Here is a 144,179-nt window from a genome sequence, read left to right as displayed (position 1 = left end):
TCTGAGAGCAGCCTCTGAAAGTGGGAGCGGCTTTGCCCAGTGCAGGCGACCGTGAGTACCACAGTCGGATCTGAAGGGGCTGGAGCAGCCTGGCCAGCAAACCTCATTCCAGGAAAGGGCCCACTTAGAGAAGAAAGTTCTGGGGGTAAAATCAGTATTGAGTAGGAAAGGGATAATAGAGAATAAATAAATAAGAGAATGTCCAGATAAAAGTAAAGGAAAGAAACAGAAACCTTAGAAAGCAAACTGCCTCTTTTTTTTTTTTTTTTTTTTTTTTTTTTGAGGCAGAGTCTCCCTCTGTCACCCAAGCTGGAGTGCAGTGGCATGATCTGAGCTCGCTGCAGTCTCAGCCTCCTGGATTCAGGTGATTCACCTGCCTCAGCCTCCTGAGTAGCTGGGATTACAGGCACCCACACCACACCCAGCTAATTTTTGTATTTTTAGTAGAAACAGTTGTACCATGTTGGCCGGTCCGGTCTCGAACTCCTGACCTCAGGTGATTCACCTGCCTCAGCCTCCCAAAGTGCTGGGATTATAGGCATGAGCCACCACACCTGGCCAAACTGTCATATTTTTGAACACCGTATTTAAAAAAAGGAGTAGAAGGAGTTCTGTGAGATAAAAAAGCTCCTGAACCCTAAAAATTCAGGAAAACTAATCTCACATAAAAATGCGTAATAACAGAAGAGCATCGAGATCAAATGTCATTCAAAATTAAAATAAGAAAACAAAACAGGACACAGAGGGCATAATAACAAACCTACAGAAAATAAAATCATGCCAGAAAGACATGCTTATTGGATGAGTCAGAATCCAACCTTCTGTTATTTTTTAAAATGAGCTAACAGACACTAAAACAATGATACAAGACATGAAAAATAACATAAGTCAGTGTAAGAAAAACTCAGAAATGTGGTGCTAGAACTCAGAAAAGAATTTGCAATAAAAGAAAAACTATTTTCAAAAATGAAGGCTAACCTATTAAGGGGAAGGAACAAAAAGCCGATAAACACAACAGTTTATGCCTTACAAGAAACAGGAGTTAAAAAGAGGACATTTTTAAAAATGGAGAGGATAACACACATCAAAGACTCTATCTTCTTGTTATATAAAGTGTTGCTGTCAAAAACTCTGATAATTTTACATTTTCTTCTTTAATAAGTCACTTGCTATTTTGCTTAGGTGCCCAAAGTATTTTTTTTCTTTTTATTTGAAGTCCAGCAATTTTACTAGAATACACATGAAGATCCAACATACAAATAATAGAAAGACCTGAAGAAGAAAACCAAATAACTGGAACAAAACAAAATACTTAAAAGTATACCTCTAGGAAAATATCCTTGTTCAAGCTACTTACTAAAAGAGCACACTGTATACCTAAGAATATTGACCCAGAATGAGCGGTACCAATGTATATTCTAGTAAAATTGCTGGACTTTAAATAAAAAGAAAAAAAATACTTTCAACACCTAAGCAAAATAGCAAGTGACTTATTAGAGAAAGAAATTTAAAATTACCAGAGTTTTTGACAGCAACACTTTGTATAACAAGAAAATAGAGTAGAATCTTTAAGATACTCTAGGGAAAAATATCAACACCCAAATAATTCAAGAAATATTTCTCCAGTGACCCCTTTCTAAGGAATTTACTTTAAAACAAGCTTCAGACAACAAAAATGACTAGAGAAATAGCAACATAATGACTGATGTGAGCAATAAATATAAATTCTTACAGAACTATGACTAAGTAAGGGATAAAGAGGAAAGAGAAGCATATATAATGGCTATCTGCCCAGGGCAGCTATGCATAGTATGCTACACAAAATCACGGGAGAATGGAAAGAACATACACACAAAAAAAGTTGAGTGCTCTCAATTTTTATATTAGTAATGGTGGTAGTAGTAAAGCATTGTGACTCTAATACTATGTGTAAGGAGAGGTAAAGTAAATGAATAATTACAACATATTCTAATTCGACTATCACATGTGTTCCTGAGAGACATGGTTCTCCGTGTGAAAAAAGAAATGCAGATACGATATAGACGAGATTAAATAAAAAGTCCTGTCGTCCTGAATTTGAGTTGGAAATATCAATATGAACTCATGATGTACCTTGTCATATACATATGTATGTGTATTTCATATAGATGTATGTTTATACTGATATACATATATGCATGCACATATATATATTTCCCAACTCTGTTCACTCAAAAAAATAGAGACAATTACCAACCCAGTAGCAAAACACCTCCATAGCACCCAGAATATGTACTTAAAATACATTTTTTCCCACTAAAAGAAATTAGGGCTTTTGAGGAAATGATTGATTCCAGGTCTAGAGAAGAAATATTTTGTCATATCATATAGCAAAGAAGCTTTAAAAGTCTACTAGGGTCATGTCAAAAGGACCTGGGAGGCTACCACTGACCAAAGATGTGATCATTTGAGCTTTCAGAGGATAGTAATAGTGATTAATTAAAACTCAAAAATATGTTTAAATTCATGGATTCATAATGATGTACAGTTAATTGACCAACTTCAGAGGATGATAGAGAACCAATTGAGTATCTTGAAATGTATATGTAAGGAGAAAGAATTGAGCATTTATTCTGCATTTTCTACATGAACCATATTACTCAGCAACCCAAATAGTAGATTAGGGGGAACATCTTTTTATAAATATATTCCAACTAATGTATGAAAAAAGAGGTAAATAAGTAGAACAACATATTTTGCAACTTGCAATAAATAAATGCGTCTAAGCATTGAGCTTTGTTTGATAAGTGCTAACATGAAAAAAGAGACCAATAATCAGACACAAAGTATCTCCTGATGAAAGAACATGACCTGTAGTCTTGCAAAAGGATCTAGTTAGCAATTTGCAGGACAGGGAACACGTTGAACTGCACCATGGAGAAGGATTCAGCAAAATTCAGACTCATGGAAATGCTGCAGGTCAAATAGCCCAGTTTCTTCAAAAAGAGAAAATATGGAGGCCAGGCATGGTGGCTCATGCCTGTAATGCCAGCACTTTGGAAGGCCATGGATCACTTGAGCCCATGAGTTCAAGACCAGTCTGGGTAATACAGTGAGACCTCATCTCTACAGAAAATTTAAAATTTAGCTAAGCATGGTGGCATGTGCCTGTGGTTCCAGCTACTCTGGAGTCTGAGGTGGTAGGATTGCTTGAGCCCAGGAGGTGGAGGTTGCAGTGAGCCAAGATCGTGCTGCTGTACTTCAGCCTTGGTGATAGAGCAAGACTTTGTCTCAAAAAAAGAAATGGGTGAATTATTATATTTGCCTGGATGATTTTTATTTACTGGTACCTAGGGTGCCCATCAAGATGATTCTGTATGCCACAGCATCCATGGCATTTAGTTCAGTCAATGGATGTGGATGAAATTCAATGCTATGGATCTGAATAAAAATTGTACAAACGATCCACATGAGGCATTGAGCACTCTACTGTGGTACAATACACACAGGCCTCCAAACTGAGGCAGATCCTTACTGCTGTGATTAATAGTGATGATTGAGAACTTACTTTCCTTTGTATTATGCTTTATTTCTTTGCATTGAATTGAGCAGATGAGATGGCTTAGCAACAGTAATAAAACCAGGACAACCACTGTCTAGCCTATTTTTTTTAGCAGTGTACTGTTTATTACTAATTGATTTGTTTCTTCTTGGAGGGTGCTGCAATGTACTAAAATGAAACCCAGTGCTTAATAGACTTTTCTGTACCCAACTGTCTATAACCAATCAGTATTTTGATATTTGTGGGCTCTTTATGCAGTTTAGATGTGAATGAGTATTAAACTATGTTTCCAGTATGTGGTATGTGTAAGAAAGAGACAAGGCAGTTCTTTTTATTTTTCTTTCATAAATGAGTATTCATAAAATAGGTTTGTTTGTTTGTTTGAGAGAAGAGGAAAGAGGCAGGTGATTTCCCTCCTCTGCCCCCCATCCCAGATCCTCCCTGGAGACCATTCGATCCTCCTACAGCTCCATAGGGCTTCAGGGACCAAGGCAGACCCTCAGCAGGGGAGATATGAGGACCCTTAGATTATCTGCTCGGCATCTAGCCAGCCTCACTGCTAGTCTCACTGTGATGATCTTCTCTCCAAAAACTGAGACTTTTGTCCTATTGCGTATGACACAGTCTCTCTTTCTAATGTCTCTGCATACTGACCTTGTAAACACTCCAGTTACTAGGTTTCCCTTATGACACTGCCTTGTTCCCAGACTAGCGCCTCACCCTGAGTACCTTCTGTCCTTGGCTGATACCTTTGACCCTGCACAGCCCACGCTCCGCTAGGCTAAGCGACTACAGGGGCCACTGCGGGACTTTCTGGGATGGAGTGTCACTCACCTCAGTACACTGACCACACTCTCACCTGTCCCCTCATAGTGACCTGCCTACTCTCTGGGCCTGAGCAACCTTGATATGGTCTGTCCTGGCTAGAACTGAGCCCCAGGCTCAGGGATTTCAAAAGAAAAAGCAAGCAAACACTCAAAAGTGTTTCCTAGGGATTTCCTGGGGAGCCAAGCCCCTTTTCAAGCCTTGAACTTGGACTCAGAAGATCTACATTTAGTTCCTGGCTTAACCAGTTATCTACTTCGTACGCTGCAGACCAGTCACTCAACTCCTCTGAACTTGAATTTCCTGATTTTTAGAGGGAATACTGTAACTCCACTTGTAGCACTACAAAGTTGCAGCAAGCATAACGCATTTCATGCATGTGTGAAAGCGCAGTGACTGGCCTATATTAGGTGCACAGTAAACACTGAGAGGTTCTCGCCCCTTTCGTGAGTGGAGATTACCTCTCAGGTGCCTGAGGTACAGCCTCCCACCCCAACTCCTTACCCAGGAAGAAGGACAAAGCAAGTCAGGAAGCACACAGCTTCTACCTGGGGATCAAGGCTCACCTTGACTCCTCCTGTCCCCTGGAACCACTCTTGCTAATTCTCTTGCCTCTCGGGTTTCAGACCTGCTCACTTTGATCCACAAAGTTGTGCCCATTGCCTTCCACTTCAGCAACACTTTTGAAAATCAACCTAGGATCTACCTGTCTCCTCATGGTTCTGACTCAACCTGTCTTGGCATAGAGCTGATCTCGTGTCTACCCTGCCTGAAGTATCTGCCAGATTCTTCCTGCTTAAAGCAAGAGCCTACCCCTTGGGCAAGGATGTGGAAATAATGAGAGTCTGTCCACGGCAAGCCTCAGTCCAGTGCGCAGCTAAGAGAGGTCAATAGTGTATGGAGCAGCTTCAGAGAGAGACTATAAACAAAACAGAATAACAAGAGTCCCTTATGCAAAGTCACAGGTACCCACAGCTCTGATGGGTCAATCACGAAAATCAGACTCTGGTATTAAGTAAGGTTCTGAAAAAGACAAGGTGGATCAGGGACTCATGTAGGGACAATTTGACAAGGCTTGGAAGTCTTCAAGGCAGAAATCTGGGAAGGGTTTAATCACCCCCAAAGGACCCTTGGACAGAGAAGGAGGAACCCTCAATTCTGGTTCTTTCTCCAGTACTGATAGGCTCAGAAAAGTCACTGCTGCTCCCTAGCATGCTGTCTCTTCACCTGGACAATGAGGTATGTAAGACTAATGTACAAGTCTCGTTGAGTATTAGATTCTCTTGAGAATGCTTTTTACATATTTCAAGTATTGCCTTCTCATCCCCACCCAGGATCTACTGAATTTGAATCTCCAGGGCCCTAGAATCCGTATGTGAAAGGTCCTCAGGTGGTTTGGAAAACACTGAATTCAGAGATCTGCAAGGTCCCACTGTGCTGTGACATTCTCTGATGACTACAGGATTGCAGACAGTAAGGACAAAGGGAACCAGCAGAATGAAGCTAGAGCAGGACAAGCCCACACACGAGAAGCAGGACAGCCCTCGTACAATGAGCAATAAAGTCAGAAACTCCATACCCCCAGAGGCGGTGCCGGTGGAAATCATAAATTGATTCCAAGCAACTCTGGGCAGATTTATGAGGGTCAGAGCCATCCGAGGCAAGGAGGACCACCATGCCTTGGAGGCTGCTGGGAGCAACAGAATTCTGGCAAGATAAATCACGGCTCTGATACAGGATGGCAAATCCTCTCTTCCCATGGGATCCACTTTAGAAAATGTTGCCTCTCTAGGCCCATCCATCTGAAATCACTGAAAATCAAAACAAAATTTTGTGTATGGAAACCACTGGAGACTAATGTATGTCCACGGAATTGGGAAAATACAGGTCCCTTTTATTGAGAAATGACCCTGGAGTCCCTCCTTTATGAAATGGAGGACATAAATTTTGAGATTGGATATCTGCTTCCCACAGTGAAAACTTGAATGCAAAGTTACACACGTTTTAAACCGTAGTCATTGTGCATCTCTAGTGCTGAATGTTGTGCTAAGCACTTTGCCTAGGTCATCACCTAATTCTCACAGAAAGTCTAGGTGGTATGTCTTCCAGTCTCCAATTGTTCAGATTTAAAAGACTGAGGCTTAGAGAGGTTGTACAATCTACCTTATGTCTCACAGCTGGCCAGCAGCAAAATCCAGAACGAGAAAACAGCCTATCTGAATCCAAAGCCTAAGCCCCTCTTCCTCCCTCAGCAGATGTCTCACCTTGTCAGAAGTAGAAGCCCAGCATCTCTGGGAATATTTCAGAACCCTTAGAATAATCTTAACCTAGGCTGAAGTGGTTCCTACTGAGGGTGAGATGCTCAGGTAGTGTGCCAAGCCCATACCTTTAGATCTCTTCCCTAGCACACTATTGAGAAGAAAAAAAAAATATACATATATATATATACACACACACGTATATATATGTATTTATATATAGAGAGAGAATATGTATTCATATATGTATTAGTCCATTCTCATGCTGCTAATAAAGACATGTCTGAGACTGGCTAATTTATAAAGGAAAGAGGTTTAATTGACTCACAGTTCAGCATGGCTAGAGAGGCCTCAGGAAACTTACAATTATGGCTGAAGGGGAAGCAAAACACATCCTTCTTCACATGATGGCAGGAAGGAGAAAAATGAGTGCCTAGTGAAGGGGGAAGCCCCTTATAAAACCATCAGATCTTGTAAGAACTCACTCACTATCATGAGAACAGTATGAGGAAAACTTCCCCCATGATTCAATTATCTCCATCTGGTCCCTCCCATGACACATGAGGATTATAGGAACTACAATTCAAGATGAGATTTGGGTGGGGACACAGTCAGACCATAGCTAGCTAGCTATCTATGTAATATAGATACATGTATTCTCTCATTTTCAGGGTTGAATTAACTAACTGAACTGCCACGCTTCTGCCCTGTGATTGATAAGGCCACCCTCACACCCAGGCTACTTGCTGTAAGGAAAGCCTGGGTCTGCAGAACAGGTTTCAAGGAACTATAGATAAGGAGAGGAGTGGATTTCCCAACTTCTTTTCTGAGGCTTTATTTTTCTTCCTGCCCCCATCTTCCTCCCCAACCCACTGACTTTATTATTTTTTTTCACTGTGAAATGCCTTTTTATTTTGTAATGATTTGTTTAATCTTTTTTTATTATTATTATACTTTAAGTTCTAGGGTACATGTACACAATGTGCAGGTTTGTTACATATGTATACATGTGCCATGTTGGTGTGCTGCACCCATTAACTCGTCATTTACATTAGGTATATCTCCTAATGCTATCCCTATTCCCTACCTCCTCCCCACAATAGGACCCGGTGTGTGATGTTCCCCTTCCTGTGTCCAAGTGATCTCATTGTTCAATTCCCACCTATCAGTGAGAACATGTGGTATTTGGTTTTCTGTTCTTCTGATAGTTTGCTGAGAATGATGGTTTCCAGTTGCATCCATGTCCCTACAAAGGACATGAGCTCATCCTTTTTTATGGCTGCATATGTGCCATATTTTCTTAATCCAGTCTGTCACTGATGGACATTTGGGTTGACATTTGGGTTGATTCCAAGTCTTTGCTATTGTGAATAGTGTCGCAATAAACATACGTGTGCATGTGTCTTTATAGCAGCATGACTTATAATCCTTTGGGTATATACCCAGTAATGAGATGGCTGGGTCAAATGGTATTTCTAGTTTTAGATCCTTGAGGAATCGCCACACTGTTTTCCACAATGGTTGAACTAGTTTACAGTCCCACCAACAGTGTAAAAATGTTCCTATTTCTCCACATCCTCTCCAGCACCTGTTGTTTCCTGATTTTTTAATGATTGCCATTCTAACTGGTGTGAGATGGTATCTCATTGTCGTTTTGATTTGCATTTCTCTGATGGTGAGTGATGATGAGCATTTTTTCATGTGCCTGTTGGCTGTATGCATGTCTTCTTTTGAGAAGTGTCTGTTCATATCCTTTTCCCACTTCTTGATAGGGTTCTTTGTTTTTTTTCTGTAAATTTGATTGAGTTCTTTGTAGGTTCTAGATATTAGCCCTTTGTCAAATGAGTAGTTTGTAAAAATTTTCTCCCATTCTGTAGGTTGCCTGTTCACTCTGATGGTAGTTTCTTTTGCTGTGCAGAAGCTCTTTAGTTTAATTAGATCCCATTTGTCAATTTTGGCTTTTGTTGCCGTTGCTTTTGGTGCTTTAGACATGAAGTCCTTGCCCATGCCTATGTCCTGTATGGTATTACCTAGGTTTTCTTCTAGGGTTTTTATGGTTTTAGGTCTAACATTTAAGTCTCTAATCCATCTTGAATTAATTTTCGTATAAGGAGTAAGGAAAGGATCCAGTTTCAGCTTTCTACTTATGGCAAGCCAATTTTCCCAGCACCATTTATTAAATAGGGAATCCTTTCCCCATTTCTTGTTTTTGTCAAGTTTGTCAAAGATCAGATGGCTCTGATCTGTAGATGTGTGGCATTATTTCTGTTGGCTCTGTTCTGTTCCATTGGTCTATATCTCTGTTTTGGTACCAGTACCATGCTGTTTTGGTTACTGTAGCCTTGTAGTATAGTTTGAAGTCAGGTAGCGTGATGCCTCCAGCTTTGTTCTTTTGGCTTAGGATTGTCTTGGCAATGAGGGGTCTTTTCCAACCCACTGACTTTAAATTCCCAGGTGCTGTTGGCACGGGATCCATATTCACAGAAACTCCCCTGGCCACATGTCCTGCTGTCCAGGACAGCACCAGCCTTGGGTACAGGCAGGAGTCAAGGATACACTCACATTTTTAGAGTTTGGGACTTGGCGGCAAACTTTCCTACCCCCTTGCTTTTTTTTAATATGCCAATCCAACCTCTTTTACAGACAAAGGAACTAGATCAAGATCCCCTAATCAATAAATGATGAAGCTGCCCCCAGACCCTGGTGTTCATGCTGCTTTCAAAGTCTGTGTTCTTTCCACATCACCCCTCACGTGGTGACGTAGCACAGCCCACATACATATTTTGGGCACAGGAGTGGGTAAAAGGGCAACTGGCCTAACTAGCTCTGCTAAAAATGCCTTTATAAAGAGTCTGAATTAGCAAGTTTGCCCTCTTTATAATAAAAATAGAGTCCGGGCATGGTGATTCATGCCCATAATCCCAGCACTGTGGGAGGCTGAGGCAGGAGGATCACTTGAGCCCAGGACTTCAAGGCTGCAGTGAGCTGTGATTGTGTCACTGCACTCCAGCCTGGGTGACAGAGTGAGACCCCCATCTCAATAAAAAGTTTTAAAAATTACCTGGGCTTGGTGGCATGGATCTGTAGTCCCAGCTACTCAGGAGGCTGAGGCAGGAAGATTGCTTCAGCCCAGAAACCCGAGACTGCAGTGAGCCATGATTGCCCCACAGCCCTCAGCCCGAGCAAGACTGAGACCCTGTGTCAAACAAACAAACAAAAAATCAGAAAACTAACAATCAGTCATTCACACCCAAAGTGAATGGCTCCATTACCTTCTAGCCCTTGAAATGACCATTCAGAAACCAAATAGAAATCAACATCTTCCTTTGCCCAAAAAAAAAAAAAAAAAAAAAACCCAGAAAAGTGTTGAGGACTCCATGTTGAGTAGCATATGCATTAGAACCCCACCCAGAACTTCCATCTCCCAGACTCCAGGCCAGGGGCAGCATGACAAAAACCCACCACAACTGACCCAGTTTTCAGATTAGCAACTCTGCCCACAGCAGTCTCATTCTATTGCTTATAATCAGCAACCCAAGTTAAGCTTTCATATTTGCATCACTAAATTAGTGCAGTCTTCAGAAATGTTTTCAGTTTGTTTTAGTGAGCAAAATTATGCACACCCAAATTAATGTTTCCATCATTTTCCTTAGACTTGAACTTAATCTCTCTTTTAAGGGAATTTCTGCAATCTTATAAGATTTTTGTATTTTAAGTAAAAGTAGTTTATCAACAACACCTCTTTAAAGGTTTTTATAGGTTGTAAAAATGTTAGAATTCTGGCCAATATGAGATCTGACAACTCCCCAAGGTTTGGTCTGGCTCAAAGATAGAAAGTTTGAAAGGAAATGGCCCATGGTGGGTGGGGGGGCAGTTTGTGCTGAGTGTTCTTGTGTCGCCCCCAGAAGGCTACCTAAGGACATTGGGTGGGACACAGAACACCAGGAAGTGGGTGAGGGGGGCTGGGAAAAGGAGGAGCATGCACCAAAGACAAATTTGACCTGTTTTTCCATTTCTTATACTCTGTTGCATAGAGAGCCTGAAAGCTGCTTTCATTGCATTTCCAAATGCAAGCTGGTTTTAATAAGGAGCCTGAGCCCTGCCTTGCCTTGCTGCAGGTCTGTTAGGGAGCGCCTGACAGGCAGGCCAAGCCATGGCCTGGGAGTGCAGGGCTTCCTGCCCCCGCCACCGGCCTGGGTCCCTGGGCCAATGTAGCATTACAGAGCTTTCAATTCTCTTTTTCAATTGTCTCCAAGCTAAGAGGCTCCTATATGCAATGCTAAGCCTTTGGGAGCAGGTTAGTTGCAGTCAATAATAGCACAGATTGAGCACCTGTTGTTTGCCCAGCACCGTGCTAGGCTCAGTGAGACCCTGGGAAAAGACCCAGGTGCTGCCCACCCTTGTCTCACCTGCAGGGGCTTTCTCCCCTTCCTGGAACTCCCCAAGCACAGTGTTGGCTGGGCCTTCCTGTGGCTTGTTGTTCTTGCTGTCCTGTATTTTTGTTGGTTGCATCCCTTTGGGTCTCTCATAGAAGCCTGTAAGCTTCTTAAGGCCAGGGTCCATCTTAAGTCTGCTCCATCTTTGTCTCTGACTCAGGGTCTGGTACTAGTAGACTTTCTACGGAAGTTTCCAGTTTGATGGCTGATTGGTGTTTCTTGCCCCGACCTTGGTACCATCTTGGATGGAGGGTTTGGGGCCATGGAGCAGACATCTCAGAGGTCACCCAGGGAGGCCCACTGGGGGAGGGAGGGCCTGGCCACATGAGTGACTGCCTCTCCTCTTGTGCCACAGTTCATTGGCTGTTCACCACATGTGGGGCCAGCGGACCCCATGGTCCCACCCAGGCGCAGTGCAACAACGCCTACCAGAACTCCAACCTGAGCGTGGAGGTGGGGAACGAGGGCCCCCTGAAGGGCATCCAGATCTGGAAGGTGCCAGCCACCGACACCTACAGGTGCGTATGGGAGAGGGGGAGGGGAGGGCAGAGCACCCCTCCTGAAGGGGCCTGGAGTCTTGCCTACGGGTACATGCTCCTGGGGTGCCCAGGCGTGCCAAGGTTCAAAGGCCACAGACTCAGGCCCATAGTGGGGTGTAGAGGTTGGAGATGGGGAGATTTGGGATAGTGAAATATGGCAACAAAAGAAGATGTGTCCTTTGTCCTCAAGAAACTCACAGGCTCTTGCTGGAGGTGGTATGCATGCATGAGCTAGCTTCAGAATTATTGCTAATAAGGATAATTATGGTGGCCTGTTCATTGAATATTGCTTAATGCTCTTCAAATGAGGCATGCATGTAAAATGTTTGGGAAACAGAAACACAATGCACCTGAAACTGAAACTCTTATCCTTGCACCTCCTTTCCTGGGCCTTCGCTGTTGGTAAGCAGAGCAAACTGTGCTGGAAAGCTCCTCCCAGCCCCAACCCTACCCCAGCCCCCAGCATTCCCTTAGAGCAGGGCCAGGCTCAAGGAGATCCAGCTCCATTTGAGCACTTTGGGGCCATGGCATCAAAGGAAGCTAATGGTAAGATTGGAGGCCTGGTGGAGACCCTGATTGCAAGAGCACCTCCTGGAGCTTCTGGTTCTGCAGGTCTGGAGTGGGCGCTGAGAACTGACAGTTCTAACAAGTTGATGTCAATGCAGCCTTTTAGAACCTCTGAGCTTGATCAAGTCTTGGACTTAGATAAAACTGGGTAGCCCCTAAATGAGCTCTATGACTAGGCAAGGCCAGTGCCGCCATCCTCATTTTACAATTGAGGACACTGAGGCTCAGAGAGTCAGGAGCCTACCCACAGTTACACATCCAGAAGCAGCCTCCACCTCCAGACATCTGGGGCAGCGCCTCATGCAGCCCCTCCACGGAGCATGGCAGGGCAGGTTAAAAGGAAAGCAGAACCACTATGCCTTGTGGGAGCGATGTCCTCCCGGGGCGGAAACAATGGGAAATGAGCGCCCCTCCCCTTCCTGCAGCCTCCAGCATCCACCACATCCTGGGCCTCCTGGGAAGGAGAGGGGCTTCTCAAGTTGCCCTGTTTTCTCTCTCCAGGTTAACATTTCCTGTGGCAGCCCCATCCCTGGGGCCTCAGGGTAAATGTGTTACAGGGACAGCCCTAAGTGCTTTTTAAATGGCACTCTGGGCAGAAATGCTGTAACAAGATTGGGCTACAATCAGATTAGCTGCTACAGTGCCCACACGCCCCCAGTAAATATCCCGGAAGACACCGGACCACCCCTGGCCCTGCTACAACGAGCAAGCCAGACCTCCCCTTCCTGCTGAGCCAAGCCTCCGTGGGGCCGGTGCAGGCAGGAAAGGACTCCTGGAGAGGAGGAGATGAATACTTGCTAAGGACCCACAGGTGTTGCTCCTGCTTTAGCATAGGGTGGGTGGCGTTATTGTTGGTGTTCCCATGTTTCCATGCGAGGACCCTGGAGTCGGAGGAGCTTAGCAACACATGTAAGGCTGCACAGTCGGTGATGGAGCTGGGATTCAAACCCAGGGCGCTCTGGCTCTAAGTCTTTCTACTAAAGCCCATGCCTGGACTCTGGGAGGCATGCAGAGGGCAGAAGGGGCAGGAAAGGAAGGAGGGCATAGGAATCGCCCACCACCCACCTCCTGGAAGCCTCTGGAAATGAGAGGCTATGAGAGGGGCCCAGCCTCCTGAAGGGATATTGGCCAACATACCCCATATACAAAAAGCAATACAAAGGAGAAAGCAGAGCAGCTGGGAGGCGCACAGGAACCCCAACAGTAAGCCCCCAGGAGAGTCCATTGTCCTACCCCTGCCCAGGGCAACTCTAATGCCAGCTTGGCCAGAATTCCCCTGCTCCCTGTGCCCCAGAGGGAGACACACTGTCAGGCACACTGTCAGGAGATCCCTTGCATGGGGATTCTCTTGGGCTGTGTTCCCCCGAGACAGTGTGAATCAAGCTCACTTCCAAACTTGCATAGGTCAGTTAATCTCTTGAGACTCTGATTCCCCATCTGTGAGAGGCAGGGGCTGTAAAGGTGATATATAGTCCCTGGCACAATGCTTACACGTGGTGGGTGCTCCCTGGCCCACGGGCGGAGAAATCAGCTGAAGCAACGCTGCTATCCAGCAGCAGGCAGCAGCCAGGCAGGGTTTCCAAACACACCCACCCCATACGCGTTAGTGTCTGACTTTTCCTGTCCCCAAAGACATCTCTTTGACTTCCTCGGATTCTGAAAAATTTGGACTGCCAGATGAACTACACTTATTAAATAATAATTAATTCATTTTCCCATTTATTATTAATCACAGCCATATCTAAGTCAAGTCAGGTTTCTGATCTGCATGAAGTGCCACAGTATTTCCACAGCGCGTTGATAGAATCCCAGCCAAAATCAGAAAGCCGTCTCCACTCATCTCTTAGAAATATTGAGACTGAGGCCAGCTCCGGGCCCCAGCACTGTCTGGCAATTTTGCCTCTGTTGAAGCAGCCAGTTTGAAGTGTCCAAATTAGTAAAGGAGACATTTTGGTCTGGCCTAAGATAGGACCATATCAAAATGGAAGAACCAAAACCAAAAGCCACTCAGTTGGGGTTTTTGTCACTGCTGTTTTTGAGACAGAGTCACGCTCTGTTGCCCAGGCTGGAGGGCAGTGGTGCCACCTCAGCTCACTGCAACCTCCGCCTCCCAGGTGCAAGCAATTCTCCAACCTCATTCTCTCGAGTAGCTGCAATTACAGGCATGAGCTAATTTTTGTAATTTTAGTAGAGACAGGGTTTCACCATGTTGACCAGGCTGGTCTCGAACTCCTGGCCTCAAGTGATCCTCCTGCCTTGGCCTCCCAAAGTGCTGGGATTATAGATGTGAGCCACCACACCCGGCCAGTCATTGTTGTTTTTGAATACTTGTGTTTTAACTAAATAAAGGTTCTAACAGATATTCCTGACCCTCACCTCCTCCTTGGCCTTGGAAGAGACTCAGGTCTTAGATGACCTGAGTCTACTGGTCACATAACTTAGTAATCTAAGAAGCAGGCAGTTAATGATTTGATTCTTAGACCACTTCAAAATGTCCCCAAGTCAGAATACGACCGAGAAGTCAGCACCCTTTCTCTGGAAGACTTTTTCTCCATAGTAGTTATTGCTATTTAATAAGTACAGTTCATCTGTTGAAAAAAACACAAGACACACTGGAGGATGTGAGAAAAAGGTGCTTGGACACAGAAAGGTGGGAGCCAAGCCCTAGTGAACCCACCCATCCTGGAGGCGTGGCTGCCACTGAGGCCTGGCACTGGGACCGCTCCGCTGACTTCTCTGCCCACTGCTGGGGAGATGAAGGGAAGGGAGCAAATGCGGCCAAGCCCCAGCTTCATGCCAAGGGGGGACCACCACGGCCTGGGGCCTCCTCCAGGATGTACACAGTTGGAAACACCCCCACTCTTAGCTGGTAACTTATCCTGGGCCCACCTCCCACCCTCTATAGCTTTGCCCACCTCCCCAAAGGAAGAGGCCCAGAAACAGGGAGAGGAAGCGGGGGGCAGGGCAGGCAGGAGGAGACAGCAGGCTGGCATGGGGGCTTGGGTGCAGCCCTGGAACCTGCATCTCCTCCACCCACCATGTCCTGCTTTCCCTGCCCTGGACTTACCACTTCCTCTGACAGGTGATGCAGTCCGTGTGTCCAGATTCCTGGGCTTCATATTCCCCCTGCTCTGCAGACCTCAGGGAACCATAGTAAGCTCCCATTAGGATGCTGTGCCTGACACCAGGTGTGCAAAGGTGATTAAGATCCAGCCCTGCCCCAGAGGCACTGCTGCCAATGGTGTGGTGGTGTGTGCACAGGCATCTCCATGGGGTGTAGAGAGAACCACAGTGGAGGTTTACACAAGGCGCTGCTGTGGAGGCGGGGGAAAGGCACTGCGCCCAGCTGAGCTTGTGAATGACTCCTGCCAGGAGATGGGCACCTGGGTTAAGTTCGAAGGCCCTAAGCATTGTCTACAAAGAAGCGGGCGGCCAGAGCCTGCAGTGAGCACAAGAAGTTGGTACTGCTGATGAGAAGTCGGGCAAAGCTGGCCTGGGGGAGCCGAGGCTGGAGGCAGCAGGGCCAGGTCCTGGGGCTTCAGTGTTACCCCCAAATGCCTCTTACTCCCCCTGGTGACAGCGTGAGGTTGGAAGTGAGAGAAACGGCCTGGAGGTGGGGAGAGCCGATGGAAGGGAGTCACTGTCACTCAGGCCAGGGTCAAAAGGACTAAGCCAGGACAGGGTCAGGTGCAGGGGACAGGCCCAGAGGTGTTCAGGAGCTGGGATCAGGGTAAGTTGAGGACTGAGTGAATGTGGGGTCGGGGGCAACGCTGAGACTACATCCACACTCTGGCGTGGGCTGAGGAAGCGAGGACAAGGAGCGCAGCCACTCTCCCACGTGCGTAGCTGAGGACGGGCAAGGCTAGGGCAGCAGCGAGAGGCCCTGATCAGGGGGCCTCTGGGCGGTGGTGCTGAGTGACCATGGTGTCTAGAGGGTGGGTGGCTGGAGCGGGTGGGAGCGTGGGAGGCCACTGCAGTGCCACAAGAAGAACGTGGATTATGGGGTTTGTGCTGGGGAGGGGGACAGCATCCTCAGTGTTGTCATAAAATGGAGACAGACGATGGCACAATCCAGCTCTGAGAGGTCTGTCGGGGGACTCAGTGAGAGCCCACAGGTGGTCTGCCCCAGAGGCACCAGCACTTAGCCCAGCCCACCCCCTCTCTCTCCCTGACTTCTCCCCTCCTTCATCCCTCTCTCCCCCTCCAGCCCACCTGCCTTCCTACCTGTCTAGGACCAGCATCCTTCTCAGCCCGCAGTCCTGCCCCCACCTCCTCCCCACCCACTACCACACACACACAGATCACATATAACACCATTTGTCAAGCATAGCCCATAGCTCCTGATGGCAGTCCTCACACAGCTCACCTGCTCTTCAGACATAACGGACAAGAGGCCCCAGGTCCCAGCTGGAGCCAGCTGACCTGGACCACAGCCGTTCCTGATGGTCTCTACCAATGGCATTCATTTCCTTACCTGGGGCACCAGCGTGTGCAGCCAGATAACACCATCATTCAACTCCACAAATAGCCATGGAGCCCTACTGTGTGCAGGGCACTGAGCCATAGAGCCCCTACTATGTGCAGGGCACTGAGCCATGGAGCCCCAACTGTGTGCAGGGCACTGAGCCATATAGCCCCTACTGTGTGCAGGGCACTGAGCCATGGAGCCCCAACTGTGTACAGGGCACTGAGCCATGAAGTCCTACCGTATGTCAGGCACTGAGCCATAACACTCCTGCTGTGTACCAGGCACTGAACCATGGAGCCCTACTGTGTTCCAGGCACTGACTAGACTGGTAGAAAGGCCTGAGACTCTGGAGCCTCACAGTCTCTAGAAAGACCACAGGACAGAAAAGTTTAATAACAGTCCACAATGCCAATCAAGCTCTAGACAATAGTAGGAGAGATGTCACAGGCATGATTAATTGCCAAAGTAATTGTATGGATAGCCATCGCTGTAAAGGGCACAGACCAGGGAATGTCAGAGATGGAGGAATTAGGCAAAGATGGATGGGCTGCAGGCAGAATTAAGTTTGAGTTCAACCTCCACCACCAATGCTCCATGTGACTTAGAAAGTTGTCTTCCCTCCTCTCCAGAGGCTCCATCTGCAGAGCGAGAGGCTATGGAGAGAGGTCACTGAAGTCCCTGCAAGCTCAGGTGTTTCGAGGCACTTAGGGCTACACTGGCCAGGAAGGTGCTGAGGGAGAAACGAGCATGAACCTTGCTCATTGACGCAACAAGAGTGGAACCTGGGCCGGCCCCACTGAAAAGCATCTGCCTCCACAATTGAGCCCTTCAACCCTGACCCCTATCTGGATAATACAACTATATACTATATAACACTATATACCTGATCAGAAATCTCCCGCTGTCCAATCTCCATCCACACTCACACACATCATGTGTTATCACAATAACCCTGCAGGGTGGGTAGGACAGACCTCACCATCCTGATTTCACACATGAGGAAACTGAGAAACAGGAGAGAAAAGGACCTTGCCCAGGATCCCACGGGGAGTTAAAGGCAGAGCCCACAGCAAGGTGCTGCTCTCCCGCTCCTCCGGAGGGTGTGCCAGAAAGGAATGGGGCGCTTCCGTTTTTCTGAGTGGGAGTCCACTCTCTCCCCCAGGATCTCCCATGTGGGTGTGGACACTGTGGTTGTGCTACACACCAGCTGTGCTCTCATTTCAGGATCTGGCAGGCAGTCACTTTGATTTGCTGCTAATTCTTTATTTAAAAAAGATTCACAACTCAATTACATCAGGTAACAATGGCTCGCAGTCAATAATACAAAACACAAACCCAATAAACATCTATTCTGACCAGGGGACATGGATTTAGATGAGGAAAAACAAAAAAATTACAGCATCAGCTCGTTGAGAGCAGTATCTTGTAATTTCCAGTAAATTGGAATCACTGTGAGTCATTTTCCCCACTTGAGTGGCAGGTATATTAATTTCTTGTTGTTTCTCAACCATCAAAAATAAATTGTTTACAAGGGATGGGGAGAAAGCTTCGAAGAGGCAGGCTGAGGCTATTATCATAGCATGAGTTTGTGTAACGTGATTCACAGGGTGCAGGAGTCTTCAGAAGTGCTAAGGCTGCCCTGTGCTTTACACAGAAGTGGGCTCTGGGTGAAACTGAACAGCCTTGACCCCAAGCCCCCTTGGCCATGCCCTGGTTCACCCACTTGGTCCCCTTCTGCATCCCAGAAGTCACCCCCGGAGAAGGAGTGGACAGGCTCACCCATGGGGGCACAGGATGACAGCAGCTGCCATTTGTCACTTGCTGGCTATCCTCTGGGCTCTGAAGTAGGTCCCTTATAAGCATCATCTCATTTAATTCTCATAACAGCCCTCCAAGGTAGGTATTATTATCCCCTTTTTATACATGAGGAATCTGGGCTCAGAGAGGGTAAATAACCTACCCAAGCTCACACAGCTAGTGAGTAACACTGGCAGGGTCAGGACCAGGGAGAGGTAAGCAAAGTACCTTGGGCAGAAAATTTAAGGAGGTGCTTCCTCTCAGGGTCAATAGAGTGCAAGGTCCTCCCTGGGAGGGAGGCACCTCGCTGGGCTCAGCCTACTCCTGGCCCTGAGTGGCAGAGCTGGGATTTGGATCCAGGTCTGTCTGCATTCAAGCCCTTGCTTTTCTACCTGTGGCACATCCCACTCCGAAGGCAATCAGCCCTGTAGTAGCAACTAGAAGCTTCCAGAGCAGTGAAGCTCTAATGGTGGAATTTTAGACTTCAGGGGACTGATGAGGGAGCTACTCCTTCTAGGACCCCTGCAATAAATTCAGGCAGGCAGCTGCCTGCTCCCCCTGACTTTAAGCCAGCCTCTCATCTGGGTTGGAAATGTGGGGCTGAGGCCACTACCCAGGAAAGTACAACCCAGCCACGGACACCTGCTCGCCAAGCTCTACTGTCTGCTTTGGAATCTAGAAAGCTGACCCCAGCCCCGGTCTCGCCCTGTGCTTTGCATGGGTTTGCAGTCTTCTCAGATTCTTTTTGTATGCCCATGAGAGCAGGGGTTCTTGTCTTCATTTTCTTCCTCAGTAGTGGAAGTTGAGGCTCTGAGACATGGACCATGTTGCCTCAGGTCACACAGTCAAAAGAACAGGGACAAGAACCAGCAGATGACTTGGAGCCCAGGGCTTTTTCCATCCCAGCTCACCATCAAGAACTAGGTCAAGACATAGATGGGGCTGGCTTTCAAAGGTGGTTGAGCGGAGCAGGGTGGGAAAAATAGCAAAGAAGGCTTAGGAAGGGTAAAAGGAGTCAGGAACAAACAATGTCTAAAATGTAATAATTTGGCTAAATTTAAACATACGAAAGAGTTGAGAATGATTTATAATGCATGGTTGATGCAAATGACTATGCAAATGATGCCAAAAGGAATGGGCAGCATGATGCTTACCACTCAACCACAGCAGGAGTGGGGAGGTTGAGGACTTCATTTTGGGCAGAAGTTTTCCAAGCAAACCACATCTTCAGGTGGAGATGACTTTTTTATGCAGCCTGACCAGGCCCCAGAAACCTGGGGAAGCGAGCAGGTCAGAGTTGGGGCCCATCCACACTGCTGTCCCCAGACGACAGGAAGCCGCCACATCGTCCCCTACCCAGGTTCACTGAGCTAAATAATGCTGCCTCCTCTTACCTTTCACCAATAAGCCTTCCTTTTCCTCAGCCTTTTAATTATCGTTATCACCTTGTCCATTCCTAATGGATCAGGAGGGAGTGTTTGGCTGAGGGTCTGGGAATTCGGAGGGGCGAATAGCTTCTCACACCCTTCTCTTTGTGCTTCCCAGCAGCACACTGGGGAGGAAATGACCTCTAAGAGGGGATGTGCAAGGGTTTGGACCATAGCCAGCCACTGACTGGCTGTGTGGCCTCAGATGAGTTACTTAGTGCCTCTGAGCCTCAGTTTCCTCATTTGTCAAATGAGATTAATAACATTTGTTGTTTATGGCTATCGGGTGATGCCGTGTGCCTGTGAGCGTGCGTTGTGCCTGGTACATTGGAGGATGCTGGTAATCAGCCCACAGCCCTCTCCAGACCTACAGCCCTCAGCTTCCCACTCCATCCACCTGCTGCAGCCAGACATACCAGAGGCTCCCTGCTTCTTCACTTCTGTTCACACTAGCGCCAATTCCCACTAGCCCCAATTCCCACCACCTCTTTCTGTTTGTCTCAGAGCCCTACCCATCTGCAAGCTCCACATGAAGCCAACATCAGCTTCCTCACCCCATCCTCACACCCCAGAACCACCTGTTGCAGTCCCCCATCTCCCTCCTGGCCCTAAGCACCTGACGACCCTTACTTTGGCCAGAGATTCGCAGCTTCCCCGGGGCTTTCACCCATGAGCTCCTTGTGTTGGACTATTGTGTTGTTTGGAATGAAAACGATTCTTCTCTTACTAGGGAAGGGGCTGGGGTTCAGAGAGGGCACAGGGGCAGGAAATGGCCCCATCTGATCAGGGAGCCCCGGAGCCCTCCACTTCGCCTCCTGAACGTAGCCACCCTATGGGGAGACTTCTCTTTTCATCATGAAGATCATCTCCCCAGTTTCTTTGTGAGCTCTTGAAGAGCCTGGAGCTGTCTCAGGTCCACAAAGCCTTACACCCCTCCCAACATTCAATAAACTCCCATCAGTGCCCAGGCACCCACCAGGGCAGTGGGCACTAGACTCTCCATTTGCATTTCATGAAGACCTCAGTTCCTTGCCTGCCATGTTCGCAAAAAGCCTGTGCAGAAGGGCCGTGGGCTCTGCCTTGCGAGAGCTCTGGGAGCCCCCTCACACACTGGGAAGAAGGGACATTTCCTGGAGCTGTAGATAAAGGAGCTACCGTGCGTGCACATGGGCAAAACTGCCCTGCATCTCTTCCTGGTTTTTCATAAAAGACCTTGGATCTGAATACACATGGATGTGAAAGTCTCCTGAGTCCTGTACCCTGGCAGCTGGTCTCTGGGGACCCATTTGTTAGCTGGTGCGCTAGCTGTCTTCAAGACATGCCGCTCTTCTGATATACTACAGAAGAGAGTTCTTTTTTTCCCCATCCTTGCTTAACTTCATTGCCGCAACCTAAGAGGCAGCAGAAATCATCTCCCATCCCCACACTCTGTTTTTATTTTCATCCTGATGGGTTGTTTGTTGTCTGCACACACATTGCTCCAGAAGGAATTACTGGCGGGATGGGAATAGACAGTCGGCTCATACACACTGCTTTCCTCAATCATTCTGTGTGGAACCTCCTTGTTTCCAGACCCCATGGAGAGACTTTACAACTTTGTACCAAGTCAATTATGGCTACTACCATCATTAATAATAATAATAATAAGTAATACTTATTGAGTGCTTATTAGCCACAATTCTAAGACCACATGTCTTAATTTCTTTAATCCTCATAACACATGTAGGCTAGGAGGCAAGTTCACTTATTATCCCCATATTATAGATGAGGAATAGGGAAGTTACTTGTCTAAGGTCACATGAGTCTATTGATCTGGGACAAGGAGAGAAAACCATAAAGAGGAAATCCTAGGTATTCAGAAAGTCATCACCCCAATATGCCACATTCATATAGTCTTCTCTTTCTCTGCTGTTTCCCTCTCTCTCTCCCCTCTTTCTCTCCCTTCTTCCCTCTCTCCTCCGTGCCCTTTTCCTCTCTTTCTCTCTTGCACCCTTTACTAGTCTTTAACCTTCCTAGTTCTGTGACTGAGGTAACTCCCTCTCCCTCTCTAAACTTGACCATCCTCTCCTGAAGATGGGGAGAGGAATCCCTTTCTGCAGGGACTGATATGGGGGAGAACCCTCAGACCATGACGGGGATGTGCTCAGCCCACTGGAAGCTGCTGGGTTGGCAGGAATGGGGAGAGTCTTCATACCACAGCAGGAGCCGACATTCTTTGTCCCATTACAGCATCTCGGGCTACGGAGCTGCTGGCGGGAAAGGCGGGAAGAATACCATGATGCGGTCCCACGGCGTGTCTGTGCTGGGCATCTTCAACCTGGAGAAAGACGACACGCTGTACATCCTGGTTGGGCAGCAGGGAGAGGACGCCTGCCCCAGTGTAAGTGCCCAGAGCAGGGGTTTCTCATCTGCACTCTCTCAGGCTCCGGGGAGGCCTCTTGGAGGCACCAGCACTCAACACCCTCCTCCTGGAAGTTCATACCAGGAGAATGAGACAGCAAAGGGTAATTAAACAGCAGTCATGCAAACTCCCAGCACCCCAGTGGTTCACCTCTTGCCTGTGCTGGGGGGAGGCAGGACCTGGCAGGGCTGGCCATCCTAGCAGGAACTCAGCACCCTGCAGGGTGAATCTCCTGGTTGGGTCAGGCCCCACCCTCCCTCACCTGAATCACAGCTTTTGCTTGGGAAAAGGGGCTGAGGCATGTTCTAGCACCCAGGAGCCCCGGATCCTTCTCCAGAGACTTATATGAGAGCATCCTTGGCAGAGAGATGTGGGAAGAGGGGCTCCCGAGAAAGCAGTTTACTTCCACAAAATAAATTCAGGGCTCCTAAGAGCCAGGCTCTGGACCAGGAGCTGAAGAAGCATGAAAAGTAGAGTTCAGCCTTTCCCTTCTGCCCCTTCGGGGTTAAGGCGAAACGATAGGAGTAAGCTTAGCTAGTGCAACCTTTTGCATAAAAAATGTCTCAACTCCAACTTTTATTTAGCAACTATAATTGGGACTTTCCAACCTAATATAATATATTAAGCCATTAAATTGCAGGCTGCTGTAATTTTCACAGGAATTTATTGAGTGCTAATGTAATTCTTTCATCTAAGCAGAAAGATTGCATTATCTTCTGCAACGGACTTTCACTTGATTGGACTGTAATCAGTTACGTCTTTTCACAGGACCGCGTCTTTTTTAAAAATTCAATTGAAATCTAGTTGTTCCTCGGGGTTGCTGCACTTTATTATTTTTATTAATCAACCTACTAGCTTTCAAAAGTTGTGGACGCACAGGAAGTTCCCAAGCAGGCGGGAGGAGGCGATTCTCGGCTAGGGACAGAGGGCAGCTCCCTCTGCTGGTCGGGCAAGGCATAGCGGGGGCCTGTGGGGAGAGTAACTTGTCTTCCCTGTGGCTTCACACCTCCACCCCTGAGCAGGCATTTGGAAAGGGGGGAAAATGGCCCTTGTCAGGCACTACCTCCATCTCCAGTTCTCCCTAGGCAGAAAAAATGGTGTCTAGACACAATTCTCAAGAGAATGAAGGGGACTCTAAGAATTAAACTGCAGGGGCCGGGTGCAGTGGCTCATACCTGTAATCCCAGCACATTGGAAGGCCAAAGCGGGAGGATCACTTGAGGTCAGAAGTTCAAGACCAGCCTGGCCAACACAGTGAAACCATGTATATACTTAAAATACAAAAATTAGCCAAGCTAGTGGCGCACACCTGTAGTCTCAGCTATTTGGGAGTCTGAGGCACAAGAATCACTTGAACCCGGGAGGCAGAGGTTGCAGTGAGTCAAGATCATACCACCGCACTCTAGCCTGGGCAACAGAGCAAGACTCTGTCACAAAAATAAATAAAAATAAAAAATAATTAAACTGCCGGATGTGGCAGCTTTGCTGGTTCAACTGCACATCTTTGGGGGCAGTGGGGAGTTGCCCTTCTATGTACCTGGCCACGCTGGAGCTCCTGTGCTGGAAATGGGCTCCAGCTCCTGCTAGAATCCTCCTCCCTGCCCTTAACTGCAACACATGTGCTCACACACAGCCCTCAGCCCTTTTCTTCTCCAGTTCCGTCCAAACCTCCCCTGGTGGCATGAGTCTAAATCAGGCTTTCTCAACAGTGGCATTATTGGCATTTTGGAGCAGGTAATTCTTTGTGGCTAGAGGTGGGAGTCTGTCCTGTGTATTACAGGATGTTTAGCAGCATCCTTATCCTCTGCTCACTTGGCGCCAGTAACAGCCCCCAGAAATGACAATCACAAAAGCCTCCAGACATTTCCAAATGTCCCCTAGGCCGCCGAGTCTGTTCTAAATGTTAAATCCCACCATTACCATCCCCTGCAAGACAGATATTATGAAGAGCCAGCCCACAATCCAGACAGCACTCAATTCATTCAAATGTATTTAACCAATATTTATTGAGCATCTACTTTGTGCCATCCCTGTTACAGGAACTTGGGATATATTGGTGAACAAAAGAAAAATCTTAGCTTTCAAGGAACTTACATTTGAGGAGAGGGAAGGGGGAATATCTGGGGAAACAGTGACCCCAGCAAAGGCCACGTCCCAGAGGTTCGTCGATGCTCAAGGAACACTCAGGCTAGAGGAGAGGGAGCAAAAGGAAGGGTAGGTAAGAGATGAGGCAGAGGTAATAGGACTGGATCAGGCCACTTTAAGACATGTTGGAGCCATAGGAGGGTTTTGAGGCAAATGGTGACATAATGTGGTATGTTTATTAAAAAGCTCACTCTGGCTGCAATGTGAAGAATCTACCATTGAAGAATCTATGGACACAGGGGAAGGGTCAAGACAGTGAATTCGAAGGCTATGGCATTAATCCTGGCAAGAGATGATGATGGCTTAGACTAGGATTGTAACAGTGGAGGGGATGAAAAGTGGTTGAATCCTGGGCGTAATTTCAAAGTCAAATCCAAAAGGATTTTCTGCCAGATTGAATGAGAAATTAAGAGAAAGAAAAGAGTCAAGGATGACTCCAAAAGTTGTGCCTGAGCCACTGGAAGAAGGGAGCTGCCATCACGTGACTTAGGGAACACTGTGGAAGGAGCAAATTTGGGGGTAAGATCAGGAGTTCAATATCAGACATGCTGAGTTGTAGAGGCCTGGTAGACAGCCACAGGCAGACAGGTGGATGATGGGAACCAGGCCACTGGAGTTCAGGAGAGAGGTCCAGGCTGGGGATATAAATAGATATAAATATGGGAGAAATTAGCATAAAGTTGAGACAGGATGAGATTGCCTAGGATGCAGTACAGATAGAGAAGAAAGCAAGGACTGAACTTAAGGGACCCTCAACATTTAGAGGTCAGGAAAAGAAGAGGAACCAGCAAAGGGGGACGAAAAAGAGGAACCAGGGAGGTAGGAGAGGATACAAGAGGATGGGGAGTCCTGGAAGTCAAGTGAGGAAAGGGCAGCAGCTCCTCCGAACGCTGCTACTGGTCCAGCAAGAGCCTTGACCGCTCCCCATCCCCACCTGATCTAAAGGAGACACCAGAAGCAGGGGCAGGGTGATGAGCATGGGTCCAGACTCTAACTACAGGAAAGCCCATCCTCAAGCCCCACTGCTCTCTCCTCCCTATCCCAGCAATCTCCAGATCTGTTCACGAGGGGAGGGCATCCCATAGGTCCCACTGCTGCCCACCAGCCAAGAGAGGAGATGGAGCAGAGGCTGAGGGGGTGGACCTTCTTAGCACCGCTGGTTCAGACTGGGCAGCCCCTCCATCTCCAGATGAGGAGACAAGTCCAGGGAGGCGGGGTGCCTCACCTAGTATAGCCCAGCAAATCTCTGGCAGAGCCATCAAGAACCCAGACTGAGCAGGGTGTGATGGCTCATGCCTATAATCCCACACTTTGAGAATGCTGAGTCAGGATAATCACTTAGTTAGAAACTAGCCTGGGCAACATAGCAATACCCTGTCTCAAAAAAATAAATAAATAAATTAGTCAAGCATGGTAGTTCGTACCTGTACTCCCAGCTACTCAGGAGGCTGAGGCAAGAGAACTACTTGAAGCCAGGAGTCAGAGACCAGTCTGGGCAACATAGCAAGACCCTGTGTCTAAAAAAAAGAAAAAAGAAAAATTAGTCAAGCCTGGTAGCTTGTGCCTGTAGTCCCAGCTACTCCAGAGACTAAGGCAGGATGATTACTTGAGCCCAGGAGTTCGTGGCTCCAGTGAGCTATGATCCCGCCGCTGCACTCCAGCCTGGGTGACAGAGTGAGACCCTGTCTCCAAAAAAAAAAAAAAAAAAGAACCCAGACTGGACCCCGAATCCTGCACTCTGCCCAGCTGACAGCTCATCCCCAAGGCCAACCCTCAGGGCACATTCCTTGCAACTCATGCCTGTGCCAGGTGGCAGTGAGCAGGCTCCTCCCAGGAGTCTCCCCCCAGGCCGGGACATAGCTGCACATATGTACGGGAAATGCCAGATCTCTACAACAGCAATTCAGAGCCTTCCACCCACACAAAATCCACTCTAAGAAATATCAAATTATTTCCATCATTAAATCCAAAATGCCATGGAACAAATTGCTTCTCGGCTATTTATCTGGAAATTTCTGTAGTACTCATTGCCGGCACCCCTGAGTGCTTTAGCCTAAGAAGTGGCTCAAGAAGAATGGCTGCATCCACTGGCTGGTTATGAAGCAGCATCGATGGAAATGTGATGTTTTACTGGCTTTTTTTCTATTAAGTGAAAGAAAAGTCACTTTCCTCCGAGGTCAGGCTGATGTTTGAAGAATTTGTCTGAGCTGTGGTGGCCGACAAGCAGGCGTGGCTGTTTTTGAAGCACCATCCTCCTTCTTCAGGGATTCCAGGATTCTGTTACAGAAATCTCCAGCACAATCTTGAGGGCTCTCTCATACCTTAGCCCCAACCAGGAGCATATGTGGGCCCAGAAGTGAATCTAAATTAGAACAGCAGCTGGCCGGGCACAGTGGCTCACACCTGTAATCCCAGCACTTTGGGAGGCCAAGGCGGGCAGATCACCTGAGGTCAGGCGTTCAAGACCAGCCTGGCCAACATGGCAAAACCCCTCCTCTACTAAAAATACAAAAATTAGCGGGGCATGGTGGTGCGCACCTGTAGTCACAGCTGCTCAGGAGGCTGAGACACCAGAATTGTTTGAACCCGGGAGGCAGAAGTTGCAGTGGGCCGAGATCGTGCCATTGCATGGAGTAAGACTCTGTCTCAAAAAACAGATAAGAATAGCAGCCATTTACTCAGTTCCCACTGTACATGAGGCGCTCCACTAGACGCCTTACTTGTACTACCCTCAGTAAATGCCACAATGACCTGTGTTGTCTTTATTCCCAGCCACACTGGAGCATGAGAGATCAAGGGCCCCTGTCACGGTTTCCCGGGGTGGGTGGAGAATCCAGACTACCTGATTGCAGGGCTCACTCTACAAGGCAAGCAGAGGGCTGTGCCAGGGATTCCAGAGGGAAGAAATGGAACAGTAGCTAGGAGGAATGAGATGTCCAAAAGGGAGAACTGATTTTCCCAGAGAAGAACTGGGAATAAAACTTGAGTCTGGCCTTTGTGGTTTTTTTCTCTCCTCCTGATGCTTCAGAGCTGTGACTTCTCAGAAAACCTCGATGGCTTTCAGTGAGAGAATGGCTGTCGTAGAGAATGAAGTCCACGGGCCGGGCGCGGTGGCTCAAGCCTGTAATCCCAGCACTTTGGGAGGCCGAAACGGGTGGATCACGAGGTCAGGAGATCGAGACCATCCTGGCTAACACGGTGAAACCGTGAAACCCCGTCTCTACTAAAAAATACAAAAAACTAGCCGGGCAAGGTGGCAGGTGCCTGTAGTCCCAGCTACTCGGGAGGCTGAGGCAGGAGAACGGCGTGAACCCGGGAGGCGGAGCTTGCAGTGAGCTGAGATCGGCCACTGCACTCCAGCCTGGGCCACAGAGCGAGACTCCGTCTCAAAAAAAATAAAAAATAAAAAATAAATAAATAAATAAATAAATAAATAAAAATTTTAAAAAAAAAAAAAGAGAGAATGAAGTCCACTCCTCGCAGTGCCTTCAAGGCCTCTAGCCACGATCAGACTGTTCAGTTCAATTCTCTCTACCCACCTAATTTACACTCCCTCCAGCCCCATCTCACCACATACGGCTTTCCCATTCTTTCTCGGATCTCTTCATCCCACAGGATGGAAACAGGTCATCCTGGACAATCTCTCTGTCCTGATAGACTTCTGGACCAAAGAGACCCTTGTGCTTTTCCCCCACACACCCCACTTACCCACTTCCCTCCGGGCTCATGCCACTCTTTGTTCTTGCAATGACATAACTTTGCCCTACTCTCTGTGAAAAACAAACAAACAAAACAAACAAAAAAAAAAACCTCCCTATCCTTCAAGGCTCAACTAAAAGTTGCCTCCTACAGGCAGTCCTCACAGCAGTAAAGCCTTGCTCTCTCGCTCCCAGTTTCTCCTAGCATTTTCTGTCTAAGCCATCCTTGTAGTCCTTCCCTAACACTGCCCGTAGGGACAGTTATTAGTGTATTTTTCTGCCTCCTAAACTCAACTGTAAATTTTTTTGAGAGAGAGTCAGATCCTAGCCGGGCGCGGTAGCTCGCGCCTGTAATCCCAGCACTTTGGGAGGCTGAGGTGGGCGGATCATGAGGTCAGGAGTTCGAGATGAGCCTGGCCAGCATGGTGAAACCCCGTCTCCACTAAAAATACAAAAAATTAGCTGGGCATAGTGGCGTGCGCTTGTAGTCCCAGCTACTCGGGAGGCAGAGGCAGGAGAATTGGTTGAACCCAGCAGGCAGAGGTTGCAGCGAGCTGAGGTCACGCCACTGCACTCCAGTCTGGGTGCCAGAGTGAGACTCCATCTCAAAAAAAAAAAAAAAAAGAGTCAGATCCTGTTTTTAAGCCTAGAAGTTCTGTCTGCTGCAAAGTGGAGAACTCCGGTTTGGCCACAAACCTAACGTGCTTTTTGTTTCTACAGACAAACCAGTTAATCCAGAAAGTCTGCATTGGAGAGAACAATGTGATAGAAGAAGAAATCCGTGTGAACAGAAGCGTGCATGAGTGGGCAGGAGGAGGAGGAGGAGGGGGTGGAGCCACCTACGTATTTAAGGTAAGGTCTACACCGCCAGATTTCCACCAGGTTTCTGTGAATCTGCGATGTTAGAGCCTCATGACAGCCCTGGGACAGAAACACCTCAGATGCTCTTATCCCCATTTAAAGATGAGCAGGGCCAGGTGCAGTAGCTCATTCCTGTAGTCCTAGCATTTTGGGAGGCTGAAGCAGGAGGATCGCTTGAGGTCAGGAATTCGTGATCAGCTTGGACAACATAGCAAAACCTTGTCTCTACCAAAAAAAAATTTAAAAATTAGTCACTTGTGGTGGCTTGCACCTGTAGTCACAGCTACTTGGGAGGCTGAGGCAGGAGGATCCCTTGAGCCCAGGAGTTCAAGGCTACAGTGAGCTGTGATCACGCCACAGCACTCCAGCCTGAGCAACAGAGCAAGACCCTGTCTCTAAAACCAATAAAAGAATTAAAAAATAGAGATGAGCAGACTGAGATCCAGAGCGATATAGATTCTGTCTGTCCAGGAAAGGGTAGACTCTTCTCTTACTGATACAGCAGCCCAATTTCACCATGCACAGCCTATGCCATCCTACTTTCAGAGGGTCCTACTGTGCCCTCCTGGACCAGCTCTCTGTCCTAAGGTAGATTTTTCTGACATCATCACAGCCAGGCCAGAAACTGAAGACCGAGGCCACCTGCTAGGTCCTCCCACAGGACTGTGATGCTGAGGGCTTAATCTTGAATCTTTGGGGGCCAGAGTCAGAGACCCCTAAGAATGAGGGAGAGAGAGTACAGAGAGACCTGCTTCTAATCACCAGCATCCAGACCTCTGAGGCCAGTCTGAGGAGCTTCAGGAAAGGGGCTGGAGGAAGTGGAGGAAGCAGCCTCTGAGATCAACCCGCACCTCCTGGTATACATATTTTGCTTTTGGTGTATAGGTTTTGCTTCTCTGGTTGAACCCTGACTGATAGAGAAGCTTGTGGAGTTGATGGGCTATTGTAACAAGGGTTCACAGCCCGCAAACCACCTCAGACCACTGAGAGGTCACCAGGTCACCCCACTGCCCAGCAAACCCTCAGTCAGGCTGAGTTAACCAGGGCTTGGGGGCTCCATGGGGAAGCACAGCTGGGTTTTTCAATGTCTCAACGTCTCCCCGGTCAGATGAAGGATGGAGTGCCGGTGCCCCTGATCATTGCAGCTGGAGGTGGCGGCAGGGCCTATGGGGCCAAGACAGACACGTTCCACCCAGAGAGACTGGAGAATAACTCCTCGGTTCTAGGGCTGAACGGCAATTCCGGAGCCGCAGGTAAAGCGCCGCAAGCATGCCCTCTCCCGGAACCTCTCCCAGGCTTTCAGCTGGGCCCTGATGCCATCGCATGCCTGAGGGCATCTCAGTCACTGGCACCTGGGATGCTGGGAGCTCTGGATATTGGTCCCAATATCCAGGGAGGGAGGGCAGGCAGCACCCTGGGAGCCCTGTAGGCCGTCCTGCTGACCTGGAGCTTGGACTTATAGAAGGTTACTGAGAAAGTGAGGCAGGGAGCAGCCGTCAATCAGCCAGCTGACCCTCCCTGGGTTTTACCAACATGCAAGTGTTAGAGCCTCCCCTGGATATTCCTTCTTCCTCCAGGGGCAGATGGGCCCCCCAGTTAAGATGTGAGCAGATGAAAAAATTCTGGGCAATGTCAGGCCCCCTAGACCCCTATGGTACAGACCTCCAGGCCCAGGGCTGCCAGACCCAAGCATACGCCACTGGAAAATCTCCTTCTTGACTCTCCACGGCTGAGCTCTCTTCCTTCATTAGTGGGAGCCAGAAGCACAAAAATGCGAGACAGGCAGGGAAGAGAGTATCAATTCCCTGATTCCTCTAAAGTCAGCCACCCCTAAAGACAGAAAATGCAATTCCTTTTTGTATTTTCTCTTCCACACAATCAGACTGTGGGAGGATCTTAGAAGGCATTTAAGATTTGGGATTAATTAAAACAAATGTGCAAACTGTCTCTCAATTGAGAACAGCTAGAGATAGAAGAGTAGAAACAGTCATGGGTCCACCATGAGGTTCTCCAGTGACGTTCACAGCACCCCTACCGAGGCCCAGCACCTGAGAAACCCTGAAGCACCTCCGCCTCTGTTGCACATGTGCTGTCAAAACAACCCTGCAGGCTTCCAGGCAGATACCATTCCTGTTTTACAGGAGAGCCAATGGGCTCACCAAGGCCTGATGACTCTTTTTTTTCTCAACATGGTCGAGCTGTTTAGTGATGGAGACAATTTTGTTCGTTCGTTTGTTTGTTTGTTTTTGCGACGGAGTCTTGTTCTGTCGCCAGGCTGGAGCGCAGTGGCACGGTCTCGACTCACTGCCACCTCTGACTCATGGGTTCAAGCGATTCTTCTGCCTCAGCCTCCAGAGCAGCTGGGATTACAGGCACGCACCACCACGCCCAGCTAATTTTTGTATTTTTAGTAGAGATGGGGTTTCATCATGTTGATCAGGCTGGTCTCGATCTCTTGACCTCAAGTGATCTGCCTGCCTCGGCCTCCCAAAGTGCTGGGATTACACACGTGAGCCACTGCGTCTGGCCAGACTCAGTTCGTATTTTTAAAACACCGTTGTTCTGATTTTTATATGGGTTATTTTCCTTTCCACACATTTGCTCGAAGGCTGCAAGATGGGTGTGGGGTCAGAAACCTCCTCAGCTGGGGGCTGAGCAGGATCAAAGCACAGCACATGATCTCCACCATCTCGTTCTGATTTATTTATTATGCACTTGCTCACAGCCCTACACAAACACCAGAGCCAACTTCTGGCCCCTATGGCGCCTAAGGGGCCTTCCCTCTGCCACATGACAACCGCCTTGACAGGCCCACACCCTCCTCTGAGAGCAGAAGGGAGGACAGCGAAACCCAAGCTCAGCACCCACCCCTGCAGGTCTCATGGCTGACAAAGTCCCCGCAGCTTGCCTGATGGCCTTGCCTCAGCTCTGCTTGTCCCCATTCTAGATTCAAGCTTGTTCCTGACCTCAGCTTCATTTTCAAAACCTGGCTTCCTCTTTCTAGCAAGACAGTTATCCCACCTACAGGTCCCTCTGGGTCCCAAGGAATCTCGGCCACAAGTGCTTCCAGAAACCCTGCCAGGCCGGTTCACCCGCAGGGCTCCGGCAGACACACACACTGCTGTTTCCACCTTCCCCCGTCAATGTCCAGGTCCCCGCCACACATCATCGCTGCAGCAGAAAGGGTTTTAGGGTTTTTAGGATACAGTCGCCCTTTCCTATCCATCAGTTCTGTGTTCGTTGGATTCAACCAACCACAGATCAAAAATATTCAAAAAAAAAAAAAAAGATGATTGTGTCTTTACTGAACATGTACAGACTTATTCCCTAAACAATACAATAGCTATTACATAGGATTTACCCTGTATTGGGTATTATATGTAATCTAGAGATGATTTTTTTTATGGGAGAATGTGCAAATACCATGCCACTTTATATAAAGGGACATTTATTTTGGTGTGATGGAGGGATCCTGGAACCAATCCTCCACAGATACTGAGGGACAACTGTAGATGTCTGTTCAAATGTCCTATGGAACAGTAGGGATAGGGGATGTCCTGGAATCTCAAAGGTTAGCAGAAGAGATTTCTTGTGGTCAACCTGTGGCTACACTCAACCTCGGCTCTGTAGATAGCTTCCTTTGCAAGAGCCCAAAGCAGCCCCAGTCATTGGGAAGCACAGCCCTGAGGCTGCCTTTGTTGCCAGGGCATCGTCCACCACCGACCAGGGCTTCTGCTCCTGACCTTGGAGCGGTTCCTGAGAGCCTGGCCCTGGAGAACCTCTAAGCAGGCTGAGCCGAGGTGTGAGGCTGTCTGCACGCATGTGTTCTGCCTCTCAAGCCCCTGACACTCCTCACCCCTGGCAGTTTGTGGAGCATTTCATACACTCGCTGTCTCCTTTGATCTTACATCAATCCCATGAGCTGGATCTTATTATCCCCAAGCTACAAGTGAAGAAACACAGGCTCAGAATGGGCATTCTTGCCCATGGTTTCATAGACAGCAGTGGGCTCTGTGGTGCCTAGTCCAGGATTCCTGCAAGGAACTTTAGTGCAGGGTTTTGACATTTGGCTGCTCAAAGACTGATGAGTCCCATTTCTTGTTAGGATGGGAGGCAGTTAATGAAATGAAGGTCCAGCACTATGGGGCTTGGCTGACATGATGAGAAGATAGAGGAACGAGTTTAGTCACCATGCTGCCTGTCTGCCCACGTCCCCCAATCCTTAACCAAGCACAGCCCCTCCTTTTGAGCCAGAGAGGACTGGCAGGAAGCAGGGGTACAAGGCACGCTCTCATCTGGGTGTACTCAGCTGTGGCCAAACAGGTCTCCCTAGGGCAAGCAGCCTCCTGGTTTTCCTACTGTGGTTTTCCTACTGAAGATGGGCCCTGGAAGCTGGAGCTGGTGCAGGCGCCCTCCAAGGCGTCCTGCATCCTTCTGGCCGGCATCCTCATGCGGGTTCCCTATCTCTTCCCGCAGGTGGTGGAGGTGGCTGGAATGATAACACTTCCTTGCTCTGGGCCGGAAAATCTTTGCTGGAGGGTGCCACCGGAGGACATTCCTGCCCCCAGGCCATGAAGAAGTGGGGGTGGGAGACAAGAGGGGGTTTCGGAGGGGGTGGAGGGGGGTGCTCCTCAGGTGGAGGAGGCGGAGGATATATAGGTAAAGATGATTCGTGTTCAAGGTGTCACTCCCCCCCCTTAGTCCTAGGCTCCTCACCTCCCTGCCCTCTCCCGGCCCTCCCCTGGCCTGCCCAAGTGTGGACTGTGATGTGACTGCACGCCTCCCTCTCTGCCTGGCTGGACCTGCCAGAGGCAGGGTGTTGGCTCTCGAGCCAGCATCCTGCCTCCAGGCTTCCTCAGCGACAACATCAAGATCCCATGTGATTCTTGATCTCCCCCAAAGTCGATGATAAAGAGGCTTTGGCTTTCCAGACTAGTCTCTGAGTCACCCGTAAGGACTCCCTCAGCCTCCCTTGGATGACCTGGCCAAGCCAGCTCCTGAAGGGGCTGGTTTGTGGTTTCATGGACTCCTCACTCCTGCTCCCTACCCCAGCCCACCAGCTTCCTGAAAGGCGCTGCTGTTCCTGCTGACGGGAGCTACTCCCAAGGGCAACTGCAGGCAGGCTTAGCCCAGCCCTTCAGCAAGCAGCCGGCCATTGACCCCAGCTGCTTCATCTGGGCTTCAGAGCACAGTCAGCAGAGCCTTCTGAAGCTGAGAGGCTGGGAGATGATGGCTCCCCGCTCCCCACAGATTAGGACGAATGCATGCATGCTCTGTGGTGTTCATGTCTGTGTTTTGCTTTGATGCTGTCTGTAAGATGCTTGTGTTAACCACATGCTCTTCTTTTCCAAGCTGGGTGGGTGGGAGGAGCCCGAGGGGGGAGCCCAAAGATAGCCCAGCCCCAGGTGAAAGGAGGGACAGGAGCCTTAGGGTACAGGGGCTCATCTCCCGCAATCCCCACACCCCGCCACACCCCAACCCTGACCCAGTGGGGTTGGAGAGCAACTCCTCATCCTGACCAGTCCTGGGAGAGGCACCACGGGCGTATCCCAGCCTAGAAGGACTAGAACTTTTCGGACTCTTGCTCACATTAACCACTTCTTAGTGGGCCCCCAGCAAAGTGGTAGAGGCCCCTCCTCCATCAGAGCTGGCCTGGACCTGAGGGGAAAGTGGCCACACACCCAGCATCTACTGGGCCAAATCCCATGTGCAGCCTCTGTGCCCTGAGCCTCCCTTCCCTCCCCGCATCCCTATCCCTGAAGCCCCAGTGACCCCCTAACTTTGGCCAGAGCTGCATGCCCCGCTGACGTGCATGTGTGTTGATTTTGGCACCCACCCCCCATGTTAAACTCTGCTCTGGTTTGCTACTCAGGCGGCAATGCAGCCTCAAACAATGACCCCGAAATGGATGGGGAAGATGGGGTTTCCTTCATCAGTCCACTGGGCATCCTGTACACCCCAGCTTTAAAAGGTAGCCCCTCTTCCAGGCAGCAGAACAAACTTCCTTAGGTCAGTCCTCCCACCCAGCTAAAACCTCAGAGTCTCTGACATGTATCCAGGATACAGAGGCACAATTATGGGTCCCTGGCAGGCAAGCTTCCTATAGCGCAGGTCACCACATTTTCTGGAAGTCAGGATGTGTGCTTTAATATGAATACAGAGGCAGAATCCTAGGAAAGGTAACAACAACAGCCCAATACCTGCACCAGCCAACCTAAAGATCACATGTGTGGGCTTCCTCCCACCACCGGCACAAATGCAAACATCCATAGGCACCCATGCCAGCTGCCTCCACTGCACTCTCCATATGCACAGGAAGACTCCCCTACACAGTTGTGCTTCCAGTGGCTATGGGACCTAGGAACAGGGACCAGAGCACCCACAGTGACCACCTGGAGACACAGTACTGAGGCTGGGAGTGGGGAAGCAGGCTCGGCCGGTGACTGACCCTGCCTCCTTGTCACCAGTGATGGAAGGCCATGGGGAAGTGAATATTAAGCATTATCTAAACTGCAGTCACTGTGAGGTAGACGAATGTCACATGGACACTGAAAGCCACAAGGTCATCTGCTTCTGTGACCACGGGACAGTGCTGGCAGAGGATGGCGTCTCCTGCATTGGTAAGGGGGCGGGGCTGGGGGAGGCAGAGGGACAGACAGCCTGAGATTTGGCGCATGACCACAGGTGGTTTCTGGGTTCCAGGACACCCTGGATTCGGTTTTGTAAGCTGTCTTACCTCCCCTACCTGCGACAGCTCAAGCGCTCTGACCCCTGTGTAAAAGGTGGGCCATGGCTCCTGAAGGAGTCTTAAAAGTCCTCTGGTATAGAATACCGTCCCCACTGAGGGGCCATTCTGCCCCCACTTAAACATGCCCGGTGACAGGGATCTCACTGCTCCTAAGGTGCTCTGTTCCCTTGGGCAGTTTCAGAGCCGGAGCCCTGTCCCCTTAACCTTCCTCTCCTAGGTTTCCTTACAGCAGCAGCTTTTCATGTGCAGTGTTTGAAGACAGGGCTCCCGTCCTCCTCCTTTTCTTTTTTTTGGCAGAGTTTCACTCCTGTTGCCTGGGCTGGAGTGCAATGATGTGGTCTTGGCTCACTGCAACCTCCACCTCCCAGGTTCAAGCGATTCTCCTGCCTCAGCCTCCCGAGTAGCTGGGACTACAGGCGCCTGCGACAATGCCAGGCTAATTTTCATATTTTCAGTAGAGACACGGATTCACCATGTTGGCCAGGCTGGTCTCGAACTCCTGACCTCAGGTGATCCACCCGCCTTGGCCTCCCAAAGTGCTGGGATTACAGGCATGAGCCACCGCACCCACCTTGGCCTCCCAAAGTGCTGGGATTACAGGCATGAGCCACCGCACCTGTCCCAATCCTCCTCCTTTAACTCTTCTTCAGATTAAATAACCTGTTTGTTTGCAGCAGTTCATACAAGATGCAGTTTTGTGTCTCCTCCCCCCACCGCACCGGTGTCCCTCTTCTGCATGTGTTCCATTGTCGATGTCCCTTTTGAAATGTAGTGTCCAGTACCAAGCACGATGCCTCCGTGTGGTCTGGCCAGCAGAGGGCACAGGACCCCTCCCCACTCTAAGCCCAGTGCCTCAGGGCCACAGGGAAGTAATTTAGCCTCAGAGGGGGTTACTTAGAGCGCACCCTGTTGTTTGGTCACCTGCGGTCCCCACATCTCTTCCAGATCTACTTTCGTTTCACCTTCCATCCTCACCCTGTAGTTGTGCAGCTCATGTTTTAACCAACGTCCCGCCATTGATATTCATCCCTGTTAAATTTCCCTCCACTCAAAAGCTACAGCTAAACGCTTGTAAAAACAGGATGAGTCTGGTCCTGCTCGTGATTCTCTGAAAACAGAAGTGTGACAAGGTCTCCAAAGATGGGAGGGAGCAGGTAGTTTTTGTCACAGCTGGAGAGGTTATTTTTGACTTGGGACCAGCTCAAAGGAGAACGGGTGTGGTTGTCAGTGCCCCACTGGGACCTGTCTTCCAGTGTCGCCCACCCCGGAGCCACACCTGCCACTCTCACTGATCCTCTCCGTGGTGACCTCTGCCCTCGTGGCTGCCCTGGTCCTGGCTTTCTCCGGCATCATGATTGGTGAGTGCACAGAGCCCCAGGGACTCCCAAGGAGGCGGGAAGGCAGGACGGAATAGTGTCTCAGGCTGTGCCACGGGTGCCAGGGTGTCACTTCATTATGGTAGTCCCTGGAACTCGGTGGGGTGGTGATTAGGGAAGCCCAGGCCAAGCCAAAACCGAAGCTCCCAACCTTCCCCCAACCAGAGCAGCTGCAGTTCCCTGAGGAGCCCCTGATTCTGCACCTCAGCCCCGTGTGTATCCTCTGGCTGATCAGGGGGTGGGGAGCGCTCTTCAGTGTCCATCACAATGGGGAAAGCTCGCCCCCAGCCCTAGACATCACTTCTAGCTCCCATGTGCTTCTGCGGGCACAGCTGCTGTTTGGCTCCCACCCTGTATAATGCACTAGCCCACTCTTCTCCAAACCAGCCCTCTACCACCCTCCAGGCAGAGAGATGGGAAGTTCGGTTTCTGAGTATATTTCTGTTCAGCCTGTGAGCCAAGGTGAGCTGACCTGCAGGTCACAGAGAGCTCAGTGTGGTCCCAACCAGCCCTTACTGCTGGCAGAGACATGCCCAGTACAGATGGGCAGAGGCTTGAATAGGGCAGAGGGAAAGGCTCCTGGGAGCCCTCACAGGCCAGGCCCCTGCAGGCAAAGGGATCTTCCAGTAGAAGGGAGATGGCAGCACACGCTGCGTCCCCATATGGTGCCATCCCTCAAAGGGACAGGATAATAGGAGTTAACACTTGTTGCATGGTTACTACATGCTCAGCAATTTACACATTTCAGTTCATTCGATCCTCAAGTAACCCTAATCTGATCGTGGTCGGTCCATAGCATAGAGGAGGGAACTGAGCACATAGTGGGTGACTCGTTTGCCCTGGCCCATGTGTTGGGGGTGCTGGGCTTTACACACAGAATCTACCCTCTGAATCACAATTTTGTTCTGGCTCCCATGGAGTTTGCCTTCCAGCACATCCTCACACGTAGGAGTGATAATGGTCATTCACATTGGTAGAGCTCTTTAGAACTTTTCAAAACCATTTTACGTTGGTGAATTCATTTCATTGACAACCCTGGGGGTGGGGAGTGGGAGTGGTTAGGGAGACAGGGCAGGAGTTACCATCCCTGCTTACAGAGAGGGAAACTACTGTCCAAAGAGGTCCTGTGACCTGGTCCTCACGGCTCAGCTTGTAAGTAACAAAAGGCGGAATTAGAGCTCAGATCCCCAGACACCAGTTTAGAGATCTTTTCATTCTGTGGCTCTTCTCCAACTCTGCGGCTTGGCAGTTCTCCAACTATAGGAAACACAATTGACCAAGATCCCAGCTGCACCCTCAAATCCACTGCTGTGATTGCAGTGAAGCTGCCCTACCCCGTGGCTGGCACAGCAGAAATACTAAGGCAGGCCAATTCCCAGGAGCCGTGGGACTCCTCTGATGACTGACTTTGGCTCCAGAACGCCTTAGGGCCTTGCTGAAAATTCCTTAGGCTGCATGGCACCCAGGGTGCTTCCACCCAACCTTCCCTCCCTCCCTCGTTCACATGGGGTCAGACTTGCAACACGGTCTGCTGGTTCACCCAGCCTTCCCTGGCTCCCTCCCCATTTCCTCTCATGGGCATTTCTTCTAATAAAATCTGCAGACCATCTTGGGTCTAATCCCGTCTCCAGTCTGCTTCTTGGAGGACCCAGACTAACATGACTCTGCCCTGTATAATACAAATAATTCTTTTCTGTGTTTGTGATTTTTAGCTTTACATTTACTTTAAATCATGTTTCAATTAAAGACACACCTTCACATCTAGAATCATTTTGTTAGTATTTCTAAGTATGATGGAAAGGTTCAGAGCTCAGGGGAGGATACGGAGATCCAGGGAGGCTTCCTGTAGGAAGTGGCCTGTGTAGTGCTTCAAGGGCCAGGCTGCCTGGTCCAGGCCATGTTGCAGCTGACCATCCATCTGCAGTGTACCGCCGGAAGCACCAGGAGCTGCAAGCCATGCAGATGGAGCTGCAGAGCCCTGAGTACAAGCTGAGTAAGCTCCGCACCTCAACCATCATGACCGACTACAACCCCAACTACTGCTTTGCTGGCAAGACCTCCTCCATCAGTGACCTGAAGGAGGTGCCGCGGAAAAACATCACCCTCATTCGGTGAGCGCCCTGCTGCCGTCCTGGGAGGGGAGGGGCTGCAGTCTAGGGGCTGAATGTTATCACAGCATCACACACTCCTCTAGCCACAAAAGGTCAGCAGAGCCCTCCCTGTGGGCACCCCCAGCCCTCCTAGGAGGACAGGCCTTGACATTCAGGGCCATGTGTGTTGGTTTACACTAACTCCTATATGTTTATGGAGTTTATACAATGAGAGGAGAACCAGGGCTCTCCTCAAAATTCATTGAGGTATGCTCTCTCCAAGGCTTCCTGGCCCTGCTTCCCTCCAGGGGAGCAGGGGAGCAAAGGGCCCCTCCTCTGAGCATCTAGAGCAACTGTACCTTTCTCTGTGACTCACTGGCAACACTCCCCAGCCAGTACCCCCCGGCGATATGTCTGTCCTAAAGGAGCATGAGCCTCCCCAGGGAAAAGCCATGGTTCATACACCCCTGTGTCCCTGGCAAATATCAGACTCAATAACTACTGATTGAATGAATAAACATTTGACCATTGTCATGAGTCCCTGGTTGGAATCCTTCTTATTGCATAGCACAGCCGTGTTGAGGGTGTTACTCCTGAGTGTGTACGTTATCCCCTGCCTCTTGTGTTTGTCCACTAAATGTGAGCCCCGGGCTCAGGAGCCCCAGCTGCCTCATTACTGTGGCCTGTTTCACTCTGTCTCATCTTGTCTTCTCCTTTGCACAGGGGTCTGGGCCATGGCGCCTTTGGGGAGGTGTATGAAGGCCAGGTGTCCGGAGTGCCCAACGACCCAAGCCCCCTGCAAGTGGCTGTGAAGGTAAGAAGTGGCTCACTCTTGAGCCTGCCCTTGGCTTGCAGACTCTGTAGGCTGCGGCTGTCAGCTCACAGCCTCCTCCTCCTCCCCACCTTCCCCTTCTCTGCCCAGACGCTGCCTGAGGTGTGCTCAGAACAGGACGAACTGGATTTCCTCATGGAAGCCCTGATCATCAGGTAAGGCCACAGAGAGACACCCTCACCCCAACTCCCCACTGCCCCAAAGAACCTGGAGAGGTTTTTTAACACATCGATGTCTCCAAGGGAAATGGTGTTGTCCCCAGCATGTCCCTTTTTCTCCAGTAGGAGACTCCCAAACATTCTAGACACTTCTTACCAGACTGGAACAACCCCTGGTGGTTGTTTCAGAAACAAAATCTGTGTGGCCTAATAATGCCACCGATGTCACGGTCTGCAACCAGTTCCCTGCTGTTCTCCATTGGTTCTTCTCCCCTCACTTTTTCTTAAGAAATGGAACATGCTAGACTTTGACAGTACAAGATACAATCTCCCTCCCAGACCCTTCACCAATCCCAGTAAATGTGCTCCTAATATGATGGAAGGCCACCCCATCCTAGGCTCCCATCAGCAGGGATGAGTCTCAGCTGGCTACACCTTTTGACTTGAGGTTCCAGGGTCTGTATTTAAGCTGAGAGTCTCAGTGCCTGTGGCTCCTGAGGGCGTCCACAGTGGCAGCAGATCCCCTCAAGGAGGAGGCAGATGTTTGACCTCAAGATCAGGTGGGGGCTCATGGCCCCCATCATACCAGGAAGTCTCTGAACGTCCTGACAGGTGGGGGCAGATTGGGATGTCCCCTTGGTGGAAGTGGCAGGGGTAACAAGGCCAGGCAATGTGAGCGATATGGCTGTGAGGTCTGGAGTCACAGGAGAACACACAAAATAACATTTATTTTCTGATGATACATGTAACTCCTGATTATGAATAAAACTTGGCAAGTATGAGATTATATTGAAGAAGACCCAAATCGCTCAATCTCACTACTTGGTGGTAACTAACCATTATATGTTAGTGTCTAATCACCCAGTCTTTCAACACTTGGTGGGGGCATGTACATGTATGTGTATGCACACACATGCATGCACATGTTGGCCCATGTGGAATTCCTAGGCCCCACTGCCTGTGTGTTCTAAAGGGATCATGTTAACAAGAAAACCCAAGTCTTGGTCCCCTCCGTGAGGAATCCACAGGAAACTGATGGACTTATGAGGCCATCCCCTTTTCCTGGCTCTGTTTCACATGCTGTCACCTGGCAAGTCTCACCCAGTCTCTCTTAGAAGCAGTTGTTTTGCTTCACCTTCTGCCTGAGACCTTCCTGGGAGAAATCGACCATGAATTCTAGTGCCCAGTCCGTGCACCAGTATCTGAGAAAGACACCGTCCTGCCCTCGAGACACTTTCTCACCCAAGTGCCTGAGCAACATCCTCGCACCTCCAGCCCCTCTCCTGCAAACGGAACTCCTGTGGAGCCTGCTCTGGTTCTTCCCTCACCAGCGAGATTCTGGGTTTAGGCTCAGCCCGGGACCCCTGCTGCCCCTATTTACAGAATGCATTTATACATTGTAGCTGCTGAAAATGTAACTTTGTATCCTGTTCCCCCCAATTTAACATTCGCCCAGACTCAGCTAATTTTGGTTATACCCCACTCTGCTCTGCAGCAAATTCAACCACCAGAACATCGTTCGCTGCATCGGGGTGAGCCTGCAGGCCCTGCCCCGGTTCATCCTACTGGAGCTTATGGCAGGGGGAGACCTCAAGTCCTTCCTCCGAGAGACCCGCCCTCGCCCGGTGAGTGAGAACCAGTCTTTGCTGCAGTTGTTGTGCCAAGGACAGGAGCAAGGATGGAAGGAGCAAGAGTGGGCAGCCTGGGTAGCAAGTTCCTCAGTGGAACCCAGGGAATCAACTTTAGGCTTGGATAGTGGGGTGACTGACTGGAAGAGAATGAACAGAAGACAGAGGTAGATGACGGCTAAGCCCCAGGCCCAAGGAGCTTGTGCAAGGCTCCTGCAATGCATTTGTGTTAGTCCATTCTTGCATTTATATAAGAACTACCTGACACTGAATAATTTATAAAGAAAAGAGGTTTAATTGGCTTATAGTTCTGCAGGCTGTACAGGAAGCGTGGCTGGGGAGGAGGCCTCAGGAAACTTACAATCATGGCAGAAGGTGAAGGGGAAGGAGGCACATCTGACATGGCTGGAGCAGAAAGAAGGGAATGCAGGGGGAAGTGCTATACACTTTTAAACAACCCGATCTCATGAGAACTCATTCACTATCATGAGAACAGCAAGGGGGAAATCCACCCATGATCCACTCACCTCCCACCAGGCCCCTCCTCCAACAATGGGGATTACAATTCAAGGTAAGATTTGGGCAGGGACACAAATCCAAACCATATCTGCATTCCATAGCCTGGATCCATTCTCATGGCCTGCTGACTCTGGAAAACCAAACTAGAGACAAACACAGAGGGGAACTTTCATGCCAGCCATGTCACTACTCAAGCAACTGACCCGGGCAGGTCACTCTGCAGCTACTCTCATTCACAGCCCACTGTCCTCATGTCTCAAGTAGGGATAATAATGCCTGGACATTCCAACCTCATATTTAGGAAGGTGCTACACACATCTTATGGTTAACAGAGCTTGGGAAGTGAAGATACCCAGGGTGGACCCAGGAATCCCAAGCTCCAGCCCCAACTTGGCCATTAGACACCCATGTGGTTTAGGGCAGTCTTAAACCTTTAACCTGGGTATCCACACAGGTGAGATTTGAGGATTGGACTAGAACATCTCAAAGGTGGTTCTAAATTATTAAACATAGCACCCTGGGCAGACCCAGAGCCCAGCTGCCCATGCTTGGGTCTGCAGGTCCTCAGCAGGCCCTGGGTACCAGGAACTGGAACTGAGCAGGCCCCAGGGTTAGGATCTAGGCTTCCTCCAGGAACCACTGTACTGTGGGGATCACAGGGAAGACTTGCACAGTAAAAGCAGCGGCCACCCTCCCGCCCCCAGGAAAGCAGGGAAGGACCAACAGCCAGTGGTTCCAGAAAGCCCAACCTGACCACACTGCTCACAGGGACTCAAAGTGGTGATGGAAGCCCTGCAAGGTCATGGCTGTTCTGATCTCCACCTTCAGTCAGGATCCATGTAAAATACCTTCACCTTAGCCACTGGGTGACCCATCTCGGTATCTAAGAAGAATACTGTCTTACCCCTTGAGAAGAGGAATGTGTGTGCACCTGAGCATACCTGGCAGGAGGACTGGGCAGGGAGCAGGGAGATAAAGACTACCCCTGTCTCATAAGAGCCCTCGTCAGCTAGCATCCTCCTCAGACCTTTCACATTTCTCAACACCACCCTATGAACAGACGATGCAGATCTCTCCCCAGTTCTATGAATGAGAAAGCTGTGGCCCAGAGAGATTATGGGACTTGCCGTGGCCACACAGGAAGTGGAAGAGCTGGGACTAGAACTCAGGCCTTATGACTCCTGATTCAGTGCTCTCTCCAACTTACTGCTTATCCAGTGGTCCCCTCTGGGAAACTGTAAACTATCAAGATGAGGTTGGGTGCTTAAAGCCAACACTGCCAGGCATCCCAGCATCTCTGCCAGGGTACAAGCATCAGATTCACTGGCTTTCCCACCACCATGTAGGAGGGCAGAGCCTTTGACCCTCATGCCCTGAGATTCTCAGCAGCGCTGCTGTCAGTGGGGGACACGTGGTATCACACTTTGGGGAGAGGCACAGCCCTGGTTCTCCTGCTGGACCTTCCTGAGGCTCAAGAAGAGAAAGTCGTATGTATGCAAAGGAGAGAGACTTTGCAAAGGGAGTCTGGGAGCCCAGCACTTGGCAAGTTCAAGGACTTCAGGGGCAGGAGAGGGCAGGAGTGAGGAGGGGGCCTTCTCTCTCTCTCTCTCTCTCTCTCTCTCTTCCCCTTTCTTTCTCCCTCTCTCAAACACAAAGGCATCTCTCTCCTTTGATGATGAAAGATGATTCCAATATTATTACAAAGAACAAAGTCCAGCAAGGAAAGGCAGATCATTCAATCTCTCACCACCCCCAACCCAGAGTGCCGCCCTTGGAGAGTCTAACAGGAGCCTGTCCCCAAGTTCTGCCCTCTAACAGCAGGCACTACCTGAGGGTCGCCCACAGCGGGGAGGGGGCCTGCCCTTGGAAGAGCCACGTCTCAGGGCCAGAGTCCCACCCTCACCCAATCTGCTCTTTCAACCCCTGGCCCCGCTTTTCCTCTGTGTGGCTCTCGTTGCCAACCAGGCACACTCCGGCAGCACCCCAGTCATGGTCCTCCCCGCCTCCCATATACCCACCAGGCCCAGGTGAGCTGTCCTTCCTGGGATCCTTGGCTGATTTCAAATGTCCAATTGTTGTCCTCCAGAGCCACCAATGCGGATGTGTTTGTGGCAGCAGCTTCCCTGGGGCTTAGCTGGGCTTCCTGCATGGATTCTCAGGGTCACAAAATCCAACTTTGTAAGATAAGGATTCAGTGGACTGTGAAAAAGGAATGTGATTTCCAGCATACAGACAGGACTATTATCAGTAAATCCTACACAGAATAAAAGAGGGTGCATCGGCCAAGGGACATGAGGGATGGAGAAACATGTGCTGTGAAGAGAAAGTGGGTGGAGGTGTGCCTCCAGATGCTGAAACTCAGACTTCAGAGGCCTGAATTCCACCTGATGCACTTGTTGGAATCACCCTGATACTCCCAGGGGTTCCCTGATGGCCTACTGTGTGCAGGCACCAGGCTTGGGGTGCAGAATCAGACAAGGTCTCTGTCCTCACTTCCTGCCAGCTCTGGAGCTCAGTGGCTCCACAGACCTTAGATCAGGATCAAAGGCCCTTTGAGATGGGATAAAAGGCTCTGGCCTCCGACAACATCTGTGCAAACATGAAATGACAGAACGGACGTGCAGACGCGGTAGACAGAGTGGATGCCCAGGTCAGCCGTGCCTGTCATGGAAACGAAATGCGTGGGTACAGATGAAAACAGCACTTGGTCCCAGGACTCCACCTCTTCGGGAATGAAGATCCCTTTTTAATGTCAAAAAAATTCTACAGACCCAATATTTATTCAGTAAATATTTATGCAGGGCTTCCTATATGCCAGGAATAGGTAAGAGCTGTACTTTAGTATCCATGAATTCAGTCAATAATGACAAAAGCCATTAAGAATTCAGTAATCTCTTTATAAAGGTGTAGGTCATTAATCACAACAGTGTCTGTGACTATTTGGGACATGGCAATGCCTGTGGGTAGTGGCTGTATGGAAGACATTCAGAATACAGTTGGCTTATTGGATTCCAGAGGTCCACAGTCCACAGGCAAGAGACCAACGATGGCAATGCTGGCTCCAAACACATAAGGGACATCTGGTGCCAACGAAAAGTGGGGACTTCTCGCTGCTTTTTTTTTTTTTTTTTGAGATGGAGTCTGGCTCTGTTGCCCAGGCTCTGTGGCCCAATCTCGCTTCACTGCAACCTCTGCCTCCCCGGCTCAAGTGATTCTCCTGCCTCAGCCTCCCGAGTAGCTGGGATTACAGGCATGTGCCACCATGCCTGGCTAATCTGTGTATCTTTAGTAAAGACAGGGTTTCACCATGTTGGCCAGGCTGGTCTCAAATGCCTGACCTCAGGTGATCTGCCCGCCTCGGCCTCCCAAAGTGCTGGGATTACAGACATGAACCATTGCACCTGGCCATTCCTCACCACTTTTCAAAGTGGGCTTCTGCAGCACTTTATGTTCCCCATCTGCATTCTTTGCCTCTTTTTCATCATTCCCTCTCATCTTTATATGCATCAATTTTAAAACATCTGCCAGGCACAGTGTCTCACACCTGTAATCCCGGCACTTTAGGAGTCTGAGGCGGGCAGATCGCCTGAGGTCAGGAGCTCGAGACCAGCCTGGCCAACGTGGTGAAACCCCATCTCTACTTTAAAAATACAAAAATTAGCCAGGCCCTGTGGCGGGCACCTGTAATCCCAGCACTCGGGAGGCTGAGGCAGGAGAATCGCTTGAACCTGAGAGGCAGAGGTTGCAGTGAGCTGCATCATTGCACTCCAGCCTGGGCAACAGAGCGAGACTCCATCTCAAAAAAAAAAAAAAAAAAGAAAGAAAAAAGAAAAAAAAAAGAAAAATCCTATTCTGTTTTTCACTTGGCAAAAGGATTCCTACCCTTTGTCCTGTGATGGTTCATCTCTGAATACTTAGGGAGAAGCTATTAATGCTTTAGAAAGGAAGCAATCTCAATATTATTCTATTTTATTTTTAGAATATATTATCCTTTGGGAATAGCCCCTCAGAAGCTGTGATACCAAACAAATCACTCCTGTTTTCTCAACAGTAAAAGTAGGATATTGACCTAAAGGGCATCCCTGAAGGGAACACCAGTGCCCTAGGGGCCTCCCACTCACACGTGCTCTCAGAGGAACCCATGCGCAGACAGCCCTCAGAGCCGCGGCTCTCCCTCCCTGGACTCTCATGCACACGGGCAGGCAGCAGAGACTCTGATCATTCCCATCAAGCAGCACCCACACCTACTTGATCTTCCAACTCCATCCCGCAAACCCACCATAGGGAGCACCCATAGCAAGGCCCACAACCATGGCCGTGAGAACAGCTGAGTCCGAGGAAGTGCCGCACTCCAGTGGCAGATGGGGATAAAATCCTGATTCCAACTCTTTGCCCCAGGAGGGATGCAGATGGGTGCACTGGCTGGCGATGCTCTGCAAGTCTAGATTCAGCATCAGGTTTGCCAATGTCCACAGGTCCTCCCACCCCACCCCACCCATGCCTACAGCCCCTCCCAGACACACACAACCCATGCCACACACACAAAAAAANCATGAGGGGTGGGGGGGGGGGACAGGAAGTTGCATGCACTGTGACCACAAAACTGCAGGAACCACCTTCCTCTCTTCAGCATTCAGTAAGTGTAAAACAAGTGTGTTACCCTTCATGTGGAAAAATGGCACTACAAGTCTAACCTCAGAAAAAGCACAAGTACCAAAATTAGGCTTTAGTGCCTTCACATGTTCATTTCTTATAACCCTCTTCTTGACATCCTCAGGCTCTCTCCCCATCCCATCAATTTCCTAAGACTTATTGCCTCCTTGTGAGAACTAACCCGCAGTTATTTTTCCTCCACACTCAATGTTCATTTCAGCTGGTGTTAGGTGAAAGACAGTCTTATTAAATGAACTCACATCGAAACCTTAGCAGCTAGGATAGTATTTCTCCCTAGAATATTTACATATTAGAAGAGGTTATTTGCTAACATAGATGAACATCAGATTGATAAAACTTCAGATGATTATATCATCTTGGATAGTTTAGCATTCATCAGTTACTTGAGAAAACAGCAAGCAGACCGGGCAGGAGTGAAGAGAGTTACCACTACTGGACTGCAATTACCTACCTCCCTGACTCAAGCAAGTTACTGAAACTCATTTTCTTATTTAAAAAATGAGGTCAGGAGTTCAAGACAAGTCTGGCCACCATAGTGAAACCCCGTCTGTACTAAAAATACAAAAAATTAGCTGAGCATGGTGGCAGGTGCCTGTAATCCCAGCTACTCGGGAGGGTGAGGCAGGAGAATTGCTTGAACCCAGGAGGCGGAGGTTGCAGTGAGCGGAGATCATGTCACTGCACTCCAGCCTGGGTGACAGTGCAAGATTCACATCTAAAAAAAAAAATATATATATATATATATATATATATATATATATATATATATGGTCTCAAAGGCCCCTTCTAACTGTGAAGTCTGTGATTCTGTAAGACTTCACCTGTGTAAGGTAAATTCCAGCACCCAGCCATAATCAGTGGAGCATGACTGGTGTGTGCATGTGTCCTTGACTCTTATCCCAATGAGACAAATTATATGTAATCTTTATATAGAAGTAGACCAGAGAGTTTAGTATCAGTCCTGTTTATTCAAAGATCTTTCTATTCAAAGATCTCTTTAACAAATCATCAAATCCTTACCATAGCAAAATGAGATTAATCAGGGATGATTTCCAGAAAGAAGCAAAGCCGGCAGAACTATGAGTCATGTCCATTTAATAACTTTCATACTTTCAGTGCCACACCACTTATTTCTCTGTCATTACATTTGCTATAATGGCAACCTTATTAGCAAAGTAAAACCATAAAACTTACCTTTTATCACACCAATATTTGGTGGTATATCTGATGCACTTTCTTTTTGTCAGTTGACAATTTGCACCTCTCAGTGCCTATATTAGTCTGTTCTCACACTGCTGATAAAGACATACCCAAGACTGGTAATTTATAAAGAAAAAGAGGTTTGATGGACTCACAGTTCCACATGGCTGGGGAGGCCTCACAATCATGGTGGAAGGCAAAGGAGGACCAAAGGCATGTCTTACATGGTAGCAGGCAAGAGAGCGTGTGCAGGGGAACTGCCCTTTATAAAACTATCAGATCTCATGAGACTCATTCACTATCATGAGAACAGCATGGGAAAAACCCACCCCCATGATTTAATTACCTCCTACCAGGTCCCTCCCATGACATACGGGGATGATAGAAGCTACAATTCAAGATGAGATTTGGGTGGGAACACAGCCAACCCATATGGTGCCCATTCCCAAAGTGAGGTGGCAAAGCCTACAGCAAGTCAGGTGTTTGAGAGCAGGAGGTGCCTGTGGATTCTGATGCTCCTCAATAACTGCATCCAAGTGCCATTATGATGAGCAATTCATTAAGAACAGGAGTCCTCTCTCACAATCACCATAGAATTGGACAGAACCCCTCTTTTCAGGCTCATACAGATATCCACTGCCATTGGATGGCAATTTTTGGAAACCTGTTGTGAACCATATAGTTTTATAATGGATCCCTAGAAACAGGGAATCCAAAAAGATAGCCAATTCCAACATCCCACCAAGATAAGATTGTGAAGACTGTGGGCAAATTTCCTACATTTTACTGCATCTAATAGTTGAGAAAAGAAACAATTTAAATCTTCTCGCATTATTCTCAAAGTAATATTTATATAGTATTTCACAGTTCTCAGAAGAAATAATTTTCAAGATAGAAATTCTTTTTCCTCAAGTATGCACCAGGAAACAGCTGGTGATGTTTTATAAAGGATAAGAAACTAAAGCAGAAAATTACATTGGATTTTCCTTTGTTACACACCGGGGGGTGTAAAGTGAGGCCTCAAGAATCTCATGCTATTTCTTAATTCCCTAAGCTCTATTCCCTTCAAGTAAGAGAAAATATCATCTGAAAAAAGTACAATATTTTCACTGATATGTGTAATGTACTGGAATTCTTATTAGAAAGCCATTTGTATTAGCAGGTTCAATAAAGGCAACTATAATTTTTCGCTTTATTCTTCTGTTCTGTAATGCTCTATATTGTCTGTAATGCAAAATCCACTTCCCCTTGCCATCAATATTAGACTTTTTATGACTATTAAAATTCATTTAAAAATCCATTTTAGGGGTTTTTTTCCCCCAAAGATACTGGACAGTAACACCCACCCTTCACAACAAGAAGAACTGTCAGGGGCAGCCAATGTCATTAACACTGTTGACTGAGTTTCAAGCTGAATCTCAGAAGTCATACTAGAGAAAAGAACAAAAAGCATGGCTTGAAGCTGTGCATATAATCGTAATATGATTCATCTCCATGTCGGTCTGATTTGATTTGTTATGTGAAAAATAATAATTAGTTCAGTCTTCAATAAGGTTAAGTCTGTCCACTTGGAATAAAGTCATGAAGGGCTGGAACTGAAAGAACTTAACCTCCCTCAGATGGACACAGGCCAAGAACAGAGCACTTGGATGATTAAACCTTCTATGCTTTAGAAATGCCTAAAATTCAAATTCAGTACAGGATAGTTAGCTTGCTGAGTTCAGTTGATCCCAATTGGATTTTATGTAGCCAGTTGAAACAACTCTGACTAAATATCTAATCCTGAGACCAAATGCCTCCTGACGCAGGAGTCTATTGGGGCTACGGTGGCAACAAACTCACATATCTGGGTTCATCAGGGATTTTAGAGCCGAACTTAAACCAGATTTATGAGCATTTAAAAAATGACACCAGTGATCCTTGGGAACAGATTATGTTTTCAGCTAACAGCCTCAATTTAAACACCTGAAATATCTTTAATAATTCAGAATGCCCTGCCCCTTCTCAGCACCACCATGACCACTACACTTGCCCTATTTGAAAGGTATAGTATGATGAAATTTGCTGCTGATTTATCGTCATGAACATTCTAATCATTGGAAGACATTCTAAAAAGATAAAAGGAAAATGCTTCTCCTACACCTTGATGCTGCTCTCAACAGAGAGCTATAAAACAAAGTTTCATTTGACCACACATAATGAAAGGATATTAATGTAATATGTGCCCGTCTACTCGAATTCCACCATGTAGACTTCCTCTCATAAAAAGAAGCATTAGCAAAAAAGTATGATAGAACATCTTTTTGCCTAAGCAAAAGCATCATATTCCGCTTATAATACAATCTTAACATGTCCTGCAAGTTTAACTTGTTCATCCTATACATAAACTTCATCAGGAATGCTTATTTTATATTCAAACAGCATATGTGACACTGTTTGTAAATAAGGCCTATGTACCAAGGGATACTAAACAATTACTAAAAATATACATGATAACGTGAGTTTTGTATTAACCACTGTATTTGTATTATAAATAAGTGTAGAGAAGCAAAGGGCATGAAAAAAATAAAAAATTAATTCTTCTATTGGCTTGCAATGTGGCAACGGATATTATATGTCTCTGAGTCATTCAGTCATTTGTTATTTTGATAACAAATATCCATCTGGTAAGTAGTTAAAATTACTAGAACTATTTCTCAATTAAGAATGATTTTAACACAATAGGCTTCTAGCCATTGGTTGATGTGGTTTAAATAATATTATCACACATTCTAAATAGGTAGCCTCAAAATAAAACTCTGAAATAAAAATATCTAACACAGGCAGGCATGGTGGATCAGGCCTGTAATCCCAGCACTTTGGCAGGCCAAGGCAGGTGGATCACCTGAGGTCTGGAGTTTGAGACCAGCCTGGCCAACATGGGGAAACCCTGTCTCTACTAAAAATACAAAAAAATTAGCTGGGCATGGTGGTGGGTGCCTGTGTAATCCCAGCTACTCGGGAGGCTGAGGCAGGAGAATCGCTTGAACCCAGGAGGCAGAGGTCGCGGTGAGCCAAGATCGCACCATGGCATTCCAGCCTGGGTGACAGACTGAGACCCCGACTCAAAAAAATATATATATATATATTTATAAATATATATATATATATTTATATATATATATATATATAAAAATAAAATACTGGAGATCAACGTTATCCCCACTTGGGTATGATCCAGTTCATTCTCTCCACATTAGACCACACGTATTTTCACGTTCTGTACGTTACCATCATATTAAAATAGGAATTGAAAGTTAGCACCAGGCAGAAGGGAAAGGGAGCTGACCCAGTTGGTCCTGCTGTGTCTTTCCTCCCCATTCCCTACTGCTGCACCACTCAGCATCTGTTGTCTCTTACACGACACTCTTCAGGGGTAAGTTCGGGGCTCCTGGATTCAAACTTTTCTTGTCCTCCTTCCTTCCATGTCTAAGAAAATTTACCTGTTCTGTGGCCTAGTCTCACAAGGCCCCTTGTCTGAAGCTAGCTAGCTAGATAGCATATTTCCAACAATCAGTGGCCTTTACTGCCTTTGTTCACGCAACAAAACCGCGCATCTACTAGGTATCAAGTATTATTCTAGGTGTTGGGGATAAAGTGGTGAACAAAACAGTCAAAAATCCACTCCTCAATCTAGTGAAGGAAGAAAGAAATAATAAGCAAGAAGCTGTAATCAGTAGTAAGCATGACCAAATGCTAAAGAGAAAATTAAAACATGAGAGGGGAACAAGGAGCTCTTGGGAGGAGGTGCCAGAGACTCACACCAAGATTACAACACCACGGTTCAGTCAGCAAACAGCTGTATCTCACCATTCTTACATACTTAAAAATATCCCCTCAAAATCACCCTAAATATAAAACAAAATATAAAAACAAAGTTTAGTAAAAGGCAGTTATTTCTATTTTCTAAATTCAAAGTGTTCCATCCTACACTAAATAAACAAGTGAAATCCTAACTGTAGAAATGTATTCTTTTCTTAAATGACTCACTATTCATCAAAACAATAATAGGAGGGTGGCTATGAACATACATTTTTGAGTAGAAAGCATGATACTTTTTAATATTCTTTATAGGGATAGGACAAACCCAAGCCATTACCATGAGGAAAAAGTTCAAAGCATATGTACCCTGAGTTACTGAGAAAAAGGAGAGTTGCAAATAGGGTAAATGACAAGATACCATTCCAAAACCACACAGCTTCCCTTTTTATTGATGCTCAAGAATTGAACTTTAAATGACATTTCATAAGCAAAACACAAATGAAAACACCTAATTTGCATGTACAATATATGTAAACATACATGTTATATGGACTTAATAATCCTCATCTAAATATAAAGAGAACTGGTTCTTTGACCTCAAAAATAAATTCAACGTTGGCATTACTGTTTTTAACTTATAGTGTTTTATATTTAACAGGAAAAATTATGAATAACCAAGTTTGGTGTGGTCATGGATTTCATGTTAAGGTATAAATAGAGTTTTTAAGAAATAATCTGTATAATAAAATAAGTTTACTTTTGAATCGCAGTACAGTCATTTCCTTCAATCAATAAAAATATTCCTTGATTACAAAGCAGCCTTATTTTGCAAATGTATTTCAGGAAAATAGCTCTAGCAATATTTGAAACACCACACTATTTTAAAAAGGCAGCGAAGTGACAGAATTTAGATTTAAAATAGTATATTGCAAAATAGTTCAACATATTATTTCTAAGCACAAGGCAAGCTCCATTCTGAAGGATACTTTTTAATCTTATAAAGCAAACTGTTCCAATATTTCTGTGGTAAAGTCTAAATATTCACAATAAAAGATGAATCTTTACACAGACAGGACATTAACTTCAATATGTAACCACAATGCAAACATTTTACATTATGACATCACTCTAATATGAAGCTTAGTTTGTTAACATGTGCTCAAGAAGAAAAATAAAAACAGTACAGTTCTGTAGCTTTGTAACAAGCTGAACTCTGCAACAATTCGAGAAATAAAAACAGCAAACCCAACACCAGTTCTATGAGTAATAAAACAAAAAAAAATCCAGATATTATAAACATTTAAGTAAATAACTAATACATCCCTCCTAATATATCTTTATTTGCTCTCTTCTGTTAAATATGTTTTTTAAAATGTTTCTCATATCTCAGGAGGAAAGGACGGTAAATTCTTCACAAAGATAAAAGTGCATCATGTTTTAAAAGTGCTTCGTGTTTATGTGTTACAAACATATCCAATAAGGAAGTTAAGTAAGTTTGTGCAAAAAAATCTAATTACCACTTGAATTCATAAACCTTAATCATGGGTTTTTGTAGTTCATCCAGATGAAGCAGTCAAGCAGCAGAAGAAAAATCTGAGATCAGACATTTTGTATAGAGGAAAGAGCACTGGGCCACAAGTGAGGAGACCCACATTCTACTCTTAGCTCAGTTAACCAACCAGTTAGTGACCCCAGGTAAGACGGGCTTCCACTTCGGTATTTGGCAATGGACAAGAAGCAGAGCTGGAGAGGCTCTGAGGCCCCTTCCAACCCCAAAATTATCATGTATCTTTAGACGAGGCATTTCTGAAAGGGCAAATAATTTTACCAAAATATAAAAATACATACTAGTCATCTAGTTACTATTCACTTATTGGACTTATTAGTAATAAAGCACAGAAAGAAAGAAAAATTCCAAAAATGCTTGACCAAAAAAAAGGTCATGTGAACATTATTCGTAACCAAAGCTAGAGAAACCCTTCGCAATTATGGCGCTAAGAAAAATCCAATAGGTTTGTGCAAAACAAAAACAGAATAAGCAAAGAAATGCAACAGCTGGTCACCTGATGGCACTTTTTCTTCCTGAGTCCCAGAATTTTCTTGGGACCTAAAGCTTTAATCGGTACTTATTTTGAAAATTGCTTTAAAAGAACCATGATTCCCCAGAGTTCATATTCATGGCTTTGTAAAGAACTCTGAATTGTTATAATGGTTTTTAAGAAGGTAACTATATTTTCAAAATTTAAATATGGCTAAATAAAGTAAACCATTTACCATGGACTCTTTATTTACACCAAATGTGTATATATATTCGAGCTTATTTAATATATTAGAAGCTTAACTCAACAATTCTCATCCACAAGCTTGGACCCATTAATTCCCCGATAGGTCACTCTACTCGGTCGAACTAAGACTCCATGGTTCGGCTTACAGGTGAAATAGCGCTTGTCGCCCACTGACCCATCATTTTTTCCCTTAGCGCTTCGGAGCTCAAGTCCAAGCCAGATACCTGAAGCAAAGTCAGTGGGGCCCACGTACCTAACAGTACCCATCTCGTTAGAGCTCGTGAGCAGGACCTGAGACCCCTCGTGCAGCTTCACGCTCCCTTCAATGCCGCCTGCAGGGGGAGTGCTGCTCCAACTGCGACGCAAAGCAGCTTTCGATCTGTGCGGAAGGGAAAAGTGGGGAAAATTCTTTAGTGCTGAAGATTACTGTGATTTTCACATAAAGAATGAAGACAGCCATCATTTCCTGATATCATTTCCACTGCCAGATGCAGCATTCATTCATTCAGTTCCCAAAAGAGAATACTTTATGGTCACAACTTGATTTTCAAATCTTAAATAGCAGTTTTAAAACATGCAGTTGACCCATGAACTACACAGGTTTGAAGTATGTGGGTCCACGTATACACGGAGTTTCTTCTGCCCCGGCCACCCGGGACAGCAAGACCAACCTCTTCTCTTCCTCCTCCTCCTCCTCAGGCTGCACAAAGTGAGGACAATGAAGATGAAGATCTTTATGATGATCTGCTTCTACTTAAGGTATAGTAAATATATTTTCCTTATGACTTTAACATTTTTTTCTTACTTTATTGTAAGAATACAGTACATACTACATGTAACATACAAAATATGTATTAATCAGCTGTTTATGTCATAGGTAAGGCTTCTAGTCAACAGTAGGCTATCAGTAGTTAAGTTCTGGGAGAGTCAAAAGATATACACTGATTTTCAACTGTGCAGACAAGCAGGGGATGGCACTCCTAAATGCCCACACTCATTACTCAAAGTTCAACTGTACTTTTGTTTAACATTTTAAAAGTTTTTGTCTTTGCGCTATTTTAAGACTACCCTATTCTGGATTTAAGATTTCATTTGCCCTATATATGCTTTCAGTAAAATAGCAATTAGAAAAAATACACTTATACCTAATTAATTTCTACCAGTATTATCAAATAAAGCAAAAAGAATCTAGTATTTTAGCTGTTTTAATTGCTATCAATATTATCAAATAAAGCAAAAAGAAAAGAATCTAGTATTTTGATAGTGTAGTAAATTTATTTTTTGTTCACTCGAAAAAAATATTTTTTCATATGAAAACAAATTTCAAAAACTGTAAATCTACAACTTTGGAAATATCTATACATATATGCATATATGTTCTATGTATAAACTCCAGTTACGGTTAAAGGTTTAGCACCCTCCCGGCCACTAACACTAATAAGGGTCTGAAGTGCCTTGAGCAGCTGCCTCTCCTTCTCCCTACAACATAACATTCCTTACAATGTGCTAGAACGTCTCCTAGCACTCACCACCACCACAACCTGATAATGAGGCATGGGACTCCCCAGTGCACTCACCCAAGGCCTCAAGGCCATATTGCCCCAGAGCTGCCTGCACTGTCCACTGGAAGTAACTGACCCTGATACTCACCCACAACAGAAACATGACCAGGGTCTTGTTGCCCCCTGGGCTGAGACCTTCCAAAACGGCCAGAAAGAAACCACCAAAACTACCTGGAGCCTTCCATCCTCTATCCCATGCCACCTCCCCTCCAAAAGAAACCCTTCTCCCTACCCCACAGGAGATTCAACACAGAACCTGTTACTAAAACTACACAGGAGCTTGTTGTGAACAGAATCTGGCTCTTATTTCATATTTCATTTCACTTTCTATATTTTTAATACACTGTCACATACAATGTCTCATTTGCTCCTATTAACCACCCTGCAAGAAATGAAGATGACTAATTTTAATGGATAGGAAAACTGAGGCTCAGAGATTTATTCTAAGCCACATCTGCAAGTACGTGATAGAATTCTAATTAAAAAATAGTCTTAAATTATTTACATGTCAAATGCACAAATAATAAATTTACTGAAGAAACATGTAATACCTGTAAGAAAAAGCATAAATCTTTACTGAAAAACATGAAGGAGCTTCATGTTTTTTTCCTTCACACATGAAGGAGCTCTGTTACTAAATAGAAATGTATATAGGTTAATTCTCCCCAAATGGATGTTTTTTGTAACCTGACAAAATTACTGTAATTTTCACATGAATAATGACAATAGCTATCACTTCCTGAACACTTAGTAGGTACCTAACACTTCACATACGTTATCTCTTTTGATCTCACCCAAACCAGTGAAGAGGGGATTATTACCTCCTTATAACGGAAGAAGAATCTGAGGCTCAAAAAAATTAAGCTGGCCGGGCGCGGTGGCTCACGCCTGTAATCCCAGCACTTTGGGAGGCCGAGGCGGGCGGATCACAAGGTCAGGAGATCGAGACCACGGTGAAACCCCGTCTCTACTAAAAATACAAAAAATTAGCCGGGCGCGGTCGTGGGCGCCTGTAGTCCCAGCTACTCGGGAGGCTGAGGCAGGAGAATGGCGTGAACCCGGGAGGCGGAGCTTGCAGTGAGCCGAGATCGCGCCACTGCACTCCAGCCTGGGCGACAGAGCGAGACTCTGTCTCAAAAAAAAAAAAAAAAAAAAAAAAATAAAATGCATAATTAAGGAAAAAAAGAATACTCTGTCTCTTATTTTATTTTAAGCCTTACAGTAATAAATGCCTTTTCCTCAGGTGGTTTAAAGCANAAAAAAAAAAAAAAAAAAAAAAAAAAAAATTAAGCTATGTGCCTAAGGTCAGAGAGATGAAAAGAGCAAAGATGAGGCTCAGATCCATGGCTGCATAAGCACAAAGGCCAGGCTCTCTTCACAAACAGAATGGGTACTGGTAATTAAGAAAAGGTTGAAAAATAATGAGGCAAGGTTTACACTGCCATTAGGTTAAATTATAAAGTTAAAACAGTTAAAATAATGTGGCTCTGGCATAAGAATGTAGTTTTAAATGACACAGAAAACATATTTTAGAAAAATGAAACATACACATAATTATTTTACATGTGATTAAAAAGTAAAACTTCAAAGCAGTGAAAAAGGAGTGAACATGGAATTAGAAGTGCTGTAAAAATTAGCTGAGACAAAGGCTATGATTCTCACCACTCCTCCACATTAAAATTAACTGCAAATAAAGACCTTTAATGCATGAACTGAAAACAGAGCCAGGCACGGCAGCTCATGCCTATAATCCCAGCACTGTGGGAGGCTGAGGCAGTCAGATCACTTAAGGCCAGGAGTTTCAGACCAGCCTGGCCAACATGGTGAAACCCTGGCTGTACAAAAAATATAAAACTTAGAGGGGCACAGTGGCAGGCGCCTGTAATCCCAGCTACTCGAGAGGCTGAGGCACGAGAATCACTTCAACTCGGGAGGCGGAGGTTTCAGTGAGCTGAGATAGTGCCACTGCTCTCCAGCCTGGGCGACAGAGTAAGACTCATCAAATAAATACATAAATATTGAAAAACACCCTCACACACATATATGTAGAGAAAGAGACAGGAAGTATTGGGGAAGGTGCAAGGAAGGGGAGAGTTCAATACATGTTTTACAAGTCTGGCATCTATTACGAGTTAAATTCTGATTTTTTTCATTTATTATTGTGAATAAATTTTTGTAACCTGACAAAATTACTGTAATTTTCACATGAATAATGACAACAGCTATCACTTCCTGAACACTCAGTAGGTACCTAACACTTCACATACGTTATCTCTTTTGATCTCACCCAAACCAGTGAAGAGGGGATTATTACCTCCTTATAACGGAAGAAGAATCTGAGGCTCAAAAAAATTAATGAAAAAAAACATAAAAATGTTTTCATATCACGGCACAGTCTTTAAAAACATTGCTAAAATAACGCGGAAGGAAGCTATTAAAGAATATGGGAATATGAGCGCGACATACAGGGGGAAAGCTTTGAAATGGGTATATGGAATATGATTCATTTCCCTTTGCTTAAAAATTCAGACACATGGTCGGGCACGGTGGTGCACACCTGTAATCCTAGAATTTTGGGAGGCCGAGGCAGGTGGATCACCTGAGGTCAGGAATTCGAGACCAGCCTGGCTAACATGGTGAAACCCCATTTCTACTAAAAATACAAAAAATTAGCTGGGCATGGTGGCACGGGCCTGTAATCCCAGCTACTCAGGAGGCTGAGGCAGGAGAATCACTTGAACCCAGGAGGCGGAGGTTGCAGTGACCAAGATCACACCATTGCACTCCAGCTGGGGCGACAAGAGTGAAACTCCCTCTCAAAAAAAAAAAAAAAAAAAAAAAAAAAAAAAAAAAAAAAAAAAAAAAAGCAGACACATGCATTAGGAAAACAATTGGAAAAGTATATACCAAATGCTAACAGTGATAATCTCATCTAGATATCAACATTACAGATGACCTTTTCACATTTGGTTTTTCTTAATTTTTCAAATATTATACAACTTTCATAATCAAAAAAGCTTTTAAAGAAACAAGCAAATAATGGATTCAACATCTAAACCAAAAATTAATGGCTTGGGTAAACACTTCACATTCTAATAAGAATGATTTATCTGATTCAAGGTATGTCAAAGCTCAAAAGCCAGAGAATTGAGACACTTAGAATTGCGGTATGTTTGAGAGCTCCGTTTACTCATTCAAAAACATGTATTGGCCACCTATGAAATGGCAGGCATGGGGCTACGTTCTAGGTATTTGTACATAATAGTCAGTAAAATGTTATAAATACTATAATAAAGACTGTATACAGCACAGAAGAGGAAGATGTCTCTTCTCCCTTAAAGCCTCAGGAAAGACACGTTAGTGGGGAAATGACATTTCTGCCAGCTTGAAAGATAAGCACACAGAAAAGGAAATGCAGAGATTGTCGTCTGAGAAAAATATATATATTACTTTTTTTTGTTTTTTGAAACAGAATCTTGCTCTGTCACCCAGGCTGGAGTGCAGTGGAGCAATCTAGGCTCACTGCAACCTCCACCCCCCAGGTTCAAGTGATCTGCCTCAGCATCCCAAGTAGCTGGGACTACAGGTGCCTGCCACTATGCCCAGCTAATTTTTTTTTTTTGAGACGGAGTCTTGCTCTGTTGCCAGGATAGAGGGCAGTGGTGTGATCTTGGCTCACTGAAACCCCCGCCTCCCGGGTTCAAGCGATTCCCCTGCCTCAGCCTCCTGAGCAGCTGGGACTACACGTGCAAGCCACCACACCCAGCTAATTTTTTGTAGTTTAACAGACACGGGCTTTCACCATGTTGGCCAAGATTATCTCGATCTCCTGACCTCAAGTGATCCTCCCGCCTTGGCCTCCCAAAGTGTTGAGATTATAGGCATGAGCCACTGTGCCTGGCCAAAATATATGTTACTTTTTATATTCCTGAAAAGCATACAGTTTAGAGAACTGCAATCACCTGTGAGGATATTACCATGAAACAAAAGTCAGGGAAACACAGGAGCCAATCATGTAGGTCTCTGTATGCTGGGCCAATGAAACTGGACTTCATTCTGTGTTTGAGAATTCGAAAGCTTTAAGGGACAGGTAGAAAACAAACCCAAGCACATGATGTGAGAGACCAGACCTGTGGCAGACAGGATCATACGAGTTCCGCCTAAAGACAATCAAATTTGGGCTGACCAAACCATGCCAGTGAGCCAGATTCCACAGACAGGACCCAGTGAGGATCTTTGAGCAAGCCCTGCTGATAACATGGAGAAGAGCTGAAGCGAGTTAGTAACGATGGGACAGGAGACAGATCCCAGGCGGGATGGAGACATCCGCAGAGTGAAGGAGAATGGATGCCTCATGCCTATCAGGTCCCTGTGACCTGATTTTACCTGTGTGGTAAAATCTCAAGCTAATTCTTGGCACTGGACATACAGTGTTCTGAAGACAGAGCTGCTTCCCTCCCCCTTTCTGCCATGTCTTCCTCGGGATGAAACGTACTCCTCACTACCATTTCTGTACATGATCTAGAAAAATCTTGTTTTCTCACAGAAAGGGCATGGGGGGACTGTTCCTTCCCCTCTCCCAGCTTGCTTTCACTCGTAGGGGCCACATGTGTCCTCCAAGACCTTCAGGTTTCTACCCAAGAACGTCCATCATCTCTGACTCGATTCTCCACATTTCTTCTCAAAGTATCATTTATTTCCATACAAATAAGCTAGGAAATGGAGCAGAGTTGGATGAATCTCAAGAAACGCACTTTCTCAACACATGTGCCTCAGAACACACCACATCTCCAGGTTAACAACAGTACAACACGCAATCAACTCTGGCCCCTTAGCAGAAGGCCATCGAGCACTGCCCTGTTTCCCTCACCCCTAAGAGCAGGGACAAATGTCCTAGTGCCTGCCAGCACCTGAAACCCTTTCTTTTGTTCCTGAGAACAATGATCACCAAACATTTTGGTTGCACACATTATGAGTAAAAACAGATAAATAAATAACGTAAAAAGTTTACTCTCGGCCAGGTGTGGTGGCTCACGCCTATAATCCCAGCACTTTGGGAGGCCAAGGTGGGTGGATCACCAGGTCAAGAGATTGAGACCATCCTGGCTAACACGGTGAAAACTCGTCTCCACTTAAAAAAAAAAAAAAAAATTAGCAGGGCATGGTGGCAGGACACCTGTAGTCGGGAGGCTGAGGCAGGAGAATGGTGTGAACCTGGGAGGTGGAGTTTGCAGTGAGCCGAGATCACACCACCACACTCCAGCCTGGGCAACAGAGTGAGACTCCATCTCACAAAAAAAAAAAAAAAAAAAAAGTTTATTCTCTAATGCTCAATAAAAGTATATTTTTAAGGTACTAGTGTTAACCTGTATAAATATTACTAAAGCTTTTTTAGTTTTAGAGAAAACAGGGAAGTACTGATATTTCCACCTCATGTCTGCAGAGCGCCTTGTGTATAACCATACCTGCTGTATAATTCCCAGGGCTCAGATTGTTTTCTCCTTCCCTTGCTTCTCTGTATCATGTTCTTCCACTCACCAGCATCTCGACACTGATTTGGATACCTCTCTCCCTTCAGAATCCTTTATTTCCTGGTTGTTTCTTCTTAGCAGCTTCTTCCATTCTGCCTAGGAACTCTTGAATATCTTCAATAAACTGGGAGCATAAACTGACTGCCCTTAAATTCTTTCAGCTACTCAAGCAAGAAGACCAATTTCAAAATTCTCAAAATTGGTGATGGTTTTGAGGAAGGGAGAAAAACAGCCCCACCCAACCCTCTCAACAGTACCTAACAGTCCTTAGGACCAGCCAGGCTTCTCCTGTGAAATTTCAGACCTCTGCGAAGCTTGCCAATACCTTCATGCCAGAAGGTAAACAAATGACCTGCCTGTCCCCGGTGGGACATCAAGTTCTAGCCTTTGGGCTCTAATTTCTGGTGGCTGCTAGGGTCCCACTACTTAAGCAAGCATGTGTACCTCCCTAAGCAGCTAAGCCTTTTCCCCCAGGGTATTATTCATAGATTAACCGGCAGCATTTTAAAAAAAGAACCTCTAAACCCAATCAGTCTGGAAGAGCCTCATATTGCTCTAAAGTGAAAAAGCTTCAGAAAACCACTGGGGAGTAGTAAAGTGGGTCTGGGGGAGATGAACAAAAATGAAAAAGAGCAAAGGGCATTCTCTCTACAACAAAACAAAACAACAAAAGGCTTTTGTGAGCAATATACTCTTAAGAGGAATTGGGAGCATTTTTCAAAATAACTGGTAAGATTACACCTTACATTTCTTTCATGTATCACTGGCAATATTAAATCAAATCTCTGATTACTTAAGGAGAGTTTAAAAGCAATCCGCCCTACTTAATGAAAAGACAATATGTAAATTCCTCTAACTTTTATTAACAGTTCTAACCTCTACGAAGATAAAATATATGCAGTGCACTAGTTTTAGTCACTGATGACATTTTTAATTGCACTTGCAAAGGAGGGAGGAAGAACTCTTCTCAATACACTCATCACACCTTTTCTCCTACGTGTTAAAACTCTACCAAGCGATGCAAAAGATACAGCACTCCACTTTTCTTTCTTCACAGAATCCCATCATGTTCATCTTGAAAGGCGTTTTTCTAAATCTTCTTAATACTTACTTGGCAAAAGCATTTCTTCTGTTAATCTCCTTTTGGGAAGAAGCAGAAGTTGTGCTGAAACTTCTCCTAAAACCTAAATATGAAAGTTGGGGTTAGAAGAAGAAAAATATAAGCTTTCAGTTCTTATTTAAAATGATTTTTTTTTTTTTTTTTTTTTTTGAGACGGAGTCTGGCTCTGTTGCCCAGGCTGGAGTGCAGTGGCCGGATCTCAGCTCACTGCAAGCCCCGCCTCCCGGGTTCACGCCATTCTCCTGCCTCAGCCTCCCGAGTAGCTGGGACTACAGGCGCCCGCCACCTCGCCCGGCTAATTTTTTTTGTATTTTAGTAGAGACGGGGTTTCACCGTGTTAGCCAGGATGGTCTCGATCTCCTGAACTCGTGATCTGCCCGTCTCGGCCTCCCAAAGTGCTGGGATTACAGGCTTGAGCCACCGCGCCCGGCCGATATTTTATCACTTCTTCTATAGATGTTCTATTATATTAAATGTTTCTTTCAAAACAGAAAGCAGGCCGGCACGGTGGCTCACACCTGTAATCCCAGCACTTTGGGAAGCCAAGTGGGAAGACTGCTTGAACTCAGGAGTTCAAGACCAGCCTGGGCAATAGAGTGAGATCCTATCTCATTAAAAAAGAAAAGAAAACAGAGAAGGTAAGTATACAGAATATAATGGTAGTTTAGATTTCTTAACAAATTTTCATCTTTACCTTCATGATCAAACTATACGCATAGATGAATAAGCGAAGAGCATGACATTACATTTGGAGAATTTCATTATAAGATTTCTTAAAAATCAAATAAAATTGAATTACACATTTATAAAGCTAATTATTTTTACTATCAAATATGACAATCTTGATAATCATACAAAAAAGAAAAAGATAAAATGGTTTAAAGATACAATCATTCATAAAACACTGAACAATTAACTTCAGAGCTTTTGATTGTTGGCATCTCCAAATAATACAACAGAAACAAAAACACTTCACAAGAGGTAAATTTTTAAAAAGATGTTTTTAAAAAGAAACAAGATTTCCAGCCTGGCCAGTTACGGCAGACCAGATGTGCTAAATGAATCTTTTGATTGACACAATTTTAGTTTAAAACTATAATTGTTAAAAAATACTATCGAGCTGACACAAAAGGCACAATTTCAAAGAGGCTGAAAACAAAAAAGAGAAACCATCAGAGTCCCCCAACCACCAAAGTAATTGACCATCTTATACCAGTAGGCTTTCCACTGAATTCCAGAGGACCTGGGCTTTCACCTTACTGGCTGCACAGGAGACAGGGAAGGAAATAAAGCCTAGGGCCTCCAAATGGAGTCTCACAAAAAATTCTTGGTTAAAGTGAGGATCCCAAACAGCTCACTGTCAGTGCAAGGTGAAATGAGAAACAAAACGAAACACCATTCAGATTAAGACAAAGGAAAGTCACTTATGTCAACCTTAATCCTCAGTAAGAGACAAAATTTTCTCCCCTCAGAATTTGTTACCATGAATGAAATTCATGTTATCTGCAAAAATATGTTGCAGAGACTATAAATTAAAGTGTCCCAGGTTGGCAGTGCCTCCAGGCAACTGGCACAGGTAGATATAATCTTGTCTGGAGGCATCTACGCAGGCCTCAAAGAATTTTTATATATAAAATTCTGAGTAAAACAAGCATCTCACAAGAATAAATTACAAAACTCACAAGGAAAGAAGGCAAACCATAAGTTAGTCTCAACAGAAACAGATGGCAGAATCCGACTCACAAAGGCTTTAGATACTGAATTATTTAACACAAAATAAAAGATAATACTTTAAATATTTAAAGACATAAAAGAAAAATTTGAAAATATGGGGAAAGAATTGCAATGGTAAGTCACAAGCAGATTTGAAAAAAGGAAAAAAAAGACAATCTTTATAATTTTAAAACTTTATGGCTGGATTAAGCAGCAGAATAAACATAGCTGAAGAGAGAATCAGGAAACAGAATGATGGGTCTGAAGATATCCAAAATATAGTCTAGAGTGACAAGTTGTGAGAAATATGAGACAGCATGGGAAAGCAAATGAGAAGGTCCAACATACTGCTAAACAGAGTTTCAGAAGGAGCTAAGAAAGATAATAAAGGAGAAACTATTTTAAAATTATAAGAATTGTAAATAATTGATCAACTCCCAGATACAGAAAAATCCATAATGCCAAACAAAAAGGATAAACAAAAAGGAATCTCTACCTAGACATATCATAGTGAAACGACTAATATGAATTAGTTAGACTCACAGATGACGTCTCATCAACAATGACAGAAGCCAAAAAACAGCACGATACTGTCAATATGCAAGGGGAAAATATCTTTCAACCTAAAATTCTACACCGAGTAAAATTATCATTGGAAAAGACAAAAAACAAAGAGTTTGCTACCCAATAGACCCTTTCTAAAAGAAATTTTAAAGAATATACATGAAATTTTAAAAATGATCCCAAGTAGAAATTTTGAAGGTTAATGAGTAAAAATACTGGGAAATATGAGACTAATGAGTAAAGATACTGGGAAATATGAGAGTAATGTTACAATATAAAACTACTACAATAATGTCAAATTTATAGGAGAAATAAAATATAAACTGGACAACTCAGTTTCTAATTATTTTCTATTATTTGAGAAAGGATAAAAATCATTAACTTCAGACTTTACCAAGTATTAATGCTAAATTATCTACAGTAATTACTAAGAAGCATCTTCATAGACTATAACTTCTACATAAGTAGAGGGAGTAAACAGAATGAAAAAAAAAAAAAAACAGAGGGTGGGATATATAGCCAGAATAAAGTTGAGAAACAAAAATCACTTATTAAGTACAAAAAAGTGAATAGAAAACAAATAACAAAAATATCATCAGTGTATATCAGTAATTACAATAAATGCAAATGAGTAAGACTCTCAGGTTAAAAGAAAGATTGTCAGACTTTTTTGAAAAAGTAAAACCTGTAGGGACATGGATGCAGCTGGAAACCATCATTCTCAGCAACCTATTGCAAGAACAGAAAACCAAACACCGCATGTTCTCACTCATAGGTGGGAACTGAATGATGAGAACACTTGGACACAGGAAGGGGAACATCACACACCGGGGCCTATTGTGGGGAGCAGGGAGGGGAGAGGAATAGCATTAGGAGATATACCTAATGTAAATGACAAGTTAATGGGTGCAACACACCAACATGGCACATGTATACATATGTAACAAACCTGCATGTTGTGCACATGTACCCTAGAACTTAAAGTATAATAGTAATAATAATAAAAGAAAAACCTAACTATATTCCATTTAGAAATATTCTAAAAACACAAGAACATAGAAAGGTTACAAGTCAATGGACAGAAAAAGATATATTAGGCAAATACTTAACCAAAAGAACGCTGGTATAAGATAAAAAAAATATATTATTACGAAAGCAATACCATTTACATTAATGCCAAACAACTAAATACATAGGTATAAATCTAACAAAATATGTACAAAGTCTATATAAGGAAAACTATAAAACTCTGATGGAAGAAGTCAAAGAAGATATAAATAGGGAGACAGTCCATGTTCATAGGTAAAAAGACTAAATATTAACATGTCAGTTCTTCCCAACTTGATCGATATAGTCAATGCAATCCCAGTTAAAATCCCAGCAAGTTATTTTATGGATATTAACAAACTGATTATGAAGTGTATATACACAGGTGAAAGGCCCAGAATAGCCAACACAACACTGAAGAAGCAGATCAAAACCAGAGGACTGACACTACTCAACCTGAAGAATCACTATTAAGCTACAGTAATCAAGACAGTGTGGTACTGGCAAAAGATGAGACAAATAGATCAATGAAACAGAACAGAGAGCCCAGAAACAGCCCCATATAAATTAGTCAACTGATCTTTGAAAAACGAGCAAAGGCAATTCAATGGAAAAAAAGACAGTCTTTTCAACACATAATACTCCAACAACTGGACATTCTCATGCGGAAAAAAAAAAAAATCTAGATACAGACCTCACATCTTACCCCAAAATTAACTCAAAATGGATCATAGATCTAAGTATAAGACACAAAACTATAAAACTCCTAGAAGATAACACAGGACAAAAATCAGAGTGATCTTGGGTTTGATGATGACTTTTAGATAAAACACCAAAGCACAATTCATGAAATGAAAAACTGATAACTTGGACTTCATTAAAACTAAAAGCTTCTGCTCTGTGAAATACACTGTTATGAGAATGAAAAGACAAGCCACAGACTGGGGGAAAATATTTGCAAAACACATGTCTGATACATGTTTGGTATTCAAAATATACAAAGAACAATAAGAAAATAGCAAACAGAATTTAAAAATGACCGAAAGATGTGAACGGGCACTTCATCAAAAAAGATATAGCATACCATTGTTGGGACATTGTTGTACGCTGTTGAGAATAAGCAGTACTACAGCCATCATGGAAAAACAGGATGGAGGTTCTTCAAAAAACTAAAAATAGAACTATCATAGAATCCAGCAATTCTACTGCTGGTATATATCCAAAAGAAAGGAAATCAGTACATTGAAGAGATAGCCGCACTCTTATGTTTATTGCAGCACGATTCCCAACAGCCAAGATATGGAATCAACCTAAGTGTCCACCAGTGGATGAATGGAGAAAGAAAATATAGTATATGTACACAGTGGAAGAGTATTCCACCATAAAAAGAATGAAATCCTGTCACTTGCAGCAACATGGATGGAACTGGAGGTTAAGTGAAATAAGCCAGGCACAGAAAGACAAATATCACACGTTCTCACTCACGTGCAGGAGCTAAAACAGTGGATCTTGTGAAGGTAGAGTGGAATGATTAACATCAAAGGCTGGGAGGGGTGTGTGGGTGGGAAGGGGGATAAAGAGAGGTTGGCTAATGGGCACAAACATGCAGTTAAATAGAAGGGATAAGTTCTAGTATTCAATAGCACAGGGGGAAAATTATAGTTAATAACTTATTGCATATTTCAAAATAGCTAGGAGAGAAGAATTATAACATTCCCAACACAAAGAAAAGATCGATGTTTGAGGTGATAGATATCCCAATTACCCTGACTTAATGATTACACATTGTATATGTGCATAAAACTATCACATGTACTCCGAAAATATGTACAACTATGATATGTCAATAAAAAATACAAAAAAAGAGATGGCACATAAACATATGAAAAGATAGTCAGCATCTGTTACAGACTGAATTGTGTCCCCCAAAAACTCATATGCTGAAGTCCTAACCTCCTGGCATTTCAGAATGTGACTATATTTGAAGATAATGACGGTAAAATGAGGTCATATGTAATTGGAGGTAATTAAGTTAAATGAGGTCATATGGATGGGCTCTAATCAACGTGACTAGTGTCTTTATGATGAGGAGAGTGGGACACACACACACACAAAATGAAAAAGACCACATGAAGACACCAAAGATAGAAGGCCATCTACAAGGCATGGAGAAAGGCCTCAGAATAAACCAAACCTGCCAACACCTTGATCTCAGACTTGTAGAGCCTCCAGAATTTTGAGAAAATCAATTTTTGTGTTTCAACCACCCAGTCTGTGGTACTTTGTCACAGCATCCCTAGCAACCAACACATCATCAAACATCTTTAGAAAATCCCAAATTAAAACACGAGGGAATTTCAAATTAAAACAACATACCTATTAGAGTGGACCATAAAATTAACCTCAACAATTATTCAAGGATTGGTATTATACAAATCATTCTTTCACAGATGGTTATCCGTGCAAAAGAAAGAAAGAAATTAGATCCTTACCACACACAAAATCAATTCTGAGTAAACTGACAAATGGGAAACACAAAAATATAAATCTTTTAGAAAACAACAACATAAAATATCTTCATAATTTCAATTTTAAGAAAAGATTTCTTAAAACAAAAAGGGCAAACCATAACATGTTTTGCTATTTTGACTACAAAAAATTAAGGAGTTCTGCTAACCTAAAGACACCAAAAATAATAAATAAAAAGATTAAAAGACAAGTAACAACCTGGGCAAGATATTTGCCACACATGAAATTCACAAAATGTTTGTCCCCAAAATACACAAAGCCGCCTACAAATCAATAAGATAAAGACAAACCACCCTCTGAAAATGGGCAAGAAACTTTAACAGGTACTTCATAATACAGGAAAGGCATATGGCCTATAAGCATGAAAATAGGCTCATCCTCATTTGTAATCTAGAAAACACAAATTAAAACCGTAATGAAATACCATTTAAGCCCTTCAGATAGGCAAAGACTTCTAAATCAAACAAGGTAAGTACTAATGAGTTGAGGAGCAGCAGAGGCTCCGGTTCATCGCAGATACAGTATGCAATACAGACAGACAGGCATTACCTAGGAAGGTGGAGGGCATAGGTATCCCATGCCTGGCAATGCTAGAGAAACTTCAAGTGTGCACAAGAATATAGTTTGTAATAGAAAAGAAACAGGATTTAACCCAAATAACCATCAATTATGGAATGAATATTTCAATGGAATGCTAAATAACAAAATAGCAAACAACCAAAACTAAAAGCTTATTATTTATTGATATATCTATATATGGGTGATAAAAATAAAGAGAATCAAGGGAATAATTAATGTGCAATTCAAGACTCCTCCACACCTGAGGATGGGGTATATGAAGAGGGAGGCAGATGAGATGATGAGGTACTCAGGGGCTTCTACAGATCAGGTCATCTTCTTCTTCAGCCACGGGATAGGTAACAGATGTCTGCTCTATTATTACACAAACTATACAAATACAGTTGATAGACCCTTTTGTATACATATATACCTCACAATAAAAATTTTTCAATAAATGAAAGCAAAGAAATAATGATTAGGACCACAAAACTGTGTAGTCTTACCAGGATAAGAATGATTCTGTTTATTTGAAGAAATTTCTGAAAGGGTATCCAGGGAATCTGTTACTCTATGAATAAAACAAAGCACACCTCGTTAGAAGTAGCTGGTTTTCAGGTTTAAGACTGGCTATCAACTAAGTTTTTCACCCCAATTGTAGTCATTCATTAGACAAATATTTATTGAGTGTCCATTATAAGCCAGGAATGAGCTTCCATCTGGCATGGAAGAAAAACAATAATTAAATAGAAGAGGTTCTCACTATCCAAAGATAATTAGTGTAGAAAAAAATTCAAGTGAATTCACCTAAAATATGGACCTGAATTTATTTCTTTGTAACTTCATCTTCAAAGGTGAAACTAAAAATATGAAAATATGTTTATTTTATATTAAACTTAACAAATGTTAGATTAATACTGTGAAAAAGGCACTAATTCTTAAATTGAAAGAAAAATACATTGGCTGAGTTTGTGTGAGTGATTTTTCTGGTAAAACTATATGACTAATACAATTCAACATCTTTTACTTTATATTTGACTCTAAGCCACAATCATAAAGGTCACTTTCCCGATGGGTTTTCCTTCATTTTATGATATTCAAATCATTCTTTATTTTTAAAAAGTCAATCCTGACACGCTCATTTTCTTTCAACTGTTTAGTGACCTAAACCTGGAAAGCCGTCATTTGTCAATCACTTCCTCCAGCATATCTTATTACCATCAAGAAATCCTGCAACTCTTGCAATATTTGCAATTTCACGTTACAATTCACAGGCATCATTTTTACATGATATACAACATACCACAATGAGAGACTGATGGACACAAAGAATATGATTTTATGAAGAGGACGGATATTTGAATGAAGCAGTAACAGACAGTTGAGAGGGAGTGAATTCTAGAAGTAATCAGTTCATTAGTAGTAAGTGCCTAATAATAGTAAGAACTAAGAAAGTGAACACTATGCTAATGAAGATCACTTGAGCAATGTGTGTGTGTGTGTGTGTGTGTGTGTGTGTGTGTTTGTGTGTCTGTATGTGTGATTAACCTCGTGAGTTTTCTCAGAGTTTCTGTAAGGAAGTTTTGACTGAGTCATATATTAGCCAAAGAAAAGGTATTAACTAGGTGAAAGTTGGGCAATAGTAAGTGGGTGTAGAAAGCCATCCAAGCAGAAAAAAATAATGTGTGCAAACATTCTGGGATAGTCCCTGGCTTAAAATTCTTCCATTTTGAAGATCAGTGGTATCTTTCTAGAGTTCCAAAGCTGGTTCAGATTAGAAACTCCTCAAAATCAGGGACCATGTCTGTTTTATTTGCTTATAGAATGCCTAGCACAGCATAAGTGCTAAAAGACACTTAATAGTATTTGATGATGATGAATGAGACAATCAGAAGATGACAGGAAGACAGCTGGATTGAGATAGCAGTTCATTTAGAGACAGCCCTATTTTTTTTTAAGCAGAGGGGGCTGCTTTTAAATGCACCACCTTAAAGAAAACCAAATAGAAGGCAATCAAAAAAAAAAAAAAAAGTAAAAAACGTGTGCTGCAGAAACAAAGCAAGAAAGATGAAACCATGAGAAAGTGGCTTTACAATGTAAAGGAGGAGGAAAAAGCTGTTACAGCATAAAACCACTGAACCAGGAATCAGATTGGATCAATATTTACTGTGCCTAAAATATGCCAAACTATGTACTCTGGGTAATCAAACATGACAAGCAGAATCCCAGTCCTCATGACTAGGAGACAGACAAAATTTCTAAGAGACTGCTGCAATGTTTTGATGAAGATATGCCCAAAGTAACATGAGAACACAGAAGACTGACTGGTGACTCAGCATGGATTTTACTCCCAAACCAATTATTTACAAGATATATGCCCTGAAGAAGGTCCCTGAAGCTCTTCTAACCATTATAGGGTTATGGTTAAGGGCATGCATGCTGATACCAGACTACATGGGTTCCAATCCCCAGCTGGGAGCACAGCACACGTCACCTCTTGTGACTTACTTTCCTCATCTATGGAACATGGTGCCTGCACTACAGGGTTACTGGAGAGCAGTAAACAGGTTAATATATGAAGAGTCCTGCAAACAGACCCCAGCATGTATGAGCACTATTCGTAGTTACTACTTCCTTTTCTTCATTTATAAAATAAATACAAAAAAAAAAAAAAAAGAACAAACCAACTAAAAGCAAGGGCTTACAAAAAAAAATTACAAAATAACATACCCAGGCTGAGTCCAGCTCCTCGCCTAATTAGTTGTATGACTTCAGCTAAATCACTTATCTCTTTGAAACCTGTTTCTTCATTTGCAAAATGGGAATGATCCTAATAGCTTACAGCTCACAGGGTCTGGGGGAATTAATGAGGTATGCATCTAAAGTACACTGTACAGAGCCTACCCACTTACTAAATGCTCAACAAATATTTGTGATAGTTATTATTCTCCAGCTTACCTGATCAGTATTTATTAAGATCAAATGAAACAACATTTAAGTGAAGATACTTTATAAACGACAAAACACTGTATGTTAAATTCTGTATCACCATAAATAAGAAGAAAATTACATCAAGTATATCACAGAAGGAAATTAATACTAAACAAATATGTAATGATTCACTAAGAAAAAGAAACCGAGGGAGAAATGGATGTAAAAACTTCAATTTGCCAGGAGATAGTCACAACAGTCTAGTTGTGAGGGAAAACCAGACAAGACTCCCAGATTGCGATCGTAGTTCTAGTCTCATGAATGTGATGATGCCATATATGTTATCTCTCATTTAAAGATTAGTCCCATTTCCCATCCACTCAAAGGCATACCAACCGATTTCTTCCAGAGCATAAGAGAAGCCATTTCACATAATGATATCTGGAATTTTATGAGGACTTTGTTTCTGCTCAACTTATTTTTTAAAACCAGATGAGGTGGTATGAAAGATACTATCTTAAGAAGAAACACCAAGGAGGTATATTATATAAAAATCCTTGAAGCTTCACTTCCCCCAAAGATCTACTGCCTATCTATTTTTGAAAACTAAAGAAATCAGAGGAAAAAGCCATTTTGGTTCCATTAGGTTTGCAGGAGAATGAATGGGGTGCCTGCTGGCAGGAAATTTAATGTAGTTAGGATGTGACTGAAGCAATCAGAGAGCATTTTTACTTTTGTTTGCATGACAGATTAAGCTTGCTGCTCTCACTGTTCTTAGCTCCAAACGCCACTTCTAATAGCCTACACATACTCATAGGGTTTGCAAATGAGGAATAAAGGAGGTTTTTAAAATTGCAAATCCTCAGCAAAGCAAATTTAGCTTTCCATGAGCCTTCTCTCTGAAGGTGGTTGGTTAACCCCTTGAAAGAAGACATGAGCCACGATCAGAGCATGTCTTTAATATAAAATTAGTGTCTCTATTAACCACTGCAAATTACAAAAAGTTTATGTAAATAAACATAAATTTCATTCTCTCACCTTTGCACCCTGGATGGGGGAGCAAATATTCCATATCTTGGAGAACAACTAAAATACTGCACACCTCCAACTGAACCATCATTCTTGCCATGGGGTTTTTCAAGCTCTATACCATACCAATATCCTAGAACATGAATATTGCATTTTAAAAGCATCTGTACTTTATCCAAAACTGTTATGCTACTATATAAAACCAAAGTCTAGGTGGTTTAACATTTCCATAAATGACCAAAATGAGGGAAGATCATGATACTCATTAAGATTTCAAATGATAAAATTGTAAACTCTGAAAATTCGAAAAGTGAACAGGCAAAACATTTTACAAGTATAATTGCAGAGTAGTACATTAAAGGAGGAAAATAAAATGCACAAACACAAATTTGGCAAGAATTGGCAACTGTGCAAACAGTATATGACCAAAATATATCTAAAAGCTGCAATGAAAAACTCTTCTTGACTCGGTAATATAGTGTGTTTCAGTGAAAGAAGTGAAACATAATATTGAGATTTAAAAATCATAAAATGAACATGCAATCTTTTCATCTTACTCACCTAACATTAGAACACCACAAACAGTGCTCAAATATTTAAAGAACAAAAATATTATAGAAAATACCACTAGACATCATGGTGAGTGCTTTTTCTTTTCTTTTTTCTACCCAAGATAAAAAGAAAAATCTTTTTTTACCTAAATGAAAAGGTTTAGGTTAGCTAATATAATTATTTTAAAGACTTTTTGTATTTAAAAGGACCTACTACTCTGAAGGAAATAACAGGATTTCCTTTTCTAGAGAGCCTAAACTTAAAGTAGCAAGGTTGCTTTAAATGTGGTTTTACCCAATATAAGGTAAATGGACACATAATCCTAAAATAAGGATTTTCGAATTGAGGGTGCCTCAAGACCAATTAAAAGTATCTAATAGTCCATTTATTTGTGATTTAAAAGGAGCATACAGTAGTAATTGTATTTGGTCTCTTATAATCAATATCGAGTAAAAAATAGGGCATAGATATCAAGAAACTTATTACAAATTACAAAAATAGTGTTTCTTCCAGATTACTAGTTCAAAGAGTTAATTATATGCCTTCTAAAAAACCAACTCACAAGTTCTTAATGCCTTCTAAAAAAACCAATTCACAAGTTCTTAATTTTTTTCCTCTATGTATAAAAAGATGATACCTGAGTCCATTTCCTAATATGTAATACAAGTAATGTCTACAAAACTATTGTTAAGCCACACTAACGCTCTGAAAATAGGTCATCACATTTCCGAATGTCCTAAACCAGGTTAGTCTGGTTGCCACTGTTACTTCTCAGTGCTATAGTTACAATTTTCCAAGTTTTACTTGCTTCTGCCTTTTATGCTTTCCTATTTTTGCATTTTCCCATTTTAATTGACCATATAATTACTAATGTTAACCATGTAACTCTTGGAAACGTGTAACATACAGTAGAAATACATATGGCAAGTGTTAACGATAAAGACTACAGCTTGGCAGTGGTGTGGTATGGATATCTTCCCAATTAAATGTTAATTTTCTTTCCAAGGTGTCGCTGATAAAAAATGCTGATGAGACTAAATACGACCTCTCTCAAATCTAGATCTTACAACCTCCAAATACTGAAGATACTACCACTGTTCCGCAGCAGTGATTTATTTTTGATGCAACTACTTCCTTACAGGACAGAACGTTTTTAACAAAAAAGTTTCCACCTTTTCTAATATTTGCTTACTACTTCCCAAATTTCTAAATGCTTTACATTATGAATTTAAAAATGGAAATCAACCTAAAATGAAGAATTATATCCAGAGAATCAAACCATTCTACCTTGGTTTAATATCATCAGAGAAAGGGAACTCAAAAGATATGGTAATTGTAAAAAAATAACCTACCTGTGGGATTAAGTTTTTATTTGAATGCCATATTAAGTATATCCTAACTAATCTCAATTACTACCTGGAGGCCTAAGAAAGTCATGAATTATAAAACACCTAACTCAAATCAAGCAGCTGGCTTGCAATTAATTGTAAGTGGTATAAGTGAAACAAGACTGTGTTGGGAGACAGTCACCTACGGTCCTGTCATGTTTCCACATGCCTTACTGGTAGACTACTTTTGTTCTAGACTACCTTTTCATAAACGTCTGTGTAGGGGACAGCCCTGGAGGATAGAGATAGCATCTCCCACCAGAGCAAATGGCAGGCATGGGTACAATAAGTTCAGTTTAAAGATTCAGTTTCCCTAAGTTCTGGGGTCCTCTCCTGGAACAAAAAAACACTGGCTGTGCAGGTGACACCTGGCTCACTCGCTCTCACCCTGTGAGAATTGGCACTAAGGGAATAGTTCAAGAAAATGCCGATACTCTGGCTACTGCTATGACTGAGTACTAGAGTGCTTTGTCTCAAACTTGTGATGACTCTAGTACTCACAATATCTTCCACCAACATCTATGAAACTGTGGCAGGCGAATTTGTTAGCTTGCAAGTAGGGCAAAATCTCAGATCCCTCATAGTTCTTGGCTAAATGCTACAAACTTTTTTTTAAAAATCAATGTTCTAGATAACCTTTTCCTAAAATACTGCAATGCCACCATGTGTTAAAATAGTATATTGCTATTTAAAATATACAAACTTGTTTTCGTTCAACCGACTTCTGTTTAAAATTATTAATCTCTGACAATACAAAACAAAGTAATCCGGCCGGGCACGGTGGCTCACACCTGTAATCCCAGCACTTTGGGAGGCCGAGGCGGGCAGATCACCTGAGTTTGGGAGTTTGAGTCCAGCCTGTCCAACATGGAGAAATCCCATCTCTACTAAAAATACAAAATTAGCTGGGCGTGGTGGCACATGCCTGTAATCCCAGCTACTCGGGAGGCTGAGGCAGGAGAATCACTTGAACCCAGGAGGCAGAGGTTGCAGTGAGCCGAAATCATGCCATTGCGCTCCAGCCTGGGCAATGAGAGCAAAGCTCCATCTCAAAAAAAAAAAAAAAAAAATAGAAAGTAATCTTTACTTTTGGAAACACAATGTTAAGTATAGATTGGAATGAATATATAAATACACAAACATGTATTTTTAAGAGCCCCCCAAAAAAATGTATTTTGAGCCCTTTTGTGTGCTTTTCTCTGCAAGCCACTCTGATAAAAAGGTATACAGTTAACTCATTATTTACTACTTATTTTAAAGACTATCCTTAGCAAAAATCTAATCCTAAAATGTTTGCCTGTCACTTAGCACACCCAGCAATCAGTAGGAGTAAAACTGGAGAATGACAACTAATTTTTAACACTGACCATTTAAAACACAAGTGGCAAGAAAAAAATGTATGGGTAACCATCCACCTGAGTAAACACAGTCTGAGTGTTCATCATCGTTTCACATTTTCTGTGCTATAGCTGCCATCCATAAAAACTGTTCATCAAGATTTCTCTACAATTAAATTCTATTTACATGTAAAATTTTAAACCTTTTGTATTCTAAAGAATTCAAGTTAAGCAAATACGCAGATGAGTTACCTGGAGCGAAGTTTGTTGTCCCAAAGAACCTAATGGTGCCCAGTCTCTGTCCTACCACTAGCACTCTCTCTCCGAGGCGGAGTTCCCCCTCACAACGGCTATTATTTGCTGTAGATGTTGCTGAGGAATTCAAACCTGTTCAAGTCAGGGAGGGACACAGGGGCAGGGCAGGAAAACAGGAGAAAAAACAAAGGGAGAAAAACTCAAAAAGCACATTAGCCAAAAAAATCACACTAGGTATTCTAACTAGTCTAATTAGTTGGTGATTTTGATATCTGATGCCTTTCATCACATAAGTCATCTACAGTCGTGTTTCTCACGTGTGAGGTCAAGTTACTCAAAGGAAACGTGAAGAGTTTCCTGGGAAAATTACTGCCATGGGAAATTCACAAAACCTTATCCCTGGTAAAGTACCAACTCTGCCAATATTGCCTGCAGCATTTCTACTAGAAGAGGGGTCACAGCAAACTGTTTCTGCAAAGAGCTGGACAGTAAATATGTTAGGATTTGCTAGCCATACCTCTGCCACAACTATTGAACTCTGCCGTTGCAGCATGGAAGTAAATACAAACAATACATTTTTTTTAAATGTGCATGGCTAGATTCCAAAGAACTTTACAAAAACAAGTGGTAGGTCAGATTTGGCCTATGGGCCATAGTTTGCCAATTTCTATTCTACTAAAATACTAGAATTATATTATTAATAGTTCACTTAGACTCAGTGTAAATTATATAAAAAGTCATGTGATTTGACTTTTTCTTTCTTTTAAGAAACAGGGTCTCGCTGTGTTGACCAAGCTGGTCTCAAACTCCTGGGCTCAAGTGATCCTCCCACCTCAGCTTCCCAAAGTTCTAGGATAACAGGCATGAGCCACTGTGACTAGCCAAAGGTAGCACGATTTGAAGGTGAAATTGCTATACGGTCCCAATTATCCTAAATTGATTTTGTTATTAAGAACAAAACCACTGCCCTCTCAACTTGATTCATTCAAAACTAAACCTTGAAACGCCCACTATTAAATATAGAAGTCCTAGAGAAATACGATCTAGAAAGCTGTTCAAATATAACAGCTGAACGAGAAGAGGTGGGTGCTTGAGCCTTGTCCCGTCACTACATAAACAGAGATTTGAAGAGCTGCCATCTGAGAGGGAGTAGAGAACTCTGGAGGAGGGCATGGGATGAGGATAAGTCATATTGTGAAAAAAGAAGAGACCAAAAACACAGCAACTAAACAAGGAACATAAACCCATGGAGAAGGTCTGGATTATGCAAGTTCTAGGCCCTCATCATAACTAATATTCTACAGCATTTCATAGTTTATAAAGTGCTTTTCCTAAAAATTATACTGAAAAATAAGATACAAACTCAGGAATTAACTAAGACACACTGTCAACAAACAGCCAGTAAGTGGTACACCTAGATTAAAACCAAGACTCAGTGACCAGAAATCCTCAGACCCGTCCCCTTGTTGCCTGTAGACAATGAACCAAAGATGGCAAGTTCAAAAGTGGGACACAGGCTAGGCATGATGGCTCACGCCTGTAAATCCCAGCACTTTGGGAGGCCAAGGTGGGAGGATCACGTGGGTCCAGGAGTAGAAGGCCGCAGTAGCTATGATTGCAACACTGCACTCCACCTGGGTGACAGAGCAAGACCTTGTCTTTAATAAAAGAAAAAAAAAAAAGTAAAAAACTATGGGATATGATGAGGCTGAGGTCCCTACCTTTCCCATTTCCCAAATCCTTTATTTCTATTCTTCTTTCTCTAATTTTTTAACCTAACTTTCCATTATTGTTCGTTCTCTGCAGTCTACATCTCCCTCAAATGCAAATCTACAGAAAAAGTGGAATATCTACTCACTCGAGAAACATGTTTTAAGTAAATGTCTCTGGGGTTCCCAACACAGACTTTCCCATATCTCCCATTCTCTGCCCATCTCCCTCTTTGAAAGGTCCTCTTTCTCACTCTGATAACTCTCTTCATCTTCACTATTAAGTCAACATAACCCTCAAATTTATTTTTTAAAAGGTAAATATATAGGCATGTTAGACTACTTTGTTTAGAAGGTTAAAAAAATTCCATACCCACATACAAATTTTAAAATCAAATAAATGTCAAAAGTGCAAATGCCAAATGAAGGGGGCCTTAAAACGTGAATGAAATTCGGACAAACAGGACGGCTGTGTCAGCACTGTACCTTCTCACCTCTGCTCCTCACAACATAAAGACAACAAACTGGTGGGGGTATGGAGAGAGGAAGCCATTTAGAGAATAAATACTCCAGGCAAACAACTTCAGGCAAAACTTTCAGGTTCTCTACTTTTAGGGTCCCAATGTTTAGGCTTATTATGTCAATGTTATTGTTGAGAGTTTGGGAGGTTTTTTCCCATCGAGTATTTTTTTAAAAATCTGTCATGAACATTTTCCATAATAAAATGTTGGTTCAGTACAAGTACTATTAATAGAAGTACTAAAAAAAGACTCTGGTAATAAAGGGGCTCATGAAGAACAATTTTTGCCAGGATGGCTTTTGCCTTTCCGGACAAGTTCACTGTATAGGCAGCAAATAAGTGAACTGCAACAGACAAAATCTATGTCATTTCAAAAGGAAGTCTGATAAAGTGTTTTACGTATCTTTACAAATAACTGAAGAAATGTGGACTGAGTGAGATTATGCAGGTTCACGGCTAGTTAAAAAAGCTGTCTCAGAACTGGCTGGTATTGCCATCCTGGGAGAGGACCTCTGACCTTCTCCTAGGTTTTAAGCAAACATAGTTTTGAAACAACCACTTGAATAAAAACAGAGAACACATGCTTTTTAAATATGAAGATGACACAAAGTCCTATGAAGAGGCTAAATTCAGATGAGGTGAAACCACTAAGAATGAATTACATGAAAATAAATGCAAAGTCTTATATCTGACACAGCAAAACGAAGAGACCTTAAGGCTTAAGGCTCAGGGGGAGGCGGGGGAAGAGTAAAAGTAGTTCAATCTGATTGAAGTAAAGGGTTCCTTCTACACATTTAAAAAGAGCAAATCTACTTACAAACAAACCAAGATAAAAAACACCAAGAAAGCCTGGTTGAAAAAGCCATAGATACCAGCACTGGCTCTGGATGAAAGGGAAGGGCTTTTGCTCATTGTCTTCTTGTTACTGCTGATTGCATTCTGTTTCTTGGGGTAGCTCTGTCTGTGTTCCAAAGAAGATGTAGAGGAGCAGCTGCTGACAGATCCAAGCAAGGCGACTGCAACAGATAAAGAAAAAGAACGTGTCAAACTGTGGAAAATAAGATGTGGACCAAGAAGCAGCTCGTCGAGGCAAATCTTTCTGAAACCCTTCATTTAACTTCCTCAATTATGGATTATCTAGTGTCAAATTAAATGCCTGATTTCATCCAAATAGCAACTGTAGTTTATCTATAAAAGATTTTATAACACAAGCAATAATATTTTAAGGATTCCCACAGTAAGATCACAATCTTATATAAGAGGTGTCACCACATCAATTGATGTAAACTGACTACTTAATCTAATGACCATCACTCACCTCTCACCTTAGATGACAGAGTTCCATCTTATTTATACAAAAATTAAACATGATATTAGTATGTTTTAAGGCAACAAAAGCTTAATATTAAGATGTTTTGAGTTAAACCAGGAGGCAAGTAGGAATACTCATGCTCAATTCATCTAATGATTTCATAGCTAAAGGCAAATGAAACGTTTGTGTAGAGCTATCTATATTATGGAATTTCCTTTTATTTTCTTAAATCTAGTCCAGTAGTTATCTAATTTAAGTAAGACAAAAGAATCATAGTACAGTGTTTTACACACACAAAATATAATGTATATAGCTTGGTATGAGCTGCTTCAGTGATTTCCAAGTTTAGTTTTTACTATAATTTCTCCCTTACCAACTTTAAAACTTAACCTCCATATAAACTGTTTTCCGACTATTAAAGTTCCATCAAAAGTTCAATTTTGAGAAACAGAGGTTACAAGGTATATTACCGTCTTTCTCTGTCACAGTTTTCAGTTCTTCCCCAGGAGGTAATGAAAGTGTTGACTCAGAAGCACTATCTTTTTTTGATGTCATTAATCCTTGGACGCAAAAATGAAACACTTTCAGCAAGAATTTTAACATTAAAATTTTAACATTAAGAATTTTAACATTAAACATAAAATGTATTTTTTAAAGTACATGCATCCCTCATTATCTAAGTCTTACTCACTTCTGAAAACATACTGGATAACAACTGCACAGACATATGAGGACATGTTTTAGTATAAGTACTAGCATATGAGAAGGAGACAATAACAGTGGCTACAAAGATAAATTCATGTCTCATCAAGATGATCACATTCTGAGATGGGTCCTGAGGGACAGGTCAGATTTCTTCCTGAGAATACTGGCCATATGGTGAGGAAGAGCTGAGGGCAGGCATTCTGGATGGACAAAAAGAAAATCTTAAGGAAAGACACAGAAAATGGTGAGCAGCTTGGCTGGACTGGAGTACTTCCGGAATGTAGGAGAAGCCAGACTAGACAGACAGGTCACAGTAACACCTCAGAGGGGGTGACAGTGCCCCGCTAAGGACTAAGAACTCTTCTGCAAAGAAGGAGCCTCTGCTGGGCTTTGAAAAGGAACACTGGCATGAACAGAGTCTAGTTAAATAACACTCTCCTGACAGCAGGGCTGCAACGAAACCACAGCGGGAGAGGCTGGAAGCAGGGACCAGTCAGACGTTATTAGCATAGTCCAGCCATTAGAGCCTGAACTCCAACAGCAGAAACTGAATGAAGAGGGTAGAGAGGAGACATTTTATGAAGGCAACCTGAAGAGGACATTTTTATTTTTCATTATATTTTTCAGTTATAAAATATTTAAAGTTTTTATACAAATAATACAAGGAGATTCCTTGTACACTTTGGGTTTCCTCCAAAGGTAATATTTTGCAAAATTATGGCATAATAAGTATAATATGTCAACCAGGATATTGGCAGTGATACAATTCACCAGTCTTAGATTTCCACAATTCTGCTTGTACTTATTTGTGTGTGTGTGTGTGTGTATATATATATATATATATAACACACATGGGTGTATCTTTGCTTCTTTTTCATATCTTCTATTTCTTGGCTGAAACTTTCTTTTCATTTGTGTCAATAGTGTTCACGTATGATTTTTTCTTTTTTTTTTTTTTTTAAAGAAACAGTGTCTTGTTCTGTTAGCCAGGCTGTAGTGCAGTGGCACAATCATAGCCCATTGCAGCCTAAACTCCTGGACTCAAGCGATCCTCCTGCCTCAGTCTCTGGAGTAGCTGGGACTACAGGCATGCACCACAATGCCCAGCTACACCCTTAATTCTTAGAGTGTGGTTATATTATTTAAAATCTTTATGTGTTCACTGCAATGGCCATGTAGTCTCGAAGCTGCTATGCTTGGACTGTCTTTTTCCTTGTTAGAGGTGTTGACTTTCCTGGTTTTTCATATTTTGGGTAATTTAAAATTGTATCTTGTGTCTTCTGAATATTATGTATGGACACTGGAATAGGTCGTGTTTAAATCCTATGGAGGACGTTGACTGTTGCATTTTAGCAGGCAGTCCACCCATGTAGGCTCCAGGTGGAAGCTCCTGACCACTCTCTGCACACTGTGGTTCTAATGTGGGTTCTGTTTCCACAGCCTCTACAGTGCTGTTTGAATTTGTCTCATGTGCTGTGCAGCCCAGTAGTCAGGCTGGGACCCGAGCAGTGGTCTACCAAGGAGACCAAAGGCTTTGGTCAGATCCATGCATACACCACTTGCAAGAAGACCTAGGAGTTCACAGCCAAAATTGTGAGGCCTCTTTCTTGAGCTCCCTCTTCTCCATGAAATCATGATACTTTCTGCTCCTGGGCACCCCTTGTTGGTATTCTGAGTAGAATGTCTAAGCTTTAGTTTCCTTGCTCTGTCATACGATCCTGAGATTGACTGTGCCTCTGGGGCCAAGCAGTGAGAAAACAGAAGAAAAACCAGTGGGGATTCCATCTATGTCCTTGGATCAAAGTTTCTCTGGTCAGAGACATGGATTTCCCTTCCTTGGGGTTTCAGATGCCTGCCCATCCACAGCTGCCCATCCATACAATAAAGGATTGCCTGGGGACTGGATGGGAGAGAAACAAGGGAAAGAAAAGGCAAACAAGAAAAACAATAGGCAATTTCATCCACATTCTATCTAATAGGAGACCTCTTTTCTGCTTCTCAGACCAGAAATAGAGGGGGCTTCTCTTGGAGCTTTCTGTCTATATTTACTGTATACTTCTGGGCTTCAGGTTAAAAGGATGCTACTTATAATAGCATCAAAAAGTATGGAGTACCTACCAATAGACCTAACAAGGCAGATACAAAATATCTGTAGAAAAAAATTACACAATTTTGTTGGGATATTTTCAAAGGGCCTAATTAAATGGAAAGATATTCTAAACTCATAATTTAAAAACTGACTATTGTAAAGATGTCAGTTCTTTCCACACTGATTTAAGCTTTAACTAAAACATCAGTTAAAACCTCAACAGAATTTTTAAAAGGAAACTTAACAGTTCATTGTAAACTATATATGGAAGTGTGATTTATAAAAGCCCAAAACAGGCAAAACAATGATCAAGAACGAGATAAGAGGCTCTCCACTACTGGACATCAGGACTTATTTTTAAAAACTACTTATTATGGAGTGCAGTATTGACACAGGGATATTCAAATAGCCCAGCGGAACAGAATATAAAGGCCAGTCGAATTCTTGGACAAATTCCTTTCATCCTGGTAGAAAGCTTTCCACCTCAAGTATTTACAAATTAGCAAGTATTTATTGAGCACCTATTTTGTGCATTGCTACAGTGAAAACAACACTACAATTTGCTCTCATGGTTCAGTTCAAGTTTGAAATTTTGCTGAGAGAATAGGACACTTGCACAAATAAAGCAATCAGAGGACAAAACCCAAGATAACAAATAACAATTGGGCAGTATGGATAAAAAGTACATACAAAGTTAGGGAATGAGGAGATTAAAGTGAACTGGAGTTATCAAGAAAGCGTTCATGGATAAACAGGATAGGAATAAGAAACAGGATAGGAATAAGAAGTCGAAAAAATGGTGAGGACCTCAAAAGGCAGACGTCAAATTACGGCACCCAGATAAATAGCATGAGACAAAGTATGAAGGGAGGAGTGAGAAAACGTACGTAAAAGACAGGAAGAGATACGATAAACTAGTTCACCTATGGAAGCCGTGCGAGACTCTATCAATAAAGAAAGAGAGCCGCAACTGCTAGTTTCAGGAGTCAGAACTTTTTTCTGGTAAAAGAGAAGTCACTAAACATCCTTCAATAGGTGAGGAGCCTAAAGCTAGTTTTGTTCCATAAAAGTTTGATGACAGTATGAAATCTAGCTTTGAGGATAGATTATGTGTGATAAAAGTATGGAGACGGTAAGGGGAAAAAAGGAAGGAACAAATCTGAAATACATTTGTTAGGGACTGAAGTCATTAAAATTGAGGTTTAAAAACACGTAAGATGCAGGTTTTATTAAATTCAGGTTTCACAGTTGGCTAACAAAAAAAAGTGAAGCAATCTAAATAGTAGGAATTCTACAAATAAAATTAAAATACTGAAGCAGAACTAAAATACTGAATAACTTTGTGGTTTGACCTACCAGTATTTACTTTGGACGTTACATGAGCTATGTCAATTTTCTGGGACCTGATGAGAGGCACGGCAGCTTTTGTAGAAGGAGTGTGTGCTATATTCTTCCTTCGATCTTTTGCTTTACTTATCTTTGAAAGAGGTGCAAAAATACCTAAGGGAGAATGTAGAATTTTAGTGTTAAACAGTTAAAACACTTCAAATAAAGGAACAAGTACAACTAATTAGTAATATAAATCTTTAATATAAACCTTTAATGCCCACCGTATGTCCTATGATGAGAGGGAAAAAAAATGTAAGACACAGTACTTACCCTCAAAGAGCTTACAGTCTAGTTTTCGAGACTAACCATACATCAATAATGTAAGAACCACATTTCAGTTGTTAAGTGAAATTCAGGAGAAAGAGAAACGAGTAAAGGTAATATTAATAGTTTTCTATTATTTCTAAGCAATTGGCAAATAATAGTAAGCTATAGAGCATAAAAACTTATTCTTCCATGCCAACTTATATCTCCTTTGGAAGTTATATTTATCCCACATTATAGCTTTTTATGCCCATGTCTTATCTCTCTTCCAGACTAACACCTTTAAAGACAAAATTTAAATGTTACTTAACTCTGCATTCCCCCCGTACCTAATTACAGTGTGTTACACATAGCAGGCATAAAATAAAGCTTTCTGACTATAAAATATAATCTTCCTAAAAGGCCTGGCCCTCAGGTCCTGACAATCGGAAACAATACAGTGTGCACTGGGGAGGGGAGCGGCAGGGGCAGGGGGTTGCCTATCTGCAGCAGTTGGGAGTACAAAATTCCATCAAAAAGGAGTTTATCCACACAATAAAATAACCAGTATAAGAAGAATGCACTGACATTAAAGATAGTGAATATAAACTATAAATACCAAGATAATCTGGCTAAGATATTTAAAAAGTGAAAATAAAGCCATAATATGTGTATTACACTCTTTCATTGAGTGTCTACCATCTAGCAAATATACATTATGACTAAAACGGAATATATTAAAAACAACTTGTTTTAAAGCCGGGTAGAAATGCTGGAGACTCTATAAGAAGTGAGTGCTTTGTTAATAACTAAAAAGTACCAACTCCACTACTTTTCTGCTAATCTTAAAATTCTCTCCCACCTCAGAGTCCATACTACTTTATCCTGATTTTCCTATCTTTTTTTAACTTATTCACAATGTTCTCTCTTCTGTCTCCTATCTATGAGATTTTCCATGACTTTCTATTCTTTCTCTAAATTATTTGCCTTCCCTAACACACACACACATACACACCCTTTCTCTCTCTTTCTCTCTCAAGCTTGGTGATAATGATGACGACGATGATTACAACCAGTGTTGGCAAGGGTTTGATGAAAGAAATTATTTTATACCCTGGGAATGTAAATTTGTATGATCTTTTTAGAAAACAAAAATCTTGACCTAATCCACTTTATAGAATTTTAAAGAAATAATTATATTTAATGGTACTGACAAAGGTTACAAGGTTTCATCTGTATACTAAAAGAAAAAAAAAAAAAATTCAAGAGCTGCCACAATTTCTGTTTACTACAATGACCCAATCACACTTCTGGAAATGAATCATGAGAAAATACTCTAAATAGGAGGAAAAGGTTTTATATCTGAATATGTCATCACTGTAATATTATTCATAAGTAGGAGAAAACATAATTGTCTGCCAATATGATGAATTAACTATATCCATAAACCACTATATCATTATAAGACAATAAAGATTATGTAGAAATATATAAAAATATGAAAAGTAAATCAGGCCAGGCGCGGTGGCTCACACCTATAATCCCAGCCCTTTAGGAGGCCAAGGCAGGCAGATCACCCAAGACCAGGAGTTTAAGATCAGCCTGACCAACATGGCAAAACCCCATCTCTACTAAAAATACAAAAATTAGCCAGGCACAGTGGTGCGTGCCTGTAATTCCACTCGGGAGGCTGAGGCAGGAGAATCGCTTGAACCTGGGAGGCCACTGCACTCCAGCCTGGGCGACAGACAGAGAGACTGTCTCAAAAAAAAAAAAAAAAAAAGGAAATAAAAAATTAAGTTATATATTTGATTACACTGTAACATTTGTGAAAAATTGTATGTGGGAATACAGGCAGCAGGCAGGATTGGAAGAAACCTAAAATAAACATTTATAAGAGAAGTCAGGCTATGGAGTATTTTTCTAATTTGTTTGTGTCATTAATGTCATAACCATGTTCAATAAATTATGTTTTTCTTCATCTCAGGGAAAATGTGTGATTTTTTGGACAGCAGCAAGTTGAAGGGCCAAAGTCTAGATCGGGGATCAGTCACTGAAGGACACTTTTCAGGATTAGTAAATCCTCTCACAATTATTAAAAGAGAAGGGCAGCCCTCTCCATCTTTTTGTACTTTCTCTTCAACTTCCACTGACCATAACATGTTTCTCTTCTGAGCAAGCCCCATCATTTGGTGAACCTCCCCGCTAACAAAGTGGGATGGGGTAGAGGGCTAAATTAATTGGAGTGGGGAGAGGAGAGACTGCTGGATGCAGCAGTGCTGGGTGGAATTGTCTAGGCTGTGGTATGTTGGCTTTCTCTTTTTTCTTTTCTCCTTTCATTATGTAAGAGCTATTTCATTTTAACTTATTATGGTGATCACACAGGCAAAAAGACAAAAAGGAGAGAAAATGTACCTCTTTTACTGGAATAATGTTTATGATTACAAGTGAATAAGGTATTTTTATCAATATGAAGGCAACCTTGGCTGATATAACCTCTATCATGAATACTGACACCTCTACTTCACTATAAATAATATATTTTCTAACAAAAAAAAATCTTACCAGGAAATTTCTGTAAGCTAAAGTATATCTGTGTATTAAATTAAACATTTAATTCTATGGCTTAGAAAGATTTCTACAGTATATAAAACCTCATCTATACAGTTTGCATTTTTCTTTTTTTTTTTTTTTTATTAACCAAAGCATTTCAGAGAACCAAAACTAAATGTAAAGCAATGACTGGATGCATAGTATACGGGCAACCTCTATTACTCAGTTACTCAGGCTAACTGAATTATTGATAGGATTTTTCTCAAATCTCGACATGTAACTGTAAGGCTTAACTAAAAACAAACACATGATGAAGAATTATTTGGAAAGACAAAAATAACAAATTTCCAGATAAACATGGCCCACTGAACACAGCTTTAACTCCAATTCTTCTTCTCCAACCCCCACTAAAATATCGGTAAGGAATAAAAATGGTATGAACTCTGAAGGAAAAAAAAAAGAAAAGAAGAAAAAATACTAAAAGCTTCCTAGAAGGAAGAAAGGGTCAAAAATAGAAGATGGAAAAATCTCTACCTACTTTTTGTTTTTTCTTTTTCATTTTATACTAAATAATCTGTACAACAATACTTCGAAACTTTTGAACGGCAACACTGGAAGCTCAGGATGGTAGTTGGTAAACTATGGCCCAACAGCCATATCCTGGCTACTGCCTGTTTATTGGTCTAGTTTTACTGAAATGTAGCCATATCCATTTGCTTACACACTGCCCATGGCTGCCTGTTTACTACAACAGCAGAGCTGAGTAGCAGGTGCACCAGAAAGTGCAGAGCCCACAAGGCCTAAAACATTTACTATGTGGCCCCTTACAGAAAAAGTCTGTCAAACTGTACCTGAGACACTAGAGTATCTCCTTAAATATACTCAGAGAATATGAAATCCAACCTAACCTAACATTCCTTATCCCAAATTATCGCATGAAGTATGAGGCGAGAAATCAACGTGTTTAGAATAGAAGGACTCAACACATTTACTTCTCATGAGTCCTTTGTCAGAAAGCTACTGAAGGACATCCCATATCAAAAACAAGTCAACCAAGAAACTGTTACAATGGGTTTCACATTCTCTCCGTATATTTAAGGTAATACTCTATCGTCTCATGTAGCGCACTAAATCTTTCTCTTCAGAATACGAACTCACTAGATGTCTCAAACTGGAAAAATCAAGAAAGATTCATGTAAACATATGATTTACAAATACAGATATTAATATCAGATGATACAGCTAAAAGCATTGAAAAAGTTCTTGCTTCTAAGGAGCAGGATTTGAGGGCAGAGAAAAACAAGCTAAGAGAGAGTTTTGTAATAAGCCCTGCCATACAATCTGACTTTAGTAAACCAAGTATATATATTCACTTTGGTAATTATTAAAAGACATAAAAACAGTAATACCACCCAACTATTAAAACTTATCATTTTCTACAGTTAAAAAATCTAATACGTATGAGAATTAACAGATCAATAGAAAACAATCCTGAAATATACCATAGCATTGATAAGAACTTAATCTATAATAAAAGCAGCACAACAAGCCAAAGGGAAAAGATGATAGATTTAGCAAGAGAGAAAACCGTTGTTGAGAAATTCCTTGGCTTCTGATTAGCCAGGGGATTCCCCAACTCCCCTCACCTCCACCTAAGTAGCTTAGCCATGATCTGGGGCTCCCAGGACTGTCAAGGGTTACACCCATTTTCACACAATCTAACACATGACCCCTGCCCCACAACTTGCCCTTAAGTACATATAAGAGGATTGCAGGTCCTGGGAGTATCCAGCTTTGTGCTAATCAAGCACACCTCCCCTCGGGACAATGAGAGTTTGGGAGTCCCAACGTGTTCTGCTGGCAATCTAAATTATTCCCATAATTCTGATTTACCTCTGCCCCATGTGTTGCTAAAGGCTTTTGATCCTGCCCTTAGTCTGCTTGACAGGTGGCAAAGTAATCTACTGGAGGAAAATTAAAATTAAATTCTTAACCTCAGACTACTAACCAAATAAATTCCAAATAGATTACATAATTAAGTATAAAAATTAAAACATTTACATTACAGCTAAACAGGAGGAATAAGTTCTAGTGTTCTACAGCACTGCAGGGTGAAGACGGTTAACAACAATTTATTGTATATGTTCAAAAAGCTAAAAGAGAGGATTTTGAATGTTCTCAACACAAATGATAAATGTTTGGGGTGATGGATATCCTAATTACCCTGATTTAATCATTATACCTTACATTACACAGAAATATCACTCTGTACCCCATAAATAGGTACAATTATTATGTGTCAACTAAAAATAAAATGAAAAATATAAACATTTAAAGAAATATAAAATGTATAACTAATCCTTAGATTAGGAAGAATTATCAAAGCATAAAAGCAATATAAGAATTTATAAAAGAAAAGACTTTAAGCCATGAAACTACATGTCCAAAAAACATTGCAATTGAGGGTCAAAGGCAAATGACAAGCTGGACAAAATATCCATAATAAATAAAGCTTAATATCATAAGTATGTATTTTAAAACTCATCCTTTTTTTAAAAAGACACACTAATATCCCAATTTTTACTGGGAAAATAATATGAACAGGCAATTGCCAAGGAACATAAAAAATACCTACACTACAACAAAACACTTTAATAAGTGCTCTATTTCACCACAATAAGATAAATACAAATTAAAATACAGAAATTTTCATGAATCAAACTGGAAAAATTAAAGGAAATGGAGCTATTCAAAATCACATTTTCAAACAATATGTAAAGATTTAGGGAAATTATATTAGGATATCAAATAAAAATGCAGAATTTTTATTTTCCTCATTTTCAAATCTTATACAATAAGCATTTTTGTAAACAAACAAAAAAAGTTTTAATAGACCAAAAAAATGAGATTCCATCCTAAGTGTGTGATGAAAGGAAACTAGTAATTTTGATAAATGCGTGATAGCCAGCAGCTCTCATCTGCTGAGTGCTTACAGGGAATCAAGCACTGTTCTAGGTGCTTTATACTTTTACCAACACATTTAATTCTTGCACTAGTCCTTATGATAGTGTCATCCCTATTTCACAGAAGACAAACTGAGGCACAAGAAGAGAAACAGAGTCACATAGCTGGTAAGTAAAGAAATCGATTCACACACAAGCAGTCAGACTCCAAAGTCTATACCCTTCATCATCATCATACCACACCACCTCACCATCAGGCCACAAGATGAATACTACACAATCGTGGAAATAACGTTCTAGAAGAGTATTTCATTTCAAGGAAAAATATTCACAACATAGTAAGTAACTACAAAATCAAATTGAAATCAATAGGCAGGATGGGTGTGTATGAGAGAGAGGAAGAATAAATTTACCTAAACATGTCAGAAAGAATTTACTTAAACATTTGTCAGAATTTACTGAAACATTTGTCAGAAAGAGAAAGAAACCTCGCAGAGTTTCAAAGAAACCTCAGGAGTGTGGTCGTAAAGTTGGCCTTGCTTGATTTTTCCAGTTTTCCAGGTTCTTCATGACCTCCAGAGCTCTGTACTTCCTTGATAACCAAGTCCCTCCCTTGGCCACGACACCACCAGGAGCAGGACTTAAGGGAGGTCTGCAGAGCTGGGTGTGCCCCTGGTCAGAGGCCTTCTCCCAATCACTATACTGCTGGCAGCAAGAATCAAGGGCAGTCCAACAGCTCACAGCCTACTAATGAAAACACCTCTCTCATCACTGTCCCTCCACTAAAAGCCACCCAAGAGACCAGTCCCAAGAAAGACACTTTCCCAAAAACATCATTAAGGCAACCCCATCAGACGCGCTCTTCACCAGTCACTACCAGACACCCTCCTAAACCTTTCCATCATGGCCTCTGAAACTCATGGTTGGCCAGGCACGGTGGCTCATGCCTGTAATCCCAGCACTTTGGTAGGCCAAGGTGGGCAGATCACTTGAGGTCAGGAGGTCGAGACCAGCCTGGCCAATGTGGGGAAACCCTGTGTCTACTGAAAATACAACAATTATCCAGGCATGGTGGCAAGTGCCTGTAATCCCAGCTACTCAGGAGGCTGAGGCATGAGAATCACTTGAACCTGGGAGGCAGAGGTTGCCGTGAGACGAGATTGCGCCACTGTACTCCAGCCTGGGCAACAGAGCGAGACTCCATCTCAAAAAATAAATAAATAAAATAAAATAAAATAAAATAGTGGAAAGCTGCACCTGATCTAAAGTAAGGCTAACTCTTATACTGAATTCCATTTCCCTTTTAAGTTTTTCAGGCCTTTCCTTCTATAAGTGTCCCCTTTCTCTCCTGCAACTACCATTTCTCGCTCTCACGTCACCTCCCATCAGGGTAAATAAACATAACTATCTCCTACCTTTAAAAAGTCCTCCCTACCTCCACATGCCCCTCATTTATCACATAAGTAATCAGGAGAAAAGTTTTATTTAACAACTATAAAAGCGTAGAACTTGATTATTTTTAATTAATGCTTACTGAGTTAAATAATATCAACCTTACCATACTTGGGGGCACATTTAAAGTACTGGACTTTCCCAACACTTCCATTATTTTTTCCTTCTGGCTCATCCAGTTCAATGCCGGCCCACTGCCCACTTGCAAATTCAGTTGTTCCACAAAATCTTAATGTACCAACCTAAAGAAAAGATAAATCAGAATAACTTTTGGGAATTATTAGTAATTCCAACAGTCCTACTCTTGCAACTTTACTTCACCATGGAAGTTTTTAAAAATTCACTCTCTCAACATTACCCTTTTATCCTTGGTAATGTTCCTTGCTCTCACTTCAGAACAAGGAACATTACCAAGGATAAAAAGGAGTATTAAATAATAATAAGGGAGTCAATTTCCAAGAAGACATAAGAATCCTAATAGGCTGGATAGTAGCACACGCCTGTAGTTCCAGCTACTCCAGGGGCTGAGGCAGGAGGGTCGCTTGAGCCCAGGAGTTCAGGGCTACAGTGACCTATAACTGTGCCACTGCACTCCAGCCTGGGCAGCAAAGTAAGACTTTTCTCAAAAAAAAAAAAAAAAAAAATTGGGATGCAACTATGTTGGGAAATTCAATATCCAAGCAGGAATTCCCTATTCCATTCTCCATACCAAGCTCCCTATTAACCTCAATATTAAGAAAAAACTGAGGGTGGGGGGCTGGGGAGGGATAGCATTAGGAGAAATACCTAATACAGACGACAAGCTGATGGGTGCAGCAAACCACCACGGCACATGTATGCCTACGTAGCAAACTTGCACGCTCTGCACATGTATTCCAGAACTTAAAATATAATAAAATAATTAATTTTAAAAAGAAAAAACAAGAAAACCTCCCATGTGAGATATTTTTTAAAAGCAACTGGTAATAAATGAATGCAATATGGAAACAAAAGCTTGGGAGGAAAAAAGGTGTCTGGATGACGGGAGTAGGAAGAGTCCTCTTTTCCACATAAATCCTTATCACCAGGCTACACAGTATCTCAGACTGCCCTATTTGTGGGAACCCAAAGACAAACACCCACGAACAGCAAGGGTCTCCTGTGCTCCATTTCTATGGAGTAGCAGCAGTCGGAGAAGCACCATGGGGGAAGAGGGGACTGCAAAGAAAATCCTCCACCCTAGATCATCCCTCAGCTCATGCCTCTAAATTCACTCAAGAAGTTCTACTCCGCTCCACTCTTTATTCAAATAAAGATGTCTTCATTATTAAGTTCAAGTAGTTCATATTCTTAAAGCATAACTTAACAGTAAATTCGTATCCAAGTTTTACATTGTCCATTAAGCATCTTTCTACCTACAGGTTGAACCTTTTTTAAAAAACTCGAAACTCTGGCCTTACTCTCTGTGCCCCTAAACATAGGTCATGGACATAACAACCTTGGCTTCAGAGATTGCAGCTACTTACTGTACCTTCTGTCCTGCAATAACGACACGATCCCCCAACTTCAGGCCAAGTGACGTAAGCATTGCCTTGCCAGTGACATGATCATAATTTGGGAGCATGGCCTTTGAGATGTTACATGACAGAGGCACCGCATCTAGGAGCATCTGCTTGATTTCCTTAGCAGTGGCTGCAGCGTCAGCCATCTCTAACGGCATATCTACTGGGTCTGGAACAACATCAGCAGGGATCTGTCCTTTGTCATTCTACAAATAAAGATAAGAGAAAAATGTTCAACTCTTATTTACTTAGAGCACTAGAAAGTCATATAAAATTTCTGTTGGAGGAATTTTATGTTAAATTCATTCATCATTTGTTTATTCAAAAACATTTCCTGAACACCTACAATATGCAGGCACCATTCTAGGTGCTAAAGATCCTACGGTGAAAAAAACACAAGCCCTGTCCTCAAGGAACATTACATTCTGGTGGGAGAGACAGACCACACAACATTAAACAAGTAAATTATATGTGGCATAATAAACAGTAATAAGTGGCCTGGAGGGAAAAAAAAAAAAAAAAGCAGGGAAGGGAAGTAGGAAATGTGGAGACAGAGATGGTTGTAGGGGAAACTCTTTAGATTAAGTGGTCAGGGAGACCTCACTGATGAGAGGCATCTCCACAGAGATCCAAAGCAGACCAGGGAGGAGCCGTGCAGGTTCTCTGGCAGGGAAAAGCACTGCATCCATGGTGGGGAGCAGTGCTCAGGTCCTAAGCGGACAGCATCCTGCCCTCACAGGCATTTGAGAAAGCAAGCTTGGAAACAGAAGTCACAAGACTGACTGGCTTCCCGGACCCAAATCCACAGTTCCAGAGCTGCCCTCTTGGCTCTGTGACCTCAGCCCCCTGCCCATTCATGGGGTAACTCAGATTTCAAAACTAGAAACTATGGTTTTGATACTTCTAAAACCTGGGCTATAATCAAGAAAAAAGCTCTGTTTTCACCATGACGGAAAGACTGGTATCCTAGGATTTATCCTGTGACCAGATAACCAGAGACAACCCCACAGTCATTTGCATGGTATATGTATCATCAAAGCCCTATCATATGAATTATCTGTCACCTTACATTCCCTAACCAAAAACCTTAGACTTCATGAGAAATAATCTAGATTGTAATTTTCTCTTAATATGAAGAATAAAGATACTTTTGTTAACTGAGAAACTTTTTTCCCTTTCTTCACTGATGATAATCTTGAAATGAACCACGTGGAAAAATGAATGAGGCTTTTAGAACACACTTAGTTTGCAATTGCTTCACATTTTTTTGTTGTAAAATTCAAGTCAGGTTGGTCCTTAGTAAAAACATGGCAAGAAGGTATGTTACTAGATTTCTGGGATGGTAATGGACTCTTTTAATCCCAGATTTCAAGAAAACATACAGAATACAATAAAGATATGTGTTACACTAATGTATACTCTAAAAAACAGAGAGAGAAAAATAGGGAAACATAACAATTTTAAAAATACAGCCAGGCTGATAAGTTGTAAGCTATGCTTACAGTGAATATTTTACTTTGGACTTTTGTTATATCCCCACTTTTTTTTTTTTTTTTTTTTTTTTTTTTTTTTTTTTTTTTTTTTTTTTGAGACGGAGTCTCGCTCTGCCGCCCAGGCTGGAATGCAGTGGCCGGATCTCAGCTCACTGCAAGCTCCGCCTCCCGGGTTCACGCCATTCTCCTGCCTCAGCCTCCTGAGTAGCTGGGACTACAGGCGCCCGCCACCGCGCCCGGCTAGTCTTTTTTTGTATTTTTTAGTAGAGACGGGGTTTCACCGTGTTAGCCAGGATGGTCTCGATCTCCCGACCTCGTGATCCGCCCGTCTCGGCCTCCCAAAGTGCTGGGATTACAGGCTTGAGCCACCGCGCCCGGCCCTATATCCCCACTTTTTGGAGCCTGTCACACACTTCTGTTGTAAATTACCATACAATTCAACAATCAAGACTCCTGTAAAAAAAAAAAACAAAAACAAAAACTAAATAATAGTAAGAATAGTGCAGTAACAATGATGATATCTTCCTAACACAAGAAGGCTTATTCATGATCGATTGTGGAATTCCACTTTCTTCTAAAGTGGTGGCATACTACCAGACTGGCCCTATAAAAGATGATTAAGGGAGTTCTACACATGGAAACAAAAGAACAAAACTTGCTACCACAAAAGCATACATAAGCGCATAGACTATGTTCTCCATAAAGCAACTATACAGATGAGACTAGGAAGCAACTAGCTAAAATCACAACAACAGGAACAAAACTTCACATATCAATATTAACCCTGAGGAAAGTTAATAAAGGATGACTAACAGAGTTCTAAACATGGAAACAAAAAAATAATACTTGTTGTCACAAAAGTATACATAAGCACATAGTCTATAGACTCCATAAAAGCAACTACACAATCAAGACTACAAAGCAACTAGCTAACAACACAACAATAGGAGCCCAACTTCACATATCAATATTAACCCTGAACATAAACAGCCTAAACACAGCACTCAAAAGACATACAGTGGCAAATTGGGTTTAAAAAAAAAAAAAGACCCGTCCTTCTGCTGTCTTCAAGATACCTATTGCACATGTAATGACACCCACAGGCTCAAAGTAAAAGGCTGGAGAAAGATCTACCATGCAAATGGAAATAAAAAGGAGCAAATGGAAATAAAAAAGAGCACTATTCTTACATCAGTTAAACATACTTTAAGCCAACAACAGTCAAGAGGGACAAAGTAGGGCATTACATAATGATAAAGGGTTCAATTCAACAAGAAGACTTAACTATCCTAAATATACATACACCCAACATTGGAGCACCCAAATTTATAAAACATTATAACTAGACTTACAAAAAGATGAACATAGTCAGACAATAACAGTGGGTGACTTCAACACTTCACTGAAGGCATTAGATCATCAAGGCAGAAAACTAACAAAGAAATTTTGGACTTAAATACAGCACTTGACCAATTAGACTTAATGGGCATCTAAAGAATACTCCACCCAACAATCACAGAATATAAATGCTATTCTCATTGGCACATGGAACATACTCAAAGATTGACCACGGTCATAAAGCAAGTCTCAACAAATTCAAAAAATCAAAATCACACCAAGAATCTCTTGAACCACAGTGGAATAAAAATAGAAATCAATACCAAGAAGAGCTCTCAAAACCACACAAATACATGCAAACTAGAAAACTTGCTCCAGAATGACTTTTGGAATGAATAATAATATGAATAGTAGTACAAAGAATAATAAATAATAATATAATAAATTATATATTAAAATATTTAATAGTTACATTAATAATTAATATTAATAAAATTATATTATTAAATAATTAATAAACAATGAAATTAAGGCAGAATTCAAAAAATTATTTGAAACAAATGAAAATAGAGACACAATATACCAAAACCTCTGGGATGTAGCAAAACCAGTGTTAAGAGGAAAGTACAAAAATGTCTGAATCAAGAAGACAGGGAGATCTCAAATTAACAACCTAACATTGCACCTAAGGGAACTAGAAAAATAAGAACAAACTAAACCCAAAGCTAGTCAAAGAAATAACTAAAATTGGAGTACAACTAAATGAAACTGAAACCAAAAAAGGCATTCAAAGGATCAGCAAAATGAAAAGGCGGTTCTTTGAAACAATGAAGATTGATAGACTGCTAGCTAGGTTAACAAAGAAAAAGAAAGAGAAGATCCAAATAAGCACAACTGGCAATTATAAATATGACATTACAACAATCCCACAGAAATGCAAAAGATCCTCAGCAACTAATGTGAATACCTCTATTCATACAAACTAGAAAATCTAAAGGAAATCTAGAAAATCTAGGAATCTAAATTCCTAGAAACACACAACGTTCCAAGAACCAGGAAGAAAGTGAAACCCTGAACATACCAATAATGAGTTACAAAATTGAATCAGTAATAAAAAACCTATCATCCAGAAAAAGCCCAAATGGATTCACAGCCAAATTCTACCAAACGTATGAGGAGGAGCTGGTTAAGAATCCTACCAAAACGCTATGAAAAAACCAAGGAAGAGGGATTTCTCCCAAATTCATTCTATGAAAGCAGTAACGTCTTGATACCAAAATCTGGCAAAGACACAACAAAAAAGAAAACTACAGACCAACATCCCTGGTAAACACAGACACAGAAATCCTCAAGTTACTAGCAAACCAAATTCAGCAGCATACCAAAAAGAGAATTCACCATGATCAATTCATGCAAGGAGGTTCAACATATGCAAGTCAATAAATGTGATTCACCACATAACAAAATTAAAAACTGTATGATCATCTCAACGGACACAGAAAAAGCAATCGACAAATTCCAACACCACTTCAAGACAAAAAACCTTCAACAAATTAGGCATCGAAGGAACATACCTCGAAATAATAAGAGCCATCTATGACAAACCCACAGCCAACATCATACTGAATGGGCAAGTTGGAAACATTCCTCCTGAGAACAAGACAAGAATGTCCACTCTCACTACGCCTATTCAACACAGTACTGGAAGTCCTAACCAGAGTAATCAGGCAAGAGAAAGAAATAAAAGGCATTCAAATAGGAAAAGAGGAAGTCAAGTTATCTCCCTTCATCAACAATATGGTTCTATATGTAGAAAATTCTAAAGGTTCTGCCAAAAAAAACTCCTAGACCTGATAAACAACTTCAGTAAAGTGTCAGGACACAAAATCAATATACGAAAATCAGTAGCATTTCTATACACCAATAACAGGCTGAGAACAAAATCAAGAACACAATTCCATTTACAATAGCCACAAAATAATAATAAAAATACCAAGGAATACATCCAACCAAGGGGATGGAAGATCTCTACAATAACTATAAAACGTTGCTGAGAGAAATCACAGACAACACAAATGGAAAAACACTACATTCTCACGGACTGGAAGAATCAGTATCACTAAAACGTCCACATTGCCCAGAGCAATTGACAGATTCAACACTCTTCCTATCAAATTTCCAACATCGGTTTTCACAGGATTAGAAAAAACTGTTCTAAAAAATTCATACGGAGCCAAAAAAGGAGCCCAAATAGCCAAAGCAATCCTAAGCAGAAAGAACAAAAGCCAGAGGTATCACATTACCTGACTTAAAATTATACAAGACTACAGTAATCAAAACAGCATGATATTGCTACAAAAAATAGACATATAGACCAATGAAATAGACTAGAGACCCCTGAAATAAAGCCATACACTTACAACCAACCAACTGCTCTTTGACAAAGGTAACAAAAATAAACACGAGGGAAAGGACACTCTACTCATAAATCGTGCTGGGAAAACTAGCTAACCATATGCATGAAACTGGGCCCCCACTACTCACTATATACAAAAATTAACTCAAGATGGATTTAAAAAACTTAAATATAAGAAATCAAACTACAAAAATCCTAGACAAAAATCTAGGAAATACTCTTCCAGGCATTGGCTTAGGCAAAGAATTTGCGACTAAGTCCTCAAAAGCAAAGGCAACAAAAATAAAAATTGTCAAACAGGACCTCATTAAACTAGAGCTTCTGCACAGCAAAAGAAACTATCAATAGAGTAAACAGACAACCTACAGAACAGGTAAAAATACAAACTATGCATCCAACAAAAGATTAATATCCAGAATCTATAAGGAATGTAAACAAATCAAAAAGAAGAAAAAAATCCCATTAAAAAGTGGCAAAGAACATGGACACTTCTCAAAAGAAGACATACCAGCAACCAACAAATATAAAAAATGCTCAACATCACTAATCATCAGAGAAATGCTAATCAACACCACAATGAGAGACTATCTCATACCAGTCAGAATGGCCATTATTAAAAAGTCACAAAATAACATGTTGGTGAGGTTATGGAGAAAAGGAACATTTATACACTGTTAGTGGAAGTGTAAATTGGTTCAGCCCCTGTGGAAAGCAAACTGGAGATTTCTCAAAAAACTAAAAACAGAATTACCATTTGACCTAGATCCCACTACTGGGTACACACCCAAAGGAAAATAAATTATTTCAGCAAAAAGACACTGCACTCATAAGTTTTTCACAGCATGATTCATAACAGCAAAGACATGGAATCAACCTCGGGGCTCATCAATAGTGGACTGGATAAAGAAAATGTGGTACAAATACAGCATACTACATAGTCATTTAAAAAATGAAACCATGCCCTTTGCAACAACAAGGATGCAACTGGAGGCCATTATCCTAAGAAAATTAATGCGGAAACAGAAAATCAAATAATGCGTGTTCTCACTTATTAGTGGGAGCTGAACACTGGATACACACAGACATAAAGATAGGAACAACAGACACTGGGACCCCTAAAGACGGGAGGGAGTGTGGGAGGGAAGGAGGTGGGGAAGGGCTAGGGCAAGGGTTGAAAAACTACCTATTGGGTACTATGTTCACTGTTTGGGTAACGGCATCAACAGAAGCCCAAACCTCAGCACCAGGCAATATAACCTATTTCACAAACCTGTACATATACTCCCTGAATCTAATATTTAAAATAAAAATTAAAAATGAAGATGGTGGCTATCACACTATGGTCTGAGGGCTACTGCTGACCCACATGTTTACCACTGTTTTTTAAGTATTTTCAAAATATGGCAACCTATTCATCTGTTTCTGGCCTAAATTGGTAATTTAGCTCAATAACATATCTCATGGCATCCTAACAAATTCAGAACATCGTCCCCACTAATGGGGCTTTGTCAACAGCTGTACCAACAAAAGCAAATGCATCCCCTTCACATTCCAGCTGGACTGAATGATCACCTCTAGGTTTCTTGCATGCTACTCTCTCTGCCTAAAATGCCTTCCTCACCTCCCTCCAGTACCTGGTTAATTCTTGCCTATGTAAGCACTTGATTTAGATGTCACCCCCTGTTGAAGCCTTGGGAAGATGACCCACGGCCCTCTGCCACCCCCGCCCCATCGTGTCGCACTGAATTCGCACACTACAGTAAAACTGATTGCTTCCTTGTCCCACCTCCCCTCTGCAATACATTCTTTTTGAGGGCAAGGGCTTTATCTACACTACTGTAGTATTCTCCCAGTGCCCAATAACCAATAGAGTCAGAAGGGAGGGAGGGAGGAAGGGAAGAAATTAAAAGTTGGGGGGTAATCAAGGTGGTTAAACAGAAAGAAAACTGGCAAAGAAGTAGGGAAAATGGGAAAAATAGGAAAGGGAAGGGAAGACAGGTGTTTTCAAATACTGCACTCTATCCGCCGTTCACACTCACCCCTTCAAGGGAAAGTATAACATGATTAAGAATACCTGCCACGGCGAGTTATTGTTATCAATATAAAGAAAGTGAAAACTGAGAGCCACTTTCTGGAGAAAAAAAAAAAGGATCTGAAGACTATGAAATTCAATCCTGTGTAACTCTGTAAATTAGTGACATTTTACTATTAAAAAAATACACTTTTCCTTTAAATGTTTCATTTTCAAAGGCTTACTTCATCCTTAAATGGGTATTTATTTTAACTTTCTGAAATGAATTTTATTTCCAAAAAAATTTAGAATATGACTTAAGAGAAAAATATAACTTTAATATATGTATTTGTACTTAACAGCTAACTTTTCATAAATACATCAAACCCCTAAATGAAAGATACTTAAAGATTATGACACTTAAAGGAAGACTTTACTTTCCTGAATGGGACTTATCGATATAAAAGCAAAGTTATCATCATGCCTTAAATTTATTTACAATAGAGATCACCATCACTCTTTACATGTGGAACAAAGATATAAATTACCTGCTCATGTAAGAGTTCTTCTATTAATAACATTCAGAGCCAACACTTTACCAGAAAGTAGGATAAGACTTCTTAATTCTTTTAATATTTTTCACTTTTAATTTAACCTCTTACCCTAAATGCAGGATTTGCTCCCTGCTCCAAGAGGCACTTCACAGCACCTGCACACAAGTTGTATGCTGCAATATGCAAAGCTGTTCCAAAATTAAAATCACTGCAAGTGGCATCCACATCTGCAATGAAACATCACAAGTGTATTAACTAAAATTTTAAACTTAGCTATTATAATTTAAAAGAAGACAGGGTTTTGGGAGGAGGGACTTTTATCATTTATAAGACTTAAATCAACCCACTAGAAGCATGATTTCACAATAGAACAAAATGTTTATATTACAATCTAGTTAAACAGTTGATTATTTTCTTAGTACAATAAAATTCATTATAAGATGGAGTGATATTATCCTGGATTTTCAAACTAAAACACATTTTAAAACAATTAATGGCAATAATTCATATTTGTAAAAGTAACAGCTTATCACAATCTCCCATTAAGTCTGTGGCATATTTGCCATGACAACTACAGTGAGGTAGAGTAGTAGAATTTAGGTCAGGGGTCAGCAACCTATGACCCAAAGGCCAAATCCAGCCCATCTGTTTTTATAAAGTTTTATTAGAACACAGGCACATGCACTCATTTACATATCCTCTGTGGCTACTTCCATGCTACAACTATGGAACTGAGTAGTTTCATCAGAGACCATGTGGTCCAAAAAGTCTAAAATATTTGCTAGCTGGCCCTTTACAGAAACAAAACAGCCAATACCTGGTAGGTAAAACAAAGCAGAATTTTCAAAGCAGCTAGTGTCTAATTAAGCATAGAAATGCTTACCTATAAATTGATTCATAATACTCTACTGAACAAATGAATTTGAATTTCATAATGAGAAAAGCAATCTTGCAACTCTAAGGACATTTTAATAACTTTTAATATAGCATCATATGTTATATTTAAATACAGGAAATCCTCCAGATTTGGGAATCCCATCTTGAATATTTTCCATAACAAGGGTTTAAATATAATACCTCTGGTTCTGCAAATCCTACCCTCAACTAAACGACACCACACCCACATATCCTTCCTACAACTGTAAACGACCCAGATATACTCAAGACACACTCTCTTGAATTATTAAAAACACAGAAGTGTCGACAGAGGCTTTCTTCCTAACATCATTCACAAAGTGAAAAGGTAGAATTTTAAAGAAAAAAATGGACAATTATGCAGATTGGAGGTTAGAAATGAACATTCTGGGAAATTTACTGAATCTCTAAAGCATGTTCCTACAATGGGGAAAATATTGTACACTTTCTTTAATTTAATGTTAATACTATTTGCTTGCTCTCGTATTTTTCTAAAAAATAAAGAAAATTGGCCCCAAAGAGAACCAGAAAGAAGAATCAAAATACCAGGACTGTGACTTAGACATTCAGATCTTCAATTTCAGGATATCACCATCAAAACAGGGAGGAAAAAACGGAAATATTATCCCTTAAGTTGAATTATATAATTTCAGAACCAAATGCCATCTAAAACAAATAGTATTTATTATTCCAATGCCAATCTCTGAAGACCTTATTGTTCTATTTCTGGCTACCCAAGCAAGGCAAAAGAATCATAAAGCATGTAGAATCAATTATATAAAACATCCGTGTTATACTGGAGAACTTATAGAGATATGAAAACCCAGAGAACACTCTTTCATTTTGTATCTCTGTACTAATCCTTTTGTAGAAAAGATAGTAATACTCAATAAAGAAATTTTAAACTATCTCAGAAATAAAACGGAGTAGAAAGGCATATGAAACAAGATGGATTAGAAGTTAAAAAAATCCTTGAATTATAATTTATATGCCACCACTAAAGTGTTCAGTTAATAATATCTAAAAGTGATCTTATAATACTTGCCTTTTGGTTTCGATGTTTTCAAAATCACTCTTATAAGTTCTGGGACATCAAAATAAGCAGCATAATGCAAAGCATTCATGTTTGTCCAGCGACTCCGCAAACTAATGTCTGCTCCCAGGTCAATAAGTTGAGTTGCAAATTTTACAGCTGTTTCCACATCACCTAAAGAAGATTTTCCAAATCACTTTCCTTTAGTACAAATTTTAAGTTCCAATGGATGGCTATCAATTGTCTCATTTAAAAAGCCAAAGCAAACAGTGCACTGTATAAACACACCTCGAAAATTTCACTTGCAAGAATTTATACTAAGAAAATAATTATACACAGGAATGCGATAAATGGGATACACTTGGCTGTAAAGATGCTCATCTCTGCACTGTTATTAATATAATTCTAAAAAATCCAAAAAGTATAATAAGAAATTGGTTAAATAGAGACACACATAGAATGCTATGAAGCCATCAACAACAACACAGCAGATCAGTGCTACTCCAAACATGTTCTGTGGACCACCGGCAGTCCCAAATTGCAATCTGTGTGTACTTTTTATAGCTTTTCCCCATTTAATATGTCTTCTCGTTATGTTAAATAAAATGTAGTCTTATGCCTTTTATTCTTTCTTCTTTTTTAAAGACAGGGTCTTGCTCTGTCACCCAGATTGGAGTGTAGTGATGCAATCACAGCCCACGCCAACCCTAAACTACTGGGCTTACACGATCCTCCTGCCTCAGCCTCGCAAGTAGCTGAAACTCTAGGCAGGCACCACCACAGTTGGCTTATTATTTAATTTTTTGTAGAGACAAGGTCTCACTATGTCACCCAGGCTGGTCTCAAACTCCTGGCCTCAAGCAATCCTCCTGCCGTGGCCTCCCAAAGTGTTGAGATTACAGGTGTAAATCATCATGCCTGGCCAGTTTCATGCCTTTTGAAAAATATTTGGGCTTATATTTTATGGTTTTATTTTATTTTGTATTACAAATTCATTTTTATTTTATTTCGTGAAAGTATCAGTCCATGATGGGTTGTGAGGGGAAAAAGGGAGTCTGTCACCACCATAAGTTTCAGCACTACTGCATCAGACTATTGAAACAAGAAGAGACAATCACAGTATATAGTTAGGTAAGAGATGCAGGTTTATAAAATGACAAAGCACAAGACAGTAACAATTTTGGAAAATATGCACATATGTTACATATGTAGGAACAGACCTTAGGTCTCCAGACTGGGGTGTTGAGATTAGGAATCAGTATGTAAAGACTGGCCTTGGACTGTCAAACCTTGTTATAAACCCTCAGAAAGATTTTAGGGCATTAGCAGTTACTCTCATCTAATACACAATCAGGCATGAGGCCTGATCCAGAAAAGCTCGGAGGTATCAGGAGGGTATAAAGACCTCCTTGAGAAAAGGGAATATGGTTTTTGGAAGGACCTAACTGAATCCTCAACTCTTCAGGCAATATTATCATCAGCAGCTGGGTGCCTTCCCATGGACAATATATGGGCATAAATATAGATTATCTAAGCACAAATGCAGATGATATAAGCAATTGATAGATTTACCACACACTTACCAATACCATGAGCTCCAGATTTGCAGGTATAATGTAAAAGAGTCATATCTGTCAGTCCATCTCTATCATTCACATTGCAACCTCTCTTAAGAATCTGAAGCAGTCAAGGAAAATATGGTTACAACCTAACTACTGAGGTACCTATTGCTTTCAAACCAATGCTGAGGAACCAAGTTAGTCTATCAAATCTGAATTACTTCTCAGTAAAGTGTATAGACAGTATCGGCATCTCTAAAGGGTAAATTTTTAATCTGCACTCAACAACAAGAATGAAAACTGAACTTGTCAGCAGGCTGAAGGAAATTCTTGAAGATTATTCCAAGGGTAATCTGGCACTCCAAATATGTTCCTCTCAAAAATGAGCAAAATTTTATTTCTACGGGTGTAATGATACCCGTAGAAAAGATAGTAATACTCAATAAAGAAATTTTAAACTATCTCAGAAATAAAACGGAGTAGAAAGGCATATGAAACAAGATGGATTAGAAGTTAAAAAAATCCTTGAATTATAATTTTTATGCCACCACTAAAGTGTTCAGTTAATAATATCTTAAAAAAAAGTGTAAGCACTCTGCCTACAACACAGCAACATACTGGTGAAGGAACCCTCCCTCAAAAAATCTAATATTCTTAAAGACTACATTCAACCCTGTATCTTTACCAAAACACCCAAAAGTGTAAATAGAACATGATGGTAATTAAATCCCTTCATGAAATGCATAAAAGTTTACAAAATTAATTTTTACAAAGAAGGAAATACGAAAAATGCCCCTCCCTGCACCCACCAAGAGTCTATAAATGTCAGAAGGACAGAGCATGAAGAAATAATCAGAAGAATATATAGTATTAACTCACTGCCCCATGAAAATCCTGGAAATACAAATAAATATCAGAACATTTAAAGGGTTTCTCCTTCATTATCATCTTCCTTTCAGATGGGGAAAAAATCTATACCATTAACAATCCTAACAATACAAAACTTAAACTGTAAGAATTCCTTACCTCATTTCCAATAATGTCAATGTTTTGTTGGACCTGAGGAACCCATTGTCTTAAAATGGCAAATAATTCAGAAACTGAAGTTTTGGGATCAAAAAGAATTTCCTGGCATGATGCATCATTAGGATCAAAGAAAGAAAATTCTGAAATTAAAAAAAAAGATGTGAATTAAATTTACTAAAAGTTTCAAATAAATATATTGAAAATAATAAACAATAAAACCAAGGTTCAAATGATACAAATATTTTAGATGCTAAAAAAAAGCAGAAGTATCTAAAGAAGGAAAATATTACGAACATTTGCTGAGCACTTACTAAACACTTTAAAAATCCTCACCAACACCTTACCTGGCAGGTATTATTCTCATTTTGCACATGAGGAAAGCAAAGCTCAGACTAAATAATACCAGCTCAACGTTGCACAGCTAGTAAGTGGCAAATCTGGGGTAGAAAACCAGGTCTGTCTCCAAAGTCTATCTTCTTTCCTCTATTATTCTACTTGCTGAGGTAACTTGCCATTAAGCTCAGATTGTAACAGCATGCATAAGTAGTGGGACTCATGGAGTTTGTTTTTGCTTTCTTCTTTGCATTTATATATTTTCCAAAATTATACTATGTACACATGGTTCTTACTTTTAAAGTGAGGATAACTAAAAGATGAAAGGCAACAAACTAAAGACATGTATAGAAGCAGAGCAGCAGTCCATCAGAAGAGAATCAGAAAGACTAAAACGGAAACAACATTCATAATCTTAGACAACAAAATGGTCCTGTTAGGCAAAAATCAAAATAGAAGCCAAGACAAACCTTGGCCTCTGAGCCAATGTCCCACATCCAGCTCAGGAAAACCTATAAGGACCTATTCTCCAAAACACCTACTTAAACTGCACATGAAGCTTGGTCAGCAAGACTCAGCACGTTGTAGCAAATCAGCAATGACCAAACTAACCCACTCATTCTAACCAGTGAGAATTAAGCTATATGAATTTCCTCTTCTAGGCTTTATAAACCTTACTATGACCTTCATGAGACAAGCTTCTTACCTTGGTTTGGAAAGTCTCCCTGTTTGCAGTTTTTTTACTCACTTAATATTTATATTAAGAAAAGCACCCTGGATTTTCTTGACAGTTTTTGGTGTCCGAAGCAGGATCAGAAGACCCCTGCAAAGCCCCAAAGCCAGTGAGTAACTAGGTGCTGGTACCCACGGCCGTGGCACTGGCTGCTCTCTCACCCGGCCATGGAGTTCTAGAGTAAGTCTCTTTTGAATCTGAGCTCTCCTCCTTCTGTGTAGAACTCTCCAATTATGCTGAGCAACCTTTGCTGAAACTTCTCAGGAAGTCACCCTATTCTGCTCAAAAGGGGGAAGGGTGAAACGCGTGATTCCTGTGTTCCAGAGCAGCTGCTGAAAAAAGAATCCTTAATAGTTAAGACTTTTCAGAGAATCTAATGCAAACATGGGGTCCAGAAACAACTGTGGATCAGAATCTTGTGCCTTTTTGGAAAAATGGGTGAACTTTACAAAGAATAATTTGCAATTTCAGTGACCACTTCGGAGAACGTTTAATTTTAGATAAGATAGTCAGTCTGCCTTTGGGAGTGCCCTTGAAGAAAGAGTATCCTGAGCCTTTCAGAGACAATGGAATGCATTCTTGGATTTGTATGCAGAAGCTTCTGGACACAAAATGACTCAGAAATAGCTTCTCTAAAAGCATCCCTACAGCATTCAAATTAAAAAAAAAAAGCTTCACTAAAAAGCTGTAGCCATCTGAGCAGGTAACCTTGACTTGTTCCATCTCTCAGAGGTACAATTTGGATCCAGCTTCTTTCATAAACTAATAAGCTTTGTATTATTTTAACTGACACATGGCTAAAATTTGGAAATGAAAGCTATAAGATCTGTGTCTGTCTGTACACACAAACATACAGACACAGAGATCTTATAGCTATGTACGACAGACACAGAGATCTTATAGCTATGTATGTTCAATAGATATAAGTAAAAACAAGTATTTATATAAATTAAGTATTCCTGAAAACTCTCAGAAAAATAGGAACTAATTCAAATGCTTTTTAAGTTCATGTGACTCGGGTGATTTTCAATAAACAAAAACATTGTTGGTTTAAAAAACCAATATGCCTTCAGAGTTGTCAGCATTAGACATAAGGCAAATGTACAACTTTGATTCTATGTAGGTTTACTAGTCGAATAAGCTCATGTTCAAGACTAGAGAATTACAAATAAGCTTCTGCTATCTCCATGCTACAAAATTTCTCGGCAAGAAAAACAAGATAATGCTTAGCGATTTAATGTTTCATGAAATTTTCTTAAGTAATCCAAGCATAATTGTTCAAAACAAGTGAATTAAATCAATGTAAGTCCACATAAGATAAATACTGAAACATTAATTGCTGAATATAATGTTACCTACTTTTGGACAGAGAAACTAAAGATACCTGGGTGTGTTAGTAAACATGTCCTGTGCTACACTGAAAAATTTAAGGAAACATGTGCTTCCAGAAATTATGGTATATTCATAGATTTCTAAACCTACAGAATGCCAGCATGACAGTCAAGAAAAGATATGAGGTATGAAGATATGTTTTTTGAAAAAGAAAATAAAGGAAAAAAACAAAATGGCTAGAAGAAGTTGAAAAGAGGGAGAAGGAGAATCTTGTGTGATTAAGCTGGCTAAAATTGAATGAATCTATTATCATTCAAATCAAAACAAGGCATAACTAGCATTTGAGCTCCTGTTAAAAATGACTAAACTTTCTTGGAGTATGGGCCTGCTTTTGATGGGAGACTGTGAAAGGTTTTTCTTTAACTTTTGAATGGTCTGCCTAGAAAACAAAGATTCTGTGTTTTGTCAAGATAATTGCTTCACGTTGTCTTTGATTAAGTTTCTCTCTCAAAAAGTCAAGGGGTTTTGGTTTTTTTGTTTTTTTTTTAAACAACTACATGGCTTTCTGTATTTGCCTTTGAAATCTTTGTCACTTTGGTTAAATGGATAACTAAATACCTGTAATCTATTTAATCAAGTGTTTTGAATCTTTTGGGTTATTTTTTATAAACTTTCCAAAATTCAAATTCTGAATGAAGTCTTTTCTGACCTTAGACTAATTCTGGGATTTTTCAGAGGCCCCCAGAAAATCTTGTTCTATTTCCTTATTAAAACACACACACACACACACACACACACACACACACAGACATTAAAGTAATTAAGCATCTTTGCATGGGAAGCCTTGTCAAATAAATGTGAAACTAGGCTTGATATATTACATTGCATGAGAAGCATTGTCAAAGGTGATGCTTAACCTTCCTTATGTTATTTTTGTATGACTATATTATTAATGTAAGTGTTCTAGAAATTGTATGAAATTCCTAGAAATTGGATATGTTCTGGTGTAATTTTATCAGTCATAATTCCAGTTATTATCTTCAAATGTTATAAAACAAATAACAAATTTCCTTGTCAACTGCATTAAAATGAACTCTCATCAAATCTGTAACTATGGACATTTTAAATCTTTTGCCATCTATAGACAGTGATTTTTTACTCTGATATTTTCCTGAAAGCTTTTGTAAGCATGAGTGATACAAAATTGCAGGAAGATTTACAGAAAAAACTCTGACAAGTATAGGTTTCTGATAACTTTAAGATCACAGCATTGGACTGGGTAAGAATTTCCAGAACTGTAATAGAAAACCAAACCAATGGATTCATGAGGCTGCTAACCCAAAATCAAGCAGGACAAGAATTACAGGGAACTGAATGAACTGATGAGGGTGATAATTTTTATGTCTTTGAAATATTGCGGGTTCTTTAATGTTTGTTTTCTAGATTTAAAGAACGCCTTTTCTCTTTTCCCTTAAGACCTACAACTTACAGCAATTTGGTGAAGAATACTTTTTGTAAAAAAAAAAAAAAAAAGGCCGGGCGCGGTGGCTCAAGCCTGTAATCCCAGCACTTTGGGAGGCCGAGACGGGCGGATCACGAGGTCGGGAGATCGAGACCATCCTGGCTAACATGGTGAAACCCCGTCTCTACTAAAAATTACAAAAAACTAGCCGGGCGAGGTGGCGGGCGCCTGTGGTCCCAGCTACTCGGGAGGCTGAGGCAGGAGAATGGCGTAAGCCCGGGAGGCGGAGCTTGCAGTGAGCCGAGATCGCGCCACTGCACTCCAGCCTGGGCGACAGAGCGAGACTCCGCCTCAAAAAAAAAAAAAAAAAAAAAAAAAAAAGAAAATGTAAACATTTTCTTTTCTCCCTACCCCAACCCCTCCAAAATTCAGACACTCTTATTGAGTATTTTTTCATGGCAATATAAGCATTTACGTAAGTTCAATAAAAGTTTGTTTTCCCTCTAACAGGACACAATTGGGCAAGGCCTCTGCTTGGTTTCTTAGACTGAAAAGGCTTTTTAAAGTCTCATTTCAGATTCCTTATTACCAGTTTTAAAGAATTCGGATTGACTTTACAGAACCAATAAAGCCCCTAAGATATTACCAAACCTCTGACTGGAATGGCATACTTCAGAATGTGCACATATTCACTATTCTTGCTGCACTTATGTATATAATCAGGCCAGCTTAATGAGACAAAACTTATTTGCAAACAAATTAGCCTGTGATTATCTTTGGTAGAAATGGGGAACTGTAGAGAGAAAAATTGTGTTTCCGCAGAAAACTCAGAGTACACCCATTATCAGATTCTAGTCCTGTTTATTGTCTTTGGGGCGTTGTCATCCACCTACAAACTGGACTGGATCCTCAATTCCTCCAGTTTCCTCCAATATCTGGTTACAACTCTCCAAACTAATATTTCCAATTTATTAAAACTGTCCTTTTCCCCAACCCCTACTGAATGATTTGATGTAAACTTTAGACAAATCGCCACCATGGCTCACGTAAGGAACTTTTGTGCCTGTTTCTGTGGGGGTCGCCCAGAGAATTCACCAAAACATCTGATGACATCAACCAAGACATTCAAACTGCAAACCAGGCAAGTCTGTCAGCAGAAACTGCCATCCTCATTTCACACCTCAAGATGCTCCAAGAGCAAATCTGGAAATCTTCTTAACGTGCTGCCCTCCAGATGGCTCATTTAAATAACAATAAGTTAGATTTATTAAGTGTCTTGTAGATACTAGGGACTGTTCTATGAACTTTGTGTATATTAATTTATTTAATCCTCATAACTACCACGTGAAGTAGGCACTATTGTTATTCCCATTTTAAAGAAGAAACAAAGGGAGAAAATAAACAATTTGCCCAAAATCACACAACTGGAAAGTGATTGAGTCAGGATTAATGCCAGAACGAGACCATAACCTCTAAGCTACAATGTAAAATATTAACATATCTAACTACATTTGAATTTTCAACTTCCATGCAGGAAAATAAAGTATTTCTTATCTTGTTGCAAGCTTTTGAGATTAAAAAAAGTTTTATGTTTCTATTTTTTGGGGGGATGGAGTCCACACTCTTTCGCCCAGGCTGGAGTGCAGTGGCCGATCTCAGTGATCTCAGCTCACTGCAACCTCTGCCTCCCTGGTTCAAGCGATTCTCCTGCCTCAGCCTCCCAAGTAGCTGGGACCACAGGTGCCCGCCACCACACATGGCTAATTTTTATATTTTTAGTAGAGATGGGGTTTCACCATGTTAGGCTGGTCTTGAACTCCTAACCTCAGGTGATCCACCCGCCTCAGCCTCCCAAAGTGGGGGGATTACAGGTGTGAGCCACCATGCCCGGCCTAAAAAATAGCTTTTATCAAAAGAAAGTGGGGTGGGGGGAGAAAATGGAGGTGATGTCTGCTTTAAGTCAAGATGGAATAATGAGGGCCAAATTTGCCCTTCCAACTGAAACAACCAAAACACCAGAGGGAGGGAACAATGGTTTTCAAGACACTGGACATTAGACAGTGAAAGACAGTGGTCCCTGAGGAATGGAATACAAACGAGAAAAGTCCTACACATGCCCCAGCTAACTGCCTTGAGGGAGTCTCCAGGAGCACAGTTCAGGGGTGGGGCGGGGGGGACCAAGAAAAAGCCCAGCAAACTCCCTGAGTTGAGGAGACAGAGCTGAGAGTCTGGGGAACTTGGGGTGGCCAGAGGTCACAGGGCAGAATACAGCAGAGACGGATGCACACACTGCAAGAGAACCCTGGAGACCTGCAGAGGGTCCTCCTCAACTATTCATCATATGCTTGTGAGGAAATACTTGAGGTAAGGGCAAGAACCATCCATAATGACTACAGGGATTAGTACCTATTCTCACCAGGAAGACTGAAAAAGAATCCTCATAATTCACACAGCATTGAGGAGAACAGCAGTCCCCAACCTTTCTGGCACCAGGGGCCAGGGCAGGGGGACCAGTACCAGTCTGTAGCCAGGGGGTTGGAGACCCCTGGAGTAGAATTTTCAGCAGTAGGGAATAATTAGCTCCAGACCAAGAATGGCTCCAGACCCACCTAACAAATCAGAAAAGCAGGACCTCAAAGGGTCCAACTATTTCAAAGTAACTAAACTGTATCCCGGAACGAAGTGCAAGAATACTTACATGAGTACAAAAATATCCAGCATCCAACAAAGTAAAATTCACAATGTCTGGCATCCAATTAAAGATTATCAGGCATGCAAAGAAACAGGAAAACATGACCCATCATCAGGGGAATAATGAAACAGACCTAGAGTTGATACGGATATTATAATTCATAGAGAAGGACATTAAAACAGTCATTATACCTCTATTCCAAATGTCCAAAGGTGGAGAAGAGACCTGGGCATAAAAAAAAGCCAAAGTAAACTTTAGAGATGAAAACTTCATCTGAAATGAAAACTGCACTGGATAAAATCAGCAGCTAATTAGACACTGCAGAAGGAAAGATTAATGAACTTGAAGATATAGTAATAGAAACTAACCAAAATAAAGAGAAAAAAAGTTTAAATATTAAAAAAATCAGTGAGTTGTGGGACTTCAAGCAGTCTATAACAAACATGCAATTACAGTATCTGAAAAGGGAGAGAAGCAGAAAAAAAAATTTTTTTAATGATTTCCCAAACTTAATGGAAACTGAAACCCACAGATCCAAGCAGTTCAACCAACCCCAAGAACAAGAACACACAGAAAATAATATACCTAAGCGCATAATAGTAAAATTGCTCAAAATAAAGAGAAACTCTTTAAAGCAGCCAAAAAAAAGACATGTTACATCTAGAGAAACAAAAATGACAGCAGAAACAATGCAAATGGGAAGACAGCAGAGCAAGATTTTTCAAGTACTGAAAGAAAACTACCAACCTATAATTCTAAACCCAGCAAACATATTTTTCAAAAAAAGAAGGTAAATAAGATGTTTTCAGACATAAAACAGCTGAAAGAATTCATTACTGGCAGACCAGCACCGTAAGAAACATTAAAGGAAGTGCCTCAGGCAGAAGGAAATGGTACCAGATGGAAATCTGGACCTACACAAAGGAATGAAGAGCACTAGAAACAGTAACTACATGGGTAAATGAGACTTTTTATATTATTTAAATTTAACAGATAATTCAATTTTTAAGCAAAATATAAGGTATTGTGATATTTATAATGTATATAATGTGTGTTCTGCATAAACTGATTCTGAAGGCATTTCAAGGCAAAAGATTCCAAAAACGGTTGTGCAAGAACAGTACATAGTTTTACAGGGTAATCACCTTGAGAGTCAACACCGTGTCACATGTCTCAACTCTGATTTCTGTGGACTGGTTTCTTTTTGTTTCTTGGTTTTACGCTCATTAGTTGGTATCACATAAAAATTCCTTATGGGGGCCTACATGACCCCACATGACCAGGCTGGTGCCTTACTCTCCAATTCCGTCTCCTTCCACTCTGCCATTAATCACTTTGCTTCTCAACCACAGAGGCCTTCCATTAATTCTTAGGATACACCAAGATCTTCCCCCAACACTGTGCCTTTACTTTTCTGGTTTTTTTCCTGGAACACTTCTTTCCAGGCTCTTCTCACAGCCCGCCTCTTCTGATTCTCTGAATGACGACCCCATCTAAAGCAGCTGCCTTGGCCCCATTGTTCTCTATCACAGCACCCTGTTTCTTTGTTCCACAGAATTCATTATGACCTATTTGTGCTTTGTCTATTCATTTGTTTGTTTACTGTGTTCCCTACTAGAAGACCTGTCTTGGTCACTGATACTTCCAGCATCCAGGACAGTCCCTAGCACACAAGAGGCCTTCAATAAATACTTGCTCAATAAATGCAATTATGTATGCTGCTTTTCAAGAGGACGCTGACCACAGTGTACCAACAAAGCAACTACGAAGAAAAGGGTCTAGAAATCCTGACAATGAGAAACTGGTGAAAGAACCAGAAATGTGTAGCCTAAGGAGGTTCGGACTAACTTAAAATGTTCAAACTATTTGCAAATACTTAAAGGCTATCCTATAAAAGAATTTGTGCCATGTATCAAACTAGAATTGGCCAAAATTTCAGGGAGATCAATTCTGAGTCAATATACAAACACAGTTTTATTACAACTAAAGCTTTTTAACAATAAAATTGACTATTTTGTTAGTTTCCCACTATTAAAGACACGCAAGAGGTTAAACGGTTATCTGACAGAGATCCTGAAAATACAATTTCTACACAGGAAGGTGAGTAGGGAAAGGTTCATAAGCGTCTATGAACCTGTAATTCTAAGATTACAATGCTTTTTTTTTTTTTTTTTTTGGGAGACAAAGTCTCACTCTGTGGCCCAGGCTGGAGTGCAGTGGTGTGATCTCAGCACACTGCAAACTCTGCCTCCTGGTTCAAGTGATTCTCCTGCCTCAGCCTCCTGAGTAGCTGACATTATAAGTGCACATCATCATGCCTGGCTAATTTTTGTATTTTTAGTAGAGATGGGGTTTCAATGTTTAATTTCAGTTACACAAAGGGTCAATATCCATTATCACCTTTCATTCAATGTATTTATTCAACAATCATTGAGCAACTAATAACAAATGATTATGTTAGCCTTCTTGAGATAAACAAAAATAAAGTATGATTGTTCTCCATCCCAAAGCGCTACAATATAGGAACGAAAATAAGACAATTAGAAGTCAAGATGGAGTGAGACAAGTATCATACATAAGGGACAATGCACAAGGTTCAAGGTTTCCCCTGCATAACTGATTTTGTTGTATCTGAAAATAAGCCCAGTCAATTATTGCAAAACCTGCAAATAACTCCCAGGATCAAGGTACAGGTTTTATATGATACTTCTGATAACTGGTCTACGTAAGCTGGGATAGAATCTGAATACAACAACAACAACAACAAAAGGTACTTGGAGATGAGGAATTACTATACTACAATGAGTATGACTAAAAGGACAAATTCTCAATCCAATAACTTTATATCTACTAATATTTAAAATTTGTATTATCTCTACCTCCAAAGACAATTTGAAATGGTGAACCAACATTTTACTTGAAAAACTCTAAATTGGAAATTTAACAATTCTATCAAATTTATCTCCTGGTTCTCTTTTATTATGGTTCTGGAGAAATAAGCCTAAATAGATGAAAAGTGGAATGCTTCTAAATTAACGTTTTACAGAGGAGATGTAAATGGACCAATTTAAACGTTAACCAATCTCATTTCACATTCCAGGGAAGGGTCTCTTACCCTCTTTGCCGAAGTACATGGATTTTTTAGCACATCAGTATATTTAACCAAAATAAATACATCAATAACAGAAGAATGCTAGATGGCTAAGCACCATTGCATTCTAAAAATAAAGTCCTCTAAATCCATCATGATGCTTAAAATGAACATTTTAACATAATATAAATGCTGACAGCAGAAATAAAGCATTTAGCTTAAGAAGCAGAAAAAGCAATAAGCAATTGTATTTTTGAAAAAGGAAAACTTTAGCAATTTTATGAGAACCACAAAAATGGTTCTAAGAAAAACTATGAGTACAAAAAAGGCATAACAGAGAAGTTACCAGTTCTCACAAAATAAGCACAGCTACTTCACATACCACAGTCTGAAGGCATTGGTGCTGCAGAAATGGAAAAGATAACTGGGGTATCAGAAGCAGAAAATATAAATGGGTATCTTCCAAACAAAGGATTTCCTTCTAATGGAAAATCTGGAAGGTCCTCTATGGTCATCTTCTAGAAAGCCACCTATAATAAAAAAGAAAAAAAAAAGTGTTTCTACTTTATTTGTATGCAACCTAGAATGACTGCCTTCAATCACAAAAAGCCTAAAAGTTCTATGATGTCAAATCTGCTGACATTTTCAGCAAGGATCTTTTACGAAAGGGAAAAAATTCCTTTTGGCAAAACTGTTGTTAAAAGGCATACATTGCTTCACACCGCCTCTTATATAGTCGACAGCGCATGTAATCTTTCTAGACAAAGCTCAAGAGGAATAAGCTATAATAGGTGAAAACACTTTTTAAATGCTGAGCTAATCTAAATGGGTGAAATCCTCCTACTCATGTAACAAACAAGGGCATATTAACCCTTGTAGATGAATCTTTAACTTCCCACAATGCTGGCACAAGTCACATCATTTGTCATCCAATAGCTCATGCCATGTGCTCATCACATGAAAATAATCTACCTTAAAATGTTTCCATTATTTTCTATCCCAGAAAACTTGACTGAAAATTAATCACGTCACTCTTACAAATCTAAGAGTTTACTAAGATTGTTCGACTTAACAAGGTCCGAGGGTCTGTGAGTTCTATCCTGGCTGAAGACGGAAGCCATGCCTTTTAAAGCACGGGGCTTATATTACCTCTTTTTCCCAGACAACATGAATGCTTAGAATAAATTCGTTCTAAATTAGACTTTGTACTACACCCTAGCCTACATCTCAGAAATGATGTAGAAAGCAGAGAAACTGCTAATGAAACCAAACTTATGAAACTAAAAGCCTTCCAGTTTCTTCTGTATCAGATCTTTACAATCTGAAGTATCATGAATCTCTGTTTTTAAAATGTAAGCAAAAAAAATATAAAACTAAATTAAAAATGAGTTTAGATTGTTTCAGTAAAAAGCACAGAATAAAAATAGGCAATCGATAGCTTGATCTGGTAATAGATAACACCATACTAGCTATTACTTAATGTGTGCTCTGTTCTACTTAACCAACCCTGTGTCTAACATAACTATCCTTACCATCAGTGCCCCAGTACAATAAAACAGTCATTTCATTGAGCTCACTGTTGTCTTCCCAACTTGATTCATGTTTTCTTAATACTGGCAGGAACTGGTAAAAAGTAGGAGGCTTACTTTTTCCTCAAAAATCATATGCTTATATGGACATAGATCTTAGGTAACCTAATCTAGTTGTCACTATTTTAAGATATTCACATTTTCTTGGATGCTAAAATTACTTACCACCGAATACTCAGAAGCATTTTGACATAACCTTGCCACATAAATAGGAAAATGACAAGTTCATGGAATTAGTGTTACATAGCAATGGTGATCTTCCTCAAATGCTATCAATTCCAAACAGTAGTAAGTATTTATTAAGGAACCACTACATATAGGGCACTATTCTAGATGTTTCAGTGAATATGAAAATGAGTTAACAGATGGTCCGTGCTTGTTAGATAGCTTACAATCTATTAAGGTGAATAAAATACCACTAATAACCATAGATTATGAGGCAGAATGGGATCTGCTCCATCACATAAGTACCAGGAATATTTGCAGTGGGAGCTTCTAAGAATCATAAACGGTAAAGAAAGTATCATCTGCGATGAGTCTGGAATGATGAATAGATATAAATGTAAAAGGGGATCCCATTAAAGGAACAGTAGGGCTGGAACTTGGGATATGGCTAGGAAAACAGTCAGAGGTGAGGCTGTAAGGGCTTTTTAGGGCTATACTGAGGAGCAAATGCCTAATCACAGACCAAACTACTTACTTTCATGAGCACTGGGAAACAACTGATTTTTTTTAAAAGAGAATAGCATGATTAAAGCTGTTTTAGGAAAATTAATCTGACTATAATTACGGTTTGGGACTCAGACATGTTTTTATACTCTTAATTCTTCAGCAAAGTGACTCAGTGGATATCTGTCTGAGTCCATTAAGAGGAGTCACCACATGACTTCCCTTTCAAAGGGTAGAGTTTCTCATTCAAAAAAAAAGTTTTTAAGTGATCCCCAGAGCACCTTTCATTTCCTTGTAAACTGTTGAGATCCTCAAAGATATGAACTGTATCTTACACAACTATCAGTTACCACAGGGGCTAGAATAGTGTGTTACACATTTTTAATATTCAAAGCTTAGATTCAAAGTGGAAAGAACATTCATGCAATGAGATGTAACCAGCTTCATTCTTTTACATATTAGATACTTCAAGTCCAGAGAAGCTACAATATTACCTGACCAATGCAGTGAACATTCTTTGTATTTTGTCTTTGTTGCATTTTTCCCTAGTTACATTTCCTTATCTTCATGAAAAACTTAACATTCTACCTTTTGTCCTACCAAAGGAAACTATGTATCCCTATAAACTTCCTATAGTCTCAGATTCATTTCCTAAAAGCAATTCCTGGATCTGAAGACCTATGACACTTGGACTCTTGGTCAAATGTCTAAGTATACTGATCTGGACTGAGTACATACTTCCATTCCAAATCCAACTATGGTTAACTGGTGATAACTGATTATAAAGTAAGCCCAAAAAAAAAAAAAAAAAAAAAAAAATTTGGCCCTGCCAGGCACGGTAGCTCACACCTGTAATCCCAGCACTTTGGGAGGCCAGGGCAGGTGGATCACCCAAGGTCAGGAGTTCGAGACCAGCCTGACCAACATGGCAAAATCCCATCTCTACTAAAAATACAAAAAATTAGCCAGGCATGGTGGCGGGCACCTGTAATCCCATACTCAGGAGGCTGAGGCAGGAGAATCGCTTGAAAACCCGGGAGGCGGAGATTGCAGTAAGCCGAGATCATGCCACTGCAGTTCAGCCTGGGCAAGAAGAGCAAAACTCTGTCTCAAAAAAAAAAAAAAAAAAAAATTGGCCCCAATCAACTGTCTAAAAAACAGGTGCCTCTGATACTAACAATAGCTAGAATCAAATTCCCCAAACTCTGATTTCTACAGGAATTTCATCCTACTCATCACTCCAAGTTAGCTGTTAGCAAAAGCTAGCAGCTCAAACACCTTGTGATTTTTTTTTTTTTTTCAAGATTCCTTGGTCCATCCTTTAACACACAGCAGTAATAAATGGGGATGTCCACTAGCATCTTCAGGCTGGTTCAGGACTGTCTGGACCCCATGAAAGAAACTTACTGAAGGCAGGAGACTTCAGATTTGAGATATGGTTCAAGAACATCCTTGAGTTGTTCAACTAATAGGAGACTGAAGCTGTGTCTACATTAGCTGGAAGCATGAGGCCCTTTCATTCAATTTCCTATAATACTTTGTTATGAGTCATCATTCTCCTGAGATTCCAATCTCACCACGTAAGTATTTAAAGCATAACTCCCATGATCCTTTTGCTACCTACATAACATCTGTACAATCTACTAAACAGGTATTTACAGTATTGGACACTTAGTTGGCCCTGGAGATAATTCAAAATTGAAATACTTGCCCTGAAAAAGCTATTTATGCATTCAACAAATATTTATTCAGTTTTTCTTACTAAGTTCTAAGCTATGAAACGGTAAGGAAAGCAGATCTGTCCTTGCCTTCATGTAGATTACAGCCTAGTGCTGATTCCTACCAGAAAGCTGAAAGTAGTAAGTGCTATGACCAAGGAGAGCCGAGTTCTATGAGAGCACAGATTTAAGAGGGTCAATGAAGGCTTCCTGGAGACTAATAAGTTAAAGCTGTGGCGTCTGACCAGCTAACTACTAGCCACATGTGACTATTTAAATTAATTTAAAAATTGGCCAGGTGCAGTGGCTCACGCCTGTAATCCCAACACTTTGGGAGGCCAAGATGGGCAGATCACCTCAGGTCAGGGGTTTGAGACCACCCTGGCCAATATGGTGAAACACCACAGCAAAAATTAACAGGGTGTGGTGGCAGGTGCCTGTAATCCCAGCAGATTGGGAGACTCAGGCAGGAGAATTGCTTGAACCTGGGAGACAGAGGTTGCAGTGAGCCGAGATCAGGCCACTGCACTCCAGCCTGGGCAACAGAGTGAGACTCTGTCTCAAAAAAAAAAAAAAAAAAAAGAAAAAAAAAAAAAAGGAAAAAGGAAAAGAAAATTTTAAAAAATTAAAATTTCAGTTCTTCCACTGCTCTAGCCCCATTCAAGCGCTCAAAAGCTATGTGTGGCTAGTGCTACCATATTGGGCAATGCAAAAAGAACATGTTCCTGGTTTCCTAAAGCTCTTCTAAACAGCACTGAAGGAAAACAGTGCAGATCACTCTCCAGAAGAGAAAACAATATGCAAATGCCTGAAACAAGACACAAATAATGGTTAACACACTAAAGCAAGCCCATAGCTCCATAGTTCATTATAAATAATTAACAAGGGAGAAGTAAACCTAAAAGTAACCAGAGTTTGTAGGTTTGAACAGGGAGAAAGAGTGAAGTCGGTTTTATATAAAGATCACTAGTTTCAAATACGTGCCAAAATTGGAGTTGTCATAAGCAATAAAAGACAACACAGGTCACTTTTTTAAAAGCCCTTTCCGGTGGGACTGCATGTGGTAAACACAAAATGTCTGAAATGAATCCTACAAATAGTATACCATGGGCTAAATCTTCTACAAAACAGAAGTAAACACATTCCATGCATAGCAAGGCTCAATCTTACAGTCCAGATAGTCCGTATCAGATGAAAGCATTTTAAAAATGCATCATATTTACGATAACAAAATAAGCTGGAACCAGGATGGTTCTCCAACACAAAAACGCAGACCAACTAGACTTCACCAGGTTCAAGTCTCTGCTTTCCTCCCTAGTTGCTCCATGCCCCGCACCACCCGATCCTGTGCTGTTTAGACGACTCACTTTAAATTGTGCACAAGATTCACAAACAACAAACGTCAAAGTGAAAGTGAAGTACAATTTAAGTGCTGGCGGATGTTCCTAAGGAGGACGGTGTTTACTGAAATCTTTCAAAGGTGCCGTTTTACACGATGACGGTGCTACAATATGAACACAGTCTAGTATCTCAGAACATACAGCAAGTTACTGTTCCGTAAGAACATCATCCTCTGATCTATATCAAAACACTGTCTCAGAACAGAGCTGAAAACCAGCGTCTGCATGACGTGAACAGCCTGACATCTAATTCAAAGCGCTACCATCATAAGCCGTGAACGGAATCCTTAAGGATGCGGGCTCAGCTCCAGCGCTCCTTCCAACTTCCCCTCCCAGGTGCGGCTGGTTTAGAATTAAGGGACCTCAGGTAGCCAAGGACTGCAAGGACAGCCATTTGGTTTAACTTTGAAGACCCACGGGCCAAAGATTTCTCGACAATTTAATGTGCAAGGGGAGTCCAGTGAGAAATAGGAAGAGGCCGCGTTGGAAAGCCACTGCGCGTGCGGGGACTCCTGGGGCGGCCGCGGCGGTCGTGGGCCACAGCCCAGCTCCGCCGCCGGGTCCCGCACATCCCACGCCCCTCATCCTAAAGTTGGGCCATCGGTCAACTACCGCCACGAGGAGCCCCCATCCCCGCCGGGTGGGCCGCACCGCCCCGAGAAGGCCTCCCCGCGGTCGGTGACACCGGTGCCCACTGGAGGCGGCCGCGGGGCTTCCACAGCCCCCAGCGCCTCTGCGCGACCCTCCCGGGGCCACCGACCTCCCCGCGGGCCCCCAGGGCCGCCCACCCCCGGCCCCGACCCCGCCGCCTGCCTGCCCGCCCGCGGCCCGGGGGGCCCCGCGCGCCCCCGGCCCACCTGCCTCCTCCGGGTCCTCTCGGAGCGGCCGGCTGGGGACGCGGGGGCGCGGAGGAAAGGCCGAGAGGCGCGCTCCCGCCGGCGCTGTCTCCCGTGGCTGCCCACGGAGCCTCCCGCCGCGCCGCTCCGGACCTCGCCGGGCCCCTCCCGCTGCCTCCCACGCGGGGTGGGCGCGCGCACAGTGCAGGCGGCCGGGCGGCGCGCAGGCCTCGGCCTCGGCCCCGCGCACGCGCCGGGAACTCGGTGGGGACGGAGGAGGGAGTGCGCGCCTGCGCTGGCTCACCTCGCGCCCGCGCCCCCGCACTCCCCAACTGGCAGAAGATCCGGCGCACGCGGGCCGGAGACCTCGGCTAGCAGCGTCTGCGGGGTGTCGCAGTGTTACCTCCCCCGCTGCGAAGCCAGGCGGCCCCGGCACGCCCACCGCCTTCACAGCGCTCAGCCTCGCGGCCTCACGTCTCCAACCCTGCGGCTCTCCCACCAGCTGCTCGGGCCAGGGACCCCGTCTTACCCGTCTTGGGCTCCCCAGAGTCCAGCCGAGTGTGGCCGAGAGTATATCCACCAGTTCCCTGCTGGCAGGGCTTGCTGTAAAAGGCCTAATCCATGCTACACCCACGTTGAGCAATTAGTTCATATCTCCTGCGGCTTTGCTGCCTCTTCACCCACCTTCTCTCCTGACCCCCTTTCTCCGTCTCCCAAGGACCTGACAGGGTGAACTGTGCACCTAAAGTCGTGAACTCTGACAGCCTGTCTGTCATCTGGTAGCAAGAAAGCGTTACTGGATACATAGTAAGTCCCCTTAATGAGGAGACCTAGTAAGACCATGGCCGAGGTTTGAAACATGGAGTCAACAGTTACATCGTATCAGCTGTCTCTGAGGCCTACAGCGGCTGCTTCATAGAGGCTGTACTTCTGTGTTCAGTGCGCACAGTGCCTAGCAGGAACAGATGTTGAATGAACGTCTGTCATTGTCTCTGCAAGAGCAGAGGTAAGCGCTCACCTCACCCCAGAGCATCTTTTCCTGTTAGAATCATTGATTCCATGGGCTGGGAAAAGCCCCCTTCCCAGTTGCTTGAATCCTCCCTTACAGTGTCTTCCCACCAAGCGGTGGTTTAACGCCTCGCGCTGTAACAAGGAGCTCATTACCTTTTAAGGCAGTCATTTAATCTTTGATCAGCCTTTTGGAAAATTTCTTTCTACCTTAGAAGCTGAAATCCAGCTCCCTGCATCTCCCCATCATTGGATTTTGTTTCTGCCCTGGGAATTCTTAAGTCTGACTCCAATTTATCCAAGACACGCATTACCTATCCCTTAAGCTACTCCTGATATGACATGGTCACAATCCCACTCACCAGCATGTTGAGGGATTCTCTTGGATGCATCCCAGCTTGTCCAGAGCTCTCTTAAATGTGATTATCAGGAATGAGTGGGTGGCCTTCCAAGTGCAGAGAGGAAAGAGACTGCCACCTCTTCTTAGGTCCTATGCTTGTGTTAACAAAAATTCACCATATCAAAATAGTTGCTAGGAGCAGTCACATCACATTGTTGAATCGGGTGGAGCACACTGTTGACTAAAACCCACAATATTTAAATACATGACCATCCCCAACCCTGGTCAGCTGCCAGTTTCTCTGTCTCTGCAGGCTCAGCATCTGTGAGTGCTCTCAGAGATAATGTGTAACACAGATACTTCCTCCTCCCTCTGAAGAGTCCGCCTCCCTTTCCCTGCTTTCATCATACCCTCTTCTTGTCTGACCCACCCATCTCTTTAGCTGGTTAAAAGAAGAAAGGCAATCTGCCCTTGGTTGGCTTCAAGCACCTATAAATGAGGCCGATTGTCACTGAACCTCAGAAAGTCATAAAGATCTGTGTGTAACAGAGGAGCTATTGGTGAAGTTTCCAAAGGTATACAGTTCACTTTTACTGGTGATTTAAATTATCCCTCTGAAATACCACTATTAGTCAGTGACAAGGCATGGCCGAGTTGTTATTAGCTATAATAAAGATCTCTGTTAGAACCAGTCAGGCCACTGGCTTTATCTGCTACACCCAAACACCGGAATACATAGGCAAATTCCCAGGATACCAAGCCACCAGAGTCTCCCACTCACTTAGTGGCCTTTGTTCAAAAATCTAACGTTACTCCTTTACACCATCATCAAGAATGCAAGTGCTCGTTAGAGTCATGCTTTCTAGAGTACCTCATGACATACAAGCTTTAGAACCAGGTATTGCCCAGTTAACAAGAGTGAGACTGGACAATGATACGCGGCCAGAACTTGGAACTTGAACTATTCATTGGGGTGGGAAGGCACGTGGGGATGTGGACCAACTGTAGCTGCTGAGATTCAATTATATCTGGAGACACAAAGTTCCTGAAAAGTGTAGCAATAATCCAGTGTCAGGAGGTGATCGACTTACTGGTCAACATCACGGTGTGGAGAAGGGGCATTACTCACTGACCACTGTAAAGGCACTTGGCCTATGGAGAGCTTACTTGTCTTCACTTTACAAATGAAGAAACAGACTCTGGGAGGCTGCGTGACTTGCTCCATGTAGCCAGGGGCAGAAATAAGATTCAAACCTAAGTCTGTCTGATCTGAAGGCCTGTGTTGATTCACTACTTTGCTAACCTACACAGGCTGTCTTTGGGGGCATTAAACACCCAGAATGGCTGCATAGAGCAGCATGCAGAAATTCAGACACTCGGCAGCAGGGAGATCTGTCAGCAGCTTTCAGGACCCCCACCATGATAAAAGGGTTAGAGGAAATAGCAAAAGAAGACAAGGTCACTGCTGTTACATGGACTGGATATGGGGTAGAATATCATCAGTTTCTAAATTGTGAGTGTATAGGGGGCCTAGCCCTTAGGACCGTGAGAGACACCCAACTGTCAGAATTGGGGCACCAGATTGGAGTTCAACTAGTAGAAGTGCTTAAATGCAAAAGATCAGAGCACTGGGCAGAGTCCCTAAAATCTTCCTGTCTGCGATATTTACAGATATGATCATCAGCATCAAAAGCCTAACAGAATCAACAAAGTATTAGAAGTAATGTTAGCTCAGCAAGGTTGCCAAGTACAAGATCAGTTTCTAAAAATCAATAGTTTTGTCTACATCAGCAGTAAGCAACTGGGAAATGTAACAGACAATAAGAAACCATTCACAATAACAATAAAGTTTAACAAACTCTAAAGCATAGTATCCAGGAATTAACCCAACAACTTGCAAGAACTTTAAGGAGAAAATTTTAAAACTCAATTTAAGGACATAAAAGATTGAATAAGTGAAGAGATATAGCATGGATAGGATGACTTTACATTGTAAAAATATCCATTTAGTCTCCAAAGTAAATGTTATCACAACCAAAATTCCAGCAGAAACTAAATTTTTTGAGAACTCAACAAACTTATAAAATATATAAGGAGAAATACATTTTAAACAGTGAAGTCAATTTTGAAAAACCAGAGGAGACCTGCCATGCCAGATATTATGTCATTGCCACATAGTAATAAAAATACTATGGTACTGGTATAGGAATACATAGAGCAAATAGGAAACAGAATGAAGAACTCGGGAGCAGACCCATGTATAAATGGGACCTCCATTTACACAAAGGTGGTACCACAGATCAATGAGAAAAATACCAATTATTTAGAAGATGGCATTGGGGAAACTGGCTTTAATTTATCAAGAAAAAATAAAATTGGGAGCCCCATGTTGTACCATATACAAAGGTGAACTCCAGATAAATGGAAGACCTACATATGATACAAAAGAAAATGCAGGAGACTATCTCTATAATGTGGGTTAGGAATTTACTTCGTAAAACAGGTTTGCAAAAGCACAATCCTTGAAGCAAAAAAAAATCGTAGGACTTGACTGCATCACAATTACGGGTTCTCTTAAGAATACCATAGAAAAAATTAACAGATGGCTAACAAATTGGAAGAAGACATGTGGTATGTTCAAAAACAACTAGGGATTAATATCTGAAATGCATGAGGAACTTTTCACAAATCAAAAAGAAGTCAATATAAAATATTTTTTAAAGCCAATATAAAAATGCAAAAAGTATAAGAATAGGCAATTCACAGAAGGAAAAGCCAGAATGGCAAGTAAGCATTAAAGAGATGCTCAACCCCACTCGTAATCAGAGAGTGGGAATATAAAGAGTGTGACACACCCCATAGCTACCAATATGCTGGTCTATGTTTTAAAACCAGCTCTCCAGGGAAGGAAAAGTCCTAATGTACAGTGTTTGCCAATTTCCTTGGTGCAAATACTCTGGGTACTGCCAGTTTCCAGCTACCAGTGTAGTTCAAGGTCACCAAAGAAGTTGGGAAAAAATGTGCTTTATCAGCTCTCATGAACTGTTTTCAACACACCACTGCTTTACCCACCAGCATGGCAAAAATCAGAAAGATAATCCTAAATATTGGCAAAGATGTGGGGAAAGATCCACTGCTGATGGGAATTTAAACTGGTAAATATATTCTGCAGATCAACCTGGCAGTGTTTAGTGAAAAAAATTAGCAGTGTGATTTATGATTCAGCAATCACCCTCCTGGATATGCCTCAGAGAAACCCTTACAATGGTTCTATAAGCACTTTCTTCATGCAGTTTCCAGGAAGTCAGTTTCTTGCTGGAACTCGGGAGGTGGAAGTTGCAGTGAGCTGAGATCATGCCACGGCACTCCAGCCTAGGGGACAGAGTGAGACTCCATCTCAAATAATAATAATAAATAAACAAATATCATCTCTGTTTTCATGATTCCCAAATTTCTATCTCCAGCCCTGAACCTCAGATGTATATCCAACTGCCTACTCAACATCCATTCTACAGCATACATTACATATCACAAATAGAACATGTTCAAAATGGAACCCTTCTCCATAACCTTCCCTATGTCAGTAAATGGCAACTATTCTTCTTTTTACTCACTGGAGTCATCCTTTCTTCCTATCATATTTCTGGATTCTCCAAACCAAACTCCCTGTCTTCATTCTTCAAAAAGTTTATGATATCATTTATTGAGTAAATTCACGTACCATAGAAATCCTTACAAATCAGTAGCCACTGGAGACCCCAGGAACCTCCTACTGCTTCTACCTGGGCTTGCCCTCCTCCAATCTGTCTCCTTTGTCAAGGTTGCAGGTGGGGACTGCCTGCTGAAGTAGACCACAAACTGAAGAGGACTCCACTGAGCCACACGAGCCTTATTATCTGAATGGGGTTTCGCGTTCATGGTTGTACATTAGAATCACCTAGATACCTTTTGCAACATTAAACCCTAAAGACCCCCTCACATATTTCAATTCAATTGACCTAGCTTAGTTTCATGCTATTCTATGTTTATTCTTTTTTTTTTTTTTTTTTTTTTTTGAGACAGAATCTTGTTCTGTCACCCAGGCTGGAATGCAGTGGCACAATCTCAGCTCACTGCAACCTCCGCCTCCTCGGTTCAAGCGAATCTCCTGCCTCAGCCTCCTGAGTAACTGGGATTACAGATGCACACCACCATGGCTGGCTAATTTTTGTATTTTTAGTAGAGACGTGGTTTCGCCATGACAGCCATGCTGGTCTTGAACTCCTGACCTCAAGTGATCCGCCCACCTCGGCCTCCCAAAGTGCTGGATTACAGGCATGAGCTATCAGGCCTGGCCCTATTCCATAAATTTATTTTCCCTTTTCTTAGCCCTACTTCCTGAGAAGATACTAACAAAGGAATTTGCATGTTCCTACATGGGGCCCTGCTCCCCAGACCCTCCAGTTGCTGCCACTCGCAGACATCACATGATGCAAAGTCTTCTTTATAATTACAGCTAGATTGGAGGCATATGCTCTAGTGCTCTATAACTCTGTAGGATAACTATAGTTAACAATAATATATTATATGGTTTCAAATAGCTACAAGAAGGATATTGAATGTTCTCAACACAAAGAAACAGTGAATGAGATGATGGATATGCTAATGACTGTGATATGATCACTATACATTATATGTGTTGCAACATCACTGTGTACCTCATGAATATATGCAATTATTATGTATTAATTTTTAACTTTTTTAAAAATAAAGTAAGTCTTCTTAAAGCCTACATAAAGGAAGATGGAATGAAAGGAATATTACGGCATCAGGATGAAAACTGCCACTGTGGCACAAGAACTAAGTTTTGGATGCCAGCCACCCCCCCAAATTTTGGACCAATAAGACACCTCTAGAAGCATCTTCGGCACAAAAATAGCATAAGCCAGTTACCATAAGGATGTCAGTCCAACAATCTTCCCAGCACCCACCACTGAAACTGACTCTGACCAAGCCTCTAGAAATAACTATTATTTTATAGAAAATGTAAGCATAATAAAAATCATTTTTTAAAAACACCATGAGAATGCAATCGTCCAAGGCCAAAATGTAGGAATTTCTAACAGAGCAAATAGCCCAATTCTGACAACCAAAAAGTAGCTGAGGGGAATGGTTATAGACCGGAAGAGACATGAGAGCTCCATCCACAGCCTGCAATGTCCAGACTTCCTTTGGATCTGGATTCAGACAAACAAATATGAAAATATTTCTGAGACAAATGGGGGAAATTTAACCTGGACTGGATTTTAAATTATATTTTACAATTGTGTTCATTTTGGGAGGTATGATGATCATGACATGATGGTCATGTTTCTATTAAAAATTCTTGTGTGTTAGACATCCATACTGAAGTATATATGAAAAATGTTTGAGGGATTTGCTTTAAAGCACTCCCTTAAAAATAAGTGTGTGGTGGAGGGATAGATGTAAAAAGGATGATAAAATATTGATCATTATTAAAGCTGAATGGTGGGTACAGTAGTCTTCTCTTACTGGCAGTTTCACTTTCTGTAGTTTTAGTTACCTGCCATCATCTATGGTCTGAAAATATTAAGTGGAAAATTCCAGAAGTAAATAATTCATAAGTTTTAAATTGCACACCATTCTCAGTAGCATGATGAAATCTCACACCATCCTGCTCCCTCCTGCCTGGGATCTGAATCATCCCTTTGTCCAGGGCCTCCACACTGTACATGCTCCTTATCTATTAGTCAGTTAGTAGCCAGCCCAGTGATCAGATCGACTGTCAAGCCATCACAGTGCTTGTGTTCAAGTAACTCCTGTTCTGCTTAATGATGGTCACAAAGCACAAAAGTAGTGATGCTGGTAAAATTGTTATATTTCATCATTAGTTATTATTAATCTCTTGCTGTGCCTAATTTACAAATTAAACTTTATCATAGGTATGCAAGTTTAGGAAAAAACATAGTACATATAGGATTTGGTTTGGGCATCCACTGGGAATCTTAGAACATATCCCCTGTGGATAAGGAGGTGGGGGACTACTGTATATTATTCTTTCTTCTTTTTAGCAATTTGAAATGTTTTCCATAATAGAAAGCTTTTTAAAAAAGAAAGAAAGAAAGAAAGAAACTCCAAGAGGGCAGGAATTGTCATCTAGTTCTGTCACTGCTATATCCTAAGTACCTAGAATAGTATCTAGCACATAGTACTAATTCAGTAAATGTGTGTTGATTGAATGGGCCAGGGTTTTTCAAGATTTCAGTCTCAGAGTCAGGTGCAGCAGCATGTGCTTGTAGTCTCAGCTACTTGGGAGGCTGAGACAGGAGGCTCACTTGAGCCCAGGAGATAGAGGATGTAGTGAGCTGTGACTGTGCCTGTGAATAGCCACTGCACTTCAGCCTGGGCAGCATAGTGAGACCCCATCTCTAAAAAAAATTTCAGTCTCAGCCAGGCGCGGTGGCTCATGCCTATAATGCCAGCACTTTGGAAAGCTGAGGCAGGTGGATCACAAGGTCAGGAGTTTGAGACCAGACTGACCAAAATGGTGAAACCCCGTCTCGACTAAAAAATACAAAAAAATTAGCAGGGCGTGGTGACAGGCACCTGTAGTCCCAGCTACTCAGAAGGCTGAGGCAGAACGGCATGAACCCAGGAGGCGGAGCTTGCAGTGAGCCAAGATTGCGCCACTGCACTCCAGCCTGGGCGACAGAGCAAGACTCCATCAAAATAAATAAATAAATAAAAATTTTAAAAAATTTTTAAAAGATAGACTATCATGTCCCAGGAATTTAGAAATCACACAGAAGCTGCCTGTGTATCACATGCACACGCACAGGAAAATATCTGAGGTGTTTACATATTACTAAAGTACCACTGAGTTGTCTTCCCGACAGCTGTTTACAAAACCAATCCACTCTCATCCCAGTTGGCTGCTGTAAACCATCAGAAGCTTTAATAACATCTTGATTAGGAGTTGAGAAAATGTCAGACCCACTGGAGCTGCCACAGAGTAGGGAGAAAGTAGCTTGCACCTTGTCAACAATGGATCAGATGACTCACCTCGCCAAAGAAAGCCACTGACAGACTAATTAGCTGGTACTAAGTCATGAGAAAGTCTCCTTTGTGACAAAAGCGGCATTCATAATAAGATTCTTTCTGACATTCCCCACCTAATCATATTTGAAACAGCAGGGGATAGTCAAGGTAAAAAATAAATGAGAATTGCTTTTTGAATTCACATCGAGTTCAACACAAGAAGAATAAGCTATTGTCTAACTTTTTAAGGTCCATCAAAATATATCATGCAATATCTTTATCATCATCAAGATCATCACAACCAGAAGGCACTGGGTGGCACTTACAAGGGCAACAGTTTGCATACTGACCCATCAAATCATCAGCAATATGTTGAGTACCTTCTACTTGAAAAGCAGTATGGAAGCTGGAATCAAGTGCAAGATTCACTCCTTGTTTCCTAGTAAAATAGAGAGCGTCATGGTTGCAAGGGGTGGGGAACCTGAATTGGAACCCCAGAATCACCTCTCTGCAACCCTAGCAAGCCGCTTAACCTCCCTGAGCCTCAGTTGGTTCCTCTGTAAAGTGAGATAAGGAATACCTGCCTCCAAGAGTCATACAAGCCTGACTCAAAGTGAGTGCTCAACGAATAGCTGTGATCATAAGACACAAGCATGAGAACAGAAACCACCCACCCACCAAAGAACAGTGCCAGTACTGGGATTTCTCAAGATGGAAAACACATTGCAGGATGGGGTGGTCAGGAGAGTCTTCAAGGAAAAGACATATTTTGAGCTAAGTGAGGAGGGTGATGAGATCTAATTATGGAAATAAGGAGCTAGCATTTACTGAGTACTTAAACTATGTGATGTGCGTTGTTCTAAGTACTTTCATTCTTTGACTCCTATAAGGTAAATATCATTTTGGTTTCATTTTTTTCCAGTTGGAGAAATCAGGTCATAGAGCAGTTAAGTAACTTATCCAAGATCACATAGTAAATAGAAGAACCAAGATTTCAGCCCATGCAGTCTAGATCCAAAGATTAAATGCTCCGTCTCAAAAAACAAACAAGCATAGATTAAATGCTAAACCACAATACCTTGCAAGAACAAAATATTAAGAGGCCGAAAAGTTCAGTGTGTATTTAGATGATGGTAATCGAAGAGCCTGTCTGTGTCAGTCCATTCAGGCTGCTATCACGGAATACCATAGACCAAGTGGCTTATAAACAACAGAGGTTTATTTCTCATGGTTCTAGACTCCGGGAAGCCCAAGATCAAGGCATTGGCAGATTCAGTGGCTGGCAAGGGCCCTCTGCCTGGTGCATAGACAGCCATTTCTCAGTGTAGCCTCACATGGGGGAAGGAAAAAGGAGCTCTCTGAAGTCTCTTTTATAAAGACACTTAATTCCAAAGGCCCCTCACAATGGGGACTAGGTTTCAACATGATTTGGGGGTACACAAACATTTAGTCCCTAGCAGTCTAGCTGGAGTAGACCCATGGTAAGACACTGGCAGGAGATGAGCTGGAAAGGCAGGCTGGAGCCAGACTAGGCCAGAAATAGCCTTGAATGTCACACTGAGGTGGAGAGGCTGTCCTCTGGGGACAAGGAAAAGCCAGCATGGGTTTCTAAAGAGAGAAAGACTGAGGAGTCTGTCAGCAAGGTTCAAAATGGAAACTCCTGCCTAACCTTTGTGCCCCAGGTCTGTTACACATTCTCTTAAAGCAAAAATCTGAACATTAAAAGCATATAAAAAAACTTCAGGCCGGGCGCGGTGGCTCACGCCTGTAATCTCAGCACTTTGGGAGGCCAAGGCGGGTGGATCATGAGGTCAGGAGATCAAGACTGTCCTGGCTAACACGGTGAAACCCCATCTCTACTAAAAATACAAAAAATTAGCCGGCGTCGTGAGGCTGGAGAATGGCATGGAGGCAGGAGAATGGCGTGGACCCAGGAGGCGGAGCTTGCAGTGATGCGAGATTGTGCCACTGCACTCCAGCCTAGGCGACAGAGCAAGACTGTCTCCAAAAAAAAAAAAACAAACTTCAAGCACTTTGAAGTAAGATTTAGCAACAGAAAAGACAGTTACCTTGAGATTCTTTTACCAATTCAACTTAGATTTCTTTAAAATAGCAAATGATTTTTTACAAATGACTTCTTTACAAAACAAAAAAGTTATTATATTTAATGTGTGCTCAATACCAACCTGCATTTAAAATGAAGTTGAGACAAGTTAGCCACACACCCTTGGGGGACGGAAATCTGTTGTTTCTGCCTTTCCTATCACACCTCATTAAACACATTGCAGCCTAACAACACCCACATATCATCATTTTAACCACTTGGTTATTATATAATAATGTAATAATATATAATCTTTTGGATACATGCCCACTGGACAAAAGTGGAGTCCCAGCAAAGAAACAACAGCTACACGGCTTCCTAGGGTGCTGTCCCGTCCAGCAAGGTGCTGACTGGCTTGCTGCGCACTTGCACCCTGCTCCTCCGAGCACCCTGGCTTCTGTTTCTCCAGCCTCACCCATACCCTAACTCAGACTTCACAGCAGGATGCCTCTCAAGGCTCAGCTTGTCAAGTGATACACCACACACCTACCTACCAGGGAGCTGCATTTTCAGCAATTGAGAGGCATTGTTGCTCATAGCAATTGCCTAGCATCTTTGCAAGCAGAATTCAGTGGCATCATGAAAACGTGTGTGCCTCTATTGCAAAGGCCTCTAGTCATCCTCAGGTCTCAGCTGAATCTGAGATTGGCCACTCCCAAGCATGAGCTCCACACAGTCCTCAGCTCCTACAATCCAAAGAGACCCCAGAGGCTGGGCACGGTGGCTCACATCTGTAATCCCAGCACTTTGGGAGGCTGAGGCAGGTGGATACTTGAGCACAGGAGTTTGAGACCAGCCTGGGCAACATAGCAAAACCCTGTTGCTACCAAAAAAGAAAAAGATCAGCTGGGCATGGTGGCATGTGTCTGTAGTCCCAGCTACTCAGGAGGTTGAGGCTGGAGGATCACTTGAGCCCAGGAGGTGGTGGTTGCTATGAGACAAGATCTCACCATTGCACTCCAGCCTGGGTGACAGAGTGAGACCCTGTCTCAAAACAAAAGCAAAAACAAATAAACAAAGACAAAGAGACCCTAGAAAAGAGATTTTGCCTGTGAAGGGACTTCCTACTGCTAACTTGTCAAGCACTTACTGAGTAATTCTTAGTATGAGTAAATACCATAAGACGTGTCCCTTTCCTTAGGGAGTCCATAGTCTAGCTGAGAGAACACAATTAAAACCCATGAAAAATGAGAAGATAGAATCCCAATGTTAAAGTCAGACGTTACGGCTTGCCCAGGACTGAGGGGGTTCCTGGGATGTGGGACTCAGTTTAAAAACAGAGCAGTGCTGGCGGGGTGTGGTGGTTCATACCTGTAATCCCAGCACTTTGGGAAGCCAAGGCGGGTGGATTGCCTGAGGTTAGGAGTTTGAGGCCAGCCTGGCCAACATAGTGAAACCCCGTCTCTACTAAAAATAAAAAAAAATTAGCTGGGTCTGGTGGCGGGTGCCTGTAATCCCAGCTACTCTGGAGTCTGAGGCAGGAGAATGGCTTGAACCCAGGAAGCGGAGGTTGCAGTGAGCTGAGATCAAGCCATTGCACTCCAGCTTGGGTGACAGGAGCAAAACTCCATCTCAAAAAATAAACAAAAACAAACACACAAAACAGAGCAGTGCCATGAAAACTGAAACAAGTTGGTCACCCTGTAGACAGATCAACATTCAAGTTCTTAATTAGCTTTGGAACCTTAAATAAATAAAATAACCTCTCAAAGACTCAGCTCCCTCATTTATGAAATGGGTATTATAGTAGTACTTACTTCGTCATGAATCTTGTAAGAATGTAAGTTACGGTATGAAAAGAATTTAGCACAGTGCCTGATGTTGAATAATTGCTCAATAAGTGTTAATATTGTATATATAATTAATAAGTATAAGATAGCATAGAATGAAATACTGAATTAAAGACTAAATCAGGTGTTTTAGAAACTGAAAAAAAGGAGATCAGAGAAAATTGGGTCATTAAGAACAGGCTTTGTAGACATAAGGTTGACAGGTAAAATATAGGTTAAATTTAAATTTTATATAAATAATACTTTTTAGTATATGTCCTATATTTTTAAACTTTTTTTAATTATCTGAAATTAAAATTTAACCAACTATCTGATATTTTATGTGCTCAAAGTGGTAACCCTGTATAGAGAAGGTAGAACTTAAATTATTCTTTGGAGGGAGGAGGAGGAAAAAATGCCAGGCCCAGGGTAAAATGAGCAACAGCGGACTAAGGCACGGGACAGGCTGGTAGGTTTTGAGAGGGAACACCTTGAAATCCAGGCCCAAGAGTCCAGACTTGATGTAGAATATATGGGGGAGTTTCAGGGAAGGTTCTGAGGTCCTGGGGCAGGGTAGGAACCAAAAGGAAACGGTGCGCAGGGTGCAGTGGCTCACGCCTGTAGTCCCAGCACTTTGGGAAGCCGAGGTGGGCAGATCACTTGAGGTCAGGAGTTCGTGACCAGCCTGGCCAACATGGCAAAACCCTGTCTCTACTAAAAATACAAAAATTAGCCGGGCATGGTGGTGGGCACCTGGAATCCCAGCTACTCAGGAGGCTAAGACAGGAGAATCACTTGAACCCGGGAGGCAGAGGTTGCAGTGAGCCGAGATAGTGCCACTGCATTCCAGCCTGGGAGACAGAGCAAGACTCCGTCTCAAAAAAATAAAATTAAAATAAAGGAAGTGGTGCTTCAGAGAAGGAATGAGACACTGTGTGGGAAAAGAATGGATCTAAGCTGCCTCTGATGTTTTGAACACAGTGACTGTGAGAGGGACAAGAGCCAGGGAGTTTGTGGCTGCTCTTGCACTCTTGCAGTCAAGCGGGCAGCCTGAACTCGGGTGGCAACAGTAGGGGTGGGGGCAAAAAAACAACAGAGAAGGGGCAGATGCCTAGAGAGATTGTGAAGGCAGGTGATGTTTGTAGGGCAGGTGTGACCAAAGTTGTGTATATGTCCTTTCACTAACAAAACTTTCTCGTGTCCCTGCAGTCTCACTGATGACACGAATAAGCAATTCCATGTAAATCTAGAGAGGCCTGTTGAGATAAGGTAACTAAGACCAAGAAAGAAAAATTCTATGCCCTCCTTGCTCTTCCCCTAGTAGTGAGAAGCGATTAAAGCAATAGGGTTCATTCAGTTCCCTCATTGCTTTCCTCCCTTAGAGACCCCACAGGATTTTCCTGACCACCAGAAATGACAAAGGCCCTCAAGGAGAGTGAGTTCAACCCAGGCAACGCGCTTGGAGAACTCAGGGCAATTTCCCTGTAGGGCCCGTGTTGCTATTTGTGACCTCCTAAGCTGTTTGCTTTCTTCCTTTGTGCATACACAAAATTCTACCCTTGTGGCAAATGAAAAAGCCGAGGTAACCATTTGGTAGCTTTCCCCCAGAAATGCAGTGCTTCTCCTTGGCATGAGCCTTCAATTTTGATTCAAAGAAGCAAATGGTGCAGAGTATCTGCCTTGAGATATATGTGAAGCCAAACACCAATGGTCCTGGGAAAACCAGATCCTAAAGATCTGCTCAGAAACTCAACTGTAAGCCCCTTATCAAGTTTTGATTCCTCACAGCAACATGAAGGACTGTGATGGTTAATACTGAGTGTCAACCTGATTGGATTAAAGGATGCAAAGTATTATTCCTGGGTGTGTCAGTGAGGGTGTTGTCAAAGGAGATTAACATTTGAGTCCATGGGCTGGGAGAGGCAGACCCACTCTCAGTTCGGGTGGGCACCATCTAATCAGCTGCCAGCACAGCCAGAATAAAAGCAGGCAGAAGAACATGGAAAGACTAGACTGGCTAAGTTTTCTGGGCTCCATCATTTCCCCCATGCTGGATGCTTCCTGCCCTTGAACATTAGACTCCGGCTTCTTCAGCTTTTGGATTCTTGGACTTATAGCAGTGATTTGCCAGGGGCCCTTGGGCTTGGCTACAGACTGAAGGCTGTACTATCGGTTTCCCTCCTTTTTCTTCTTTTTACTTCTTTTTTCTTTGCTTTGCTTTTTTAAAAAAAAAAAAAAATCCTGTTGTCCCAGCTGGAGTGCAGTGACACAATCTCGGCTCACTGCAACCTCTGCCTCCCGGGTTCAAGCGATTCTCCTGCCTCAGCCTCCAGAGTAGCTGGGATTACAGGCATGCACCACCACACCTGGCTAATTTTTGTATTTTTAGTAAAGACAGGGTTTCACCATGTCAGCCATTCTGGTCTCAAACTCCTATCTCAGGTGATCTGCCTGCCTCGGCCTCCCAAAGCGCTGGAATTACGGGTGTGAACCACTGCACCTGGCTGGCTTTCCTACTTTTCAGGTTTTGGGACTCAGACTGGCTTCCTTGTTCCTCAGCTTGCAGACTGTCTATTGTGATCACGTGAGTCAACTCTCCTAATAAACTCCCCTTCATTTATCCTATTAGTTCTATCCCTCTAAAGCACCCTAATACAATGACCCTGTCCTGTTTGCTCTTCAAAGTCACTTCCCACCTCTGCCCAATGTGATATGTGATAAATCCCCTCCCTCTATCATTCCTGCCTCTGTAACCTTGCACAGGCCTTTCCTTCTGCTTGGACTTTGCCTGTAATCTACCTGCACCTCTCCCATTCCTACCTCACTTCCAGAGCCTTCCTCCTTGCTGAGGAGGACACACGTTAAAACCAAACTGTGCACTATTTTGTAGTCATTACTCACATGACAGCATTTTTTTCCCACCTTCTCAGTGGGATTGTGAACTTCATGGGGGCAGGGAACATTTCTTGTGCATGTCTAAAAGCACTCAATATCTGCTTACTGCATTAAACTTAAATTTTAAATTTGCAACAAATGTATCACACTAATGGAAGAGATTAATAGTAGAGAGAACTGTTGAGGGGCACATAGGGATTCTCCATACTGTTGGCTCGATTTTCTAGAAACTTAAAGTCTATTAATTTTTTAAATATTTAATTTCATATTTTTTTCCAAACCCTGAGTATTTTCTCTTTCAAGAGACATAAGAAATCAATGAAAGAAAAAGGCAAAGAAGAGATTTAAAAGGTAGACTGATATACAAAAGTCAATTGTGGCTAGGCATGGTGGCTCATGCCCATAATCCCAGAATTTTGGGAGGCCAGAGTGGGCAGATCACTTGAGCCCAGGAGTTTGAGACCAGCCTGGGCAACATGGCAAAAACCTTGTCTCTACAAAAAATACAAAAATTTGCTAGTATCATAACCTAGTCTCAAAATAAATACATAGATTAAAATTTAAAATAAAATAAAATGTTAAGTCAGTAGCTTTCCTATATACCAGCAGTTAACAATGGGAATTTAATTTAAAACACAATACATTTTACATTAGCATCCAAAAAGAGAGACAGAGTTATGTATAAATCTAACAAAATATATTCAAAATGTATATAAGGAAAACAATAAAATTCTGATAAAATAAATCAAAGAAAATCTAAATAAATGGAGAGATATTTCATGTTTGTGGACTGGAAGACTCAATAATGTTAAAATGACAGTTCTTCTCAGCCTGATCTGTAGATTCAGCGCAATCCCAATCAAAATTCCAACAAATTATTTTGTACATGTTGACAAACTGATTCTGAAGTTTCTGTGGAAAGGCAAAAGACTCAAAATAACTAACACAATCTTAAAGAACAAAGTCAGAGGACTGACACTACAGGCTTAAAGATATACTGCAAAGCTACAACCATCAAGACTGTGGAATTGGCAGAAGAATACACAAATAAATCAATGGAATCTAATAGAAGCTCAGAAATACACTCACTCAAATATAGCCCACAGATAATTAACACAGGAGCAAAGACAATTCAATAGAAAAAAAAGTGACCTTAGGTTTGCTTATGACTTTTTAGATACAACACCAAAGGCATAATTCATGAAAGAAATTGACTAGTTGAATTTCATTATATTTTTTCAATTCTGTTCTGTGAAAAGTACTGTTAAGACAATGAAAAGACAAGCCACAGACTAGGAGATAATCTTTGCAAAACACATATCTGGTAAAGGCTGTTATCCAAAATATACAAGGAAGTCTTAAAATTTAACAAAAAGAAAATTCAATTTTTTAAATGGGCAAAAGATCTGAACAGACACCTGTAGAGGACTACGTGCTCGCAAACGAGGCGTTCCCGATAAGTCCTGCTCTTGCAAACGAAGCAGGGCGTTCCTTCCCTGCAAACAGGGAGGACAAAGGAGCCAGCTGCAAACAGCAGACCCTGGGGGCTTGTTTATGTGTAAACATCTTGAAAATCCAGAAAGTCAGGGAAAGGTCAGAAAAACAACAATGTGTCTTGTGACTTGGCAACATTCCACAAACGACTGTATAAAATAAAGCACAGCGCGCCATTCGGGGCGGCCGCCATGTTTGTCTTGTGTTGTGTTGTCTTGTGTGTCCATTCCTTTGTTTAGGAAACACGCGGACCCCAACAGACACCTCACAAAAGAAGATATACAGATAGCAAATAAGTATGTGAAAGGATGCTAACATCATATGTCATTAGGGAATTGCAGATTAAAACCACCATGAGATACCATTACAAACCTATTAGAATAGCTAAAATCCTAAACACCAACACCACCAAATGCTGGTGAGGATGTGGAGCAACAGGAACTCTCATTCATTGCTGGTGGGAATGCAAAATGATAAGGCCACTTTGAAATATCACTTGGCAGCTCTTACAAAGCTAAGCATAGTCTTACCATATGATCTAACAATCATGCTCCCAGGCATTTACCAAAGGGATATGAAAACTTATGTCCACACGAGAACCTATACATGAATGTTAGTAGCAGCTTTATTCATAATTGCCAAAATTGGAAACAACCAAGACATTCTTCAATAGGCAAATGAACAAACCATAGTACCTCTACACAAGGGAATATTAGTCAGCGATAAAAAGTAATGAGCTATCAGGCCACGAACAAACGGAGGAAACTTAAGTGCATACTGTTAAGTGAAGAAGCCAGTCTGAAAAAGCTGTGTGAAACTATGGAGACTGTAAAATGATCAGTGGTTGTCAGAGCTGGGAAGGAGAGCGGGAAGGATGACCAGATGGAGCACAAGAGATTTTTAAGGGCAGTGAAACTCTTCTGTATGATACTGTAAGGGTGGGCATATGACATCATGCATTTGTCAAAACCCATCAAATATAAAACACAAAGGTGAATCCTAACGTAAACCACGGGCTTTAATTCATAATAATGTAGCAACATCTATTCATTGATTGTAAGAAGGAAAAAAGTCAATTGTGAAGCATTTTTAATACTCCGTTTAGGTTTGGAGTGCTGAACTTTCTGATCATTCTATTACGTACAAAAGGTTGCATTCCTGTAAAATATGTCAAAATTGGCTCTCAGTATATATCCAGTTACTGAAATCCATACTCATCTGTCTCATACACTGTGTTCAGGATACTCACCTCTGCCTTAGCAGAAATGAGTTTCCTCAGAGGGCTGGGTGGACAGGAGAGCGGTTGTTTAGTGAGACTTACCCAAACCATGTGACTGTCTTCTCAGTGTCACGTAGAAAAAGAATTTTCAGTCCCTCATGGGTCTTTCTCAGCAAGAGTATAGATTGTTCAGTGTGTTGGTTGGGAGTGCATGGAAATAGGTGTTTTCATGCTGCACTCCCTGAGGCCCCTATGCAGATCCGATTACAGAAAGCCTGGTGGTGGTGGCAGGCTTCAGCAGGCCTCCCTTAGAGTCCTCCTTTGAGAGCACCAGCCAGCGTCCCCACAGGCAGCACATACACAATAATGGCATTGCGGAGGTGCTATGGAGACCAGATTTAAAGGGCCGGGTGCTATTAATTATGACACTTCACCTACCTCATAGGTTGCCAGCAGCAATCGCAGAGGAAGAAGAAACATTAATGGGGCCTGGACTTCCACTTCACAGCAAAGTAGCCCAGGAAGTTTGAGGAGACTCTCTCAAAGTCACTGTCAAGTCGTTAAGGACCTGGGTCACCCTGCATCCCCATCTGGGGCTCCTTCTATATCAGTTTTCCTGAAGCTTAGTCCAACTTCTTGAAGTGGGCCAAGAAAAGGCTGTTTCCAGAATCGGATATTGCATCTCTAAAACACAGGCTTCACTGATGTCGTGGAGTCTATGAGACACAAACTTTATGTCGTGTCGTGGAATCCGGAATCGTAAGTACAGAGGGAGGGAGCAAGCAGCCCATCAAAGGTCACAAAGCACCTTTGGGTGCCGGGAGTGGTCACTACCGGAGGCTCAGCTTAGGAGGGCAAAACACTTCCCATCTTTGCTCAAATTGCCACATCACCCAGGACGAGGCTGCATGGGTTTCTCTGACTCATGAGGGACCTGTGGCTCCACTGCGTTTTGAAATCGTGCTCTCTAACATGCTCTAAGGAGCAGAGGAGGGCAGTACAAATCGCTGGTCTTTGTTGATTTTCTCTTCTGCAAACAGATCAGCCATCGCTTCACACCCAAGGAAAGAACTGCTGTCCAATGCCAGGCCCAGAGCTTCTTGGTTTGTGGCAAGTCTTTGGAAAGATAATTCATTCATTTTAGCTGAAAATACCCCGTGGTGGCATTTTTCTGGTCTCCCTACTAAAAAAGTGAGTATGACACACAAAACATGGTGCATGGCTCTAGCTCTTAATAAATTCCAAGCCTTTTTGACCAAACCATTACTGTGTAATTTCTAGGAGGAAGCTGCTCCACTAAAAAAAAAAAAAAAAAAAAAAAAATCCAGTTATCAGGGTCATATATCTGTTTTTTGTTTCTGTCTTTTTTTTGAAATGGAGCCTTGTTCTGTCACCCAGGTTGGAGTACAGTGGCACAATCTCAGCTCACTGCAACCTCCACCTCCCTGGTTCAAGCGATTCTCCTGCCTCCGCCTCCTGAGTAGCTGGGACTATAAGCATGCACCACCATCCCTGGCTAATTTTTTGTATTTTTAGTAGAGATGGGGTTTCACCATGTTGGCCAGGCTGGTCTCGAACTCCTGAGAGGGTCATATATCTGTTTGAAAATAAAAAGTATTGTGTTAATGGCATAAAGAACATTTAAGACATTGAGGAAGTATCACTCTGTGGAGCACATCGAGGCGAGGGGAGCCTTGGAACCTCTGGGACTTTCTTCAGACAGGAAACCATTGGCTAGGAGCTGGGGAGATCGCAGTCTATATTGAAATACCACTGCTGACAGAATAGAAATTGCCTATGATGAGTGACTTCTCCCTGCCCTCTTTCAATATGAATGTGAATTCTCAGCCATCGCCTTCCTAATAGAAATCCTTAACCTAGACGTGTTCACTCCTGGTTTCAAAAGGAATAGCCAACCCCTTAGTACCCAGAATTTTCTATAGGCTATCATTTTTTTTTCACATCTATAGCAATAATTACTATTTATGCTGAAGATCCTAAAGAGCTAAAAGATCTCGAATACAACCAGAATCATGCACAAAAGACTCTGGAACCTGTACTACAGTAAGCAAGCATGTCACCTGAGAAATCATTAGTCTTGCTCACTCACAGCTCTTGACTCAGCTTTGTGAAGAAAACATGTTGTTTGGAGCACACATGTTCACATGGCCCACTCCCTGTGTTCATGCAGACGGCATAGGGCTTTGCTATATAGCATATAGCCGTCTCCAAAGCATCAGCCAAGAACACTATAGGAGACGCAGCAGTTAATTAGTAAAGTGTTTAATAAAAGTATGATTTTCAAGGGTGTGGGCAAAGTTTAGGGAAACCCTCATAAAAAGGGCAGTACTTTGGGGCAGTATTAAAAGTATGTTACTACCCTAGCCTCAAAGCAAGGAGAGAGAGTGATTTTTGGAGCCCAGAAAGGGTGACTGTATGGAATGGCGTTGCCTGACAGGTGCTGTGGTCCTCCAGAGAGGGCTGCCGCCAGCCTGTGGGGACTGGCAGGGAGGACAGAGGAATCGGTATCCTGACTTGTTACAGTAGGTAGCTGGTCAGGCATGAGCAGAGCAGGAGAGGCTCCACCTGACCAAGAATGTCAGGCAACCATCAGGTGATGGTCAGGCGGTTGTTAACTATCTATCTAAAATAATAATTAGTCGCAGTCAGCGCCAGGGAAAGGAAGTCTCCCTACAGATAGAAAAAACCTGAAACTGGTGATCATCCGCTTCCTGATAAGATCTCAGGAGACGGGCGAGTGAGCTCCAGCACGCGCAATAAGAGGCAAAAGGCAGCGCTTAACTGATACAAGACTTTCCAGGCACATCCCACAGGTAGAGGGAAGAATGCCGCGAGGGAGCATGAGCACAACTCCGGTAAACACTGCACATGCCCGCCTCCCAGGTGCTAGCAGGACACCACGCAGAGCGGCAGCTCACCCCAAAGGAAGAGTCGAGGGAAAAGGGACACAAGATGCAGGGAGTATGCCAACATATAAAACCCTTAGTCCAAGGTCAAAGGAGACACTGTCCTCCAAGACACCCGCTTGGCCCTCCTCCAGGAATACTCTTTTCTTTCCTGCTCTAAAGCTTTTGTTGTTGTTGTTGTTGTTTTTGAGAAGGAGTCTCACTCTGTCACCCAAGCTGGAGTGCAGTGGCGTGATCTCAGCTCACTGCAGCCTCCGCCTCCCAGGTTTAAGTGATTCTCCTGCCTCAGCCTCCCGAGTAGCTGGGATTAGGCACTCACTGCCATGCCCAGCTAATTTTTTGTAGTTTTAGTAGAGACGGAGTTTCACCATGTTAGCTAGGATGGTCTCAATCTCCTGACCTTGTGATCCTCCCACCTCAGCCTCCCAAAGTGCTGGGATTACAGGTGTGAGCCACCATGCCCGGCTCACTCTAAAGCTTTTTAGTAAACCTTCACTCTGCCCTAAAACTTGCCTTGGTGTCTTTTTCTACCTTTTGCCCCTCAGTCGAATTCTTTTATCTGAGGAGGCAAGAACTAAGGTTGCTGCAGACCCGTACAGGTTCGCCACTGGTAACTTGGATACCTTCCACCGTCAACAGACTCACTCTCTCCCTTCCTCTGATTTCTTGGCAATGCCTCTCAAGGGCAGGAGCCCCAGCGATGCCATGAACAGGGATATGCCTCCCAGAAGAATTGTGGGGAGGTGTGGACAGTGGTCTGCAGGGGTAGGCAGAAGATATCCAGCATCACCTACAGTTTCTTACTTTCCCTCTTTTGGTCATAGGTTTATAACCTGGCCTGGGCCTCCTCAGAACTCTGAAAAATGTACCTTTTCCACCTCACAAGGCTTGATTCTGCTTTCTGACAGCAGGAGTGAAGAGAAATGTGAATGGGTTTCATCATGATTTCTGATGATAAGACATTGTGTTGACCTTTTGAGGTACAGCCACAGATCAGGTAATAACTTAGAAGAACAGCACATAATAATCCCTTGGTCTATTCTTGAGATTTGACTGACACCTGGCCACCTGTAATTATTGGAGCCAGTACAAATTTCACAGTCACTGACTTGAGTGTGCAAAAATATAATTTTCTCTATTCTTTTATAACTGAGTGTAATTTCTGCCTTGAGCCTCCATTCTGCCTCAGAGAAAATTTAATCTAGTCACTTTCAGATAAACTCATTCAAATTCAGTCATTTCTTAGTCAATTCCAGGTTATAATGCAGTCACAATTCAGTTTAAAACTCTCTTTCTCTCCCTTTTTTCCCCCTCTCTCCCTCCACTCTGGAATTGAATTTAAGCTCTCAATGGCTTATCCAAAAAGTCCACACTTCTTGGTCTTAATGTGTCCTGTGTGCCTCTGGGCATCACAGAGGTTAGGCGCTCTCTTGAAAGAGGACTGGGTGGTCCACGGAACACAAAGAGGGGCTCCCATTTCTTCTCTCCATTGAGAGTACAGCTCAGTCCCGACCCAGTTCTCATCTTATCCTGGGTTCCCAGTGGCTCGCTCTCTCTGCTAAATCGCATTCCCCAAGGAAGGCTTTGGGACATTGTGGGTGCCCTCCTGTGCCACTCAGACCTATGGGCAACAGTCTCTAGTCCTCTTGTGTCTGAACACCAGTCCTCCTTTGCTATATCAAGATGATATGAGGCCGGACATGGTGGCTCATGCCTGTAATTCCAGCACTTTGGGAGACCATGGAGGATGGATCACTTGAGGTCAGGAGTTTGAGACCAGCCTGGCCAATATGGTGAAACCTCGTCTCTACTAAAAATACAAAAAAATTAGCCTGGCGTGGTGACAGGCACCTGTAATCCCAGCCACTCGGGAGGCTGAGGCTGGAGAATTGCTTGAACCTGGGAGGCGGAGGTTGCAGTGAGCCTAGATCACACCACTGCACTCCAGCCTGACTGACAGAGTGAGACTCTGTCAAAGAAAGAGAGAAAGAAAGAGAGACAGAGAGAGAGAGAAGAAGGAAGGAAGGAAGAATGGCCTCAGAAGAAATCAACCCTACTGACAGCTTGGACTTCCAGCTTCCAGAACTGGAAAGAAAGAAATTTCTGTTGCATACACTACCCAGTTTGTAGTACTTTGTTATGGCATCCCTAGTAAACTAACACAGATTGTGAGAAAATTAGTCTTTTTACTTAACAATCACACCTTTTGTTTTGTTTTTGAGACAGGGTCTCACTATGTCACCAAGGCTGGAGTACAGTGGTATAATCATGACTCACTGCAGCCTCAACCTCCCAGCCTCACGTGATCGTCCCACCTCA

General features: G+C 42.4%; 2 protein-coding genes across 4 annotated transcripts in view; one reads left to right on the top strand and one right to left on the bottom strand.

Moving 5' to 3' along the window:
- ALK (ALK receptor tyrosine kinase) overlaps positions 1-44,581 on the top strand; it is a 715,534-nt gene extending 670,953 nt beyond the window's left edge. Inside the window, exons 12-25 of the mRNA XM_025353516.1 lie at positions 11,416-11,578; positions 22,088-22,238; positions 28,823-28,954; positions 30,072-30,216; positions 33,440-33,622; positions 34,836-34,934; positions 35,431-35,583; positions 36,965-37,069; positions 39,012-39,198; positions 39,901-39,991; positions 40,100-40,164; positions 41,663-41,818; positions 42,125-42,130; positions 44,401-44,581. Coding sequence (XP_025209301.1) covers positions 11,416-11,578; positions 22,088-22,238; positions 28,823-28,954; positions 30,072-30,216; positions 33,440-33,622; positions 34,836-34,934; positions 35,431-35,583; positions 36,965-37,069; positions 39,012-39,198; positions 39,901-39,991; positions 40,100-40,164; positions 41,663-41,818; positions 42,125-42,130; positions 44,401-44,581 — 1,817 coding nt within the window. The remainder of the gene's footprint in view (positions 1-11,415; positions 11,579-22,087; positions 22,239-28,822; positions 28,955-30,071; positions 30,217-33,439; positions 33,623-34,835; positions 34,935-35,430; positions 35,584-36,964; positions 37,070-39,011; positions 39,199-39,900; positions 39,992-40,099; positions 40,165-41,662; positions 41,819-42,124; positions 42,131-44,400) is intronic.
- A 7,828-nt stretch (positions 44,582-52,409) lies between these two features.
- On the bottom strand, positions 52,410-122,761 carry CLIP4 (CAP-Gly domain containing linker protein family member 4). 3 transcript variants are annotated; one of them, XM_025354541.1, is made up of 16 exons: positions 122,437-122,761; positions 115,237-115,384; positions 105,212-105,351; positions 104,210-104,303; positions 102,639-102,800; positions 100,787-100,905; positions 92,836-93,072; positions 91,432-91,567; positions 84,082-84,225; positions 80,402-80,491; positions 79,492-79,635; positions 76,388-76,522; positions 72,868-72,991; positions 69,405-69,469; positions 62,479-62,551; positions 52,410-54,653 (listed from the first exon to the last, which is right to left on the bottom strand). In XM_025354541.1, exons 2-16 carry the CDS (start codon positions 115,367-115,369, stop codon positions 54,332-54,334), a joined length of 2,118 nt encoding a protein of 705 aa, XP_025210326.1. In that variant the 5' UTR covers positions 115,370-115,384; positions 122,437-122,761; the 3' UTR covers positions 52,410-54,331. The 3 variants fall into 3 exon arrangements, with proteins under 3 accessions (XP_025210326.1, XP_025210324.1, XP_025210325.1); XM_025354539.1 differs by lacking the exon at positions 122,437-122,761 and adding an exon at positions 121,088-121,322; XM_025354540.1 differs by lacking the exon at positions 122,437-122,761 and adding an exon at positions 121,092-121,322.
- Between the last annotated feature and the right edge of the window lie 21,418 nt (positions 122,762-144,179).

This window comes from Theropithecus gelada, chromosome 13, assembly GCF_003255815.1.
Source record: "Theropithecus gelada isolate Dixy chromosome 13, Tgel_1.0, whole genome shotgun sequence".
In the NCBI taxonomy this organism is placed as follows: domain Eukaryota; kingdom Metazoa; phylum Chordata; class Mammalia; order Primates; family Cercopithecidae; genus Theropithecus; species Theropithecus gelada.
This window is presented reverse-complemented; position numbering and strand designations above follow the sequence as displayed.

Bases quoted from the DNA above. Each gene is read 5' to 3' on its own strand.
- CLIP4 (XM_025354541.1), bottom strand. From the start codon at position 115,369: ATGACCATAGAGGACCTTCCAGATTTTCCATTAGAAGGAAATCCTTTG. The intron at 102,801-104,209 runs GTAAGTGTGTGG...AATCTTCTTTAG, and splicing joins ATCTGGAGCTCATGGTATTG to GTGATGTGGAAACAGCTGTA. The intron at 84,226-91,431 runs GTAAGGTTGATA...ATTCTCCCTTAG, and splicing joins TAAATGTGCCCCCAAGTATG to GTATTTTTGCACCTCTTTCA.